Source organism: Paroedura picta, chromosome 4 (genome assembly GCF_049243985.1).
Source record: "Paroedura picta isolate Pp20150507F chromosome 4, Ppicta_v3.0, whole genome shotgun sequence".
Lineage (NCBI taxonomy): Eukaryota > Metazoa > Chordata > Lepidosauria > Squamata > Gekkonidae > Paroedura > Paroedura picta.
Genome location: NC_135372.1, coordinates 122,640,874 through 122,775,413, shown reverse-complemented (window position 1 = coordinate 122,775,413; position 134,540 = coordinate 122,640,874). Strand labels below are relative to the sequence as shown.

Genomic DNA, 134,540 nt, shown 5'->3' with positions numbered 1-134,540 from the left:
TGTGTAAGTGTTCCTGCAGGCGAAATATGGTCTAATTATGCCCAGTGGGAGAGACAGTCAACTTCAGCTCTTCCCCAACAGTACAAGGGCATGAGGGTGACCATTTCTGCCACTCTTCACCTTATACAGAAGGCAGCTCCCTCCTTTGAACCAGACGTTCTGTTCTGCACCTCAAAATTCACTCACTTGGTCCATAGTGTTGTTCAGTTTAAAAACTGAGACCTCCCACACCCCTGCTATAAGTGTGAACAAGTCCAATAGGCAGTGTTGGGTCTGCCCTTAGTTGCATCGCCCTTGAGACCTGTAGTGGTGTTAGAAGCTGCAGGAGCCCTCTCTAAGCTGCTGTTGCTGAGTTTGCTTGCCAGAGATGGTTTCATAAGGGCTAGGGTGGAGGCAGTGGGGTTGATGCAATTAATGTTTGTAGATTACTATCTCATGATAATCCCAGAGTTCCAGTACCTTTTCTGTTCACCTTTGAGCGAAATCTTCTCTGGCTTTGTTAATTATGTGTGTTTCAGTTTTTCTCTGTCACAGAAAGAGACTAATTGATGCATTGTGGATCCTTCTCCTGGTGGAAGCGTTTTTGTCTGGATAGCCCTGGATCCTCTGTTAGTTAAAGAGAAGGCTGCATCAATTTACTTCCTCTTTGTGTGAACGTAAGGTAAAGGTAAAGGTATCCCCTGTGCAAGCACCGAGTCATGTCTGACCCTTGGGGTGACGCCCTCCAGCGTTTTCATGGCAGACTCAATACGGGGTGGTTTGCCAGTGCCTTCCCCAGTCATTACCGTTTACCCCCCAGCAAGCTGGGTACTCATTTTACCGACCTCGGAAGGATGGAAGGCTGAGTCAACCTTGAGCTGGCTGCTGGGATTGAACTCCCAGCCTCATGGGCAAAGCTTTCAGGTGGCTGCCTTACCACTCTGCGCCACAAGAGGCTCTGTGTGAACGTACTTGGAGCTTAATACACCGCTTGTCTGCCTAGAGTTAACAAAACTATTTGTAGGCCCTGCTCCATTGTACAAAGTCTGTTGATACCTATTCCAGAATCTAGATTCTCAACACTTTTGGGATTAAATACACTTTCAGCACACCTTATTGCAAAGGTGTAGTGGGAGGGGCATCAATTTATATGTATGCAAGATATTTTGCAAGAACTAGGCTAGCAGGCTGGCTGGGTTTCAGGCAGCAGCAAACCACCTCTGCATGTCTCTTGCCTTGAAAACCCCTTGAGGTCACCATAAGTCAGTAGTAGCTTGACAGCAAATGAGAAGGGATGGAAGTCAAAATGTGGAACTGAAATATTGCCTTTCCACTGCATTAATGGTGTTTCCATGGATGCACTGGGCACGCTGCTTCTTAACTCTAAAGCTAAAAGGACTGTTACTTTAGCTGTCTCACCAGGCAAACAGAACACCTCAAGAGCCTTCTTCGGTGTAGCCATGGCCTCTTAAGTGCTGCAGTTTAGGTCCATTTCCCATTTATCTGCATGTCATCATGAAGGCTTCTGACTGGGGACTGGTGCAAAGTCCTTAACTGTTAATAATATATGCAGAAAAACGTTGCTTAATCCTGTACAGGCTTTGTGTAGTAGTCAGATGGCAAAACTGCTTACAGAAATGTGTGGATGTTAACAATAACGATTGCTGATTGCAGTTTAGGCAGCTATAATATTTGCTCATATGGGCTGAAGGGCCTACATCAGCGGTCCTGGATCAGTTGGTACCAGGCTGTGGCTCCTCCTTGTCCTCCTCCCCGGCTGCTGCCTGGGGGCTCCCCTGCCACTCTGCTGCTGGCTCACCTTTGGTGCTCTCCAGTGGCCACAATGGCTGGGGCTCCCCCTTGGCGTGGCACTGTGCAGTTGTTGCTGGCAGCGCCCCCCAGTGGGCAGCAGGAAGTCAGGGGCACCAGTGGGAAAGCAAGTGGAGCAGGGGCTTAGGTGGCGGCAACGTCCTTCAGCAAAAGACTACCCCCCCCCACCCGGGCCTTAGTAAAATTGTCACGCATTGACCGGTCCCCGGTGATAAAAAGGTTGGGGACCACTGGTCTACATCACTCAGCTTCAATGCTATGCTGAGAAACGCAGATATAAAATGTATAAACTTATTTCTGCCTGTGCATAAGGAAGACGATTTTTAGTTGACCTGCTTAAATTACTGTTTGGGCAGCTTTCTGAGTAGCTGCCTTCATTTGCCCCTTCAAATTAACATCACACTAGACAACATCATTCCAGACACATGATCCTGGCAGCTGTGTCATTTCGGAATAATTAAAGCAGAATAAATATGCATGAACATCCAAATGCTCTTGTTTGGATTCAGGTACAAAATTGGTAATTGGCCAGAAGAAGGAGGTGAAGAGCAAAATTGCTTTAATCAGAGAGATGGTGAGGGATTTATGAAGCTCAAAGAATGTATTCGCTTACCATTTAAGGTTTCCAGAGCAAGAAGAATAAAGGTACTTTCCTTCCCAAGTTAAGTCTCAAAAGCATCCCTAAAATGTGGCTGGGGAAATTCCAGTCAGAGTATAAGGTAAAGACAGAAGGTCCCTAGTGTGCCAGACACCCCCCCCCCTTCCCTCCCCAGCTTTTATGCAAGTTTATCACTTTTATGTTGTATTGGGAAACACTCCCGTTGATGGCAGAAGTTTGCCTGCTGAGCAATTACACTGACGAGCTAATGTGCCTTTTGAGTGTGCCTTCAGAAGACTCCCGGAAAGCAGCAATGCCGACTTGCAGTCAAAGCAAATCAGATGTTGCAAGCAAGAATAAGCAAAAGCTTTTACTTCAGCACTGCGGGGAAAGGAGCTCCCTCACCGGCCCTCCCAGGCTCTCCTGATCTAGTCAGTATCCTCCAACCTTGTCCCACATCTGGCTACAGGTTGCTACAGCACAGCCGATGCTCTTCAGGATTGCCTTATGCATGCAGGAGAAAAGTTGTGGAAAATTGCTATAGTGCAACAATAGAACACTGTCTCATGGCTTGTGGATGCTCCCTAGATATAATCACTGTAGATTGTGATGGCCCCATTTAGTGTGGATCAGAAAGGAATAGTGATATTAACAATTCTAGATAGCCAAAGGCCTCTCTCCACGCTGTGCTTCTGAATATGTAAACAAAGCACAAACAGCCAAAGGGCCTACATCTCCAGTGCTCTCACCTTCAAAGGGATGTTACCCAGGTAAGTGCTAGACTTAGAACATCTCACTGTTCAAATAAGCGGGGAGCTTTTTACCCTCTTGGTTGTACAGCGGCGGACACCAAAGTCTTCTAACTCTCTCCACATAACGTTCATATAACTCCTGTTCACATTTCAAGGTGGGAGGGGAGGACCTTTTTCCACAGAAAATGAAACCTGTGAGAATCACGATGCCCTTTCCCACCAGCTGTCATCCCACTGCTGCTAGGGGCAGTTTTGTTTCTCCCAGCCTGGCTTCAATCAGAATACAGCTGGATGGAAAGACAAAGGCTCCAAGCTAAAAGAGCAGTGTAGGGAAAGGGGAGGGATGGCCATCCTCCCCAGCATGCTTCATCATCCATGTGTGAACAGGTCTACATGTGGATAAATTCATAAGGATTTCCCTGCTTGAAGGAGGCGTGGTTAGTCCTAAGTTACAAATCATCAATGAAGCCCACTAAAATCAGTCCTAGATAATGACCCAGATCTAAAGAAGTGTAAAACGGGTGCCCTGCATCTTAGCCAACTTTGGATTCATTTTTTCATAAAATAGCGGACTTCTGTGCCTCGGTCCAGTGGTGTGGGAGTCCATGGATCTCACAAGCTGCTTTCAGATCAGTTCAAGCAGGGGTAGTCAACCGTTTGCGTTTGCTGCGTTTGCTGGCAGGGGCTCATGGGAATTGTAGTCCATGAACATCTGGAGGACCACAGGTTGACTACCCCTGGCACCTGGTGCAAGGAAGGGCTGCTTCTGCCCTTTGGGTTTATATTCGTAGCAAGCACACCAAAACGAAGTGTGAGTCCAGTAGCACCTTTAAGAACAATGAAGTTTGATTCGCACAAAATTTGCAAACTCCTTTATCGGTCTTCAAGGTGCCCCAGGACTCAGACTTTGTTCTGCTGCTTCAGACCAACTCTGCCAGCAAAAACTTGGTCTTCTGTGGACTGAATATTTCTTCATTGTTCTTATGTCTTTCCCTGCCTGATCTCTCCCTCGGAGAATCTGTGTGGATTCAGTCAATTATTATTTTTTCCTGCTAAATTATTATTTCCTTCATCCTCTGTGGAAGAAATTGACAGCTGACCTCACTGTTTAATGTGCAAGCATGAGCATGTGAAGCGGCTGAGAGACTAGTGTGGTCTTTGCCTTCATGGAGCCACTACTGTCGAAGGAAACGGTGCTAGAGAGACACCTAGGGGAAGATTATCAGCATTGCAACAAATCTTAAGCCAAAGTGGGCTCTACAAATTCTGTTTCACTCCAGACAGCATGCTTCTGTTAAGAGACTCTTGCACCTAGCTGAAGTAGCCAAACCCATATACTGAACTCTCTCTGACCTACCCTTGATGAATGTCCACTGCTCCCTCCCCAAATATATATTTAGAAGAAGAGCTGGTTTTTATGCCTCACTTTTTACTACTTGAACGAGTCTCAAAGCAGCTTACAATCGCCTTCCCTTCCTTTCCCCACAACAGGCACTCTGTGAGGTAGGTAGAGCTGAGAGAGCTCTGAGAGAACCACACAGTGAGGACAGCTCTAACAGGACTGTGGCGAGCCGAAGATCACCTAGCTGGCTGCAGGTGGAGGAGTGGGGAAGCAAACCCAGGTCTCCAGATTAGAGGCTGCCACTATTAATCACTTCCCCTCTCCACAACAGGCACCCTGTGAGGTAGATGGGGCTGAGAGAGCTCTGACAGAATTGCTCTGTAATGATAGCTCTAACAGGACTGTGATGAGCCCAAGGTCACCCAGCAGGCGGCAGGTGGAGGAGCGGGGAAGCAAACCAGATTAATGGCTGCCGCTGTTAACCGCTACACCAAGCTGCATGGTTTTCTCTCTTTTACCTGCTTCTTTGCAACCACACCATTGTTTTTGATTAACTTTTTAAGGTGGAGCCTCTTGCTCACCTGAAGCTCCCAAGGCACCGGAGACAGCTTTTGCAGTCTGAAGGTGGCTGCCCATTTCTCACTGGCCTTTCAGATCTACTGCGCTGTCATCAGGGTTTCTTCACTCATTTTGGCCCTGTAGGCCGGTGGAAGCCTCAGCCTTGCTCATAAGCCGCCCTGTGGTGCCTGGATCTTAGGGAACGGGATCAGGTGGAGAGGCACCCAGTCAAGGATTGCCCATCAGCAGTGGAAGTGGCAGTGCTCCCTGCCAACTGGGACCACTGGTGGCACCAGGAAATAGAATTCCGGGGAGCACAGAAGGAACAGAGTCTATTTCTGGTTCGGCAAGCTTGACAGCAACGTAAAGAGATTTCAGAAAGAAAAATAAAGTACATTTCATGGCCAGCCTACAATGCTAAATAGGTACCTTCTGAAATAAATCACATTATTAGGCGATATTCATTTTCATACAGCATGTATTAGTCAGGTTCAAGTTACAGTAAGGAAGAAGGGTTTTTAAAAACAAGTTGTAAGTGGCTACACAAACATGCCCATGGGATGCATGTCAGAGACAGCACATCTAGACCATGGCCACCTTTGGCAGCAATGCAGCCAGAGCTTTGCAAGGGGAAGTAAGAAGGTCTCGATGGTGATTCACAGGAGTTGTCTGTGCTGTTGAGGCAGTTTGGGCATTGAGATAGACCCCTTTGGAGGGAGGCTGTGCCTGAATGCCTGCCTTTCCCATTTGGGGAATCCCTTAAGAGGTCTTGGGGATGGATCTATTCACTGCATGCCCAACTCAGGAACTGCCAGCTGTCTCTTGCTACCAGGGGATAAGTGAACCATGCAGCATCCAGCACCCACATGGTCCCCCAGGGCTTGCCATTCCAGAGTCCACAGCCTGATGATAGACCTACTCCCATGCTGCCCCAATGCTCCTTTGTTTGTAAACAATAAAAGTTACAGTCAATTATATTTCCACAAAAATGCTTGCCTGGGTTGTCCTTCTTGCTCGTGCCTTAATGCCCCCTGAGTCCACAAGCAGTGAAGGCATCAGATGTGTCATGGCTTGCTAATGCACCAGCAGCCCAAGCAGAAAGATTCAGAGTGGGAAACTCATAAGGCTGTTGAATGGAAAGCCCAGAGACAGGTCAAGAAAGTGGAATTTAATGTCAGGCTCGCTGAGGTGTAATTGCAAATTTGTGCAGTGAGATCAGAGCAGGCATACCTGACAGCCCACAAAATGCTGCAGCTGTGTGCTGTGCCAGGTGTTATTCCTTTGGTATTTAGTGACCCCTCCAAACTAAGGACCAGGGCCAGTTCGGAGAAGGGAGATTCAAATGGACAGGCAAAGAAATACATATGGAGAGAGAGAGAGACTGCAGAGGAAATGATCCATCACTAACCTGTGTATCAGGTATTTAAAAAACTCCCTGATTTTTTCCCTAGAACACAAGGGTGGGGGAGTAAGAGAAAGAGAGGACCTCAGCCAGGAAAAATTACTTGCATTGCTGGAAAGTAAGCACTGAAGAAAACTGGGAGGGAAAGGAATGTACAAAGAATGCCCCCTTGGAAAGTTAATTGTAATGTGCTGTCAGTGCAAAGGGAGTGGGGGAATTGTGCATGAGAACCTGAGATTTCTGCACTTGAGTTTCATGAAAAAATTGATTTTTTTAAAATGGCTCCAGGGTGTTGGTTAGGGGGGGGCTGTATTTATTGGGTTTAGGCACGCACATAGGCTTGCCAGTTCAGGTCTGAGTAATCCTTAGAGATCTGGGCACTGGACCTTGGTGAAGAAAAGAATTAGGGGAGGGGGATCAGCAGGGACATGAAACCCTAGAATTTACTATCTCCAGTGGCCATTTCCTCCAGGGTACCTGATCATAATCCTTTGGTGCTAGTTTGGTGTAGTGGTTAGAAGTGCAGACTTCTAATCTGGCATGCCAGGTTCGATTCTGCGCTCCCCCACATGCAACCAACTGGGTGACCTTGGCCTTGCCACGGCACTGATAAAACTGTTCTGACCAAGCAGGAAAATCAGGGCTCTCTCCGCCTCACCCACCTCACAGGGTGTCTGTTGTGGGGAGAGGAATGGGAAGGCGACTGTAAGCCGCTTTGAGCCTCCTTTGGGTAAGAACCAACTCTTCTTCCTCTTCTTCTGGTCCTTGCTGTATATTGCATTGATCAGACCACACTTGAAGTCCTGTGTGCAGTTCTGGAGGCCTCACTGCAAAAAGGATGTGGACAAAATTGAGTGCAGAGGTTAAAGATGAGGAGGATCCGGTGCCTGGGGACCAAGCCCTATGAGGAAAGGCTGAGGGACTTAGGAATGTTTACCCTGGAGGAGGTTGAGAGGGGACATGATTGCTATCTTTAAGTATTTGAAAGGTTGTCACATAGAGGAGGGCAGGGAGCAGTTCCTGTTGGCAGCAAAGGGTAGGACCTGCAGTAATAGCATTAATCTACATGTAGAATGATATTGGCTAGATACCAGATACTACACATTGCAGCATCCTTGTGTCAAGTCTGGGCCCACTATGAGGACTTTGGGAAGTCAATTCCCAGGTGTGGAAGGCCCCAATTCAGACTGGGACACCTGGAGAAAAAAAAATGTCTTGCCCCCTTCAATAGAAGCTCAATGTGTAGAAGTGGGCAGGTGAAATTTTTCATGGCACACAAGTAAGTAACACTGCCTGGAAAACAGCATCCTGTTATGGCTTTGGTCAGTGGACAGGACATTTCCCCCCTTCAGGCTATTGGCAACTCTATCGGAGCTGGAGCTATTTAAGCCTTTCCCCTATGCTGGCAGGGTGGTGGTACTAATCTGCCTTGGGGCAAAACCTTTGTGTACCACAGCAGGATCCATGGAAGCCCCACTGGGAGCATTCAGACTAGAAAGACAGTGCCAAGAATGGCATAAGCACCTTGTCTCAGGGCGCTGAGGTTCCCATCCAAGTCCCATCAGGGAATTTAAAATCCACCTCTGCTTGACAGACCTTGAGACAATCCCAAGACTTTGAAATGTGTCGCTCCCTGGGCTGACTGCCTGCTCTCTCTGCCTATCCTACCTCAGAAGGTTGCTATGGGGACAAAATGGAGGAGGGACGACCCTAAGCCCCTCACATGACGGCCAGAATTAAATGTGATGATTAAAATTGCTTTGGGCTCACAGGCTGCAGGGTGGTTTCCCCTCATACGAGGCTACCCTTTGTTCTTCTTCTGTTTCTTTCATCCACCCGTTTTTCTGTTTTCCCATCTTCGCTCTTTTTCTTCTTGTGCAATGGCCCACGTAGGCCATTACAGGAGAGGTTAAAAGGCGGGCGGGGGATCCAGTACTGTGATACAGGCAAGCTGCTACAGGCACAGCAGAGGTCAGCTTGGTCAGATTTGAACTCCCCCCTGTGTCTTTGGCCTCTGACAGGAAGGCAGGCCCATCGATCAACACAAGAGCTATTTCTTTCCACTGAACTGCAAAGCCAAGCAACTCTGCCTCCTGGGCAGGATTCTATTTTCAAATCTGGATGCTTCGGTTGCTCACTGTTTACCTATGACTAAGAAATGGAGAGCTAGAAGTTGGGCAAGATTTCATCTTGAAGCTCTGTCTCCATTGTAGGAGAAGGGTTATTAGCCCTCTAGAATCCTCTCACCTCTTTTGAAAAAATAAAATAGGGGTTTGGGCTTACTAAATGCCAGCAAAAAGGTGTTTTGAAGGATGCATCATTCCCTCCTGAGAGATTCAAATGAGTAGCCGTGTTGGTCTGAAGTAGCACAATAAAATCAGAGTCCAGTAGCACCTTTAAGACCACCAAAGATTTATTCAAAGCGTGAGCTTTCGAGTGCAAGCACTGTTAATCAGACTAAGAACTGACCATCATAACAGTAGGAATATATAAGCAAAAGCTAATCCTGTTACATTAGTAAACTGTGTCATGGCATCCAAACACAGCCACATGATAATTCCCTGCCAAACCAGCTGAGAGATAATGATATTGTTAATTTAAGTTGGAAATTGACTTCTGCTAGTAGGCAGAAATTATGAATATCCTTTGGAAGAACTCCATGTATCTTGTTCAACTGTAGTTCTCTCAGTTCATGCAGGCCATGCATCACAAAGTTGAAGCCATGTTGTTACATGATGAATTCTTGGCCTTTTCCATGGAGCAGGGATAGTCAAACTGTGGCCCTCCAGATATCCATGGACTACAATTCCCATGAGCCCCTGTCAGCGACCCCTGGTCTGGAGGGAGCATTTTCTGTCCAAAAAACACCCTGATGATCTGGCGACTAAGATATCTGCATTGATTGCAGCCAGGATTGTGCAGAACAGTTCTTAAAATGCAGAGATTCTTCCTCTGCCTAAGCCAACTTTACTCCTGCAAAAAGCTTTGCCTGCAATTCTCTAAGCAGTCTCCAATTTGATTGCTGAGTTCCACGGGGTGCAGGGAAAAGCATCCTTTGTGATGCTTTATGACAACTCCTCTGAGACACAGTTGTGCTAAATAGCTTGTCCCACTTTCTTCCTAGCATCATGCTGTCTCAGTGCTTTTAGATTTCAGGGGAATAACGGCTGCCAGAAATCCTCTTTACCTTTTCCCAAGAAGAAATGGATGTACCAATTAAGCAATCAGCTCATGTGTCAGACATTCACAGGGAAGGTGTTGCTGCAGAGAGAGATTCCCTTTTATTTTAGGAGCTGTTTTAGGAACTGGGGTGTAGGACAAAATATTACAATGTTGAACAGGTAAGTGTGACTCACCTCCCTGCTAGATAAGAGGAACAGGAGGAAGTAGGCAAGCAGGGCAGAAAACACAGAAGCAGTAGCTGCATACTGAGCAAGGGCTGGGACTCTTGGGCTCTGCAGCCTTTCAGAAACATCAAGACATTTTGAAAGCTGTGTGCAGAAAACACCCAGAGTAGTACTGCAGCATTAGCCTCGCTCCAGAAGTGGCAGCTTGGTAACTGGACAACTGAGGAAGCCTCGTTACGTGCAAGAGGAAAGAGGAAGCCTTCCAACCTGCAGCTTTTGCTCTCTTTATGGGAACCTGCTCCTAAATCACAGACAAGGCTGTGTGTGTGTGTGTGAGTGTATGTCATAAAGGTATGATAAATTATCATAAAGGTATGATAAATAAATAAATAAAGGGCCAACAAGTTGCAGCTGACTTATGGCAACCCTGTATGTTCAAGGCAACAGCTGTTCAGAGGTGCTTTGCCATGACTCTGGAATCCCTGGAGGCCTCCTATCCAAATACAAACCAAAGCCAACCCTGCTTAGCTTCCAAGCTTGGGTCATCCAGGGCCCATTCTGCACATGTTGGATAGCGCACTTTCAGTGTGCTTTTGTAGCTGGATATTCCTCTGCAGAATGGGTAATCTACTTCTAAAGTGCATTATCCAACATGTGCATAATGGACCCAGGTCAGGGCTGCAATGCAATAGGGTGGTGAAATGAACGAAGATTTCAGGTCTAGTCATTTTCACTGCTGAGGGAAAACAGAACTGCCAAGTATGGAAATGGTCTAGAGCAGTGGTCCGCAACCTTCTTGAGGCTGCAGACCGCTGCCACTGGCAGCGGGGAGGGCAATCGCATTGTCTTCAGAGTCTTTTTTCCCCAAGAGCTACATGGACATCTATGTGAAGACGAATCCATTGTTTCACACATGAAATAATATGCTTCCAAAGGGGCCCTCAAAATAGCTGTGCTAAACCCTACTGTTGCCACTTTGGTGTTGGGTCACTGTGAATGGTCATGTTCTATGAGTCTCACCAAAAGTGGCATGCCCAAGAGGAACCAGAACCCATGACAAAGAAAGAGGGCAATGTCACTCAATGGTCATTGAGCCTCTGGGGAGGGGGGGTATATGAATGAATGAATGAATGAATGAATGAATGAATGAATAAATCAATAAATAATAAATAGTTTATTAATAGTTCCTTCTCCTAGCTCTGGGATTCAGGGGTTTAGTGACTCTGAATGTGAGAGGAATCCTGTGTTGACTCTTCATAATCCCTTTCTACCAGATCCTTCAATTTCAGTCTCTAATAGCCCTCCTCAGTCATCACATGTGGTTAAGGTTGCCAACTTGTGGTCCTTATTTTTTCAAATATTTAGTCTGTGGGGAGGGGGGAACTTTATCTCGGTGGCAGAGCAGCTGCTTGACATGCCGAAGGTCCCAAGTTCAATCCTTGGCATCTCCTGTTGTGAGGACCAAGGAGTAGTTGATATGAAAGACCTCTGCCCTAATCTTGGACGAGCATCCAGTTCAGCCCCCCAACTCCACAAGAATCTAAACAGATGCCAAAGTCCTCAAAATCTCAAACCTGCAAATAAACAAACAGCCAGAAAGGCAGATAGACCAGGATCAACATGTGCATCAGCAAAGTTGCTGTGAATTTCAAAAAGGAAATGAACTTCAGGGTGTGATTAACATCTCCATTAGAATGTGGCTCCAACAGAATTCACCCCCAAATTGTGAGCACCTCAGCAAGAGGACGGGCTGTAGCTCAATAATAGAGCACCCACTTTGTAGAGAGAAGGTCCCAGTTTCAGTTGCCAGAATCTGCAGTTAAAATAACCAGATAGTAAGTGAAGTGAAAGACCTTTAGCTGAGACCTTAGATAATCATTTCCAGCAATTATGCTGATAGACCAAGTAACTGATTCAGCATAACTGAGCTTCATAGGAACAGAGGGAGGAATCTGAGAAGGAGCGGCCTGTGATGCATTCAGTGCATGAGGAGTGAAGACTGGGGGTGGGGGTGGCAGCTGTGGGTCAGAACTGGGGCTAGTGAGCCTTTGACAGGTCTGGGGGCAGAGCTTGGTAGATCAGGGTGTGGCCAATAGTTTAACCCTTTCTCCTCTGCTTTAGCTCATAAGGGCAGGTGGCTGGCAAGCTTGCATTTGGCCTGTGGGGTTCTTGGGACATCTTTTACCACCTCCTTCCTTAAAAGGAGACTGCTGCAATGTGCTTTCACTTCCCCTTCCCTTCTGGCCTTTCTTGCCTCATTAGGTTTGTGAGTTTCCAAAGGAGTGCTGGGAAAGTCCACAATACCTTGTTGGTCAGAGAACATTTCCCACTTCCAAATGGCCGGTGCTGCTGCTGTTGTCTGGAGTGAAATGAAAGACTCTGTGGCAAAATTGCAAAGGTCAAGAGGAACTAACTGCTGGCTAATTCCTCCGAACGTGATTGAAGCCGAGCAATGCAGCTCACGATCCTCTGAAAGACATTCAGGAAACTGTAGACTTCTTGAGAGACCGAGGGGTCCTCCTTCTCCAGAACGCCTGTGTTGACATGGTTGAACTTGAACATCATACTAACTTCCTTTTCTTTGGTTGGAAGCAAGAAAGAATTCCGCTAAGCTCAAATAGTCAACGGGTTGCATTTGGCAAGATCCCTACACCAGATGGCAGCAGGCCAACACACAGAAAACCCTGCAGAGACTGTGCCACTGGAAGAGACTCTGCAGGAAGGCAGGGCAGATTCAGCAGGTTAAACGTCCTTTCTTACAAAAGCATCAGGTTTTTGCTTCTTGGGACTGAAGGACAAGAGCTCTAAAATTCCTGTGCACCAGAAAGCAAGCCAAATATATCAGAGGTCCAGATGGCTATGCCCTGGAAGTGCCAGAAAAGCTTGGGTCCAGCTGCAAAAATATCCAGGGTGACATTGTGGGCCACAGTCTAAGAAGAATGTGAAAGAGCACAGCTTCTCTGTCTTAGCCTAGATGGCAGCTGATGTGCATTCATTCAAGCAATTGTGCTCATGCCCAGCACACTTCTGCAGTGGCCTAGGGTTCAGCAGCTGGATGCTAGCACCAAGCCAAGTTCGTTCTCTTCAAAAATAATTATTTTGCTAGCAGGGTGGCCTGCTCTTTGCAAGTCTAGCGATAAAGCAGATGTGAAAAGAGCCTTAGGATGTGCTAAGATGAGCAAAGTGAACCATTGACCCCCTTCCAGAACACCTCCAGCCACTCTGATGTGAAATAAAACCAGCTCCAACCCTGAAGATGTTGGCACCCTGAAGGGGAATCTTAGCACCACTGCTGTGAATCTTTGCCAAGCTGCCATCTCTCTCCAGCTAGACGCACTGAATTCCAGCCAGTTTGACTATATACTGGTAACATTATGGGGGGTACAGACAACTGGGGTAGCGTAGAGGCTAAAAGATGAGCCATTGCTGGCTACAAGTATCAGCTCTTCCACCATCCCACTAGGTCAACTTAAGCAAGCTTTGGTGTCTCTCAGCCTCCAGTCCGGAGTACGAGCATGAAAATACTGGCCTACCTTACAGAGCTGTTATCGAGACAGTGTGCACATAGCATTTCCCATCAATCCTGAAAGTGCCAGAGATAATTCTAAATAATCTGAGGGTGTCCATTCACAGTCACACTGTGGAAGGAAACACAAGGTTGGCTCCTGCCAATCCCTGCTGTGACAGCAGCATATTTGTATGGCACAAGGACTCTTTCATTGGGGAGCAGAATGTTACTTGTGCCCAAGGCATACACTGGCAGTGCTGGAATGGAATGGAATGAACCATTGGACTCTTGGGGGGTCCATGTTTTCTAAAGTTATAATTCTAGTGGTGTTGCATTGTTCATTTATGTTGGATTTATGCTTTGATGTGATAACAGTGGATAAAAATGACTGAGGTAAATATCAGGAAGGCCCGGGTACAATTCTCACTTCTGCTGCTCCAAATAGGGGGATATTAGCCCTACTTTACAGATTGAATGCAAGGATTGTAAACATAATTTATGTGATGAACTAACAGCTGAAGACAGTATACAGGGATTCTGTAGAACAAAGTTTGAGTCAAGTGGCACCTTTAAGACCAACAAAGTTTTATTCAGGTAAACTTTCGTGTGCATGCACACTTTGTCACATTAAAGCTTACACCTTGAATAAAGTTTGCGGGCCTTAAAGGTGTCGTGGGACTCACAACTTTGTTTTGCTGCTTCAGGCCTGAATCTAGGTAGCCTATACTGTGTGGTATTAAGTCATCACTGGTTCGTGGGGTGAAGAGAAGTAGAGTTGGTTCTTATATGCCGCTTTTCTCTACCCGAAGGTCTCAAAGCGGCTTATAATTGCCTTCCCATTCCTCTCCCCACAACAGACACTCTGTGAGAGATGTGAGGCTGAGAGAGCCCTGATATTACTGAAGAAGAAGAGTTGGTTCTTATATGCTGCTTTTCTCTACCCGAAGGTCTCAAAGCGGCTTACAGTCGCCTTCCCTTTCCTCTCCCCACAACAGACACCCTGTGAGAGATGTGAGGCTGAGAGAGCCCTGAAATTACTGAAGAAGAAGAGTTGGTTCTTATATGCTGCTTTTCTCTACCCGAAGGTGTCTTAAAGCGGCTTACAGTCGCCTCCCCTTTCCTTTCCCCACAACAGACACCCTGTGAGGGAGGTGAGGCTGAGAGAGCCCTGATATTACTGAAGAAGAAGTTGAGTTGGTTCTTATATGCTGCTTTTCTCTCCCCGAAGGAGGCTCAAAGCGGCTTACAGTCGCCTCCCCTTTCCTCTTCCCACAACAGACACCCTGTGAGGTGGGTGCGGCTGAGAGAGCCCTGATATTACAACAGTTTTATCAGCCCTGTGGAGAGCCCAAGGTCACCCAGCTGGCTGCATGTGGGGGAGTGGGGAATCAAACCTGGGATTAGAAGTCCGCACTCCTGGCCACTATACCACACTGGCTGGTGATCAAGGCAAGAGACAAACAGGTGCTTTGCCATTACCTTCCTCTGTATAGCAGCCCTAGACTTCCTTAGTGGTCCCCCATCTAAGTGCTATTTGGGGCTGGCCCAGTTTAGCTTCGAAGCTAAGATGATGCCGTGCTCAGCTATCAGTATTGTATTCTGAACCCGTTTAGTTATTTCATTTTGTAACAACACAGGTGCTCTTGAGGTTTTTGCTCTTGTTAATCACATGCCTCCAGAGTCACGAGGGCTGGGAATTATGCATTTCCACCTCCAAATTGCACTTCTGAGGGTAGATGGTGTTTTGGTGCTTTGGATGGATCCATTCCTTTCTTCCTTCAAGGTGCCTTTTCATTTATTCATTCGTACCTGCAATCCCTGTTGTGTTCCTAATCCTTGTCAACTTGCTCCCCTGCATCCCAAATTCTAGTGATTGACAAGAACCAATCCACTTCCATACATTTCGGAATTTTAGTTTTCAAAAAAAGTTTTATTTTTCCAAAAAAAACAACGGGTGTTAAGTTTTTAGACACTAAAAAGGCAAGGGGGAAAGAGAGAAATTGACATGTTCTCTGCATAGTTATCTGGAGACTTTACAAAATGCATTAAAAAAAATTACAATAATAGAATAAATCCTTGTACAGAATTGTTTCAACATCATTCAAGCGATGGCAGAAGCTCGCTGGCACTCTCTAGCTGAAGCGAGTTCTCTGTTACAGGCTTTTCAAATAAAGAAAAAGGAAAGGGGATCGAGGTTGCAGATGCCAGGGCTCTATGCTCCTCCTGGTCCAGAAATGCCTTGTGGAGTTTGTTCTCCAGCCCTGACAGCAGGCTACTTCCTTGCTTCTGTCCCAGGAGCCTATGTCATGCATGAGCAGGGGCAGGAGATTGCAAAAGGGAGCCTTGGATGCATCTTTTCTTTTCAAACCGTTGCCCCTTGACATAGACGAACAGCAAAAATAAATACACTGTTCACTTAAATTAATATCCATCCTTTGTTATTGCTGTACCAAAACCAGAAAGAGAAACCAGTGATTTTAAAACTGATCTGTTTGCCTTGATTCAAAAAACAAAAACAAAATAAAAACAAATGTACATACTTGAAAAAAAAATTTATACATTAATATATATATATATTTATATGTACACACAGACACACATTATCTGGCCTTGCTCCCACAATGAAGCTTCTCCCCTAGGTTGGTCCATCTGTATATGTCAAGAAGTCATTTTTTTCCTGTTGGCAGATATCAGGGAAAGATAAGGGATTTGAAGGACTCAACAATTATTGGCACGAGACACTGGCCCCCTCCCTCCTCTTCTCTCTCAGCCTAATTCAAGCACAAGGAGTGGCATCTCTCTAGAAAGAAGTGTTTTTCCCCATCACAACTCTACCAGATTACACAGGAAAACCCTCAGAGACATGGGGGGGGGGAGTACAATTCCCTGTTCACAAATGAAGGTAGCTTTAAAAAGAAATGCTCCAGCACTATATATTGTGGGCAAGACGTGGGGTGGAGGAGCCAGGAAGGGAAACAGCTCAGTCAGACTTCTTCAGAGGATAGATTCTGAGGCCTAATTCTCTCTGTTTTAACTAGTCACAACCGTGAGAGGGCCACGGTTTTTAAAACTACAAATAGGAGCTTTGGTCGTAATAATAGTACAATAGGACGGGATGGGTGCAGAAGCCTTTCCACCTGGGCCACTTTGGAAACCTTAATTCCTCCATCCCACTCAGGTCTATCTGACAGGATGCCACCTGGATTTCCCCCCACAGGACAAATAACAACCCTGGTAAGTACGGGAGGAATCCAGATCACGGAAATAGTACAAAGGGCAGCGGCTCCAGTTCCCTTCCCCCCACGTACATGCCAGATCCCTAATCTAACAGAAGCTCCCCCAACTACCGCTATCTCCAATTTAAAAGCATTCATGGACCTCTCCGCACCAGGCCTAGGTAAGCCCTTGCAGAGGTGGTAAAGCATGTATTTGGACTACATCATTTCAGCCTGCAGATCCGCTCCCGTGACTGCACAGTCTTCGATACTTGCTAAAATAAATTTAAAAATACTAATTATCAGCATGCGAGGATCAGGGGGGTCGGGATTAAGTTAAGGAGCAGTATTTAGTCACGTGAGGCTCCTCCCTTACGGGTTTGAAGTGGTACAGTCCAGGCATCGCTTTCCAGCTCTGAGAGAACTAGGAAGGGCTGAAAAAGCAGTGAGTGAAGGGGGGCTGTATTCAGGGGAGCATTTCCTTCAAAAAATGAAATGTTGTCTACGTGGAGGAGTTATTAATGAATGCCGATGGTTCTAAATTACCTCGGGAAGGGACTGGCAGAGCATCAGCTAAACTGCTGGTACGTTAGAATATCAGAAAACACCTGCAAGGAAGGAAGTCACGCTGGCCCCAGCAGTGATGGAAGAGGCATCAAAGTAGGGATGCTCAACTTGGAAAAGAGGAGAAAGAAAGGTGTGGGAAGGCACAGAGTCTCCTGAATTCCCAGATTAATTCCTCTCCAGTAGATTGCTCAAGAGTGCCCATTATCAGGACTCTGGCTTTCAAAAAGGGCCTGGAACTTGAAGACATTAGAGAAAACGGATTATTTCTTAAAACAAAGCCAGCACTGAGTCTCATGGGATATCTGGAAAGAAGCACACAAGGCAGATTATGAATGAGCTCCACAGAAAATGCACAAAAAGGCAGGAATGAGCGGGGTTTTTGATGACCTCTCACAAAGCCTCGAATGTTGGTACTTTGGAGAAAGAAAGCAGGCCAGGATCCTGTTTCTAAGGAAATCAGGAATTTTTTTTTTGTTAGAAAGTTCTGCAGGAGGTGGAATTTGGCAAGAAACAAGATGATTGCTCAAAGGTACATGGGACCCGCCTGTTTGTCCACCCATGGGGCCCTGTTGCTGGTTTTTCAACTACTGCTGTGGGGCACAGAACATAGGTTCTAACATATGTCTACTGACCTGGTATAAGACAGTGGTTTGGCTCAGTTATCTTAAAATATATTGAGGACTGAAAGTTGAATAAGGAGGACTATGTGGGGGGAAAGGAGGCGCAAAATATGGAAAGTCCATCGTGCTCCATCTGTTGTAATTTGGCTGGGTGTAGAAGGGAACCACATGAAACCTTGCTGCTTCAAGCCATTTGTGGTGCCTTGATGGTTGTTGTGCTTCCTCCAGTGTCACAATCGTCCTGTAAGGCTGAAAAGTCTTCCAGCACTAACTGGCACATCAATGGGGATTTTGCCTTCTGAAATTAATTCTCCTCCATAAACAGCAAGAATCACACACCTTTTTACAACAGTGTCATCAAGCAATCAGCTATGAAGCATTTTTGGGGGGGTGGGTGGGGGTAGGGAGGATTGTTCCTAATGTTGAGAATTTTTCGCTTGCATCTGAGAAACAGCACCACAAAAAACCAGAAGAAACAAGACACCTGTTTGTATACAGCAGAACCTCTTACAATGGAACGCTCGTTTTGACGTAAATTGGCCCTGCAGGATAATTACAGTGCAATCCCAAGCAGACCTAACACCTTTCTAAATCCATCTGATTGAGTGAACTTAGAAAGATGCAACTCTGCTTAGGATGCCACTGTTCATCAGATAATTTTAAAAGATTCTGCTCTTGGAGAGGTTTTTTGTTTTGGCACGTAGAACATCTAAAACGTAGACATGAAAATCAGAGAGAGGACGATGTGATGCCAGCAACAAAAGCTTTGCAAGCTAATGACAATGAATTCCAGATACATACAATTGTGACAAACATTCTTATTACCTTAAAGGATCACATGCACTTATGTCAACATCCAAAGCCACCAAGCAACAGCTTAGGCGACCTCTAAGGCTATGTACAGAAAGAGGGGCTATTTTACAACTGGTAAGAACAAACAGGTCCAGACAGGAGTTTCCGTGTATCACTGACAGTTACTGTTCCAAGGCCTATCCATTGATGTACGGTTTGGCCTTCTGCTTCTCCTTGGGCCTTTTTTTGACACAGAACTTGTTAAACCACAGAACTTGTTAGTCCCCACCAAGCAGCTGATCCTGAGGCACAGCTGCTTGGTAGCATCTTTAACTGCTTTCCCTACAGCCCCTTCTGAATAACTTGTTAAACCCCCCTAAATTATTTATTTATTTATTTTAGGGGGGAGGAGAAGTGGCAGGCCACTGGGGAGAAGACTGCTAGATTCCGTTGCCTTGTATTTTCACACTTGGTGATGCAAAGTAGACAAGAAATTCCGCCCAAAGACCATCAGAATCTACTTTCTCTTTAAGGTGTTGGGTTCTTCCTTGGACTGTAGGCTTGGAAACCCCCACTGGAACCAGCAGCCTGAATCCAGAGAAAGTGAGTTGTGCCGCCATGCCTCAACCTAACGGATTCCAAAGAATTTCATTGCCCCATGAATTTTGATGAGGCTTACGGAGCATTCCAGTGCCAAGTTACCCTAACTCTGTTGCTTTCAATGGCCTCGGTTTGCAGTCACCCTGCACGGTATTGGGACTGTCCAGCACGGCTAACCTTCTCTGTTCCACGGCCAGCTAACAATACCTGTGCAAAACTGTTCTTGTTTGTCAGCTTCAAGCAAGAATATTTAGGGCCAGACCTACTTAGACTGGCACTGTACTGGCCCATATGTATTTTTGGTGAGAATCCTGTAATTTCGAAATACGGATGACAAAAATGAAGAAGCATGTGGGTGTTTTTGTGTAACAATTAAAAATCCACCTTGAGGAAAAAGGGGAAAGATAAAGTTAATTCCCAGTGGTCTACATCTCCCTTTACTGAGAATCTTTCAGCCCAAGATGCATTAGTGACTGTATTGATTTTAAACACTCCTTCAGCCTCACCTAATGGGCACACAGAAGCTTTTGAGGGGCTTCCTTTTTGACCTTGTGGAAACCTGTTCACAGGTTATGAATCTGGGACACACATTGCATCTTTGCAGAGCTGTCCCAGATAATGAAACAGCATGGCTCAGGGTCTGGATTCTCACGCCACCTCCTGGGTTGCATCTTGGGACTATCCTAGCACACTGCCCTCAGGGTCCAGACTCCTTAGCTTAACAGACTCTCACTGGACAAGTATACTAACAGAAGTTTGCATATTGTTCCTGTCTAGATGGGGTCAGGGAGCAAGCTCATCAGTACACCCATTGCCAATGGGTCCAAAAGGCGGTACCCGAATCTCCACCCTCCCACAATCTTCTTGCCATTTCCCCTGCCAAAGGAAATGGTTTGGGGGATTTAAGAAATGCACAATGCAACGAAGCAGACCACTGGTGGCTTCTACAAAGCAAGCTGGCCAAGGCTGATTTCTGCTGGATATGTACAAGCTTGAAAGCAAGCGATAACCAGCTGCTCAGACGCCAGGGGCAGTGTGAACGGCTTCTGATGCAGCAGGTTGGATTCTAGCGTAGGAAGTTCCTTCTAGCAGAATTCCAGGAAAACAAGGGACTGAAAGGGAGCGGGCTCATGGAGAGTGAATAAGGACTCTAAGGACCAAACTGCGCCTTATCTCAAACGGCATACGGCTTCCCACTGAACGAAAAACAAAAAGAGGGATGGGATGGGGGGGGGTGCTTCAGCTTTTATCTTGGGACTTTTTTCCAATGACATACTGGTACCTGTAACCACCATCCTTTCTCTACTTCATCCTGCGGAGTGAATAACCAGTTGGGAGGGGTAGTTTTGAATGGGAACACATCCAGAAGGGAAATGGCTCAACAGGCCATCTCTCTCTTCCCATCACTCCCCGTTTCTCCACTGAAACGCCCAGCCTCAGTCATTGCTTTTGGTTAAAAAAGAAAATCTACAACAAAGGACGCATGCAGCTGAGCCTGGCCCTTATCCCGAAACTGTAAATTGCTGCTCTTTTCTTCTTCCCTGCTTGCTTTGGCCAGCGGAGCTTCTAAGAGCTGAGGGGAAGAATCAAGAACATTTTGTACGACTTACGGAGTTTTAAAAAGAGAGCGTGAGAGATCTCTTCAAAGGTTACTCAATGCAAGGAGCTTGCAAACTCTGAAATGTGCTTCCTAGATCAGAAGACCGAGTTGAGCCTCTGATAGGACTTTGCTGCTGGCCCTCTAATCCCAAGGGTGACAGACGCCTGGAGAAACAGGTCTAGGGCTCCAGGACTGGCCCAGGGCTCCATGGGCTTTGTTCACTTCACTTTGCTCGATTCTGTTCCCCACCATGTTGCACAACCATAAACTTTAGTTGGGGGAAGGTGGGAGGGAAAGGGGGCTGCCCGACCGCAGAGAATCAGAGCACGTAATCATCTAAGGGTACATTATTTTATGGCTAAGACAATGAGACCCTGCATGGTCTCTTTACCCTGCTTGACCAGAATTGCCTCCGCTTCACTGACGCAGGCTTGTGAAACTGCTCGTTCAGCTGAGGTTTACTCAGGCACAGGACTAGGCCTCTGAGGCACTGTGAGGAGCTTCCAAAAGGGTGACGAATGGGATGGATCCCCCGGGGAAGGAAAGGGATCTGTGTGCTTGGCGGGTTATTCAAAGGTCGCATGGAAGACGAGGATCACCTGGGAGGGAGGTTAGCTACAAATGCCATTAAGGAACTGGCAGCAGGGAATGCGTAAGGAGAGAGGAACTGAGGATCCAGTTACTGGTCTTAAAAGGAGTGGTCTGAACAGGCTCTTGTTATTGGGTCGAAAGACTAGGCCGGAAGGCAAGCCTGCAGTCCAAGATCTAAACACTGTCCTGAAAATTGCCTATACCCTCACCAGAACCACAAGGTTCAAAAACCAAAGCCTTGGACGAGTCATGTGTGACCCTCCTGAAATTTTATTTCGTTCTTCAACAACTCTGCAGAAGGTAGAGAGCCACCCAACTCAAACCCTGCCAGTCCCCCAGGTGAGCCCACCTCATCCAACACAACTTCATACACACCTAACATCTGCAGCTGCACCCCTGCCAAGGGGAGGGCCAAGGCGGGTGGTGGCACAGCTGCCTAATCTGCAGCACAGAAGACAGAGACACAAGAACATGGAAACATCAAGTGTCCAGAGCACGAGTAGGGGACAACCTTCCCTCATCGCTCTGGGCAGTGGCATTTGGGTATGAAAAAGGGTGAGGGGAGAATTGTGCTGGTTTAGAAAGAAAAGAGAATGGAAGCCATCTAAATCCAAAAGGCATCATTCTATCACATGACTACTCCAGTTAATCACAGGTGAGCCAAGAGCTCAGAAGTCGTAGAGACTGCAAAGCAGCCCTTATTGATGTCAGAGGTGGGTAGTTGTTCCTTCTGTACCTAGGAGTGGTTTTGGAGAGAGGACGAGCTCGAGAAGGCGACTGGGCCCTGTGGAACAGGAGCCCTGGCTTTCACTTGGCTTCCTAACAGATAGATGTCCTTTACGTCTCTCCTGGAAGGACTCTTTTATTTTTCCTACAACCCTGTTAGCTGCACCACAGCCAATCCCACACTGAGAAGGAAAACTGTCACACTGGATGGTTAATCCGTGACCTACCCATCAAGGCCTTTGTCAGACAAATACAGCGCCTAGGGCTGTTTTCAATTAACAAAGGGCCTAAGTACCATCTTTGCAAAGGCAGCCAAATTTCCTCCAAAGGAGGACACAGCCCTGGCAGGTGCTCTGGAGGCTTCCCAGTTTGTCATCTCAAAGTCTCTCCCCAAAACACCTACGGCCCAAGGAGTAGCGCAAAGTCTTTGGCACCAGATTCCACTCCTAGATCTATAAGTTCTCGCCTGGCTGATACTGAGGCTCTGTGGATGTGAAGTAGTCCTCCAAGAAAGCCTGCAGGTATTCAAAGGTCGGCCTCTCCTCGGGGTCCTTCCTCCAGCACTGGCACATCAGGTCATGCAGGGACTCCGGGCATTCCGGAGGGCAGGGCATTCGGTAGCCACGCTCCACTTGGTCGAGCACTTCCCGGTTCACCATCCCTATTGATTTATCAGGGAGAAAGAGAATTCAGCCACTAGCACAGGTAAGTGCATGTAATGTACATAAACGTTTGCCAACCTCCAGCTGGGCTGAGAGAAGAACCGACCACAGCTGTTCAATAAAGCAGTTGATTGCTCAAAATGTGTCTTCAAATCAATGTCCTAAAGCTGATTAGCAAACTCCTTACAGCAATATTTGGTCACCAAAACAGGTAATCAGTTTTAAGGCATGGATTTGAAGACTCATTTTGAGCAATAGACTGCTTTACTGAACAGCCATGGTCTCTCTTCAACCTTCAGCTGGGGCCTGGAGATCGTCTGGAATTACAACTGATCTCCAGATTATAGAGACCAATTCCCCTGGAGAAAATAGTTGCGTTGGAGGTCGTGCTCTTGTGGCAATAAAGCCCATTGCCGGGAAAAACACAGCGGGTTCTAGAAAAGGGGAGGAGTGATGGGCTGTAGCAAAAGCGTGGAGAGAGGGGGCTCACTGGCTCCCTCTCCCCAAGCAGCCTCCAGCTTTTATCCTCCACTCAGCTGGCTTGCCCACCTGCCTGAACGGCATCAGGCCCCTCCCCTCACTTGCCCTCAACCCCAACCCGGGACCCCACCAAGCAGCTGATCCCGAGGCATAGCTGCTTGGCAGCATCTTTAACTGCTTTCCCTCCAGCCCCTTCTGAAGCTGCAGAAAGAAGAGGAAGAGGAAGAGGAAGAGGAAGAAGAAGAAGAAGAAGAGTTAGTTCTTATATATTGCTTTACTGTACCCAAAGGAGGCTCAAAGCAGCTTACAGTCGCCTTCCCTTCCCTCTCCCCACAACAGACTCCCTGTGAGGCTGAGAGAGCCCTGATATCAGTGCTTGGTCAGAACAGTTTTATCAGTGCCGTGGTGAGCCCAAGGTCACCCAGCTGGCTGCATGTGGGGAAGTGCAGAATTGAACCCAGCATGCCAGATTAGAAGTCCGCACTCCTAACCAGTACACCAAAGGGCTCTCCCAGCAACCTCAGAAGGATGTGAGGGGGAGAAAGATTCTGCCAAGCAGCTGATCATGAGGGTCAGCTGCTTGGTGGGTCTGCTTCCCTCATTTGGCCCAACTGCTGCAGTCCAAAGCAAGCACCACTCAGCCAGGGGAGGTAGGGTGGAGAGCCTGAGCAAGGTGTGGCATCCTCCAACATGCTGACATCACACTTTAAGAAGTGGGTCATTGGCAACACAGTTTGCCTTTTATGTAGTGGAGGATTCCACACATATAATGGGAGAAAGTGTTTCCCAAACGTGGCCCTCTCCAGGCTCTACCCCAAGAGCTCCAGGAATTTTCCAGCCCAGAGTTAGCAACCCTATATCCATATCAGGAAGCCCCTGTTAGATCCCTGGCTTTTCAATAACACTCTCCAATCAAATACACAGAGGCAAAACAGGAAAAAGGCTCCCCATTTAGCTGAGCAGTAGGATAAACTGAATACTGTTCTCCCTTGTGGTTCAAGACAGCAATTTAAGAAGCTCTCAAATTTGGCTTCAAATCTGTGACCCATTTTCTTGGTCTTCAGACAAAGTTTTTCCGCTGCCAAAATACACAGTCAGGAACTCGCCATGGAGTAAGCCTCTCATGGCCCAGTTTCACGCCTTGTTTATAGCTTGCAAAGATCCTGACCGGGTTGATGGACCAGATCTGATTCATTAGTCATTGACCTCTATCAGGACCACGTAGGCTGGCATGACAAACCACGATGGAGACTGGACCATCCACACAAATCCGAATATCCATTACATGGACCGCTAATGGTGCAGAATTGGACCACAGGCACAGTAAAGCAGTTTTACAGTGGCAACAATTAGCATGTGCATTTAAAGTTCTCAAGGTAAATGGAAACCTGTAACTGAATTCAAATTATGGGGAAGTCCTTTTTCTATACAATGCTTGGAAGAACCAGTGTGATATAAGTTAGCATGTCAGATTAGGATCTGGGAGGCCCAGGTTTAAATTCCTATTCTGTCACAGAAGCTGGACCTGTCACACACTTTCCACCTAGTCAAACTTATAGGGTTGTGGTTAGGATAAAAATGGAGAAGAGGCCAGTGCAGGATACTTTGGGTCCCCACTGTGAAGAAAGGCAGAGAATAAATTAAGAAGAAGAAGAAGAGTTGATTCTTATATGCCCCTTTTCTCTACCTGAAGGGGTCTTAAAGTGGCTTACAGTCGCCTTCCCTTTCCTCTCCCCACAATAGTCACCCTGCGAGGTGCATGAGGATGATTTTCCCATTCACAAGCTACATGCAGAGGGTAATGCTATTCCCATCCCTCTTAAGTATCATCCATGAAGAAGGTCAACAAGCATCTGAGAAAGCTCTGACTTTGCTCACAATTTTGGAAGCCAGAGAGAAATGAGCAGGCTGGCCACTGCAATAATGGACAGCCGCCTTGGAGACAGCTGAGCTTCCACATTAAGTGATAAAAATTGGGTATTCTATTAAGGGAAACATTTCACAAAAGAAGGAAATGACATAAAGGTCAAAAAGGCATTTCTCTGCTTTCTGTCTGTACTGTGACCTCTAAAGAAAACTCAAGAGAAGAAAAGCTCTGGATTTTAAGGCTTTCGGGAGCTACGGGAGTTTCTGAGCTAGCCTACAATCTAATATTTATTTCTTCATTGTCATTCATTAGAAGCCTTTTAATACCGCCCTTCCATCCTGAGAGCAGATCCCTATGGCGGCCTGAGCCTTCGGGGAGGGCGGTATATAAATCTAAATAAATAAATAAATAAATAAATAAATAAATAAATACATCAGAGGTAAACAACAGAAAGTGCAACCACGAGTGGCACAGTTTAAAAATGGGCAACCTGCCCAGGAAAGCAAGCAGCCTCTACTTTCCAACCATGGTCCAAAGATGCAGTAGCAACATCAGACACACAGAAATGCCGGTGCCTTTTTTATCAAACGTTAGACATCCAGAATTTCAGAGCCTGGCCCCAACATACAAGCTGATGACCAAAAATGAGAACAGGATGTGGACTTACCTGGATATGGCACCCGTCCCTTTGTGGCCAGTTCAGTCAGCAGTATCCCAAAGGACCACACGTCCGACTTGATGGTGAACCGGCCGTAGAGAGCCGCTTCTGGGGCAGTCCACTTAATGGGGAATTTAGCACCTTTGCACGACAGACAAGAATAGAGACAGAGATTCAGAGGTCTTTGGTGGGAACCACAGCAGGGACGACAGAGGGAGACCCACCACTGCTTTTGCGTTACCTTGCCTGCTGCCTAGGAGACAGAACTCTGAACCATCATAAAAAGCCTGCTGAGTAAGTTACTGACCAAGAAAGTCAGTGTGGTGCAGTGGTTAGAGCAGGGATTCCCAACCAGGGATCCACGGACCCCCAGAGGTCTTTGCTCTCCTGCTTTAATGGCCTCGGCCACAAGCTAGAGAACCAGCTGCTTCCGTTGCTCCCCCTCCCCTCTCCCAAGCATGAGCTCTCTTGCGGTTTCTGTGCCTGGGGCTCCTAGCTTAAAATGCCTCCTTGTCTCTCTTTCCCTCATTCCTCCTCGAGCCTGCCTGTTAATACAGGTGACGATGTCACTTCCTGTGACATGGTATGTTGGGGGGCATGGCAGGGAAGTGTGGCCAGCTGACATCACTTCCAGGGTTCCTCAAAGCCTAAAAAAATTATTTCAGGGGCTCCTCCATGGTCAAAAGGCTGAAAAAGACTGGGTGAGAGTGTTGAAGTACGATCTGGGAGACTGAGGTTCGAATCCCTTCTCTGCCATTGAAGCTTGGTGGGTGAGCTTGTGCCAGTCGCATGCTCTCAGCCTAATCTACCTCACAGGGTTGTTGTGAGGATGGAATTGAGGGGAGGAGAACAACATATGCCACTTTCTGTCTCCATCAGAAAGTAAATGAAGTAATGCCTAAATTTTTATTCTGTGCCAGAGCAAGCTAAGAGGAAGCAGTGAAACAACACAGCAGTAAAACTGTGACCTTGAAATACTCTCAGAATAAGTAGCAATGAGGGAAATACACCAAGACACATGGAGGTGCTTGTCTTGTCTTTCCCACTTCATTCCTGCATCACGGATAGCCTTCCCTTTCTGAAGCAGTAAGTAATTTGCAGCTGGTTATTTTCCCTGGTCAAGTAATGCAGGAGACCACGGTCCAGCCATACCTTGCCTAGCTGTGTATTCGTTGTCCTCGATCAGTCGAGCCAGCCCAAAGTCAGCTACTTTGCACACCAGGTTTTCACCCACAAGGATGTTGGCAGCTCGCAGATCTCGGTGAACGTAGTTCATCCTCTCCACATATGCCATGCCGGATGCAATCTACAGCCATCCCAACACACAAAATAACATTGTGAAGCAGGGTCTTTTCAGTGGTGGCACACTGTTTCCGGAATTGGCTTTGAAAGGCCCCAGCATGTCACACTCACCTGAGCTGCCATGTCTACCAGCTGGGGCAACCTCAAATACTTGCCCATCTCCCCTTTCAAGAAATCCAGGAGGCTCCCTACGAGCAGGAGAAAACAGTGGTCAGCACTTACAGCAGGAGCAACCCCTTCAAGTGCTCTGTCTTGTGGGTTTGTATTTGGAGTGCCTTGTAAGCTGGCCTGGGAAGTTTATACATAAAGGTTGGATGAACAGGATCTTTAAAAAAACTCAGAGAAATTTGGGCATTTTGACACCAGCATGGCATGGCAGATGCTGCATTGTGAGTTGGCACATGACCTGTTCAGCATTTGCCAAGCATGAACGCACTCCATCCGTGTTCATGACACATCATTTTGATTGTGTGAATCAGATCTTAGGTAATGCAGAACAGACAAGCTTGGCATTCCAGATGTTGCTGCTTTCCTAGTTTTGTCTATTTAGTGTGCTTGGTAGAGAAAGGTAGCACAGAAAACTTCCCACCCCTTTGGCTTGCACATGGCTCTTACTAGCCAACAGCGCACCTTTGCACATGTATTCGGTTACAATGTAGATGGGCTCCTCTGAAACCACAGCATACAGCTGCACCAGCTTCTCATGGCGGAGTTTCTTCATGACCTGAGCCTCCTGCAGAAATGCTTCGGGAGACATCGTCCCTGGCTTCAGAGTCTTGATGGCCACTCGAGTGGTGCCATTCCAGGTGCCTGGAGAAGAAACAGAGGGAGATCAGCAATGCAACCTCCTTTGCTTTGAAGCACTAAATTCACAGGCCCTTTTGAACCAGCTAGTTTTCTCCAAATAAGGAAATGCTTTCAAGATAAGACAGGCACACTGTAACTTCAGAAATGTCGTTTTGGCGAGTTTTTATCAAGAGGCAATTGTAGTGCCTTGAGCTGGTGCATTTGAGCAACGCCCTGGAAATCTTCTGCCGCAGTGATCCACTGTCGTACCAGTGAAAACAGCCATTCCACTGGATCCTGTCTGCTTTCTAACATGCATTATAAGATCAGGCTGCAGGGCAATGAATTCAAGATAAGCAAGAAAAGATGCTTCTTCTATAAGATGGAACACCTACCGATTTCCCACTTCTCACCCTCCCGAAAAGACACTGTCAGAAATTTGCTAGGTATTCTTACCCATCCACACTTCTCCGAAACAGCCTTGCCCAAGCTTCACCTCTAGCCGCAGCGACTCCCGAGGGATTTCCCAGGCATCCTTTGCCAAGCCCTGTGTCTGAGGCTTGCTAGTTGGACAGACATTGGTGAGACGGTGGCACAGGCCATCTGCATGCTCTGAGAAGGAAAATAAGCACAACAGAATAAGTTCCTGTGGCATACTTCTGAAGACTTGCAGCCTCTTCTTTCCTTCGTAAAACCAGCCTGAATCCTTCTTGAGCCTCTGTCTCAGAAGGGCTTAGGGCTGTTTGATCTAGAGCTCTATGCCAGATCCTATCACATTTTGACCCTTAACCCAGGAAGCTCTGGGTGCCATATCTTAATCCTGGAACCCCCTGCATGAAAAGCAGATGCTCTACTACTGAGACACATCCCCTTCTCATTTGCTGGTGAGATGATGGCACCATTTTCTCTAAAAGCTCCATGAAGTAAATTAGGGCTGGAAGAGCCATCAAACAGTTGGTCCTTCAGCAGCTAGAGCGGATGGCTGTAATTACTTGGAGTCAGCATGGCTTTCTCAAGAACAAGTTATGTTAAAGGTAAAGGTAAAGGTATCCCCTGTGCAAGCACCGAGTCATGTCTGACCCTTGGGGTGACGCCCTCTAGCGTTTTCATGGCAGAATCAATACGGGGTGGTTTGCCAGTGCCTTCCCCAGTCATGACCGTTTACCCCCCAGCAAGCTGGGTACTCATTTTACCGACTTCGGAAGGATGGAAGGCTGAGTCAACCTTGAGCCGGCTAGGAATTGAACTCCCAGCCTCATGGGCAAAGCTTTCAGACGGCTGCCTTACCACTCTGCGCCACAAGAGGCTCCTACAAGTTATGTTAGATTAACCTTATCTCTCTTTTTTAGAAAGTTACTATCTTGCTAGATCATGGAAATGCTGTAGACATTGTTTACCTTGATTTCAGTAAGGCTTTTGATAAGGTTCCGCGTGATATTCTTATTGGCAGCTTGGTAAAATGTGGCATGGATCATATTACTGTTAGGTGGGTCGAGAACTGGTAGACAGATCACACCCAAAGGGTGCTTGTAAATGGGTTTGTCATGTGATGAGTGATGAGTGGAGTGACTCAGAGATCTGTCCTGGGCCCTGTGCTGTTCAACATATTCATAAATGATTTGAACGAAGGAATAGAGGGGGTGCTTATTAAATTTTCCAATGATACTGGGCAACAGACAACCTTACCTCTTTTTTATGGGATCACTTGGGCATTAGGGTCACTATGGCTAAGCAGGTAGTTGCGAGTTCCTGCATTGTGCAGAGGGTTGGACTAGATGACCCTGGAGGTCTCTTCCAGCTCCATGATTCTATGAATGGTCTCTCTATTCGTTTTGTAGCTGAGTGGAGATTTGACACCATTAAGGAAGGTCTTAAATAAGCACAAACACCAAAAGACCTCATAAGATGCCCATGACCAACTTTTCTAGAAGGGTTTCTTGCCTTCAGATTGCTATGTCCCTCAGAGAGGAGAGCTTTGAGGAAATGTGTCAGTGCTCAGGCTTCTTGGTCAACTGACACTTTATGGCCAGATGTAGTAGGGATTAGTTGTGCTTATTCAACAGGATGGGAAATACAAGCTCAGAGGTACTCTTCTGTACTACTACTTCTAGAGAAAACTTTACAGAGGACAAGACAGCAAAGTTATGTGAGAAAGAGCTCAGTGTCTTGTTCTGCCTACGTAACACCAACAAGACTCCCCTGAGCATCACTTCATAGTTGCCCACCATGTCAATTTCCTCAGCACTCAACATTTATGTCCTTTATGGCCAGTATAAGCAGAGACAAGCCAACATGTGATGAGAGGGAGAAGGAACAAGGGCAACGACCCTATCTCATGCTCGTAACTCAGCACAAAGGGTCTGGCCCTGCCTACTTGTATTTGTCCAGTGCCTACAAATGGTAGACATGCAAGCTCCATTGTCATGATTTAGAGTGTTCAAAAAGCTGTGCTCCTGATCATGGAAAAGGGGCTGTGGCTACATTTTTATGAACCTCTGTGTGCCCAGCCGCAATTGGAACTCGGCCAGCAGGCTTGTTGCCACTCTCCCACCATGCCCATTGGCTTGCCCATGCAGAGGTCACATGTATACACCTAGGTTATTTTGTTCTGTAGTCATGTCTTCTCCTATGGTGCACCTTGGTCAGCCTTGACCATTCCCACTTGAGGTCTGGTAACTAGGCAGAGCAAGGACTGCCTTAGGCCAGGGGAAGATGAGAGCTCCCATCAACCTGTTTGATTCTAGACCCAGTCCCCTGATGTTCAACCTTGTTCATTGAGTTTAAGGAACCTTTGGCAGAGCTTCTGCCTTCTGAGAAGTATCCTGCCACAAGGAAACAACTTACTGGAATAATAGGCCACCAGCTGCTGAAGGCTGCTGAACTGTGTTCGGGAGGTGATGTAGAAACCACCGTTGTCCAACTTGCGGATCTTGTAGTGTTTGACATTGAGGCCCTTGGCATTGTCGAAATCGGAGACGGAGAGGCAGTAAGCACCTGGCAAGAACAAATGGACAAGGGTCAAGTCTTCTGCCTAATAGAGACTTTGGAGCCCCCCCCCCCCCCATGTAGAGCTGGACTGATTGGCTGATTGTAGCCCATCTATGCATTATGGGTAGAATTTCACTGAGGAACTATGATGAACTGAACATCTCCATCTGGTAGAGAACACTGCAGGGGAAAAACCCAGCTGTGAAAGACCTCCATTGATATATCTCCTTGGAACAGAGTGGGAGATAATCCACATGTTCTCCATTTGGCCTGCTCCTCTTGAGTAAATAATAGAGATAGAGTTCCCAGTGATTTGATGAAGTTTTGAGCATGTGGAAGAATTGGGTTTCAAACTTGCTCCTCCCCGGGGTGAAATGTGAAAGTTTGACCAACACCCTACCTCTTATCTTTCAAGGAGGACATCAGTTTTGCTGTCAAAGAGTTACGTGCCCTGATCTGGATCAGGCAGGGTGAGCTCAGAAGCTAATCAGGGTGAGCTCTGCTTTGTACTTGGATGGGAGGCCACCAAGGAGGACAGGGTTTGCTATGCAGACGCAGGCGGCAAACCACTTCCATCTCTTGCCTGGAAAGCCCTATGGGGTTACCATATGTCAGCTGCATCTTGACTTAGGAACTTCCTACTACCATGCGTTCTTTAAGTCTTCAGAAGTTTTCAAAAGAAGATAATTCACAGCGTTGTCAGGTTTTGATGCTAAAGGAACAAAGCTGTCTAAGGGGGAAACGTGGACTCAGCATTAGCTTTATATCCACCTCAGCCTGTCTCGTCAGTCAGGAGAACAGAGGAAAAGCCAGCACATAAAACTCTATTGATGCATCGTTTCCTTGAGGCACTTTAGAATTAGGGAATTTTGAAGGTTTTCAAGCGAATCTCATGTGGTAGAATGAAAGAGGGTTGCAGTCAGCAGGAAGGCAGCTCCACAGAAGGATCAGGGCTGAGGGGAGCACGCACCGTAAATTACCTCAGAAGAACAAAAGCAGACGGACAGGCCAGGTCTGTCTAATTATGGCCTCTAGCTGGATCAGCCTCCGCTGTGATCCTGTCAGACTTTGCAAGTTAATTTGTGTGCTGTGTGTGTGTGGTGGTGGGGTTAACTCAGAGAGCAAAGATAGAAGACCTTTGTTGCAGCTCCAGGGGTGGGGGTGGGGTCGGGGACAGAGACGGGCAGAAGATCTATAGGGAAATGTGTTTCCTTCCTTTGCTGCTAATGCACAGCTCCAATTATATAGATTGGGGGAAATGCTGTTCACTTGTCTCGAGTGTCAGCTTTTGAACACTAGGCAGGAACCTAGATCATTAGGCAGGTTTTTCAAAAACAAAGAAACTCAGTGCTTGGAACTGACTTTTCAAGACGGCCATCCTCTGCAGTTTTCCAGGAAGCTACCTCTTACGCTGTGAGAGCAGCACGCCACAGGACAAGTATGCTTAACTACAGAAATATTTGTTCACCAGAAGTAGCTCTCTAGGAGATGTAGACAATGCACAGAATGTGTAAAGGAAAACACAGATTTCCTGTTGGGCTTAATTTGTGGCTAAGCAGTCCCCTCCTGCTGAGGCCTGCAGGAGACTGTAGCAAACAGACTCAAAGTGATCACCTAGACCAGGGGTAGTCAACCGGTGATCCTCCAGATATTCACGGACTACAGTTCCCATGAGCCGCTGCCAGCATTTGCTGACAGGGGCTCATGGGAATTGTAGTCCATGACCATCTGGAGGAACACAGGTTAACTACCCCTAAACTAGACCGTTTACGCACTGGAGGTTTCATGCCGGGCTGCAGGCTGGAGTTTTAGTTGTGGGAGGTTGCCCCACCTCTTCCTGCACCCACATGGGGGAGCATTTGGCCTGGTGCACCTCATCCGCCCCTGATTTGTGCTCCTGCACGAGAGCTGGGGCAGTGAAGTTCCCAGTGCATAAAGGGTCCTAGTGTTGCAAACTGCTGCAAAGCTGCCATAAAGCAACCACTGAAGACACTAGTTTGTGATAAGGGACAGCACACTGGCCACAATTTTCAGGGATAGGGCTGCCAGCTCTGGGTTGGGAAATGCCTGGAGATTTGTTGGGTGGAGCCTTAGCAGGACAGGGTTTGGGTGGGAGACAGACCTTAGCATGGTATAATGCCATAAGATTCCCCCTCCAAAGCAGCCATCCTCTCCAGGGAAATGGATCCTGGTCATCTGGAGATCAACTGTAGGAGAGGCAGCTCTCCAGATGCTACCTGGATGTTGGCAACCAGTCTTGGAAGCATATCAAGAGAATCCCTAAATTCAATAAATGTGAGGGATTGCATGCTCTAAAAAGACAATCTGTTCTTGCAATAATGGCCTTGTGGTCAACCTGTTCCTAGAGTCCCCCTCCTTATGCAGATTAACTATCCGACCTGTTCATAGATTATGTAATATCCACTTTGGGCCATAATGGGAGGGTAGAGGACGTTCACAACTAAAACTGCCTCTTTGCAGGCTTTAATTATTAAGGCATGTGTATGCTGGAAGTATCCTACCCCTAGCCAGCTCCTGTCATGCTACACACACATACGAACTCTGGATCCCTGGCTCCTGTAAGTGCAAGAACAAGCGACCCCTGGCAACACAGAAAGGAAGGAACGGCAGAGTTCCCTGTTGCCATTGGTTACCCAGCTATTCCCAGCTCGTTGACCCAGTTTCAGAGCCATTCTCTTGCAAAAGAGGGCAGCCACAAGATCAGAGACTCTCTGTTTACATATTTAAATCCTACTCCTGCTCTCTGCCAATTGGATCATATGTGTGCGTGGGTGGGGGGGGGAGAGGCCACAATAAAACACATGCATAAGACAAGGATGAGCAGAGGACTATGAACATGACACATGGGGCTTTGGCTTCACAGGGAAAAAAAGAGTTATGGATATGGAACCTGAATAAAGGATGCTAAAGAGACTGCACGGGCTCCAAGGTTCCAAACCTGAATGCAACCGTGGCATGACCTAGCTTTGAAGCCAGTTGGCATATTATCTGCAAAGCAGCAGCAGCTCCAGTTCGGCACCTTGATAATGCAGTCGCCATAGAAGATCATTGCTTTTTACTATCATAGGCACAAACCTTAAGATGGAGGCTCACAGAGATGGCACACAGTGGCTTAAGCTAGCAGTTTTGAATATGCGAACTTGCTCCAAGTCATTTTTGTGTGAGGAAGAAAGGCCCCTCTAGAACAATGATTTGCAAATTATGTCCCCTGAGAAAATTAATTAATTAATTGAGTCACTCCTATAATCTCTCACCCAAAAAGGATGTTAGCCACTGTATTCCTAAATGGTTTACTGTTCCAGTCTTGTTTCTTTCCAACCAGCGTACAATAAAGGTATCCTCTGTGCAAGCACCAGGTCATGTCTGACCCTTGGGGTGATGCCCTCCAGCGTTTTCATGGCAGACTCAAGACGGGGTGGAAGGCTGAGTCAACCTTGAGCCGGCTGCTGGGATTGAACTCCCAGCCTCTTGGGCACAGCTTTAGACAGCATGCCTGCTGCCTTACCACTCTGTGCCACAAGAGGCTCATAACAGCGTACAATGGGGTTATCTAATTCTGCTCTTTCTTTTCTTAAAGATCAGTTCAATCATCTTGCCAGTTCCAACAGAGTCTTCACTTTTGGAGGAGGCTCCTTGTTGCATCTCTGCATGCATACTGACTCTGGGGCCTTGCTTTCTTCCACTCAGAACACATATTTACTTCAGATATACAAGGTCTGGGCTGCTCTGAGGGTGGATGGCTAATTCTTATTCCAACATTCTCCAAAAATAAGTGAAGTTATATCTAATTGTAATTCAGAAAGGTGCCTCTCAGCTTCCAGAAGTTTGGGGACAGAGTTCTGGAAGCTCAGAAAAATTTATATTCTTCTAACAGCAGAGGCCATGGGCTCAAGCTAGCAGCTTGTAGGCCGTGCCCTTTCCAGTGATACTTATTTCCCTCCAACAAATGCTCCTTACCTTTGGTTGTCTCGCTCTCCCTGGCCAGGAAGGTCCCTCGGGGATTCTCAGGATTGAGTAGTAGCCGTTCAGACTCTCGCCGGGTGATCTTGCCAAAATACCACCTGCAATAGCAGAATACAGATGAGCACGGAGAGACTCCACAATCAAGTTAGCCTGCCCAAGTTCCTTCAATCACTGCTAGCTTTAAAAAGAAAAAGAAACATCCGTACACAGAACATACATACACTGTCCAAGTGCTGAGCCCCCCCTTTTGTAGAGAGGAAGGGAACAAGCCTTCTTAACTGGTACAGTGAACAAAAGATCAAGAAACTGCTACAAAGAGGAATGCTGGGCAGCGCACAAGATTAAGGATAAATTAGGAAAGGGACAGCTTGTTTATATGCTGAGGGAATGTATGGAACTGTATGGTCTCAGAAAGGAGAAGGAGATGATATGCTCCTCCTTAGATCCTTGAAAAGCTGTTACAACTGGGACAGGACTACATCTGGGAAGGGAGAACCCTTTCCCCCCCCCTGTTGTGTTAGCTTTCTATGTGCAAGGAGCTTCTGACATGGAAGAAGAGTCAAGCATCCACTCTTTCAATTGCCCTAACTGGACCGTACCAATATGCTCTTTTCCCTGAAGGCAGGAGCTGGAATTCTCAGCCCTGGAGCTCTGAAGCAAAAAGGCCTGGAACAATGTAAACAATCATTTTGGGGCTCCGAAAATAACAATACTTGTGAACCAGGGAGAACTATCCAGCTACCTTGAAATGAATACACAATCTTCTTCTATGTCAAGTTCAAGCAAAGTACACACCATGCCACATAATTTATGGAATTCATTGTCATAAGAAGCACTGATAGATATTTTTTTTAATGATTTGGCATATTAATGGGGAGCAAGTTTATCAGTGAAGTGTTTCAGTAGAACTCCACAGCCACAGGCAGAAAAACCTGTTTAAGGGTAGTTGTAGGGGGAGGGCGGGCTGGGAGGCCTCTGACCTTCTGCAAGAAACAGGATTCTGTTATACGGTTGCCAACTCTGCACTTGGAAACTCCTGGAGATTTGGGGGTGATCCCTGCGGAAGGCTCTCAGTGGGGCATAATGCCGTAGAGTCCAGCCTCCAAAGCTGCCATTTTCTCAGGGGGAGCTAATTTCAGTCACCTGGAGATCAGCTGTAATTCTGGGAGGTCTCCAGGCCATGCCTGGAGGTTGGCAACCCCAATTCTGGACTAGATAACCCCAAGATAACCCCAGATTGATCCAACAAGGCTCTTCTCACATTAACACACAATTTGCCCAGTCAGTTATCCTTAAATGAAAGGGAGCCTTAAATGTAGCTGATCTTGGCAGAAAACGCTGGATTCCTAATAGCCTTTAGTCTGTGACTCTCCCCATGGGAATCCCAGGCTGTATTCAGTTCAGGGGTCGCAGGAGAGCTTCTCCCATCACATGGGCGGGGAAAGGGGGGGGAAGGTGTCTGATGAATACTCCTCTCCCTTTATTTTCTAAAGGGGCCTGAATATCCACAGCCCCTTTTTTCCTACAAGATAAATGTGTGGGAAAACTGCTGATATAAAGGGGCACATTTACAGACATTTCTTCCAGTCTTAGACATTGGGTTTTATGACCGTAGAGGGAGGGACTCACCCACAGAGTAGTCTGCTTGCCCTGGCTACAAAAGTTTTACTGCCATTAAACCCATTACAAGCTTTCCAAAATTGCCTCCGATTGTAAAGAGAGAAACAGACCACCAAGTATGGAGCCGTTTTTGTAACCTTTCCCCCCTGGGCTGTGAGCAAATGTTTGGCTTTGGTATCCCCGGATTCTAAACAAGCCCTCCGGAGGCACACAAGCATCGTAATGCCAACCGGCAGGCCACGCACATGTTTAGTCTTTGGCTATGCTCACATCAAGGGGGTGTCTTGCATGTGCATCACCTCCATGTTTGCATGAGCCTCGTAGACCAGTCATAATAGATAAAATGGCCACGTTTTCATGGCTAAGCATATCAAAGTGTTTGAAAGGGGCCAGTCCCTATGCCAGTCATCAAGACAGCAAATCAAGGCCAGTTACATGCAGGGGTGGGAAGGAGGGTTCTGCATATTTGAACTAAATTCTTCAAACCTCCTCCCAAGGAAAAGGGGAGGGGGGGCAAGCAGATTGAGGACTGCACACCTACAGGGCGATCAGGCAGGCAGGGAGGGACTTCAAATTCCCAAAAGCAGGACATGGGGGGCATTTGGGGCTGCAATGGGAGGGGAAGGTTGGGAAAGTCCCACTCCACAAACTGTGGAAATGCTCTGATGAACGCATGAAGCTGCCTCATACTGAATCTGACTACTGGTCCATCAAGGTCTGGATTGTCCACTCAGCCTGGCTGCAGCTCTCCAGGGAGTTTCACATCACTGTAATCTGATCCTTTAACTGGACATGCCAGGACTGAACCTGGGACCTTCTTCATGCCAAGCAATGGCTCTCAGAGCCACAGCCCCTCGCCTTAAATGGCCTGTGCTCTTTGACCAGGATTAAACCTTGGTTCAGCATCCTAGTCTGTAAAGTATAATACAAGCCACAGTTTGTCATACAGCTGTAAAGACAAATTACATCTGGCTGCAAAGTCTGAGCTCTTTCCCTCAACAGCTGTGCATAAGAGAGGAGTAGCAGCCTGTGCATGAGCTCACAGATCCCCCAGGTTAATTTCTGCAGTGATAAGCCATGGCCTGTTGGTGAGTCAAAATGATGCCATTAAAACTGATAATGTGTTCTACCGATAATGTGTAAATGTGACTCAATCCTGGTTACTGCAGCAATCAAGGAGTGTGTGTTTGTTGTGTATATGAACCAGCCCAAGGCCACAAGCTCATGGAGAATCATATTTAGAAACTCAAAAGGTGTCACCGCTAATCAGGGCTGGCCTCAACGTACCCTTTGGTACGTACCCTTCTGGTGGAGCCCACCATCACAGACTGACTCCCTGCCAGTCAGGCACTTCTCCTATCTCCTAAAGTCCATGTGCCTTTCCCTGCCCATTTGCTTGGAAGTCCTCTGCCACCCATGCTTCCAGCTTCCCAATGTGGTGGGGGGAAGTGCAGGAGATCAGTGCACAGTGATGACATTCCTGAGAACCAACCCAGCATGTGTACTCTCTGGGAAAGGGCATACATGTGGTGCAGTCGGCAGGCAGGAAGGATGCACGGCCAGGTAGGGGGGCTGTAGGTGGGTGGAAGGAAAGGGAGGCAGGAGGGGAACCCTGGTGGTGGGCTATAAGGTCGTTGTCTGCCCAGGGCCCTCCAAAACCTGGACCTGGCACTGCTGGTAGTGAGGACTAGAAGATTTGACAGAACCATTGCACTGCTCTTTTAACTGTCTAAAAGGTTTCAATTACTCTTCAGCCTGGATGGAGTCTGAGGGTGCGACATAGTTACTGGGGATGTAGCCTTTCTGACCAGTGGTGAGGGAATGAGCCAGCCACCAATCTCCTTCCCTGGAAAACACAAAACAAAATATTCACCGTTAGATGTGTATCCATGTAATCAAGACAAGTTAGATTCCCATCTCAACCCTCTAGGAATGTCAGTTTCTCCCATGGATCCAGGTTTTTGCACACCCAGTGCTTAGAGCAGAGATTCTTGGCCTCTCTCTGTTTTCAGGCACTAAACCGGGGGCTAGAATGTCCTTCATGGATAGTATGTGTCTATAATGCTTTCATACATGCTGAATAAAGCACTTTCAGTCCACTTTCAATGCGCTTTAGTGGTTGTTTGCAAGTGGATTTTGCTATTTCACAGTTAAATCCAATCGCAAAGTGGACTGAAAGTGCTTTATTCTGCACACATGAATGCACTGGCATCAGGTAACACCACACATGTATATGTAGGGTAAAAAGTCATCAATACATGCTCCTCCTGAAGGATTCTTTCCTCACCCCCAAGGGCAGCTCAACAATACCTATCTGCATTTTCAGCATATTTGTATTACAACACCATTCTAATATTCATAGTAATACACATATATAATTTGTTTCTTACAAATCTAGCTAGGAATAGCATTTCCTCCCTGTACTTTCATTTATATTTGGTAGAGCCAAATATAGGTCTGCATTGAGTATGATTTTATCATGTTATCATCCTGCCTTTCCTCCAAGGAGTTCAAAATTCATGGTTCTCCTGACTCTTCCCTCTCATTTTATCTTTACAACAACGACCCTGTGAGGTAGGTCATCCAGACCCAGAGTCACCTAGGAGCATGGTGGTTTGTGGGTCTTGACCCTAACCCACAGGTCATTTAGCTGAACAAAAAGAGGAAAATTCCAATAGAATTCTAAACCACTCTAAACCATTCTAAACCAAATAGTTTTGTAGTAAGCGGATGCATAGTTTATATTATCTTATTCCAGCCAAAGACGACAGGGTTTCTGAGCAGGGCATTCTAACAGCATGTGACTATTAGTTACGCTGGTAACGAGGATCAACTCCAGCAAATAAGGTGGTCCCCATAGCAACTGAGCTGTGTCATTATCGGAGATGCCACACAGCTGGCACCTTATTAGGATGGTTAAGTGACAAATAACGGAAGATCCTTTCAAATAAGGCAGTCCCTTATTTTAAAAGGCATGTCAAGTACCCACTGAAAATACCTTTGGAGCCCTTTCAATCTGAACCAGATCTGGCTGCTGTATGAAGCAGTGGAAATCCAAGAAAGCAGGGGTGGAAAAAGGGCGGGTGGGTAGGTGGAAACAGGCATATAAACAAAAAAGAAAGATTGTGATAGTAGAAAGGAATAACATATACCCAAGAATGCAGCAGCATTAAAGCAACACTAGGAACTAAATATTAAAGCACTCATACACACAGCCTGGCGGGTGGGGTGGGGAATGCTCAGGAGAAATTATATCCTGAAAAAGATGACCCACCTGCTTCTTTTAAAGTCTGTGGAAGGAATGCTACTGAATTAGGTAACCCATAAAGAAGAGGCAAGATACAGCATTTGACTGAACCCACTTCTGTTGATGGAGGTCTGGGCAGCCTTCAAAGCTGAACAGAACTCTTCATCAAACAGAATGTAAAAGAGGGAGAAACATCAGAGACCTATTTAACAAGGAGTCAATGACTGGTTTTAGTTCCTTCAGATGCAGCTGAAGACAGATATCAGGGTTGCCAGTTCCCTCGTGGCAATCAGCGGGGGAGGAGAGGGCTGGCTATCCAGGGGGAAGAAGGAGGCCCAGACCACGCTGCTGGCATCATGCAGGATGTGGTGTTATCATGCCGTGCCACTGTTGCAATACTCTGGTATTTGGGCAAAAACTGTAGTAAAAAAAACCAGCTTCTACGATGTAGCTTTTGTACAAATACTGCAGCATTGCCCAGACAGTGTTGGCGTGATGGTGTCACTTCCTGTACAACACCGGAAATGTGTCCTGGGCCTTCTTCTTCCCCCTGATAAGTCTCCACCTCCCCACCAGCCAGCTGGGGGGACAGGACTGGCAATGACCCCTGCCTGGCAGGAGGTGTCTGGCAACCCCAATAGATAAAATGGACCAATCTCTTAGCAGTAGTTAAGAGACCAGGAGCTAGTCAAAATGCTGCAAAATCCTGACGGGGCCATTTCTTCTTGATGCAAATGTTCCCCTTCCATCCTTAGCAAGGATGAAGGCTAACCAGTTTTTCTCCATTTAGCTGAGACTTGAAGCTAGGGTTACCAACATCTAGGTAGAGCATGGAGTTCTCCTGGGATTACAAGTGACCTCCAGACGACAGAGAATAGTTCTCTGGTAGCTTCAAAAAGTGGAAAAACAGATGTCCTGGCAGGGGCTTATGGGAACTGTAGTCCATGGATATCTGGAGAGCCACAGTTCAGTCACCCCTCTAGAGGGACATCATGTCCCCACTAAACTCTGTCTTCTTCTCAAAACCATGCCCTCCCCTGGCACTGACCCTAAATCTCCTGGAATTTCTCAAGCCAGGGCTGGTAGCCCTTCAAAGTTGAAGTTAGCTTTTGAAGGTGGGTGAGCAACATGACTTGTCATAACCACAATTGAATTGTAAATTACTGCGAGCCAGCCTTGGCCGAGAGCAGCGACTAATAAATTGAAGAAATAAATAAAAATTAATTAATACTGGTGCTAACTTATCCCTTAGCCACAATTAGGGCAGGGAGGGACAACATAAACCTATAATCTGCTCCAAAACTTGTTAATGCACAATTAATGAGATTGAGGCCATTATTTCTGCACCAGGCAGAAGCTGCCTGACTGATTACTCATTGATGATGTAAGGGTATTGTATGCAGGAAAAGGATCAGCGTTGCATTACTCAGGCTGTGAAAATAAGCATCTTTACTGACTTGAAATCCCCCCCCCCAAACTCCACCTTGCAATTTAACAGTCCAAAAATGCCTATACTAAGTCAAACAGACTACAACAGCAGCAAGATCAGATTCTCAAAAAGAAGTAAGTTGCAGCTGGCCAGACAAGATGGAGAGGACATGTAAGCTGCACCCCAGTCCACTCTTGAACTGTACTGGAGAGGGTATCAGATTTCCTAAGTGTGCCGGTTCTCCTTGAAGATGAGAAGCTGAATCATAAACATGCGTTAAAATAATAATTGCTTTCAAGAAAACAGGGATAAGAGCAATGCCAAGAGTCAGCTGCAGAGCAATGCCAAGAGATGAGGGCCCCAAGTATATCCCAGGCCATCCCAAAAGCAGGTAAGAAATCTCAGCGTTAGTTCACAAGCGGCTTCCAGCTGCATCCTTGGCAAGGCGTATTCCTGCGGATTCAAATCTATCAAAGGGCAGAACCGGTCAGAGGTGAAGAATGCAGCCAGGACTCCCCCAGGCCTACATTCTTTCCCCTGATCTGTATGAATAAGCCCAGAAGCACTCTCAGAATGTCCAGGTGGCTTGGAATGCCTTTATCTTACAAAACCACGGCATGCTGTGTTACTGGGGATGGACAAGCAGCGAGAGGCAAATAGCCAGGCTCATTCCCTCACTCACTGCACAGGCCTGGGAACTGCCCTGATGAAGTGTCAAGCCAAATCCCATTATTTCTCCCAAATTCAAAGTTTCATTGATGTGCTGGTGTAGAGCTACTTTGCAAAAAAACACAAAAAACAAAAAGCAAAAAACCCTAAGCAAAGTAAAGCTCGTTTCAGCTATCATGAATACGACAGGCACAAATGCAGTTATTGGTTTCTGACAATCCCGATTTAATCCCTGATGAGTAGCCCTGTTGGTCTCTAGCAATGGAATAAAAACAAGAGTCCATGAGAGGGAGAAAGCTGCTTCATTTGAAATAGAGTTGGAAGGAGCCATACAGACCATCTAGTCCAGGGGTAGTCAAACTGCGGCCCTCCAGATGTCCATGGACTACAATTCCCAGAGGCCCCCTGCCAGCGAATACTGGCAGGGGGCTCCTGGGAATTGTAGTTCATGGACATCTGGAGGGCCGCAGTTTGACTACCCCTGATCTAGTCCATCCCCTTGCTCATTGCCTAAAGCATCCAGGATAAGGATCTGTCCAGCTGCTGCCAGTGAGGAGTTCAACACCTCCTTAGTCAGCAGATTCCACTGGTGAACTACTCTGATTGTGAAAAATCCCCCCTCCCATACGTAGACGATATCCTTCTACACATAGTTGTTGGAGGAGGGTTTGACAGGTGCTGTGGACCACCAAAGAGACAAATCAGCGGGTTCCAGATCAAATCAAGCCTTGAACTCTCCCTAGAAGCTAAAACGACTAAACTAGGCCTTATCATACTTTGGTCATGCCAGGAGAAGACAAGAATCGCTGGGAGAGATAAAAACACTAGGAAAAGTTGAAGGCAGCAGGAAAAAAGAAAGACCTGATATGAGAGGGACTGACTCAGTCAAGGAAGCCCTGGCCCTCGGTGAACAAGGCTGTTAATGATAGGGGATTCTGGAGGTCATTAATTGATAGGGTTGCTATAAATCAGAAGCAACTTGATGGCACTTAAAAATTCATCTTCCCCCCTCCCCCAGCACCTTGAAGTCTTGCAAAATTTATTCCAAGTATAAACTCATCAATCATTTTATATATACCAAAGAAAGGGAGGATTTTTTTTTGGGGGGGGGAGAGAAATGTTACAAAGAGAGACCAGGAAAAAGATCCCTCTATCAGCTGGCCTGATGCATTTACGCTCTCTGGATTTGATGGAACGAGTTCTGATTTATGAAAGGCTGAACTGGAACAGATTTTTGATTAAACTTTAAGGTGCCACTGGACTCTTATTTTCAAATCTGGATTTATGTACTAACTAAGCACTATTATTTGGGGACTCAGGTTATGGGAGGCATCTAAACAAACAAACAATTGCTAAAAACAACTGAATTATCATTTTGGAGGGACCAATTGTGCTTGAAATAATTTAGGGCCTCCTCCAATCTTCATCTAGCCCTGCCTGCTTTATTCATTTTCTTCCTGACAGACAAAGCCCTGTTTGTTCAGGCACCCCCATTTGGACCTGGCAACAAAACCAGGAAGTCTCCAGTCCCCCATCTATACACGACCGGAGAAGGGAGGGATTGTCAAAGCCCAATCACTAACCAGATTCATGCTTCTTCCAAACAAATAGCAGCTTGTTTGGGACCTCTGAATGTAGTCAAAGTCTCCGATTATTCTGGAATGAGGCAGGTGTGCAGATAGCCACTCAATAAAGGGCCATGTTCCGTCAAAGGCAACTTTTCTTAAAAGCTTTGTGATGCACATAAGGAATGGAAGATGCCCAACTTTTAACACTGGGAACACCACTCTGCCTTATAGTCTGTTGAGGAAGTGGCGATGATTTCCTCCAGTGTAATTAGTTATTTCCCTGAGGCTTCTTGACCTGGAGAAAAGTGCCTCCACTAGCACAGTGGATCCGTGAAGATCCAACCCACTGATTCAGAAAACTGGTCCAACTAACTCAGTGCCTTTTCTAACAGGCAATGGCTCTCCAAGGTCTCCAGTAGACACTTTTTCTATTCTTGCTCAATGAGGGATGCAGAGAATTGAACCAGGGACTTTCTGCTATGCGCAGCAAGGACATTGCCAGTAAGCTATGGCCTGCCTCTTTAGACTGCTCCCTGCTTAATTTTGATCGCTGCTGCGCAGAACTTGGCAACTCTATAAGTTGTGTTATTTTCTATATCTGCAAGCAGCAGAGAAATGTAAAATTCTCCTGAGCGCCCTGGGAATCTGCCTAGCAATGGAAGAATTAGACTAGTTCGAATCTCATTATAGAATCGACATTGAAAGAGAACATGTTCCATGGTTTCTACATGTCCAGAGCCACAGGTGCAGATCTTTGGAGTATGTGTTGCTATTATATAAGGAACACAGGACTGGCCCTATCAGCAAAAGTTCATCGCCAGGTCCCCAACCTTCCCTCTCCTCACCAGGGTTTCATCATTGGAAAAGTGGACAGAGGCAGTGGGCTTGCAAAATTCACTGGCTGCATGCACGATTACTGGAACAGGAAATGCAGTACTTGCATCTGAACTTGCATGCTTGTTGAAAACCAAGCCAAGAAAGTGCTCTTGCTTGCATAGAAAGTTGCAGTCCTGAACCAACGCAAAAGGTCGTTATTTGACAAGCGATCATTGCCTCCATCAAACAAATTAGCATGACTGCATTAGAGACGAGCAAAGAGATTTCTACCGCGTGTTCATGCCAATGGCAATTTAGGGATGTGCACAAAAGCCTTCTTCCTTTCCAGTGTGGTTTTGTTTTAATTGGGGTGAAATTCTCGGAGATTTACTCCCCTACCAAACAATCCTCCTTGCCAAATTGCAGGCAGATAGGAGAAAGAGCCCCTGTTTCGCAGGCAATTAAAATTCGCACTTGCAAAGGAGACAGAGGCAGATATTTGGCAACCCAAGAAAACAAGTAGTGATGATTGCAAATCAGTTTTGACCCAGAGATCCACAGTTCTGAGTCTACCCATTCACATCCAAAATAGCAGGTGAGAGGGCCTGTTTTAAAACACAAACTGAACATTCAGACAAAGGGAAACTAAACAGAATCTCCTTCCACACCATCTGAAAGATTCTTCTCTCTGAGGCCAAAATGTTCTCTCTGTCCCATTAAAATGGCCTGGCAGATACTGCCTAGCCTCCATGCTTCCCATTGCTCCAGAATCTGCAGTGCTATTTGGCTGCACACAAACAAATCATTTACCCCGTGCTAAGCAAGTCCTGCACCAGCATCCAGATCCACAAGCTGCTTCCATAAAATCAAATTATTTTCCCCAAAGCAGCAATGGAACCACTGCTTGGGGGGAAGGGGGAGAAGCAGACCTATTAGCACAATCCTCTTTAGGGGCAAAATCTTTGCATAATTCTACTGATGGGTAAGCATCCTTCTGGGACTCAAAACAGCTAGGCTCTAGGATAATGGCCAGATCTGAAGATTTCATGAATTCTTCAATTTGGATTAGTTATAACAATTAGGTGGCATTCAGGGTTCGAACGTTTAGCACCTGAATGCACATTTCTACGGCAGCTCAACTCAGTCTGATCCACTCAATCCAAGAACCCAAGCAGCCCCTTGGTTTACTGAGGGGGTTGCAGAAAATGAAAAGACAGGAGAGGGAGCTAGAACAATGGTGGGGAAAGACCAGACAATTTGGACAAGCCACAAGGCAAAAAGAATTTCCAGAGCAGCTGAGTAATTGTGCAATATTGCCTTTTAACAAAAAGCACCATTTACAAAGGCATATTGATAACGCTTAGTTAAAATTTAGCCTACAGTTAATGAACCCATCTATTTAATCCCACCAACAGTTCAATAAATCCTTTCGCCCTCTTAAGGGAACCACAGTGAAACGCTTTGTTGGACGTGACAGGTAAAATAAGTTTGCATGCCCACAGAGGCAAGCCTATTAAAAAATGGTTCTCAGATTCCCCACCTCACACAGGGCTGCTACCTAAGGGGATTCTTGTAATTGGGGCAGAAGCAGGGAGGAATGCCAGAGAACTGTGGGAATGTTATTCAGTTGAGAAGACTGCTGCAAGGGGTACCTTGCATAATAGAAAAGTGCCCCCCCCCCTGAAATTTCAGCATCTAATTTACTGCGTCCGCAGGGGGGGAAATGAGCTATTTAAAAAAAAAGAAATGCTGCAATTTCTTCCAAGGCAGTCTTGAGAGAGTTTAACAGATGATTATAAACTTTGCAAAACAACCTTTGAAGAATAACTTTATAGAAGCATATATCTCCTTCCTTGGACTGACCAGGCCTGAATTCAAGGCTCTGTTTGGCTGTGAAATTCATTGAGTACATGTGAGCCAATCCCTTTTTCCCTATGAACCTAATTTACATCACAGGGCTGTTATGAGGATGAAATAATCTTTTAACATTTGCAAAGCAACTTCAGTATTGGAAGGACACTACCTTCGTGTAATCCTTTACAACAGTCCTAAAAGGCAGGCCAATGTTATGGGGGGCTGAAGCTGTGCAGCTTCCCTAAGGCCCATCTAATACAGTTCATTAGAAGATCTGAACTGGTGATTTCCCATTCTCTTAATCATGCCATCTAACCTTTTGGGACAAAGCACAACACATAATTGACAACAATAAATGAGGAAGATGGATTTTGCAAGGATATATGTACACGGACCCTCAAGACAAAAAGGAAAATTTGGTTGCTCATTATATTTCTTTTCTCACACAGCATGGAAAGGCAAGACTTGTGAATACCCTCAAATATGGTGAGAAACTGTCTGTCTTCAGGCAATGTTCTGTCAGAAAGCAACACTGAAGCAGAATTCATCTGAGCAGCATACTACAGTAGTTAGCTGCTAGTGGGACCTTCCTTAGCATTAGGCTCAGCCTAGCAGAGCAGGATGCTGGGCAGCTTCAGAGCATGGGGGGCGCCAGCTGAGGCCTGGCATTTTGGTCCCAGAAGAAGGCAGAATTCTCTTCACTCTTCAACCAGGTGAGTCCCCTTGGGGTTGGGGGTGGGGGGTTGTTTTGTGAGTTTTTTGTTTACTTTCTTTAGAGGCAGAAAGGGGGGGTGACATATCAGTTCCGGGGGTGTGACAAGGAGGCGTGGCCAGCTGACATCCCTTCAGGGTTACCTTGAAGCCTGCAAAGTTTTTCAGGGGTTATTCTGGTCAAAAGGTTGAAAAAGGCTGGGTCTGAGAGCACTGACCCGGGGGGAGGGGGGCTTGAGGGTTCCGCCATCTTGCTTCGCTGTTGCTATTGTGTTGTTATGGATGCTGTGACAGTCCATTTTAGCAGCGGGTTTAATGGGTTTTAATGTTTTTTTTTTAGCTGGATTTTGTAAATGGGTGGAAGTTAATTAATTTTTAATTTTTAATCCTCTCCTTTTACTATAGACTAGTGGTTCTCAACCTGGAGGTCGAACGACCCTTTCACAGGGGTCACAGCAGGGCGAGCAGCTTGGCTGGGGGGGGGGCGGTGCCACTGCTGCCGCTCCTCCTGCAGGTGCCCACGCTCAGCCGCCAGCTGCTCCAGCAGCACCTCCAGCGCAGCAGTCGCCCGCCAGGCACTCCAGGTGGCGGCACAGCTCAGCGGGATAAGAGCCAGAACTGAACTGAGAAACCCCGGAAAAAAACCAATTTCTATACGATCATGAGAAATGGATCTTCACGCCATTGGTCAGTTTCAGTTTAATTTCTGTGAAAGAACACTTGCATAATTTTATGGTTGGGGTCACCACAACGCAAGGAACTGTATTAAAGGGTCGCGGCATTAGGAAGGTTGAGAACCACTGCTATAAACCCAGTCCCACCCAAACTACCCATATGGCTACTTTTAAAGAAAAATACAAGATGTCTGGGAATGGACTGTGTGTGTGAAGCATCTTGGCTAATTACTCCCTCAAGCTCATAAATGCCACAGGGCTTATATACAAAGCAGTTTATATGCACATGGATCATCATCAGTTACCCTAATGAAGGAGGGAAGATGTATGATTCCACATCCAGAAGGAGAAGTGGGAGATGTCACTGGAAGCGTGCTTGGCTAGGTCAGGGTACCAGTGATACAGCATGGCAACGGCCACATCAAAGTCCAATTCAAGCCAGAGGTGGCTCTGCCAGGATGCATCACCACCTAACACTACCAAAATATCAAGTGCTTCTCTGTCCCCTCACTCTCCCCTTGTAAGTTTCAGCTGTATAAGATGGGAAACATGAGTGTGAAACGACAAGGGAGGAAGCAGCTGAGGGAAAACCAAAACAGCTGGAAAACCCCACATTTTCCAGCACGGCTAGCATGACAGGAAAGTACAGCTTTTGCGAACATGTGTCAGGGAATATATCCATTATAAAGCAAACAGTTATGAGGCAGAGGCTGCTAGCTTCACCTCATTTGAGTGACAAGCTGCATATGATTATCTTCACTCCAGCGGATGTTTAGTCTCCCCACCTAAAGTTCTTCCACATTCATTTCAATGGAGAAACCATGTGTGCATACGAGTACATGAGCTGGGTGGTTGTGAACTCTTCAATGAATTAGAGGGAGGATTAGAACATGAAACCATAAGAAAACCTATGCTGATTCTCCCCTTACAGAATCCATGCTGACTCTTCCTCAATAGCTTTTGATCATCAATGTACCTGCCAATTTTCTCTTTAACAATGTATTTCACCAATTTACCCCGTGTTGACATTAGACTGTAATTTCCTGGGTCTCTCCCTAGAAATAACCTCAAACTGAAGATGTTTATCAGGGAAGAAGTCAAGGATCAGTTATAGGGCCAGAGATGTTTTACAAGTAAGCGAAGCCCACAACCCCAGTGCAGCCCTCATCGGCACTCCCAGACTAGAGCTAAAATCATTGTCTGCTTCCACTGAAAAATATATAATGGGTTTCGCCACAGAAAACAAGGTCTAGTGATGCCAGGCTAGGAGAAGCAGTTAGGCACTGGTCTTGGCTCCAGCTCCATGTGGGATCCCCTGAGGCCAGAGGGAAAAGAGGGAGCAGCCAGGGGGCCCTCCATCCTGCCTGGATTCAGACCTGGTCTCTTTAAGAGATGCTTCCCCCTTTTTATGAACTGGTATTTTATAATTGCAGTGGGCCACCATCAGGTAAAATTGGTTATTTATATAGTGCATTCTAATCTCCACCCTTCTTTCAGAGCACAGAGCAGCACACAGGGTCTCCCCCCCCCCCTCCTTCATTTTCTCCTTGCGATAACTCTGCGAGGTCAGTTAGGTTGAGAAAGAAGAGGGGCTGTTTTTTGTACCCTGCTTTTTACTACTTGAAGGATTCTCAAAAGCAGCTTACAATCGCCTGCCCTTCCTCTCCCCGTAACAGACACCCAGAGAGATAGGTGAGGCTGAGAGAGCTCTCAGAGAACTATCACTGGCCCAAGGTCACCCAGCTGGCTGCATATGAAAGAGTGCAAAATGAAACTCATTTCTCCAGATTAGTGGCCGCTGCTCTTAACCACTGCATGGAACTGATATACCCAAGATCACCCAGTAAGTTTCATGGCAAGAGGGGATCTGAACCTGGTCTGAGAAACAGTAACCAGCACGCCGACTAGAAATGTGTGTGTGTGTGGGGGGGGGGGGAGCTGCCAATAATTTATAACCAATATTCTGTGTTAGCCTCTTATAAGCACCGCAGTGGAATTTTACTGCTGAGTCAGCCCTGCCCAGCATGAGGCGGGTGTTGCTCCCAGGACCACCCTCCCTTTGCAGTGTGCTGCCAGGGCAGAAGAGAATGCATCTCAGCCATTCTACAAGTCTTGGTTCATCAGTGCCATAAGATCATGGGGAGAACTCGGCTCCAAAGGTGAAGTGATTCTGCACATCACAGAAAATATAGCTTGAAACTCAATGAGCTCCCCTCCTACAGACTTCTTTATAACTCCTTACAAAAACAACCTTTATATTCTTAGGAAGATCATTTTGTTCTTGTTATTTACATGCAACAGCTGTGAAATCATAAATATTCCTCATACTCAGGCTTAATGACACAGTCGCTTTAGCCTTGGAAAGTATGCAAAACGTCCAGAACTTGTGAAATGAAACATCTATTTTTATTTTGATTAATTTATGAAAAAGGAAGAAAAATTGCTGGGCTGGAACACTTGGTTAACGCCAACGTTTCAGCTGGGATGACAATATTGCCCAGAGCGAGACTGGCCCTTAATGAGCTGGTGGCCTGGAATACTGCCCCCCCCCCCCAGAACTTCCTCCAATATTTGGACAGCCCCACAACCGTGCATGGTTGGGAGCCAACCCAGTCTACCAGCAGATCTCCTGCTTTGCGTAAGATAGGCAGGAAACAGAAGCCAAAAGCTCCCCCTCCTCCAAGGTCAGGGAGAAGCCAGCCCTTGATCTGGGTGAGGCTGGGACCCTTTTGGCTTTTGAGCCTGCTTCTGGTAATACTTTGCTTTCCATCGATGGACTATTGGTCTGATCCAGGAGGGCTCTTCTTACGATCTTCTCCTGTAAGGTTCTAGACAGCAAGCTTGCTGAAAACGACTTCCACGTACATGAGTTGGCACAAAGGGTTTCCCGAGAAAAACGTACAATTGCAGAAAGGGTAGTGAGTGAGCTGTGGAGGTGATCCTGCTATAACAACGACGCTAAGCACGTGCTCTTTATTTGCACGCACAAAGCAAACTTCCTCAACACTCATGCACATTTTCTTTGTCCCTAGTGCACACGCTTTTGGAATACACTTCGCCTTCCTCCCAGTGAATCTGCATTTTTTTTCCCATTTATATCCCACCTTTCTCCCCAACGTGGGCCCAAAGCAGCTTCCAACAACCCTGCAAGGTAGGTTAGGCTAAAAGTGTGACAGGGGCTCATGGGAATTGTAGTCCATGAACATCTGGAGGACCACAGGTTGACTACCCCCTGCTTTAGAGGTTTTTAAGCAGAGATTAGATGGTCATCTGACTGATGCTTATTCTGTAATTTCAGGTGGATCTGAAGAGGGAGGGTGGGATGGGCTGAGCCAGCACTGCTCTCCTGGTCCTTTCTTACATGCCCAATGCCAGTTGCCACTTTGGGGTCAGGAAGGAAGGTCAGACTGGCTTAGGGATCCTTTGCTTTCCTCTGGTGGGGGGGTGTCATTGTGGGGGAGGCAGTTCTGAATCCATTATAGTCAGACTAGGACGTCTTGCACAGGTGCTCTGAACGGTGCTCCAAATGCACGAATCCAGGCAAACCCCCATCTCTCGCTGCTGCAATCTAAATCTATGGTGATGTGTGTGGGAGAGCGCTGTCTGTTCTTGGCACAAGAGGCAGTCATTTGTCCTGCCAAAAACAGCAGCAGTAGCTGAGCTGCCCCAACACACCCAGAGGACCTTTGAACACAGAGCTTCCTGTTGGCAAGAGACACTCATTAACGGGATACTTGTCTCAAGTGATCCTGAAGTAGGGAGGCTACTGACAATTGCTCAGAGGCACGGACAGGAAATGCCTCTAATATTCTACACTGCCATAGTCTCCAGGCTGGCACTTTGCACATGCTCAGAAGCATGCTTGCTATTACAGCTTCCCACATTACAGATGTTAGCTGCCAGCACTAAAAACAGCTCTAGCACTCAGTTCTGGCTGGAATGAAGCCTTCAAAGCACTAATTTGTTGGGTTTCCTTCATAGCGTCAATGCATTCATACTGAAGATCAAAGGGGGTTTTGTATTTTGAAGGGGGGGGGAACTACTGGGAAACAATGCTGCAAGAACAAGATTTAGTGCTGAACATTTTTTGACAGTGGATTTATATATTTAAAAAGTGCAGGAAAATGTTGCTTCCCTTAGTGAACCAGTGTGATCTAGTGAGACCCAGGTTCGAATCCACACTCATGTCTCGAAAGCTCACTGTGTGACCAAGGGCCAGTTGCATTATCTCAGCCTAGCCTACCTCACAGGGTTGTTATGAGTATAAAATGGAGCAGAGAACAACATCAGCCATTTTGGGCTCTCGCTGGGAAGAAAGGTAGGGTATAAATGAATTCTCGCTGGGTAGAAAGTTAGGGTATAAATGAATTCAATAATCTATATATATTCAATAATATATACATTTAATGCAAGGAACATTGAAGAGAAAAACCCAAAATCAGTTCTCAAGCTTCTTTGCCTCTGCATGTTGCTAGGCATTTTTCCCGCCTCTGTGTGTGCACATGTGAGGTAGTATTCTGGACATCTGCTTATAAAGAACCAGTTAAGGACCTTCTCCATGCACTGAGTAGCACAGGGTAGTCAACCTGTGGTCCTCCAGATGTTCATGGACTACAATTCCCATGAGCCCCTGCCAGCAAATGCCCCTGGAGTAGCAGATAGTGGATATGAGTCCTCTGGCCTTGCTCCCTGGCGTTCTGGCCTTTGGACAAGTGTGGAAGGGAAGTAAGAGCTTCTAGTCTTCCCTGACAATATCTCTGTTATGCCATGGAAGCTTGCTGGGTGATCTTGTTTCAGTTCTACCCTCTCAGCTAGGCCTACTTCACAGGGTTGTTGTGAGGATAAAATGGGAGAGGAGAGAACGATGCAAGCTGCTTTGGGCCCTCTTTGGAGAGACAAACAGGGTATAAAGATTAATAATAGTAACAATATGCCAATGGAAAGAGCCTCTTGTGGCACAGAGTGGTAAGGCAGCAGACATGCTGTCTGAAGCTCTGCCCATGAGGCTGGGAGTTCAATCCCAGCAGCCGGCTCAAGGTTGACTCAGCCTTCCATCCTTCCGAGGTTGGTAAAATGAGTACCCAGCTTGCTGCTGGGGGGTAAACGGTAAAGACTGGGGAAGGCACTGGCAAACCACCCCGTATTGAGTCTGCCATGAAAACGCTAGAGGGCGTCACCCCAAGGGTCAGACATGACTCGGTGCTTGCACAGGGGATACCTTTACTTTTATGCCAATGGACTGAGAAGGGGGCAAGTCTACTGAGCATTGTCCCATGAGTTTATGCAACATACTTGCACAGTACAAAAGCTGCACAGCCTGCCAAATAGCAGGGAGAGTGTTTTTCCAGGACTGTGCCTCCTTTAGATTGCAAAGAAGAATTTCATTTTTATCATCCACTTCCAAAGAAACTAGCGAATGCCATATATACTTGCAACAAGCATAACCGTGAACATAAGATTGCTCCCCTACAAAGTTATACACATACAATTATTTATATTACTGGACTGTAACTAATATAGGAATATAAGAGAACTCACACTTGACGGCAAACTGGGGGCAGGGGGAGGGCCTAGTCTTGTATATGAATAAATACAGTTGATTCCATTCTAACCCTCTGCTGAAACCATCAGCTTTCTGATATGGTACAGTCCCCCCAGGGACATGCTATATATTTGGTTACATATGTAGATCAGAAGAGTGGGATTCAAATGAAGAAGGACAGAAGTATAGCCTCTTTAGGGACAATATAAGGAAATTGCTTACTGTGAATGCAAGCAGACTGTTAAATCTATCCAGGTGTATACTTCCACCACAGAGACTCTGGCTACTGTACTTAAGGAAGAAGAATCAAGAACTTGTGTTGGGAATCTCCTACACCAAAACCTCCCAACATTTTTGTGCCAGCAGAAACAGCATGAGAGGCACACACACTAAATTGTTGTCACAAAATGGCTGCAGCAGGAGGCAAAGCCAATCACAAATGTCTAACATAGCTTACATCAGTTCACACAGTGAAGATCAGCCAATCAAATAGCCGATAAGAAGACTTGAGAGAAGAAGGCCCATCTGGCCCCTCCCACTTTCTAAAAGTACTCGACAGGTGCCAAGAACCATGTTTGGCAGACACCATGGCACCCATAGATGCTACACTGGGTAACCAACATGATTTCACTCCTTGTGATACTTCAGGAGCAAGAAATACCGTGACATGTATTCCTGTTCTTAAAATCTATGTTGACAGTATTCATGGAAGCAGACGCAAGAATGCATGCATAATAACCTATAACTCAAAGACAGTGGTTATCCAATTGATCCTTTGGTACTAACTTCTTAATAATTCAAAGAGATTTCTAATGATATCTGGCTATGTCCAGCTTTTCACACACCATTGGCCCCTGAGCTCCCCTCCCATGAGAACCACCACCGACATGTCCATCCTATGGGGCCGTCAGTATGTCACAGTTACAATTGGATGTTCTCACTATGTATACAAACACTATATAATGTTTGTTCCATTATATTACTGTTCTCCTGTTATGACTTTTTCACTACTGTTCAATTTATCGTGTTATTTGTACTGTTTTTATTCCAGTTCCATGTAAACCACCCTGAGCCTCAGCGGAGGTATATAAATATAATAAATAAATAAATACATAAATAAATAAGAGCCTCTTGTGGCGCAGAGTGGTAAGGCAGCAGAAATGTTGTCTGAAAGCTCTGCCCATGAGGCTGGGAGTTCAATCCCAGCAGCCAGCTCAAGGTTGACTCAGCCTTCCATCCTTCCGAGGTCGGTAAAATGAGTACCCAGCTTGCTGGGGGGTAAACGGTAATGACTGGGGAAGGCACTGGCAAACCACCCCATATTGAGTCTGCCATGAAAACGCTGGAGGGCGTCACCCCAAGGGTCAGACATGACCCGGTGCTTGCACAGGAGATACCTTTACCTTTACCTTTACATAAATAAATAAATATGATTATCATAGCTAAGAGTTCTTTTGGATCAACATACCACTGTGTTTAGCTATTTAGAAGAAGAAGAAGAGTTGGTTCTTATATGCCGCTTTTCCCTACCCGACGGAGGCTCAAAGCGGCTTACAGTCGCCTTCCCCTTCCTCTCCCCACAACAGACACCCTGTGGGGTGGGTGAGGCCGTGAGAGCCCTGATATCACTGCTTGGTCAGAACAGTTTTATCAGTGCCGTGGCAAGCCCAAGGTCACCCAGCTGGTTGCATGTGGGGGAGCGCAGAATCGAACCCGGCATGCCAGATTAGAAGTCCACACTCCTAACCACTACACCAAACTGGCTCCCTATATATATATATATATATTCTCCACTTTTCTCCTTAATGGAACGCTAAGCAGCTTACACCAATTTTCCTCTCCTTTGTTTTAATCTCGCAGCAAGTTAGTCTGAGAGAGAGTGACTGGTCCATGGCCACCCAGCTATCTTCCACGGCACTGTGGAGATTTGAACCTGGGCCTCCTACATCCCAGTCCAACATTCTATCCACTATACACTATTACCTCTCATCTCCCCACCAAACAAAGAAATGCATATTGTAAATCCATTAGCAGCAATACTTTTGGAATATGCCATCAGCTTGGATCCAAGGTATGGACACTCCAAACCAAAGAGTTATACTTATTTGTAAGGTCAGGCACACCACAAGCACTTCAGGTTAATCTGTAACAATTGATCCCCCCACCCAACCCCAGTCTGCAGTTTAGGCATCAGTGATCAGAACAGCTTTTAGGCTTATTTCCAATATCAATCAAATAGAAGATACACACCTGACATCCACCTTTCTCCTAAATGAAAGCATGAGGAGGCAGGGTATGAGAGGAAGAGAGAGAAAAAAGAGAGACAGGGCTTAGATTAAAAGAACCGCAGGTTTAAGAAGCTATTCAAAAGTGAATGAAAGTAAGCATGCATAAGCACCGGCAGCCTTAAAACCACGGTTTTCAAACTATGTTCCTGGGATCTGTGGAGTTCTTCCAAGGTTTATTTGGGACTTGTCTGGAGACAGTCGATACAGATGGAACAGCAGGCCTGGCTAACACTCGGCATGAACAAGCAGTGCACCATAGAGCATGTGCCAGAACCCTCCCACAATACTCAGGGACTCCCTGATAGACAAGCCAGTATCAAAAAGGCCTCTAAGGAGGGCAAGTACCATTTGGACCCAATAGCTCCAAAGCTCTTGCTTTCCCCCTACCCGTACCCTGGCAACACACAAGGAGGGGCAGAGCCAAGCCCTCACTCAGATTTTCCTACCCAGGAGGAAAGAATAACATGCTGGCTTTCACACAACAAGTGTTTTTGGAACTCACAAAATCTGTATCATCTGGAGAGGGCAGACATTCAATTCTGTTCACCCCAGGAGACTGGCCACTCATCCAAATCTCTCTAATTGAAGGGATGAGCCCGTGCGGCAGAAAACCTTACCGTTTTAAGATTAAACCCATCTTAGCTATGCACCACTAACCCTCTTTCAATTGGAAATCCCTTAATATGCCATGCCGGTCCAGTTTTCCATCTCTAACAAAGTGCATCTAGGAGAAATCACAAGCAGGGCCATGGCAGGGACAACTGTTCCCTCCTCCTACCAATATGTTGTTTGTCCGCAGCATCTGGTAAGAGATAAACTGCAAGTTCAAAGGAAGGAAGAGAGATTAAAAAGAAGCAACAGACCCATTAGCCAGCCCACAGCCGGTCGTGAAGACCTCATTGGGCTAGAGGTTTCAGGCTGAGAGGGGGGGGGGGACGGCAGTAGACCAGAGATGTGTCAAAGTAGCTTACAGAGCAAATGCAGCACTGAGAGAGGACAGCAAGTGGCTGGAAAACAGGCTTGCGAGGAGGAGGGTGCAACATCTGCTACGAAGAATCCATATCCATCTGCCCAGTCATATGGCAATAATATCAGTAATTGTTTACCAAGGCTTTTTTTAATGTGCTAAGTGCTCTACCATCTTCAGCCTGTCAGATGCAACCCCAGGAAGTAGTGCCATATTTCCCCTCCTATCTCTGAAACGGGGATGCGGCAAACCTTCCTCACTTAATTAGACATTCTGCGTTGAGCAGGGGGTTGGACTAGATGGCCTGTATGGCCCCTTCCAACTCTATGATTCTATGATTCTATGAAAAACAACAACGGGATGGTGGTGGAGCCATTGGGAACTAAATGTTCCCAAGCAAATTCGCCACGGGTAAAAATATTTCCTTGGAACAGGTTGTTCATGTTCGCTGTTTGCTTGATGTAGAACAGGGGTAGTCAAACTGCGGCCCTCCAGATGTCCATGGACTACAATTCCCAGGATGCTGGCAGGGGCTTCTGGGAATTGTAGTCCATGGACATCTGGAGGGCCGCAGTTTGACTATTCCTGATGTAGAAGATGGATTCCTGATGGATACCTGGCCTCTTACAGAGGCCAAAGGGACAGCAGAAGACCCGTCCCCTCAAGTTGTTTTTGCCCTTCCACATATGAGTGGGCATCATTCCAGGAACCATCCCATAAGTGCTGCTGCTTCTGCAACCATTCTGCAATGGGGCCATTTCAGGCCAGAATGAGCAGCCCATGAAGAATACAGAATGAATTTTTGGGGAAAGGTTTCCATTTGAAACTGCAAAAGGACCTTAGTGGGGCATCCTGATTAAACACGTCCTTTGAAACTACATGAGGATGTTAGCTGAGCTATCTGTCTCAAGAGATCTTAGACCTTGAAAGTTCTCATACGTTTCTTCTACTTCCGTAATGTCACTATCTGTTATCCGACTGTATCAGCATAATTTCCTGGGCACCAAGACTCATCTCCACTGGCTGCTAGATAACTGGGAAGAAAGCATGTGTGGGGTTTAATCATTTTCCATGCCAATGCTTGAGTGCTTGTAGAAGAAGAGTTGTTTTTTATAGCCCAATTTTCACTGCCCGAAGGAGTCTCAAAGTGGCTTATAATTGCCTTCCCTTCCTCTTCCAGCAACAGACATCCTGTGAGATAGATAAGGCTGAGAGAGCTCTGACAGAACTGCTCTGCAAGAATAGCTCCAAGAGATCTGTAATTAGTCCAAAGTCACCCAGCTGGCTGCATGCGGAGGAGTAGGAAATCAAACCCAGTTTTCCAGATTAAAGGCTGCCGCTCTTAGCCACTACACCATGCTGGCTCTCAGACTGGGAAATTACAATGGCCCTGGGAGGAGGCAAGCTGACCAACGTCTGCATTGCTGCCAGCCAGCACTTCAGGGGTCACTCTGCTCAGCCCACATCAGCAGCACCAAAGACGGGCATCTTCTCAGCCACTGACTCCAATAGCATCATGTGAGGAGGGCAACTCGTGAGCCAACACTGGTCACTGTCACTGCTGAAGGGCCAGTGTGGTGTACTGGTTAAGAGCGGCTGCTTCTGATCTGGCGAGCCGGGTTTGATTCCCCACTCCTCCACATGCAGCCAGTTTGGTGACCTTGGCCTCACCACATCCCTGATAAAGCTGTTCTGACTGAGCAGTGATATCAGGGCTCTCTCAGACTCACCCACCTCATTGGGTGTCCGTTGTGGGGAGAGGAAAGGGAAGGTGAATGTAAGCTGCTCTGAGCCTCCTTAGGATAGTGAAAAGCAGGGTATAATAGCCAACTCTTCTTGTTCTTTGAGCCAAGGGACCCCTGCAGCAGCACTGGGCGAGCTCTTCAGGCTCAGCTCCTGGCTGCCAGTGAGCCTCCAGCACACCAAGAACTTCCCTGGCTGCTCCTCTGCACCTGACTAAAGCACCAGGCTTGGCTTGTGGCCCCTCCTCCCTGTCAGGGGCGACCAAAGAACACAGCAGAGGACATGCACTGAACATAATGTGTAACTAAACACTGCTGGTATGTGTGTGGGAGGGATGCATGAAGCCCAGTGGCGCAGATTGGCCACTCATGCCCTGCAATGTGTCATTCAGTCCTTGGTAGGGAAGGCAGCCTTGGAGTTCATTCCCTGTTGCTGGCGTTCTGCAAGCAAGGAGGAAGAACTTTCTCAGCACTGCTAGATTACTTGAAAGGCAAAAGTAGAAGCTGCTGTAAATGAAGACCTGGTCCTTGGAGGCTGTGATCCCATGGAGAATGGCGCATTCAGGTTTAAACTGCACTGGTATGACAACCCCTATCCTCTAAGCCAGAGCTGCCATTGATTTGCTTCATGTGACTCAATGGCCAAAATGAATCTGAAGAAGCAATACCATGATGCTTTTTCTATCTTCCTGAGCATGAGCATGGACAGCTGTGCATGCAACCAAAGAAAAGGTTTACTGGACTGTTTCATGCATCCTTCAGTCCCTAGACCAAAAGCACTTACGTGTTATTCAGGATTTGGAGGCGTTCCCCTTTCTTGAATGAAAGGTCTGATTCTGTCCGGGACTCATAATCATAGAGGGCCACAAATGTGGTGACTCCACCTGCAAAAGAAACCAATTCAGGTGAGTTCAGTGACCACGTTATCTTTACTGGTGAGTAATATTATACCTTCAGGCAAGGATTCCCAACCAGGACTGCATGAGGGGCTCCCTAGCCTTTCCCCTGCAGTCTGCCTTAATGGACTCAGCCACAAACTATTCCTGACAATGTCATGAAAACAGGAAATCGGCCACTTCCATTGGCCTGGAGGTGGTGCTCTATTGTAGTTAGCGTGCCTGGGAAAGGGGATGAAGCCTGGATGCCTACTCCTGCCTCAAGCAGCCTTTCTCCCTGAAGCCTGAAAAATATTTCAGGCGTTCCTCCATGGTCCAAAGATTGAAAAAGGCTGCCTTAAGGGCAGCGTGCACCAAGGAAATTCATGCACTGAGTCACATGGTGTCCTAATGGTTATGGTGCCTCTTTGCACGTGGCATGGGTAGATAATTGTTGCACACTTAACAAGCTTAGGTTTCATCTGCTGGTTTTGAGAACTCCCAAGCCTTGCAGGTTTAACTGCAGACAGACACGTTTAAACAGGTCAAAGATACCAGGATTCGAAAGTCCTGCCCAACACAGAAGCCATACTGACCAGCTAATGCCCCACAGCGCTGAGGAGAGGTGACCATGCTGGATGTATTTGAGCCTCCAAAGAGCTTGGTTTCTGGAGTGGTGCTGCCATGTAAGCGGCTGGGAGTTCGGTGGGAATCTGAGATGGTGGTCTTGTTGGGAGTCTGTGATCCCGAACAGCCCCCGTGGATGTTCTCCGTGGATTCCAGGCTGCGTCTCCGCTGACTGGGGTCTTTGGGTTTGCTCTTACTGCTCCCCATGATACAAGCTGTGGGAAAAGAGAAAGTCACCAACAGGTTAATCTCAAGTCTCCTGCCCACTAAGAAGTGAACACATCACCCAGTTTATGCTTTCTGGAGGGAACAAAATGTCCTCTGACTTTGGCACAGGTTTGCCAGATCGAAAAATACACATGAACATGGATGCAATAACCTTATGCCAGTGGTCTCTCAAGGTCAGTATTGTATACTCTGTGAGGAGGCCTTTCACGTCACCTATCCCTGTAAACTAAGTAGTCCAGAGACTGAACCTGGCCTGGAACTTTCACAAGTATATCAATTGTTCTAACACTGAGCCATGACCATTCCCCTGATCTGAACAAGAAATAGCAGGCACTTTAGAGGTCAAGGTTCATTCCAAGTAACAGTCACTCATTCAGAGCCACCAAACTCTACCAGCTAGCCAGTAAGATTCAGAGGAAATGTTACCCATTTTTGTACCTGCCTTGTAAAATTCAAACATGAACCATCTTACACCATCTTGAGCTGCTTGGAAGACGGGATAATCTAGAAAACCAGTTGACCCAATGTTCTTATCTTGCTTTGCGTACAATTGACCTCTGCATAGAAATGTAACAGCTTTGCATTTGATGGCCTCTTGGCCCCACTGTTTGCACATATTCCTTTCTGTGTGCTCATTTAGTGCCACACAGAGGGTAACTTCATGCATCTGGTGAAATAATGAGCACATCAAAACATTTGATGCTGTAATATAGTACATCTTTAAAACATGACAGCACTCTGCCATTTTCACCCACCCTAAGCTTGCCAACTCTGGACTGAGAAATTCCTGGAGATCTGCAGATGAAGTACAGGGAGGGGAGAGGCTTTTGTGGTGTATAATGCCACAGAACCCTTCAAAACAGCCCCTTTTTTTCAAGAGGACTGATCTGTCACCTGGAAATCAGTGGTAATTCTGGGAGATCTCCAGGCCCCACCTGGAGGTTAGCAATGCTAGCTCACGCACTGGCCCCATAAGGGCAATCCCAAATCATCGGTAATCACCCACCAAGAGGGAGACAAATCCATTCCTAATCACATTGGTATTTAACTTGCTTGACTGAGTGTAACAGGAAGAAGGCTTATCCTCTTGAGCGTGCTCACGAAGGCACCTCCGGCTTTCCTCTTGAGAGAGATGCAGCACACATGAAAACAAGGTACAGCCTCATCAGCCACTCACTAGCTCACAGCTCTACATAGCAAATGGCTCCAAAGTTCACTTCTTCCATACGGTTCCAGTGTTCCCATTAGCTGATGACCATGTGACAAACTTATCCACACACAAGTTATATGTGCTACTAGAAGTCCAAATATCACCTGTAGGATTGCTAGCTTTCAGGTGATACTGGTAGATTTCCAGCTATGACAATTAATTCCCAGATGACCAAGACCAGTTACAAGAGAAAATGGCTGCTCGGGAGGGTGAACGTTATAGAGTTATGGATGGATTGTGAGGACACATTAACAGCTGTCACGATTTCCTATTGTTTACTGTTTTACCACAGGCATCTTCTTTATTGTTTAATCTAAAAATCAGCCCGACACCTATCTTGTCAGCAGGCTGTTGTGGCCACTAGAAGCAGCATAGAGCATGAGTCACAAGGGACTCATGAGGACCCCATACATGGGGTAGTCCAGACAAGAGACAAGATGAGGTAGTTTGCCACTGCCTTCCCTTGCATGGCAACCCCAGTCTTCCTTGGTGGTGGTGTCTCATCCAAGCAGTAATTCTGGCTATCCCCTGCTTCTAAGCTCTGACCAGCTTGGGCTAAGTTGGGCTATTCAGGGTGCTCAGCAGCTATTAACTGCATCTCACTTACTGCTCACAGACGCAAATTATGCTGTAAGGCAGCAGTCCCCAATCCCCGGTCCGCAGACCGGCACAGGTCCATGGATCAGTTGGTACTGGGCCGCAGCTCCTCCTCGTCCTCCTCCCCGGCTGCTGCCTCGGGGGCTGCCCTGCCACTCTGCCGCCAGCTCACCTTTGGTGCTCTCCAGCAGCCACCATGGCTGGGACTCCCCCTCGGTATGGCACTGCGCAGCTGCTGCTGGCAGCACCCCCCAGTGGGCAGCAGGAAGTCAGGGGCGCCAGCGGGAAAGCAAGTGGAGCAGGGGCTCAGGCGACGTCCCTCTGCAAAAGACTACCCCCCCACCTGGGCCTTAGTAAAATTGTCAAGTGTTGACTGGTCCACAGTGATAAAAATGTTGGGAACCACAGCTGTAAGGTATAGTGTCGCCAGGTTTTGTGCTGCAGCCATTAAATTTGGCAAAAGATTACTAACACCCAATTGAATCAGAGCGCTGTGATCTGAATATGTGTGTGTGTATAATCTAATTTATGCTTTTAGCCATTTTATGGTCTAAGCTATTTTATATTATTTTATATTATTAGTAAATTTATGCTTTTATCTATATTGTGCTTTTTGCAGTCCGATCCCTTATGGTTTTGGAACTGACTGCTAATTTTCACTTTGCTGGCCCATGACCATATTAAAGATCAGACTGATTGCATCGCACATAAAATCATCTCAAGTAGGTAGCTGTGTTGGTCTGAAGCAGCAGAACAAGGTTTGAATCCGAATACACCTTTCAGGCTGGCAAATTCTCACACGAAAGCTTATATCTTGTTGGGCTGCATCTTACTGAGATGATTAAAGTTTGAGTCTAGCGGCACCTTTAAGACCCACAAGCTTTAATAATCTCAGTAAGACTCAGCAGCCCAACAAATCAATCCCACAGTAGCCCGGAAGTATTAGAAACAGCCTCAGCAGCTACCTGACAACTAAATGCCTTTTATTTTATTAGCTTATTTTTCTTAGGAGTTGTTTCAAAGGATTCCAACTAACTTTTCAACAACAAGATAACCCTCCCGAAGTGATGTATACTATTTAGGAGTTGATCACATGCCAAACAATTTACTGAGAGCTTAAAAAAAAAACACTAAAGCAACTCGACAGATGATGACACCAAGGATCTTTAAAAACCCTCTGTAAAATAAGGTCATTACTCCTGTGAATCACGGTAGAAAGCTGTTTACATAATCTGAGCAGTATGGTGGTCCATATCCACTCATAAATGGCCACCAGGTGGATGCCAGATGGACCTGCCACCATACTGTTCGCAGCTAATCTAGATAAGCAGGGAGAATCACAGAATCATAGAGTTGGAAGGGGCCACACAGGCCATCTAGTCCAACCCCTGCTCAACGCAGGATCAGCCCAAGGCATCCTAAAGCAAGAAGTATGAGAGAAGGCAGCACAGGCTGTAGAAGGTCCCTGTTTCAGTCCCTGACATTTTCAGTTAAAGGGTTTCAGAGACAGGCACTGGGAAAGGCCCCGCACAGAGCCCATTTCAGAGGTCTAGATGTGCAGGAGTCAAATAGGGGAAGGGGTGCATCTCCTTGCATGCAGTAGGCCCAAAGTTTAGTCCTTAGCATCCCCAATTCAAAAGGTAACAGATGATACAAACCCAGCTGGAAAGCCACAGCCAATTGGAATAGACAGAACAGACGCTGACAGACCAACAATGTGACTCAGTATAAAACAGTTACATGTACATTCTGTTTCAGGAAGGATTGTAGCTGGTCAAGTGGATAGCCTTGTTGGCCTGAAGTAGCACAACAAAAATTTGAGTCATAGAATCATAGAGTTGGAAGGGAACTCCAGTCCAATCCCATGCACAATGCAGGAACTCACAACTACCTGATTTCACCTGTACTACTACCAGGACACCTCTCGCCCATCCTATATTGATGAATATGATTTTTCCTACCTAAATGAAGAACTTTACATTTATCTCTATTGAAATTCATTTTAGTCCAGTTTTGTAACCTGTCCAGATCATCTTGTATTCTGATTCTATCTTCTGGTGTGTTTGCTACACCAGTTTAGTGTCATCTGCAAATTTAATAAGTACACCCTCTATTCCTTCATCTAAATAATTTATAAGTATGTTGAACAACACAGATGCCAGGACAGATCCCTGAGGCACCCGCATTTGTCAATAAGAATATCATTTGGAACCTTATCAAAAACCTTACTGAAATCCAGATAAACTATGTCCTCAGCATTCCCCTAATCTAGTAAGGTAGTAACCGTCTAGAGAAATGAGATAAGATTAGTCTGACAGAGCTGCAAAGAAATGGGCGGTACAGATAAATAAATAAATAAATAAATAAATAAATAAATAAATAAATAAATAAATAAATAAATAAATAAATAAATAAATAAATAAATAAATAAATAAATAAATAAATAATAAATGATTTAATCTTGAGAAAGCCAGGCTGACTCTTAGTAATTACAGCCATCTGCTCTAGCTGCTCAAGGACCTACTGAAGATTTGTTCTAAAATTTTGCCTGCTATAGATGTCAAGCTGACGGGTCAGTAGTTACCCGGATCCTCCTTTTTCCCGTTATTGAAGATGGGGACAACATTTGGATGCAATTCATCTGGCCCAGAGGATTTTGTTTCATTTAAAGAAAATAGTTATTGATGGACTACCCCTAAAGTGATCCTAGACAACAATTCCCATCCCTCATCATGTGAAATGATTTTGTCACATTGAGCACGATTCCCCTCACAAGTAAAGACTGAAGAGAAATAGGAATCGAGTAGTTCAGCCCTCTCTTCATCACACAAAAGCTCACGCCTTGAATAAATCTTTGTTGGTCTTAAAGGTGCCACTGGACTCAAATGTTGTTGTCGCTGGTCGGTTTACCAGCTGATCAGCCAAAGCTGCTGAAAAATTGGTTTTGACCATTCTTTCAGGCTGTCCATTCAGAAGAAAGCCTAAACTCCAGAGCACTGTCAACACTAGAGGCCAGAGGCACTTCCTCCGCTTTACCTGTCTTAAACATCCTGAGCAATTCCACCCCAGCTAGAGTGAGTTTGAATTTATTCACCCTTAGCCGAAGTTATGGATGTCAGACAGGCACTCAGGGAATGTAAATTTCCTCACCTGGTCCAGATACAAAGACGGAATAGCTTACTGATGACAACCTACTTCAGAACCTCCTGGGAATCTCCCTCAGAAGTTACATATAAATGTTTAAAAAGTATAGCTCCCAGGGGACATCACAAGTGAGCTATCCCGAGGGGCAATCTTTCAAAACAGAACTCGTATTAAATTTTAACGGTGTATGGAATATTTCCTTGAGGAAAGTCTTATTTCAGAAATGGGGAAATGGAAGGGAGGGCAAAAAAAGAGAGAGGTGAGATTGATGATTCTGTTTAGCTGGTGAACTTGGAGGTCAGTGAGATCGTTAAAAGAACAACAGCCCCAGCTAGGCAGGGAGAACTTCAGAGAGAACTAGGCAGAGAGAACACAATAGCCAGGCCCACTGGGAGCTGTGCTTCCTGAATGACATGACCACATGTCAGCACAATTGAAATTGTCACAGCAAGCTTCAAGAGGATTAGACAACTTCTGTGCATGAAGCCAACGCCAGCAGTCAGAGGCAGCCATTTTCACACTTCAAGGAACTAAGTTGATAGCTACCTGGTGTTACGCCGCCTCCGCTAACCTTTGATTGTAGGGTTTGAACACCATGAGACGATAGTCATTTCTTTTAGGCTTCCCCTGTTTTTTGGGGTGGGGGGGGTGGGGGTGGGGAGGCTTCAATATGCCCATGCTTCACTTGATGCCAGTCAGGACCTAGGGGCTAAGGATAGAATTGTAGGCTGCAATCTATTCATTGTTGAATTGTAGTATAGTTTGGGCGGTAACAATCATTGGCAACTAGATTTTCCTGCGCGGGTAAAACAAATCAGGAGGTGAAAGATTGCTATAACACGGTGACAGAACAAGATGAATAGCATACAAATGGCAGCATGGACACACATTACTTGGGAGTTAATGCGGAGGAAATAGAAGATCAAGCTGCAAGTATGAGGCCAGGGAAATCGCATTGAGTCAAGACCTGCCAGAACCATGCACTACCAAGATGGCAGTCTAGCATACGTATTTTTAGCTCTGGTTTTAGGATGTATTTTTATTAGGCTTGTTTTAACAGTTGGTAGCCTTGTCTGGGGAGAAAGCTGGGATACAAATGCTGTAAATAAATACAGGAACAGCTATTTATCCCATTCTCTCTCCCCTAAATAAACAAAAACAAGAATGCTGCTTGACCAGGTAATTGACTGGGGTAATTTCAGGTTCTGAAAGCCTCCCCTAAAAGGAAACACGGGACAATCTGCAAACTGATCTATCATACATACTTGTATTTTTGGTCTTAGACCATCATTTGAAATGCTAGACACACAAGAAGGGAGAGACTGAGCCAAGGATGCAAATGGCTTTAGATCAGGTGTTTTGTTTTTTTTTAGTTTAGTAAAATACAAATGGAATAATTTGGAAACCTATGTAGCCAAGGCAGTCCAAGTGTGTGGCAGCAGCCATAACTGCTATGCACTTGGACTGGGTGCTCTTTCCAGGGAAAAATGAATTTTACTGTAAACTGCCCTGAGCCACAAGGGAAGGCAGTATATAAATGTAACTTTGCCCTGTTTACCCTACGAAGAGGAGGCGGGAAAGGGGGTTGATCCTCAGCATGTCCAGTATTTTTAAAAATATCCACCAACCCTACAGTAGCCTTCAACTTCCTGTACTCTGGACCCCCGCCCCCCCCTGCCCATCAGCTTCCATGTGCCCTGAGTACTTCAGAGTCAATGGCCTGCTTGCCCCCCCCCTAAGATTTGCGTCCCAACCAGGCTGACAATTCTCTTCCCTCACAGAAGGTGGTCTACAAATTATTGAGCTTCCTCTGCGAGTGACCATTTCATGGCATTACTCCAGTTCAGCTAACAGCCACAATAGTCTTCGTTGCAACCTGTTGAACAGAACTTTGGCATCCTATTTTCTGGCTTTACTATTAAAGCAATTTTAGTTTTGTCTTTCTATATGAAACACAGTGTGGGAGACATAAATGCCTTGAAGCAGAGCAGCTGTCGCCCAACACCACCTTCTGGAACTGCCTAGTGAAGTAAGAAGGGAACTAGCAGAGCGTAGAAACCCTAATTCCTGTCCCACACAAGAGGGCCTGAAAGATGCCATAATAATTCTGCAAATCTACCATACACTGTTTCTATATAGATAATTGTGATGTTAGAGGGCTAGGCTACAACTCTCTTGATGGAAATTTTGAAAAAAGATTTAATCTTAGCAACCATTATGTTAAAAGACCTATATTTTAGCATCATCACTACTGAAATCAGGCACTTCTGACATTTACAAAAGTTATGAATTCCACTTATCTTCCTGCCTAATACAAAGACTGGCCAATTCTCTTATTCCAGTACATTAAAAAAAACTATTTAATTTCCAGATCAGTGACAAGGGCAGGCCCACATAGAACGAGTTACAGCAGTCTAGTCTGGAAGTGACCGTTGCATGGATCACTGTAGCCAAGTGGTCCGGGGACAGGTAGGGCGCTAGTAGCCATGCTTGGCGAAGATGGAAAAACACCATCTGTGTTTAGATAAACTTTGCTAAACCTAAACTGCTATTTAGCTCAGATTTATAATCTTGCTGGTGGCCTTAACCTGGCCTAGAATTTATTCTACCCTATTATAAAAGGGAACTACTGCTGTGCTTTCAATTATAAGGCATTTTTGTATTTTAATATCTATTTAGAAATACGATCTGAGAGCACATATTAAGGTATGAGACGGGGAATCATTGTCAGAGGAAGGAACTTAAATCTCCTACCTTTGGGTTTTCACAACTTGACAAGTATGAACATACGGTCCATTTAGTTCCATAATCACTACGTCTGGGAGGTTCAACCGTTTTGGATACATGCCCATGCAGAGTTCAGGATTTTGTCTGACTTAGCATTTTGTATTACACTCACTTCTCAGAGAATTATAGCCAAGCTTAGGTCAAGTACGCCCTTCATAGAGAAGCAGGAATATGGAATCAAAGTTCAGTAATCAAAACCCAAACTGAAAACACGGTATTCATGTGTCTCATGGCAGTTATGCAAAATAAAAACTTAAAAAACATGACAGCAGTTGGTATAATTAGCTATCAAGCAGAAATGTTCGGGAAGGTATTTTTATGAATGGATTAGAAGTGTAGTATAACAGAACAGCTCAGGAGATGAGTTTTGTCGAGTGAAAAAAGGCAAACCCTACAAGGACTTGCGGGAGTCAGCTCACTTCCCTCCTCTTCCTTTATTTCTTCTTTCCCTTTCCTTCTGTCCTTCTAGGATTGCTGGCTTCCCAATTACAGAGTTCCCCTTTGGGTTGCCAAATCAAGGTTGGGACATCCCTGGAGATTTGCAGGGAGAATCTTGAGAAGGCAAGACTTGGGGAGAGAAGCAGCCTCAGCAGGCTGTAATGCCAAGATGTCCACCCTACAAAGCAGCCATTTCCTCCAGGGTAACTGATCTCTCTCATCCGGAGAGCAGAGGTAATTCTGGCTGATCTTCAGCCCCCACCTGGAGATTAGTAACTGTAGTTCTTCTGGAGGAAATTGATGTTTTGGAGGGTGGAGTCTATGGTATTATAACCCTCTGAGGTCCCTCCCCTCTCCCCAAACTCCTATATATGCAGTTTTCCAGTTTGTAAAAAGATTTGTCTTATCCATTCACAGCTCCAGTCTCTGGATGAGTTGTTTTTATATGCCACTTTTCTCTACCAAAAGGAGTCTCAAAGCAGTTTACAATACCCTACCATATCCTCTCCCCACAACAGACACCCTGTGAGGTAGGTGAAGCTGAGAGAGTCCTGAAATTACTGCTTGGTCACAGCAGCTCTATTAGGGCTGTGATGAATCCAAGGTCACCCAGCTGGTTGCATGTAGGGCAGTAGGGAATCAAACCTAGCTCGCCAGATTAGAAGGCACCACAATGCTTTTAGTGCATGGTCTCCTATAATGCCCTTTGTAAGCAGCTATAAAAACTGGTTTCCATGCATGGAGAAAATGAGCAAAGGAAGTCCGTTTATTTTTTTTTTAAAGATAGAATGGAGTGCACAGACAACACTAAGCTCTATACCAGGGGTAGTCAAACTGCAGCCCTCCAGATGTCCATGGACTACAATTCCATTTTTTGTAGTCCATGGACATCTGGAGGGCCGCAGTTTGACTACCCCTGCTCTATACACTCCCACACCATCTCACTGTGTTCTCAGCTGGTGCTCAAAGTTTTTTTTTAATATATATGGGATCTGAGCTGGACAAGAGGGGAAAATGGTCCAGTGGTCCAAGTATGCTTTTTGGTTTTCAAATACACTCCAACCCTTCTTACAATGGGCACGGGTGGACTCCTAAGAGTATTTCTTTGTTTTAGTACATTGTTTATGTCCATGGCGATCTTTTGTGGGCAGAGGCAAGCTTTCAGCAGCCTACTATACCAATGAGAATTTTAATTGCCTCTATAAATGAGAACCCTTTCTGCTATCTATCTGAAATGTGTCAGGAAGAACCTTCTGGAAAGGTTCATTGCAACTGGCATGTGTGAATGTACTGAAAAAGAAGACCTGGTTTTTGCTTCTCAGTTTTCTTTACCTTAAGGAGTCTCAAAGTGGCTTATAATCGCCTTCCTTTCCTCTCCCCACAACAAGCACCTTCTGAGGTAGGTGGGGCTAAATGAGCTCTAAGAGAACTGTGACTGGTCCAAGGTCATGCAGCAGGCTCCATGTGGAGAAGTGGGGAATCAAACCCACTTCTGCAAATCAGTCTGACGCTCTTAACCACAAAACCACTCTGGCTCCTCCCTCCATTACCATAACAAATAAAGAAAACAGAACACAACTAATAGCTGTAATATTCAAATAACAATTTTGACAACTAAAGCAAACCATCTTTTTTTTTTGGCATGGCCCCCTACTGACAAGGCCTAGCTTGGCCTTTTCCCTCACACGTGTTCTCAGGGCTCTGGATACAGAAAAACAGAACACATGAGCAAAAAAGGAAGCGCTTCAGGGCACCAAAGAGTACAGCGGTGCATTTAACTCTGCTTCACTGTGGAACAAAACAATGATGCTGATTCCAAAAAGTGAGCCAAAGGCCGGCTGAGGTAAATCACTGGTGAGGAAAAGCAAGGTAACAGGAAAAGTCCTGCTTGCACAATTGCTATTAACAAAGGAAATCTGGCCACTGCTAAACCAGCCTTGGTAGCATTAGCTGACTTTATTACTCTCTCTCTCTGTGGGCAGCCTTTGAAAAAATATCCAGAAACCGCAATCAATTCAAAATGTTATGGCGAAAATCCTAATGGGATCTTGTTGTGGTTTGAATGCTAAGCGAAAATTGATTGTATGGTGCTGATGATTGCATGTTATGCTTTATTATGATCTAGGGTCTAGACAAATTAATGCTATAATTTTATCCTCTTCAACGAGGGCATTTGTGGAACCCAATCTTTGCTGCGGTTACTGCCTCATAGCCTTAGATCGTTTTGCTTGGCTGCTGAGAGAGGGCAGCAGATTGCTTTTCCTCAGCAGCTGGGACAGGCAATAGATTGGCCCTAGAACTCCTTTACACCAGGGGTAGGCAACCTGTGGTCTTCCAGATGCCCATGGACTACAATTCCCATGAGCCCCTGCCAGCAAATGCTGGCAGGGGCTCATGGGAATTGTAGTCCATGAATATTTGGAGGACCACAGGTTGACTACCCCTGCTTTACACCATGCGGATGACGCCAAGACCAGTCTAGGGTTGTGCACTTTGGCTGCCCCTTCAGCGCTGGCTGCTTCAGGCTGGAACGGCCGCTTGGGCTACCGAAGCGCTCAACCCCAACTGCTACTCTATGAGCTGCTGGAGGAAAGCAACGTTCTGCCGTTGTGTTGAGTGTGTGTGATGTGTGGTTTTTTTGCAAGTCCCATCAATTGGCAGCAGGCTGGCTTGTCGGCTTCCCGAAAGAATTATGAACTTCTTCCTCTTGAGACAATCGCCACCCTATTACTGTTTATATGAACGCTGAGTCATTTAGGATTGGTGAATCAAGAGCTCCTAGCAATTGCTAACACAAGAAAGAAAGAAAAAAGATTCCAGTCCAGGAATCAAAGCCTGCTTCTGGACTAGGGGAGAAATTTTGGGGTGGGGACGGGGTCTCCACCCTCTTTCTGGCACATCAACACAATGCTGGCAAACATTTTGTTTTCTCCTGCTGACCTGTGATTAGGCTTGCCACCCTCCAGGTGGTAGCTGGGGATCTCCCACTATTGCAGCTGATCTCCAGGAGACAGAGATCAGTTCACCTGGAGAAAATGGCCACTCTGGAAGCTCAGAGAGTAGACCCCACTGAAGTCCCTCCCTTCTCCCAAACACCCCCCAAATCATCAGGTATTTCCCGACTCAGAGCTAACAATCCTTCCGATGAAGTGGAGGCAGGAATGAGGTAGGGGGATTCAGGGCCAGGACCTATCACTCCCCCCCCCACACACACACAATTGCAGACTATGAAAATGAGTCCTTGACATGATGGAAGTGATCCTGAAATGGACAGGATTGGCACCCCCACACATCCATCCCTATGTTGTTTGTGGCTGCCTCCACCACCTGCTCTTCCCCTTTTCCCTCTCTTGACTGGGTTGCCAGCTCCAGGGTTGGGAAATACCTGGAGCTTTGGGAGGTGGAGCCAAAAGAGGTTGGAGTTTGGGGAGGGGCAGGACTTGAGAGGGATATAATGCCATGTATTCTGCCTTCCAAAGTGGCTGTTTTCTCCAGCTGAATTGATCTCTGTCTCCAGGAGATCTCCAGCCACTTCAGTCCTAACTGTTGGGCCTGTTCAAAAGCACAGGCACTAAAAGCAATTCTGCTAAGCCCCACTCAGCTTGGATCTCCTCCTCCCTTCTCCCCACCAAACCCCACAGTAAAGAAACAGCTTCTGTGAATTATAATATCCCGCCTGCTGTTGGAATCCACCTGCAGCAGCAATCTCCACGCCATTTAAACTGCTGGCCTTGGAACTCTGCAGAGATTTGCCTGCCCGCTTCCTGCCCCCTCCCCCCCCATGTCTTCCCTTTTGTACTTTCCGTTCTCCATATTAGATTGACTGGAACAGTTTTCAAAATCCACCTTCCATTTGTTTAAATGTGCTTGCAATTGATTTCACACCTGGTTTGCCTGCGTGGGGGCTTGACATGAATATCTGACAGGATAGGATTTTCTCCTCAGCGCAGCCCCTCCCCACCTGCCACACACACACACACACACGCACACACCCCTCTGTGCCAAGGTGAAACGGAGTGCAATCAAAAGCCGGCAGCGTTTCCAACAGTGTCTTTCCAGCTGATTAGACAGAGCATCAGACGGCAAGTCTTCACGCAACTGGGTTAGAAATGCAGGCAAGTCCAGACCGGCTGAGGCTTGAGGGAAGACAACTGCAGAGGGATAGGCCTCTTCCAAGGAGATCTGTCTCTACTCTCCCTGCCCCATGAACCACAGAACAGGAAGTGGGGCAACGGCCAGCCCTCAATGCTTGGGGGTACCGCATTTCTAGGAGGGGCTGGGAAGGGGGCGAGAGTCAGTTATTTCCCCATAACGAGGTCAGAAAGTCCTACAATTCTATTACCATGCTAAAGGACCTGTGTAATGAGAGATGCCAATCTCCAAATGAGATCTGGGTATCCCCCGGAATTACAGCTCACTTCCAGACTAGAGAGAGCTCTGGAAGGTGGAGTCCATGGCATTGTACCCCACTGTGGGAGGCAGATACTTTGGCAGATATTTTGGCACAGATACTCTATGACAGGGGTAGTCAAACTGCAGCCCTCCAGATGTCCGTGGACTACAATTCCCAGGAGCCCCTGCCAGCTGGAGGGCCGCAGTTTGACTACCCCTGCTCTATGACATTGCACCCCATGAAGTTCCCTGTCTTCCCCAAGCTCTACCCCCAAATCTCCAGGAGTTTCTGACCCAAAGATGGCAACGCTATCCCCTCCACTCCCAGTTGGTGGCCAGGGTTACCTGCCCCCTTAAATTGCCTAGGAGCTGGCAGTAACATATAACCTGCATAAAACAGGCTTTCCGTTAACTTTTGCCTATTTATTAAAAAAAAATACCTCCCTTATGCAAGAAATATTTTCCTCAAACTGTGACTCATGCCTTTAAGCACACTGAATGGGATGACTAAGCAAAGCAAGGTCTCACCTCCCAGGCATTTTTAAAGAGAGCAATAGTAGTCATGTGCACTTCCAATTTAGATCAAGACCGAGGGAAGCTAAGGGGAGCTGAACTTTTTCCCTCTCATGCAGTTTTACTGGTTGACCCCCGCCCCTTTTCTGCTCCAGAAAAGAAAAATGAAGACTGGAACGGAAAGGGTGCCTTTTCCTTTTCAGGGTTATCCGCAGCACAGGAATCATTTCATTTGGCAAAAGCACATTAGAAAGAGGTAGGGTTAAAACCTGTCTTCCACTTTACCATTGGCCCCAATCCCAACAGAGCTCTACACCCTTTCAAGGATAGCAGGAAGATCCAAGCATGATTTGCCCAGCATGCCATCTAGTTTGCTTTTTAACTTCTGATTTAACATTTTTAATGTGTGAAGCAGTTTAATTTTTGTTTATCTCAGTCATGCCACAAAGCTGTGAAGCAGGCAATGATTACTCCCATTTTGCAGGAACAGAGTTCAGGCTGAGGGGGTGTGGCTTGAAAAAGGATTTGCAGATGGAAGGACAACCTCCAGGCATAACTTGGAGAGCTCCTTGAACTGCAGCTCAGATTAATGAGAACAGTTCCCCAGGGAAAAATAGCTGCTTTGGATGGTGAGCTCCTTGACAGCATAGCCCACTAAGGTCCTTGTTCTCTCCAGGCTCCATTTCTAAATATCCAGAAGTTTCTCAATCTGGAGAGGGCAAGACTACCCCCTGCGAATAACCAGGGGGGACCTGGCATCCTTACTTGGTCTTCTGTACGCAAGTTCCACAAAAGCCAGTTTGGTGTATTGGTTAAGAGTGGCAGCCTCTAACCTGGAGAAATGGGTTTGATTCCCCACTCCTTCTCTCAAAGCTCTCTCAGCCCCACCTACCTCACAAGGTGTCTGTTGTAGGGAAAGGAAGGGTAGGTAACTAAGACTTCTTTGGGTAGTAAAAAGTGAGCTACAAAAAAACCCTAGCTGTTCTTAACCCTCTGTCAATGAAATTGTGCTGGTTTAAGAGGAATACTAGCCAGACCATGCATTATATATATCACTCTTTTGTATGTCTTCCATCAGTTTAAATATTTAAATCAGGTAGTTCTGTGGTGTGCCTTTCTTCTTAGAGATCCAAATATCAGGAGAGAGAGGCTCCAGCATTATACTGAGGTTCAGAACCTTCACAGACAATGAAAATATTCTCATAGGGTTCTCAAAAGTTGATGCAAACACTGCAGACCACCTTTTTGGTTTTGTTTTTCTTACATTCCCCCCCACTCCCTGAATGCACACCTGAATACACCTTCACGTGGCTGCCAAGTTCTAGCTCAACAAATATAGTGCATCTAAATTGGTCTGTTAAAAGGAAGCAGATAAAGTGAAACCACAATCAATTTATGTTGCCTTTGGAGGTCATCCAGAAGCTACAAAAAGAAGATGTGCAAGTGTCTTCACATCCTCTTTTCACAGCATCTGCATAATTTCTAAAGCACAGCTAAACCCCAGATGGTTTCCAGTTCTTCTTAAACAAGAGGACTGATTCATAAGCTTCATCTTTCCCATGCATCCAGACTTACACATGCTTACTAACCCAAACCACAGGTACCAACACTTGGAATTTCAATGACAACACAAACTTTGCAATGTATTGAGAGACTCACAAATTCATGTTTGAAAGCCATTATCATCTTACTCAGAGGGAAGGCTCCTAATGTTATCAGGTAGACCTCTCCTCTGATTATGAGGCAGTTTATAAATAGACACCCATAAAGACCCTTCCTTTAATCTCATCATAAATATTAATTTGCCAAAGACTGCCTGGCCAAAATGACACAAAAATAGATGTCAGCCAGTTCATAAGTGTAAATGCACTGTCTGTCTCAAACAGGACACTGGCAGGAATACCAGTCTCCAGGACCAGCCTGGACATTTAGTTTAGAACATGTGAGAAGGAAAGGCTGACCGTCTAACAACTTCCTCCATACCCCAGGAAGACGCATAATTTGGGACAACAGGTTTCCCAGGGACTGGTAACTAATGTCATCAATTTCCCAATCTAACTTCCATTGCAATCATGTACCTGCATTAGCAATTCTTATACCTTTCCCAAATTCAATTGTTGTTAGTTGCGAAGTCGTGTCCAACGCATCGCGACCCCATGGACAATGATCCTCCAGGCCTTCCTGTCCTCTACCATTCCCCGGAGTCTATTTACGTTTGCACCGACTGCTTCAGTGACTCCATCCAACCACCTCATTCTCTGTTGTCCCCTTCTTCTTTTGCCCTCAATCGCTCCCAGCATTTGGCTCTTCTCCAGGGAGTCTTTCCTTCTCATGAGGTGGCCAAAGTAGTTGAGTTTCATCTTCAGGACCTGGCCTTCTAAGAAGCAGTCCGGGCTGATCTCCTCTAGGACTGATCGGTTTGTTCGCCTTGCAGTCCAAGGGACTCGCAAGAGTCTTCTCCAGAACCAGAGTTCAAAAGCCTCAATTTTTTGATGCTCGGCCTTCCTTATGGTCCAACTTTCACAGCCATACATTGCAACTGGGAATACCATAGCCTTGACTAGATGCACTTTCGTTGGCAATAGCTCAATAGCTTTCCTCAACTAAATAGGCAGCCAAAGGGTTGTCCAGACAATAAAAAGCATTTTCAGTTGAACATCTGACTGGTTATTTTGAGTTTCTCTAAGGGAACAATCCCTGTAAACATTGGTTGTGATTCTGAGTTACCCCCTTCTGCTTTGTCTCTCATAAAGCTAATTTCCCCATAATTAGGAGACTGCCTATTAGGGTAACACCAAAGTTTTAGGCATTTTGAACTAGCTGGCTGCATTCAAAGAGGAAGAGATTACTCACTTAATTCTGTCAGGAAACAGCCTTTCTATGGCAGACAGAGTGGTGGAAAATCAATCCAGTAGAACTCTTTGAGAATCTAAGAAGGAAAAAAAAAAATGGAAATTCAGAAACCCCATAATCAAAGGCAGCTTACAGGACATATGCTTACAACATGATCCTACGCACAAGAACAGTTAAAGAAATCACTATTATTTCAATTTGTTTGGCTTTAAGAGGCAACAAGACCTTGTCATTTTGGATGCAGCAGACAAACACACTACCCCCTTCGGAATTTGTCCTTGCAGTCAAGAAGACAATCGTATTTAGAAGGAAAATCATTGTTCCAAGAATCTTGTTCTTCTGCCTTTTAAGCACAGGAGAGGTAGTATGGGCGAGCTGAACACAAAGCAAAAGTAATGTGAACAGCCTTCAAAAAAATTAAGCAAAAGGGTTCATGAAATGGCATGAATAGAGGAACATCTTACATGTATATTCTTGTTGATACATTTTAACTTATTGAACAGATGAACTTCAACCAAGTTAACTTGCTATGGCTCCAAGCCCAGGCAAGTGAGAGCAGGAGAGAGGTCCTCTATATCATTGGTAGTCAACCTGTGGTCCTCCAGATGTCCATGGACTACAATTCCCATGAGCCCCTGCCAGCATTTGATGGCAGGGGCTAATGGGAATTGTAGTCCATAGACATCTGGAGGACCACAGGTTGAGTACCCCTGCTCTATATAAGATAACACATAAGGCAGCCAAACAGCCAAAGAGGCTCCACATCTAACCGATAAGAAAATGGAGCCAACTGATAAATGTATCCCAGTGATCCAGAATTCTCTTAATCTTTTGTCTCCCAGATCCTCTTACATGCAGAATTAAAATAGCCAACAAAAACAGGCCTTCAAACACATAATTTGCCCCCTTCTCCCCCCCCCATCTTCCATTTTAGAATAACTTCTGGACCTATTCTGCCTCAAAAGGAAAAGCCATCCTAGCACTCTAACCACCACAGAAGACCAACAGAAGTTTCTTGCACGTTTTCTACTTGGTGGCTCACTGGAAAGGGTGATGGCAGCAGCAGACAGCCTTTGTGATCCATCATGTGTAAAGGGACAATTCTCTGCTCTACTTCACCAAATCAACAAGGCAGAGAAAGAAGGTGGCTGTGCTTGCTGCAAGCCTGAGGCTACCAACCGAGCTTGTGCAGCAAAGCACTTGATGACGTACTGGCTCACACAAGAGTCTCCAGATTGCCAGAAGTTATTAACTATGGCCCCTTGCTAGAATGACAGTTCCCTAAATCCCTAATGGTGCCTTGGAAACAGAAAGGCACTCTACACAAACTCCGATGCAATCTCTCTCTCATCCTCATCCTGGGAAGAGTTCTATCAAGATGAGATGGAAGGACACAGCCCTGTGTAAACTAAGCCTCGAGAAGCCACCCCTCTTTGAAGTCAGCGGCACAAGAAGACCCTCGTGGAGAACATCTTCCCAGAATGCAACAGCCGAGCCCAAATCCTTTGCCATCGTGCTGGTGAATGACAGTTCTGCTTTTCTCCTTGCTGTAGAGCTACCAAACATCAGATGCCAAGGGAACTGTTGAGGAGCCCAATTGGATTCTGCTTCCTCCCTCCCTCAACCATTTTGCATTCCAGGATGAGAGAGGCCTGGTGCCTCCATGCAGCTTGCCTGGAAACATCTGGGTAACCACTGGTGACAAAAGGATGCTGCCCAGATTACGACATGGAAGCCGCTACGAGGAAATGAACAACGGAGTGCTTGGTTTGGTCCAGCAGGCGCATTCTTAGATTGTTAAGAACAAAAATAATTAGTTCAACTGAAAGCAGGAAGACAGTACAAAACCATGGGAGGGAGGGGAGCTAACTGGACATTCTCTCCTCCCTCATCCAATTCTGTAAAACTTTAAGGAACTTCGGCAGGTGAAGTCCTCTCCTGCCCTTCTTCCTTTAGCCAACTACCAATATCCTAGAGCAGGGGTAGTCAAACTGCGGCCCTCCAGATGTCCATGGACTACAATTCCCAGGAGCCCCCTGCCAGCGAATGCAGTTTGACTACCCCTGTCCTAGAGTGTGGGGGCGGGGCACAAACTGTGGCTCTCCAGATGTCCTGGATTACAATTACCTGCTGCTGGCTGGGGCTCATGGTAATTGTAGTCCATGGACACTTGGAGAGCCACACTTCTGCCCTAGAGTGTATCCGGGCCTCACCATGATAGTTTTTTCTGCGTTATCTGAGAATCCATCCCTCCCCAGATAGGAAGAAACCTTTACCCTGTTCGTGGGTAGCCTGGTGATGTGGCTTTCATAACTTCAAAAAGAGCTAGTCACTCTGCTGTTAGTTGGCGTGATTTTAATAGTTTCATTCCTTGTAATTATTCGCTACACTGCACTGCTGACAAAACTACAGCTTTAATTAACGCAGAAACACCGAGGCAGCTTTGCATAGCCGTTATCTTGCAACACAAACTGTTTATCGAAAGACTTTCAGTCCTGCTGTGCTGGAAAGTTCTGACTGTAATGAATACCCATCCAACTTCTACAAAAGTTAGCACTGATTACCACCTTCCAGTGGCAGCAGCCATAGACGTTTTCACACCTGCAGTCAAAACAGCACACAGATCCCCGTATTATATTGGAGCTTCCTCCCACCACACACACACAGATATAAGAGACTGGAGTAGTGTTGCCTGCTCCCCCACAGCTTTCGGCTGGAGATGGGGGTTTAGGGTTGCAGATCTGGATTGGGGAAATCCTGGAGATATGGGGATGGAGCCGGGGGAGGGGTACAATGCCACAGAGCCCTCCCTCCATTTTCTCCAGGGAAACTGATCTCTATAGTCCCTCCAGATGTCCATGAACTACAGTTCCCATGAGCGAATGCTGGCAGGGGCTCATGGGAATTGTAGTCCATGGACATCTGGAGGGCCACAGTTTGACTACCCCTGGTCTGGAGATAAACTGTAATTCTGGGGGATCCTCAGGTCCCACCGAGAGCCCAACACCCCTAGACTGAGGTTAGGAAAATGGCAGCCACTTTAGAATCTGCTTCTTTAAGCAGAGCATTTTGTAGTCCATCTCAGGAAAACCAAACTTTGTCTTGACAAGACTGGCCTCCAGCATTCTTCTACCCACCATCTTCACCACTCCTCCGAAAGGCAGCCCTGATCCACACACAGAGCTCTTCCCCCTGTGGCTGTTTTCTCAGAAGCCGCTGGCAATCCACGTGGCTGGCTAGCATCACCAAAGTGAACCAAGGCAGCAAATCTGAAAGCATATGGAACTGCGGCCCTTTGGTGCATTGCTGGACTCAAACCTAGCTGTTCTGTTGCAGTCCAACACGGATACCGATCTGAACCGATCACTGACTAGTAACATCCAAGAATGTTGGGGAAGCTGCAGGCACCTCTGCTAAGTGCTTACTTTAGGGGGACGGCAAAAAATCAAACTACCACCTGGGACCCGAGTCAGGGCTATTAGCAGAATGAGATGGAGACAACAGCCATAGTTTCCTGAATCGATCACACAAAACTGACAAGAAGCATCCATAGACAATTACAGCCACTATTCTCATTAAGGGTGTGCATGTTTGCGCGCGTGTGTGTGTGTGGGGGGAATATGCTCTGCCATTATTTTAAATACAGCCTATATACGTCGATTCTATGCTGCAGTAAAGCAGAGCAGTTTCTTGCTTTCACCATGCCAATCTCCCCTCCCTTAATATTAATATGCTTGATTAGGAAAATCACCATCGTTTGACTGACAGCACTCCAAGAGAGAATGGGGTTATAATTTGTACTTGACTAATACTTCCCTCGATATAATTGTACAGCAGGAAGCCAGGCATTGGAATTAAACGTCTCAACTAAGGGTCTCAGTACATATAAATGAGACCTCCTCGCTCCCACGCCCATGACACTGCGTCTGACTCTTCTACAGAGGAACTCTATAAGACAGATAGCAGCTCTGTTTTAAAGGCAGGTCTGGTTGAAATGGCTTCTATGCTGTCTCCCTGCAACCTGCAAAACGGCCATTTAAACTTTTGGAACAATTCCCCACCTCTACCCCTGCTGTCTTGGAATTCAAGAGGACAAAAATGATAAATGCAAACCAGGAAGCACTTGATGTAAATGTGGAGATGAAAAGTGGTTCAAACGTAAATGGCCTCTATACTGAATTTATGGCCAGTCAATTTAATCAGATGGGTCCTGAGTTCTACTGTTATAGTATGCAGGAACCCAGACCAAACCTTTGCATGAAAGCAACCCCCTAATATCATTACATTTACCTCCATCCAGGTTCCGCTCTCACTGGTGAAACTGTCCATTTTTTTATGCTACTGAGTAAGGCTAGAGAGAAGAGATGCTTTGAAAGGCAGAAATACTAGAAACCCTCTTTTCCACCCCAGTCATGGAGCCTCTATGTACAGCTTGGTATAGCGGTTAAGAGCGGCAGTCTCTATCTGGAGAGCTGGGTTTGATTCCCCACTCCTCCTCCTGCAGACAGCTGGATGACCTTGGGCTAGTCACAGCCCTGTTAGAACTATTCCCACAGAGCAGTTCTGTCAGAGCTCTCTCGGCCTCACCTATCTCATAGAGTGTCTGTTGTGGGGCAAGGAAAGGAAGGTAATCGTAGGCCACTTTGAGATTTCTTCAGGCAGTGAAAAGCGGGGTATAAAAGCCAACTCCTCCTCTTATTCTTCTAGAAACATCTGCCCAGTTAGTTCACTGCAGAAATGGAAATTGCATGCAGACAATGTGAAATGTGTCCATAGTCAATGCTAAGTTAGAAGGCAAGGTTACATCCATTAGCGCTGCTCTCTCAGCCTCCACGAATTCATAGCTTTCTGAACATAACAGAGGGGTTCGTGCTCTGCTTGTCTGCCCAGCCAAGCAGGAGATAGAAGGCAGATAATCTCTTTCCTCCACCTTTCCCATATGCTTGGAAATATCCAAAAGAGCATTTGAGGTGCTAAGAAAGCAGTTGGGGGGGGGGGGAAGGAGAGAAGGAGCGAGAAGCTTGCTGTTTACCAGTCCAGTGACTTCAACATCATCTTCGGCAGCAAGAAACAGCACGCTATGTGGAGATGAAGGAGAAGCAGGGAAAAGCTAAAAAAAACAACAAACGTGAATCCGATAACAACACTACATTTTAAAAAATGAACCCAAAGTAATTTTGATTTGGTGCACCCCTATTTGCTCACAGTCTTTCAAGCACAGGTTCACAACCCTACAGATCAAAGGCTTGATTTTTTAGAACAATCGGCAAGCTCCAAGCTGACACCGCTAGCAAACTGAATCCTGCACCCAGGTACATTCCGTGCCTTGACTGTGCTCCCATAGAAGAACGGTCTGTTGTGTACCCTCCATTCCATTAGCCTTTCCCTGTTCCATCTCTACATACAAGTGACGCTGCCTTATACTGAACAGATCACGGTCAACAGCTGGGGTAGTCCAACTGCGGCCCTCCAGATGTCCATGGACTACATTTCCCATGAGCCCCTGCCAGCAAATGCTGGCAGGGGCTCATGGGAATTGTAGCCCATGGACATCTGGAGGGCCGCAGTTGGACTACCCCTTGTCAACAGTGTCTACTCAGACAAGCAGTGGTTCACCAGAGACTCTGGCAAAGGTCTGTCATATCACCAATAACCTGATCCTTTTAGCGGGAAATGCCAGGGTTTGAACCGGAGACCTTGTGCACGCCAGGCAGATGCTCTAGCAATGAGCCACTGCCGTCTTCCAAGCTATGCTAGTTTACTAAATCCCATGTGAGCAGCTTCCCAACGGACCAAATCTTGCCAGTCCCTGCAGTTTCAGGATGGGAAAATGGTCCCGATCCAAATCAAGGCCATGTAGCAGTTGAAAAATTAGTTTTAGCAGCTGTTTGGGTGTGCAAAAAGCAGACAGAAAGGACATAAGACTCAGTTTGTTGGTACAAAAAGGTATAATCTACGTACTTGACGCCTTAGTTCCACAGTTCTGACCAGAAGTTCTTCTTTCTATAGCTAGTGCAGCCAGATGATAAATAACCAAGGAGTGGGCATGAATATCCTGAAGTTTTGTTTTTTTTTGCATGGAATCTGGAATCTTCCAGGAAAAGTGTATGTTTGGCAGATTTACTAACTAATCCTTTTTCCTCCCTGTGGCAATGATTAAAGCAATGGGAGAATTTCTGAGGAAGCTGAGATGTGCAATTTTTGCTGTAGAAAGACAAAACAAGAAGGCAGGGCTTCTACAACTGGCCTCAGTTCTTTCCCCATCCCCCTTTCCACCAAAGCAATTAAAAACAAGATACAGTCAGCTGTAAAATTCATCTTCAAGCATCAGGAATGTCTGTACCTTCTGCCGTCCCCTCCCCTCCCGACAACACGAAACATCCCAGATCAATCAAGCCTTTCAACCTTCCAGGGCTCTTAATTTGGATGAACCAGAAGCAAGTAAACCAAACGTCAACATGCAAAGATCAGAATGACAGACAGATCAGGACACTAGATTACTTTAAAGAGTAAAAAAAAAACACAAAAGAGTCCTTGGGGTTATCAGCGGATCAGCTTACATATTTTTGTTCACACAAACAGTGTTTGGAAGAGTCTGCAATAATTCCAAATATTCCAAGGGGAAATCCCCTCCTACCACTAAACTCTCCCAAACAGAAAAGGCAAGATCCAGGGTCAGGTACATCACCTCTTTTGAAAACAGCCCCTGATTCAATTACATAGAACCACTGCAGCAAATCAACATTAAGCCAAGATGGGCATGAATCCAGCTTCCGGTAGGGCTCAAACATCAACCTCCCAGCCTACACAGGGAATCCTGGCTAGACGCTAGCCAGGCAGGACAAAGAAATGTAGACACCCAGGTTAACTTAGAGCTAGCTTCCTCCACCCATACTAGGATCCTAAGATTTTCTTGATGGAAGGTTTGTTTGTCTCTGAGTGTGTATACATACATTTGGGGGGAGGAGTAAATCTGGTTTGGTCATGAACCTACATTCATGTATTACAGGTCACTTCAGCTAGTGCTTTTAGTGGGACTGTCTTCTCAAAAAGGAAGCACATGCCTAGCAAGAAAGACTCCTGCACATTCCACTGTAAATATGGCTTTGCAAAGGAAGATTCAGCGTACAGGAACATAAAAGAGCTACTGCCTTCTTCTCAGAATGGAGCAGAGTTGACCATTCTGGACCGGGACATTCCTGCAGATTTGGGGACACCAGAGACGGGGAATGGAAGGACCCCCTCCCCCCACAGGGCATAAGGCAATACTCTCCAAAGCAGCCATTTTCTCTAGGGGAGGGGTAGTCAAACCCCTGCAAATGCTGGCAGGGGCTCATTGGAATTGTAGTCCATGGACGTCTGGAGGGCCGCAGTTTGACCACCCCTGCTCTAGGGGAACTGAACTCAGATGTTTAAAGACAAATGGCCATTTGAGGAGATCCCCAGGCCCCACCTGGAGGTTGGCAAACTTACAGAGCAAAAAAAAAAAAGCACAAGCACAGCACTGGCGGCCCAGCTCCTGCTATGGTGAGGCTTCCGACCGCTCCTTACAATCCGAAGGAGACACTCGGCTAGGGTGACCTTCGCTAGCGAGACTGGTTTATTACAGCGCATAGCGGAGCCTGCTCTGGTCTAGTTCTCACAAGCAGCAGTCAGAAGGATAAATCTGCATCTGGATGTCACTGCTTCACGGGCAACGTGTAAGTGAGTGCTCCTACATTTATATGCAAGCCATCCCACCGAGGCAACTAGGCATTGGAGAGAACAGCTCTTACCTAGATGACTCTCTGACAAGCTCACTGCATGCAGGCATTTTTTTTTTTAATTTACTGAGAAGCACCTGCAATCCAGTGGTATAAAGCAGATCCAAGTACAGCACCCAAGTACAGTGTCTTACCATGCTCTGTTACATCCGTCTAATGTCGGGGAATATTTTGCCGGACAGTTCCACAAAACGTTTTCATGCACAGATGCCTGCTCTTTCTCTCATATGAGATGGGCGTATTCAGAATGTTGCCCCCCTCCCACCTTTTCGCTTAATGGTCTTCCCCCCATATCAAATAAAGAAAGCCATTCAATTAAAAAAACACAGTTGCAGCTCCAAGAATCAATTCGAACAGCTCATCAGCGAAATAGGAAGGCAAACCACAGCACTTTTGCGTTCTGTCATCTGGCCGTAAGCGTCGAGGTAGCCTATTGCTCGCAGTCTGGCCAAAGGTCTAAGGTCAAAGGGAGGCACTTAAAGGCGGAAGCTGCCCTTCAGATACTCCACGCCAAGACTGCTGAGAGCTTTACGAATCGTGCCTGAGATTGCCACGATATCTGTTGCCCTTTTGTCTGCCACAAGCTACAGGGAACAGCTGCCAGACTATAAGGAAGGAAGATGGATGATGAAGCAAGTTCTCGTTCTTTCCCTGGCAGGAGAAAAAAAGCAAGCCGCTTTTTCATGAGGATGGTGCAGTTTGACGGTTCTTCCTTTACCAGGAGCACAAAGCATTGTTTGCTTAATCTGTATTTATTTATCGTAAGGTGTGCATAGCATAGCCGGATTGTTGGCAGCAAGGCAAAGTATGTAAAGAGATGATTGGCCATTTCCTGCCACCGCTGCGTCATGATCCTCGGAGGTCTCCCATGCTAGCCAGGTTCAGCCCTGCTTATCAAGACCAATATCGTCCAATCTTGGAAGCTAAGCAGGATCAGCCTTGGCTAGCATTTGGATAGGGGACCTCCAAGGAGCACGAGGGTCATGGCGCAGAGGCAGGAAATGACAAACCGCCTGGAACATCTCTTGCCTAGAAAAGTCTAGGATCCCCTGGCTATACTAAACACATGCCAGAGGACAAATAAATAAATAGCACAAAGCAAAGGAAGGGCCACAAGAGGGCTTTTCTTATCAAGTCACAGCTGACTTATGGGATTTTCAAGGCAAGGTAAGAGATGTTCAGAGGTGGCTTGCTGTTGCCTACCTGTCCTTTGGAAATCTCCCATTCGGAAATCTGTCCTTTGGAAATCTCCCATTCGGATACCAGCCAAGGGTGACCCTCTTTAGCAGGGGTAGTCAAACTGCGGCCCTCCAGATGTCCATGGACTACAATTTGCTGGCAGTGGCTCATGGGAATTGTAGTCCATGGACATCTGGAGGGCCGCAGTTTGACTACCCCTGCTCTTTAGCTTCTGAGATCTGACGAGATCAGTCTAGCCTGGGCTTTCCGGAAGGCGACTCAGCTACAGTTGCCTGTAGCTGTTGTTTAAACAGGAGTCTATTAAGGTCTCACAGCTCAGCCGTCACCGAAGAAAGCAACAAGAGAACAAATACTTCAAAGATTGGGTACACTCGTAGTTCTCAATCTGGCCCTTTTGAAGATACAGAATTCTGGAACACGTGGGGGGACATGATGTTCCAGGGAGGCCTGGTTTCTAGGCAGGACTGACCTTCCCGCCACCAGTCAAGGCCTGTGAAGGTCGAATGCTGCTTAGAAGCACCAACTCTGCCTTAGGCAATATCCAGAGATCTGAGAAAGAAGAGCTGGTTTTTTGTACTCCACTTTCCACTACCCAAAAGAGTGGCTTACAATCGCCTATCTCTCCTCTCCCTGCCACAGATACTCTGTGAGGTAGGTGGGACTGAGGGAGCTCTGAGAGAACTGTGACTGGCCCAGGGTGTGGAGGAGGAGGAGTGGAGAATCAAACTCAGTTCTCCGGATTAGAAGCCACTGCTTTCAACCACGACACCAAGCTGGGCTCATGCATGGGGAGGGCAGGAAGTTCAGCAGGGATGGGAGATGATAGAGTCCACCCTCTGAAGTTGCTATTTCCTCCTGGGAACTGTTCTCTAGAGTCTGGGGGTGAGCTATAATCCTCGAAGAACTCCATGTCCCACTTGGGGACCAGCAGCCCTAGTGCTGCTATCAACCAACCAACGAAGGGCCAGGTTTGTGTGTGCTGGGCAGAGAGATACACGAACCTGATTTGGGATGAAGAAGAAGAAAAAGAGTTGGTTCTTATATGTCGCTTTTCTCTACCCGAAGGAGGCTCAAAGCGGCTTATAGCCTCCTTCCCTTTCCTCTCCCCACACCCTGTGGGGTGGGTGAGGCTGAGAGAGCCCTGATATTCCTGCTCAGTCAGAACAGTTTTATCAGTGCTGTGGCGAGCCCAAGATCACCCAGCTGGCTGCATGTGGGGGAGTGCAGATTCAAACCCAGCTCGCCAGATTAGAAGTCCGCACTCCTAACCACTACACCAAGCTGTTTTGTCCTAATAGTAGGTCACTATATTTGGGGACCCTTCAGGGATATCTTTTTTGATTCCTCTTTGGCCTCAGTGCCTGAGTTCACAGATCTCTGCACAAAGCATCAAGTCACTTGCAAATGAGCGCACACTCTCCGTGGCAGAACACATGGCTCATGCTATGCTAAAGGGCTCCTATAATGTAGAGCAAGCTAGAGGTGTGTGTGAAAAATGTGAGGCTAGCTGTGTTAATTTGGTCTCAGACTACATTTTAACTATAACAAAATGGCACTGAATACTCAGCATGGTGTAGTGGTCAGAAGGTCAGATTAAGATCTGGGAGACCCAAGTTCAGATCCGTGTACCGTCAGGGAAGCTTACTGGGTGACCCTGGACTAGTCACTAGGGTTGCCTCTCTCCTGGTGGCACCTGGAGATCTCCTGCTTCACAGCTGACATCCAGACAACCAAGAACTGTTTTCCCCTGGAGGATTAGAATTGGACCCTGCTGAGGTCCTTCCCTTCCCTAGGTTGAACCCCCCAACAAATCTCCAGTTATTTCTGAACCCAGAGCTGGCAAACCTACCCACACTCATGTCACCCCACCTCAAAGGGTTGTTGTGAGGATAAATCAGAGATGGAGAGAATGTTGTAAGCCAATTTGCATCCCCTTTGGGAAGAGAATGGGGCATAAATGAAGTAAAATAAAATAAAACTAGTCCCTTGTGGCCAATGGAGCCTTTTGAGAAGAATGGCCATTTTACAGCCATATAAACACATCTTACCCCATGGCCTGCCCTTGGGAGGCAAGGGCAGAGACACGGCAAGAGGGGCAGACAGCCCTCATCAATGGCTGCAGCCCAAGGACATGCAGCTGCACTGGAGTGTTAATTCAGTTCTGCCTGAGAGCTGCTCTTGATTGACTCCCCCCGCTGCCTGGCCGCAGAAAGGGCTGCTTGTTGCACCCAAATATCTCAAGGCTAGAGAGATATCAATGTAGTTTTGACTGTTCTGGTTTGTTTGTTTTTTCAACACCACGCTTGGGAAGGACGGGAATAAAGCTAGCTCTTTATCTCTGCTTCACAATAAGGGACAGCAGCGGAAGGAGGACAGCACAAACAACCAAAAATGTTTATGTCTACAAAAAAACTAGAAAAGTACAGCCTGCAAACAAGAAACCCTGTCTCCCTACCCCAGCAAAACAACTGGTTTAAGGAGGCAGTAAAATAGATACCTCCGGCATGGAGCTGTCAACATGAAGCCTCAGGAAACTAAATGCCTGTTCCAGCACAGTGGTCGCAAATATAGTGCCTTTGGTCACCATGATAGCCGCTGATGGATTTCCTGATGCCCAGTTTTTGTTTCTTCCCCAAATCAGTCCTCGTTGTGATCTGTCTACCTGACAGCTGGACTACTGTAATACACTGTACATTGGCCTGCCCTTGAAGACGACCTAGAAAATACAATTGGTTCAGGTTACCTAGCCCAAACTCCAAAGCAAGTCTACATTTCCCAGTTCCTTCTAAGCCACTGTTTCACAAACATTTTCCAGGTGAAGCAAATTTTCAAAAGCCAGAAGCTCACCTTACTGTCTTACACCTGAGGTTACTCTTCAACTGTTTAGGTAGGACTACAACTATCTGGTCCTGACCTGAATGTCATCAGACCTCGGAAGCTAAATTAGTACTTGGATGGGAGACCACCAAGGAAGTGGAGGTAGGCGATGGCAAACCAGCTCTGAATGTCTCTTGCCTTGACAACCCTACAAGGTCACTACAGTACAGCTGCAACCTGACAACACTTTCTACCACCACCAAAATTACCAGTTCTCAGAGTTCTGGTCTGGGGCATATCTCTTTGGAGCACAAATTCTTCTGTTGCATCTCTGCAGCAGGCCTGAAGCCAGTACCTCATGCATAAATGGGATACTTACAGACTGCACAGTAGTAAATGATCAGATGACAACAAAGCTAGGAGTGAATATTTAAGAGATGCAACAGCCAGCACCCTCCCTTGCAAAAGGGAGGTCCACAAAAAAAGGTTCACACAGTTTTGGGATTAGTGCTCTCAGTGAAAAGAAAAACTTTCCAGCTTCATGTTTCTAAAATATGGCTATTAGTTCACACATTTGGGCTTTAATAGTGACTCAATCTGAACTTTAACCTCAGAGGAGAGTCTATTCCTGATCACAACTGTAAAAAAGGGATGCTGTCTGCTGTTACTGATTAGCTAAACTCACTGGGGCATCCCGAAGACATTTGGCCATCAGGTAGAATCGATGGGTGCGGTTAAAAGGCAAGATGAATGAAAAGAATACACTCCGGCAGCACGACTTCAAACCCAATGCAAAACGTAGCCGGCATTTGCAGGATCAGCAAAGACCACTAAGCAATAACTGTAACACCACATTAGCAATAATTACTTTTTCTACTGAGATAAGCTCTCCACTCCTTACTTAAGCTAAGAGATACGGTATCAGATTTGTTAATGAATTCTAAGCCGGCAGGTTCTTCATCTTCTGGTCCCCTAAGTGTTTTGTCTTCCAGTACAGAACAGGGGCTATTAAGTCAGTGGAGGAATGCCCGGGGAGTGTGAAGAGGCCCTCCACTATTAATACCAACTTTAATACCAAGTTCACCCTCTGCTGGAGACACTCTTCCTTTTGGCTTATGAACATAGCCCTTCACAAACATTATACTTGCATGTGCTCAGGATCCAGAAACCACTTGGATACGAATGGCCACCGTGTTGTCTGAACAGGGGTACATCAGATGTTTTTGCATATATGTACGACTTTGGGGCATGCAAACCAGAACTCCAAAGAATTCAGTGACCGATTCAGATCCTCGTGGCACACAGGCTGTAAAGGGCGAAGGAAGGAAGGGAAATCGCCGGCAGATAATAAATGTTGTACTGATGTTTGGGGGGGCGGATCAGGCAACAGATTATGGTTTTAAAGACTCTCCACCCCCCAAATTGGATTTCAAGGACAGCTTTTGCAAGGGTCCTTGCAAATGATGCGGAGGGAGAAGGGGTCTTCAGCCCTTTCCTCATTGAACCCCCCCCCCAAAGTAAGGAAGAGACTATGGAGGAAGGAAAAACAAAGCAGCCTCTACACCAGGGGTAGTCAACCTGTGGTCCTCCAGATGTCCAGCTGGCAGGGGCTCATGGGAATTATAGTCCATGAACATCTGGAGGACCACAGGTTGACTACCCCTGCAAAATCTTCCCTCTTAAAATAAGCAATCTCAGTGGCTACATTGGGGAGGGGAGTCTTTGTAAACCATGATGTAGAAAGTTCCCTTGAGCATATTCCATCCTGCCAACAGACAAAAACCAGCCCAAGCCCATTCACACGTATTGTTCTGTTGCAGCGCACATCTTGTGGAGTGGCCTGCCCGAAGAAGCCAGGAAGGCCCCTGCCCTTCTATCATTTCACAGAATGTGCAAAACAGAAAAGTTCAGGAGGGCATTCTCACAAAGGGATTGGAACGGTAGGAAAATGGAACAGGTTAGGAGGACACTTTTACAAGGGAACACGACTGCAGTCTGTTGTGATGCTTACTGTATATATTGTGTTGTTTTCGACTGCACTCTCTTCTACTTTTACAAGCCCCTGTCGGCATTATGGCGTGGTTATGCCATAACTCAGACAGGTTTCTTCTTGTTTGCATTGTAATTGTAGTCCTGCTGCATTGTTTTTGAGATGTTTTATGCCGTTTGATATTTATTTACACACACACACACATATATATTGTAACCCACTTTTGAATCAAAGTGAGAAAGGCAGACTATGAATGCATATAAATCATTTCTGCTTATATAATCAATGTGCTGCAGGTATCAGAGTGTCTGAGTAGGACTAGGAAGATCCATGTTCAGATTTCCAGTCAGCCATAGAATTTCCCTGGCTAACTTGGAGCCAGCTTCCTCCTCCTGCTCACCCTCACAGGGCTGTTGTGAGAATAAAGTAGGGAGAGGGAATACCACGTACACTGCTCTGCACCTGAAGCTACCAGAACCACATGTCAGAAAATGTAACTGACAAAACCAGGCTGCCTGTTGGACAAAAAAGCATATCCTGCCAGCTATGTCAAAATCTGAAAATCCATCTTAACTAGAAGCGAGACCTTACAAGGCTGAAGGTTACTGAAAGGAGGAAAGGATAATTTAATTAGAGCATTCACTCCCTCTCAACATAGGGGAGGGGGCATCCTAGCTTTATTTCAATCAATTAAGGGACAAAACAGAGACTGTCTTTCACACAAAAAAGGGAACAATCATCTTAATCTGGCCAAGAAAGCTTTGAACAAACAAACATCTCCAAGTCCATTTGCATGATTAGATGGCAAACAGGAGTTTCCGTCTTTACTGCCCAAATCACAAGGGGGATTAGAGTCAACCCTGGCATTGCCATCAGTCATGCTTTGGCTTGACAAGCAAGACGCAAATAACTTGCTAAGACAGGCAACATTCCACCCAAGGGACTGGTAAACACCCAACAGAGGATCTCTATCTGAAGACCTGGTGGAAGGAAATGTCTGGCAAAACCCACACCGAGCAAGAGAGAGAGAGCAGCTAAAAGTACTTAAAGGACCAAGGTAGAATTCTGATAAGGGAGGAAAACAAGCCAGGAACAGCTTTGCCCCCAAAACTTTCCCTTTGCAAATGACGACACTGAATACGGTTTTCGGACAGCAAACATTGTATCCTCCACTTTTGTCCCCAATTGGGACCCAAAGCTGCCTGCTCACCAGGCTCTCTTCCTCCACTTCACAACCACCCTACGAGGTAAGTTGGGAGAAGGTGGCCCAAGGTCAACCAGGAAACTGCCCTGGCAACTTTGGGATTTCCTCCCAAATTAACCTAGTCTGAAACTAGGATGCTTTGGTCTGATCCTGCGTTGAGCAGGGAGTTGGACTAGATGGCCTGTATGGCCCCTTCCAACTCTATGATTCTATGATTCCATGAAACTCTAACCATACAGCATGAGAACCAGGTTGATGTCTCAACCAGGGTTTTGTGAAACCCTGGGGTTTCTTGACAGCCCTGGAACGGTTTCCCAAGTGGGTGGGTATTAATTGTTTTTTATATATTTAAAAACATTGATCAGGTGATATGACCAGATATGGTAATGTAATCTGCTCTCCCCCTCCCAAGAAAGTGCCAATGATGGGCCTGGAGAGGGTGGGAAGGGGAGGGGCCCCCAGTGGGCATGTACACAGCTTTACTTCCCAAGCAAACTTGCATGATTGCACCACTTCTGGGGTTTCTCAAAGCCTAAAGAATGTTTTAGGAGTTTCTCAATGGTAAAAAAGTTGAGAAAGGCTATGCTAGTTATTATTTTTGTGAGCCGCAAGATTCCCAGTTTCACCTTGGAACTTACAAGATATCCAGAGTTCCAGGTTCATATAATGAACCCAGTGAGATCATGTTCTAGCTCCATTTACAAAGATTATGGGGCATGCGGAAGCACTCGTTTTGCTTCACCTTCTCCCAGACATGTTCTGTGTTCTAAAGGGTTTTTAAAAACAAACATACACACAGCAGAGACTGTTATCAAACACATGAACTCTCATCTACTGCCTGAAGTTGTCCAACTGGAACATACAATATCTCTGTGCCAATTGCCACATCTTTCCGCAGCAAGGATGATAAAGCTAATTTTAAAAATTACTCATTGACCAACATTGAGACAATACCCCCACACACAGAGAAAAAAAAAAGAGTATTGCCAGTTTATAATAATCCATGATTCAGTCTGACAAATCTTTAAACCGCTCGGGGAGTGGTATAAATAATTGGTTAAGGGCTCCTCCCATCCACCTTTTCTAGCGCCCGTATTTACAAGTACAACGGGCTTTAAATCTAGTCCATTAATAAAGCAGCTTTTAATGTTGAACACATTTGTTCTGGATAAGGGAAATAAAGGAGAAGGGCATATTAAGGACAGAGGTGTGTTTTGGAGTGCAGTTTCATTTCCCAGCTCAGTAACGGAGGCCCCTGACAGATGCCGCTTGGTGCTCACTCCAGGGGCAAAGGTCCACAAGATAAGTAACTGCAAACTGCAGCTGCTTCATCTCTGGGGAAGTTGGGAATATGAAAATCTCTGAATGGGTATGTGCTTGTTGCTTTTTAAAGAAGTGTCCAGCCACTGGGACAAGAATGGTCCCTCAAGACCATAACATAACAGTATGTTATACTGTGACCCCGTTATTATCAGTTCATAATATTAATGTTACAGTTATTATATGTATGGTTCCATGTATAGTTTTCAGTTCTATGTAAACTGCCCTGAGCCTTCGGGGAGAAAGAAAGAAAGAAAGAAAGAAAGAAAGAAAGAAAGAAAGAAAGAAAGAAAGAAAGAAAGAAAGAAAGAAAGAAAGAAAGAAAGAAAGAAAGAAAGAAAGAAAGAAAGAAAGAAAGAAAGAAAGAAAGAAAGAAAAACATCTCCAGTGCTTGAGAGCCAAAAACTGAAGCAAGAGAAATGCCATCCAGTCACAGCCCATTTAGGAAGACCACAAACAGTTTCCAGTGCCAATGACTAACAGAGATGGTTTGCCATTTATGCTGGATATTCCAAATGAACCAGATTGCCACTGTTGATATTCCCAAAGAATTCTACTACTACGTCAGGCTGACCAGCAACCTCAAGTTGTTCAATGCTCATGCATGTATAAAACTTCAACAGTTTAATTTACAAGGAAGATTTAGATAGTTCTGTGTGAAAGCACTGGAAAAAAACAACAACCATGGACCAGGCCAGCACATGGTTACCAACTCTCATTTGGGAAATTCCTGGAGATTATGGACTATGCATTGGGGGGACATGAAGCTTGGAGAGGGGAGGAAGATCAGTGGAGATGTGAAGTCACTCTAGGACTTCAGTTTCGCCTAGACTCTATGGTATACCACAGAGTATGCACCTTAAAGTGGTCATTTTCTCAGGGGGAAGTGATCTCTGTAGTCTGAAAATCTGTTGTGTTTCCAGAATGCTAGAGACTGGCAACCCTAGTACTGACCAAGTCATGCTGTTCTTACTCTCTGTGGCTATGCAGACTCCCCTTGATACAGGATGCCTCTAATTCAATTAAAGTCCCTTTTGTGTCCCCTTCAGTTTCTGAATGAAGAGAACCTTTGTCAGTCAAACATGCTCTGCTCCAAGACAGGGGAAGAAAAAACCCTTCTGAAACTCCACTTGGCTTTTGGGGGCTCCCTCGCTCAATCAAAGCCAAGCCGTGTCAAAGGAGTCCTGCTGAGAACTATCAAAGCCACTCCTGTGGCTGAAGGCCTAAACAATGCGGCTTTCTGGGCTTCTTGTTTACAGCTGAAGGAGAGATGGGAAAGGCAGAAAATGCCTTCCCTTCTTCGAGATTCCCTCCCCTCCACCCCACACACACTTTGATCTTGGAGCCAGAATGGGGATTTGCAAGCTATATTAATTAGCACTAGTTTTTGTTGTTGTTAAAGCACTTTACTGAAAAGCTCCCTTGTTGGTTCTGCTTGTAAAACAGGGTTGCCACCAACCTGGAGAAAGAATGTCATGTCCCCCTTTAAGACAGGCTTAAATGTGGAAAGGGGCAGTTGGAGCGTTGGTAATCATCCCACTAAGCCTCTGGGAAAGGGGAGGATGTTTTTTCTTCAGGTGTTGGCAGCCATTCTGGTGAGGATCTCAGATCCAACAGCCCCTGGTTTGTGGGAGGATTCACACAACTAATTCTCTGAGTCAAGCCAAGATCAGTTGATTCACCAGGGCTGACTCTGCTTTGCTTCTGAGACTGGGTTATCCTGGGCTATCCAGATCAGGGCCAAAACACTATAAAAACTATAGAAAGCAGCGGAGTATGATCCAAACTCGGAATGTTTTAAAATTATTGTTATAAGCTACCTTGAACCACATGGAAGACAGGATATACATGTTCTAATAAACATTAAAACAGATCCGGAGTACATCAAGAAAATGGAGAAGTGAATAAAGTCAGCTGCTTTAGGTCCCCAGTGGGGAGAAAGGTGGGATCTGAATGAAGTAAAAATCATTTTCGATTGTAAGCCGTGACTTCTTCAGGTAGTAAAAATCATTTCTGTATGTCCCAGTGGGCTATTTCCTTTTGCCCAGCCTCAGGCTGCCCGCCAAACTCTACGCAATCATTTTGGGGGTGGGGGGTGGGGTGCTTGGAAACTTATTGGAATGTGGCATGGTGTAAAAATAAAGGCAGAAAACTGGCCCTTTGCAGTTTACTCAAGTACTCTTGCATTACTCCCAGAAGTTGCACAAGACGCCTGATAACCAGGAGGAAATTGTCTGCCAGCGTGGAAGGAGATAATAGCATTGCTAAAGGACCAGGTAAAAAGTCGGGGGTTAATGCCTGCACAGGCCATGGTATAACTATCTATTGTCCATGCATGACCAGTTTAAAGAGCCAGGATCCATAAAGTAAACACCCAGATGCTTCTGGGAAATTCACATGCATCAAAGCAACAGATCTCACTTGTAACCTCCTCCCATAACTTTTATTCTGCCTCTGAACACGGAGCAGTCTTTCTCAACTTTTTTACCATTGAGATACCCCTGAAACATTCTTCAGGCTTCTAGAAGCCCTGGAAGTGGCACAATCTTACAGAATATGGTTGGGCAGCAAAGTTCTGTGCATGCCCACTCAGGGCCCCTCCTGTTCCCACCCATTTCAGGCCTGTCGTTGGCCATTTTGGGAGGCAATGGGTGGGTTGACATGACTATGTATGGTATATCACCCAATAAACATTTAACAAATTTTAAAATATATAAAATATTGATTAACATCCACCCATTTAGGAAACCCTTCCAGGAACGTCAAGAAACCCCAGAGTTTAATGAAACTCTGGTTGAGAAAGCCTGACATGGAGGTTCTAGTAGCCTGAGCTCATCAGATCTTGGAAGCCAAGCAAGGTCAGCTCTGGTTCGTATTTGAACAGGGGACAACCAATGACAGCTCTGTAGAGGGAGGCAATGGCAAACCATCTCTGTTCATGTCTCACCCTGAAGCCTCCGAAGGATCGCCATAAGTCGGCTACAAGTTGACAAGGTATTTTGTTCCACAAGAGTTTCAGATGTTTTAAAGCCGTCAACACAGAAGTGTGTGCCATCTACGGCACAATGACCAATACACACTTTTATGGTATTATATTCAATAGTAAAGGAATTATGAACATGGGCAGGATGCTCGCAGTGACATCCCCCTACCAGCTTCCACAATCATAAAACACTGAGATTTGCCATGTCCACAATCACCGGGCACACATTACATTTATACAAATGCAAGCCAGGAAAACCATCAGAACTACTGACAGATTTCTGTCAGTACATATGACTGTTGTTTGAACCAGTGTCTGATAGAATTGCATGCCATCTTTATTCACAACAGCCAGCTAACCATCAACCTTAAAATTTTTATTTATTTAGGGCATTTTTATCCAGCTCTTCCTCCACAGCGTTCATGGTGGTAATGAAGGTTACCAGTTTGGGAATAGGAAATTCCTAGAGATTTGGTGTTGGAATTTGGGGAGGGTGGGGCTAGGAAGAAAGGAACCTGAGTGGGCTATAATGCCATAAGAGTCCCCACTATAAAGAGGAATCCCCTGGTTTTACAGTTCATTTCCAGGTGACAGAGATCAATTTCCCTGGAGAAAGTAGCTGCTTTGGAGGGTGGACTTCATAGCATTATACTCAACTGAGTTCTCTCCCCGCCCCAAATCCTGCCCACTCCCAGCTCCAGCCCCAATCTTCCCAGGTATTTCTCAACCCAAACCTGGCAACCCTAACTCTAAAGCAGCCATTTTCCCCAGGGGTATTGACTACTGTATTCTGGAGATCAACTGTAATCCCAGGAGATCACTTAGGCCCCGCTTGGGAAGCTGGCATTCCTATCTGAGAGAGAGGTAGCACATCATAACGAGATTCACAGGAAGTGGGGATGTGATCCTGGTATGACTCTAAGCGCCACATAATTATTTATCTGAAATTCTAGATCCATTTACTCGTTTGTAGCTTTCCTCTCTTAACTGAGACTCAAGGTGGATTACAAAATGTAGGAAACAATTCAGCCAGACAGCAGGAGATATCCAGCAACAACGTAATCGGAAGGAAACAAACCATGACAGTCAGAACTGTCTACTCCTGAGTCACAGTCTCTACCACTTTTAAAAGCAACTTGTTGAGCCAATTCAAGCACAATTAAAGCTATTTAGTTCAAAGTGAGAGTGAGCTTTTATCTAGAGCAAATTGTTCTTATTACCCTACACTGCTGCCAAACACTATTTCCTAAAATAACAGAGAAGCCCTGGTTTCCACTTAATAGGGGAAGCACATCCACTCGGAAGGGTGATAAGAGTTCATGTACATTTAAAACCAAGCTGAGTAAGCAGAACTGTAGCAATTGGTGTGCAGATTGTTGTTGCCTATGCATGCTGCTCCATAAATGCCTCCCCCCCCCCAGTGCCCTCTGACAACTCACTGGCATTGAGTAGGAAGTTGGTAGAGAAAGAGGCAGCAATGGCAAGATCTGGGTTTTTAAGGAGATGAACAGAAGTCTCCCCTTTGATCGCTGATTAGGTTATGGCAGAAAAAGGAGGGGGGGGGAACAGACCGCAGCATTTGAGACTGTGGCATGGAGCTTGGAAAGACGTGAGGTCCAAGTATACAAATACTACGTATTAAGTATGCAATGTGGGAAAGGGCGGGAAATGACCAAATATCGACACTAACACAAAGCGCATGCTTACATATTGTGTGCCTAGATCAAAAACATAAGACTTTTTCTCCCATTAAAAATATTAAAGTATTTTATCAAGCAAAGCCATTCCCTTCTGGCCCACCAATACCACCATACTTTTCCCTTACAGCAAGAACTCTTAAATTGTCTCACTGGTGGATAGTGGACTGGTATGAGAAAGATCTTCTTGGTTTGCCGGCAGTAAGCAAATAGCAGCTGCATTCCATCAAGGCTAAGTTTTGTCTTCCTTTTCCTGCAGGTAAAGTCTGGGCGTGGCCAGAGGCATGAGCCCTTTGGCTAGAGGGGCTATATTGCAGTCAGTGCCTTGGATGATGTAGGGCAGGGGTAGTCAAACTGCGGTCCTCCAGATGTCCATGGACTACAATTCCCAGGAGCCCTTGCCAGCATTCGCCAGCAAATGCTGGCAAGGGCTCCTGGGAATTGTAGTCCTTGGACATCTGGAGGGCCGCAGTTTGACTACCCCTGATGTAGGGATTGCCAATTTCCAGGCGGTGGCTGGGAATTGCCTGCTTTTACTAGGGCTCTCTAGGCAACAGAGAATTCCCTTGGAGAAAATTACCACTTCAGAAGGTGGACTCTATGGCATCACCCTCTGCTGGGGTCTCCCCTTACCATGCCCTCCTGAGGCTCTGCTCCCAAAATCTCTCTAAGTGTTTCCCAACCAAGAGCTGGCAACCCTATGAGGCAGCTTGTTGTTCTTGTTGTTGCTAGGTGCGAAGTCGTGTCCAACCCATTGCGAACCCGTGGACAATGATCCTCCAGGCCTTCCTGTCCTCTCCTGGCAGCTACTGTGACCCAATAAGCCCAAGCTGTATGGTTGGTTTACATTGTATTTTTAATTCTGTTTACTTCTGGGAGCTGCTTTGGGTCCTTTTTCAGAGGGGGGATCAAATATATAAATATTTGAAATGAGATCAAGATGGTGCATATCAAGAACTCAGTGGGGTTCCCCCCATAATAGCTTCCATCAAATGAAGAAAACCCACCTCTCTTAATATTAAGAACCGGCCCATTATGTGTTTGAAGTCTTGCATGAAATTCAACTGAATTCTATTGGTCTCTGGAGCACAAATGTAACCAGTGTTACAAGAACAGAATAGTGTAGAGTGTTGAACATAAGGAAGAAAACAAAAACTGAAGTCTCTACAAGAGAGAGACTTTCTGGTCAACCCTGATACATCTGTTTATTTCTGTATGTTGGGAATCCCTTTAAAAGGTGTTGGAGCGAAGTGATCATAGCAAGCAACCTAGATACAAATGCAGCTATAAGACATCATCCTTGGATCCAGTTAAGAGTTGCCAACCTCCAGGTAGAGTCTGGAGATCTGGAATTCGAACTCCTATCCAGGTAACAGAGGTCAGTTCCTCTGGAGAATAGGGCTGCTTTGGAAGGTGGATACTATGGCATTATATTCCAGTAAAGTCCTGCCCAAACCTCTTCCTCCCCAAGCTCCACCCTCAATATCTCTTGGTATTTCCCAATCCAGAATTGGTGACCCTAGTAGACCTCAGGTCCAGACCTGAGGTGTGGAATTTAAGGAAACTGATCGAGCTAACAGCTGTGGAAAGTGAGTGCCTGAAATTTGGCAGGTACTATTTATTGTCCAGGCAATCAATGGAAAAGTTCGTTAGACTTTGGAGTTAAATATTAGGGAAACTTCCTCATCGTGTCAGTCATTTCAGAAACCAGAATTCCCAGAATGCACTGGTAAAGGAAGGTGAAGGATAAAGGTGGAGATTGCCTTTAGCTACAAGCTTGCATTTGCAACCTATTTGCTGAGCCAGAGTGATTGGGAACCCTGAATTTTTGCCCCATAAATCCAGTCTAGGCAATGGCACAACATCTGACACATTTTCACCAGGCCCAGCCACTTCAGGAGCACCATACTGCCAGGGTTGTTAAGTTCCAGGTGAGGCCTGGAATTCTACCAGAATTACAATTGGTCTCCAAAGGACATTGCTCATCTCCCCTGGAGAAACAGACAGCTTTGGAGAGTGGACTCTATGGAATTAAATCCCTGTTGACCTCCACCTCCCACCAAGCTCCACCCTCCCTAGGCACAACCCCCAAATCTCCAGGAACTTCCCAAACCAGAATGAGCAATCCTGATATTCTCCAGCAATCACGAGGGTTGAAAGGGCACAGTTCTCTTCTCTTCTGCAACTAAAGAAGGTTCAATTCAAATGGGTAGCCGTGTTGGTCTGAAGTAGCACAATAAAATCAGAGTCCAGTGGCACCTTTAAGACCAACAAAGATTTATTCAAAGTGTGAGCTTTTGAGTGCAAGCACCCTTCGTCAGACTATGATCTTCAGCTGCTGTAGTTCCCAATCCCGGGCAGTTCCCCAAACAAAGCCCTCCCACTTTAATGCTGTCTGGGTGCTCTAGGCTGCCAAAATGATCAGGAGTCATAAATTACAGCAAATTAAAACAACATAAATGAACAAATGCATATATTTTAGAAATGTAATGCATTGCCTGCATATGCTCGTAAGAGAGAAACAAACAACGGAGCTTGTGCTTTGGGTAAAACGCTACATGCCAACACTCTGTTACTTCTCACTGTGTGCATACAGACCAGCTGTTAATTTCACAACCATGCGGCAACCGGATTAGGAGGCAGACTGTACACACACGCGTGCACACCCCCAAAGCCAACACAGATTGTTTTAACTACCAAGCGTTTGCCAGTCCACAGTGCTCTGCCTTTTTAAACTTGATCACCCTACTGCTTTTTTGTACAATTATACTTTTTTTTTGCTGCAAAAAAAGGAATTCTGGCTTCTGAAGCAGAGCTGCCACCAAGAAGGGCTTATCACCAGCTGATCAAAGATGTAATTGAGCAGGCGCATTTCCCCATAACCTTGTGAAAACAAACTCAACTAGCTAGAAGCCGTTCTATGCACATGGGAGCTTTAATTACACCTCAGCAGACAAACCTTTGGCATAAGTAAAAAAACGGGGCATTGGAAAAGCAAAAGCAATCCTAGCAGATTGCGGCCTGAAATCTGTGTTAACTTTCCCACTTTGTGCTCCATCAGCGACAACAACCATTAACAACGGAAACAAGGCAAAGAAACAAGCAAAGACACCAGAATCCTTTGAACAAGGAACCGGCAGGAACAAAGAGGGTTTACTGACCTTGTCTTACATCACTGTTTTAATTAAAAAGAGGACAGAGGGCAACCGTCTGGATTAACCCTTGTGTCTAAAATCCTATCAAATACCAAGATTATCTTTTGGATAGCTGCAATGTAAACAGGGAGGCTGCCTTCTGATTGGATCACTTAGCCCGCCTTTGGGCAAAACCTTATTGGTTTAATCCTCGGAATGGTTGATGGATTTTGTCCCCCTCCCCACACACACCCCCATTAAAAGGGAAGGACTAATCCATTTGAAAGCATCCCCTTTAAAGCGGCCAGCACAGAACAAGGCAGCAGCTTGTGAGGGGCTGTCAGATGGGAGAAGCACAGGCAATGCCAGACAGGGAGGGGCACACCCACCTTTGCTGCTCCTGCTGCAGAGAGGTGCATGGAAGCAGTGAGAGACATGGGGCATGCAGACATCTAGGCAGCGGCACAGGAATAGGACATGTCTCGGGAGAAGCCTATCATCAGTTACTGCCCCACCCCTCACTAATAAAGAGTGAAAATGCAAAAGAGCAATTATTTTTCCTATTCCGGCATCCATGGAAATAGCCTTCCCTGAGAACAGGCCCAGATACACTCCTCTCCCATTGGTCATTCTTTCATAACATATTTCCTAACATGGCCCTGGACAGTCCCTCTCCTCTCCCTTCCATCACGCATTTATCGTGTACACCTAGATCATAGGCTCAGGGGTTTCAGATGGCTTGATAAACAGGCTCCCTTTTGACAGAAAGTAAGCTCTTCAGCCTACAGCAATTGCTCAGTCCCAGGAGGAGAAAAACCAGCATCATTACCTGAACTTTACCGCTGGATCATTAGAGCAGGCCTGGTAATTCCAGTTGAGTTGTTGTGTCAATCTGAAACACCACAGGAGTCCAGAAGCACCTCAGAGACCGAGTAAAGTTATCCCCGCTTCATCTTTGGTGAGTCAGAGCTTACTCCATTGGATGCACTCACAAAGGCTTATGCTGGGGTAACTTTGGTTGAATCTTTAAGGTGCCACTAGACTTCTATTTAAACCCTGTGTGGGTGGGTGGGTGTCAGAGCAGGAAGTGGAGATTTTTAAGATATCCTTCCTCCTTGCAAAATAGAGTAGTAATCTCTGAAGAAGGTGGACCTTTCTGTCATTGGCAACTCTTTAGATCAAGGGTAGTCAAACTGTGGCCCTCCAGATGCCCATGGACTACAATTCCCATGAGCACAGATCTCCCCAAGGTCTTCATGAGGTTCCTTCAACTCACAGGAATTTGAGTGTCACATTGGCACCCCCTCATGCCAACCCAAACAGTTGTTTGGGTGGTTTTTGGTGGGAGAAAGAACCCAGGGAGAAAGAACAAGCCTGGCCTGGAACTTTTCATCAGAGTGTCCTTGTTACTTGATCTCTTCTTGGCCTACCATAGTTCCATAAGTCTGTTGCCCACATGGCCTGTCATCTTATGGTTCCTATTAAATCATGAGAGGCCTGCATTGTGAAAGTGCTTAGGCCTTACAGAAGCCTTTAAAATGCCTTGCATCCGGCATAGCATTCAGATGTCAGAGTAAGATACGACTGAAGTTTGCAGAATATTGAGGTGTGCAGAATATTGTTCCTGTGTCCCTTTCAGAGCAGTGCACAAGGGTTTGGCATGAGCCATCTTGTAGAGCTTCCAAAACATTGCCAAAACCTCTAAAGTCCGGTCTATAACAGCTTTTTAAAAAATCCAAAAATTCCGGCAGCTCTGTTTACTGTAACAGACCAATATTCAGTCCTGCGTAATTACAATGTAAGCATCCTTGCAGTTAAAGCATCATTGCAGTGAAAGACAGGGTATCACCTGTCCTATGATTTCCCCCTTAGCTGGGAAAATGGCTGCTCAAGCTTTAAAAAGACATTGTTTCTGGCGGTTGGCCCAGCACAACCATCAGGACCTAAAGGACACAGTACACTGCTTGCATGTCTCTTGTGAAGCCAACTTACACTGAAAGGTGCCTGCAGAAACTTGAGATTCCCTATGCAGGCCTGATTTAGATGGGTTACAGTGGCAGTCTGACCTGGATGGCCCGAGCTGGCCTGATTCCATCAGATCTTGGAAGCTAAGCAGTTTAGATGTACGTAGACAAAAAATGGGTCCTGGGCGATTCACAGATTCAGATGGGTTAGACTTGCCGTTTTTACTTGGCTTTGGTTGTAACCAAGATTTCTGGTGGCAACAGAAGGATCCTCAGGGATTCAAAAAGACTGAAGATCTCTGCTGGGCTAGGCTTTGTGCAACTAGCAAAAACAGTGTTACGAAGCAGCCACCCGATTAGATAGTTCCTTCATTCTGTGTATTCTGAAAGTCGGAAATTGCTGGCTCTTCCTAGCAGTCTCCTTCCCTTTCATTTTCAGGGTCCTATTACGAGGATTTATTTCTGGGTTATGGAGCTCTGGGGAGCCGAGAACGGCAAAGGAAGAATGGCTCAAACCTAACCCCAAAGGAGTGCTAAAGATCTATCCCCAGCAGAATGCAACTCTTTAGCAGACCTGCGCTGGAGCCCGACAGATGGTTGCAGAGGTCCAAAGTCAACCGGGAAGAGCTTTTCTTACTTGACAGCTGCCCCTCATGTGCTCATCTCTCTCACACCCTCAGACATCTATCGAAATAGAACTGGAACGAGAGCCGACTCACCCGCTTACACATGCTGGCTGCCTACATACTGTGTGCTTTAAAACTCAGCCATCCGTTATATTAGCTCACAAGACTGATCCTTTAGTGAACAACTGTGCTTAACAAGGAAGTCGGGGGAAAAGTTACCTGCCGCCACAGTGCTTATTCTTTTGCGTAACCACAGGAGGCTAATTGGAAAGGCCAGGATCAGAAGTGGAGGGTTTAAATCAGGGTTAGTCAAACTGCGGCCCTCCAGATGTCCATGGACTACAATTCCCATGAGCCCCTGCCAGCAAATGCTGGCAGGGGCTCATGGGAATTGTAGTCCATGGACATCTGGAGGGCCGCAGTTTGGCTAACCCCGGTATAAATCATATCCTGAAACCTGTCTCTAACCTATATCCCCCTTCTTCCTCCTCTGTTCACAGCCGCAGGCAAAGGCTCACTCTGTCTATGATTTCTCATTCCTGACCTTCCCCTGAGATTTATTTGCCATTCAAACACAGATTATACTCCTCATGTTTGCAAGACCTGTGTGGTGTCATGTGCTGTCAAGTCGCTCCTGAGTTATGGAGACTCTATGAATTAATGACCTCCAAAATGCCCCATCATTAGTAGCCTTGCTCGGTTTTTGCAAGCTGGAGGCCATGGCTTACTTTAGTCAGTCAATCTGATGCTGGGTCTTCTTTTTCCCTGCTGCTTTTTCCAGGCACCATTGTTTTTTCTAGCGATTCTTGGCCTCTCATAGTGTTACCAAAGTACGATAGCCTTAGTTTAGTCATTCTAGCTTCCAGGGACAATTCAGGCTTGATTTGATCAGAAGCCCACTTATTTGTCTTTTGGGCATGGTACCCATTCAACTAGTTGCTTATCGGGTAAAGTCTGGTGGATAGCCATGTTGATCTATTAAAATAAAAACCCCAGCCACCATATTGGCTGTTGCCTACAGGAACAGGGAAATCCTCGTTATGAGCATATAAGTATACAGGGTAAGTTTAGCTACCCAATGCACTGGGAGAGAACTAGGTACAGAGATACTCTTTATAGCAGTAGTCCCCAACCCCCAGTCGGGGGACCGGGACTGATCCGTGGATCAGTCGGTACCGGGCCACGGCTCCTCCTTGTCCTCCTCCGCGGCTGTTCCCTTGGGGGCTGCCCTGCTACTTTGCTACTGGCTTACCTTTGGTGCTCTCCAGTGGCCGTCATGGCTGGGGCTCCCCCTTGGCATTGCACTGCACAGCTGCTGCTGGCAACACCCCCCAGCAGGCAGCTGGAAGTCAGGAGCGCCGGCGGGAAATCAAGTGGAGCAGGGCAAAGTCCCTCAGCAAAAGACTACCCCCCTCCTGGGCCTCAGTAAAATTGTCAAGCATTGACCGGTCCCCGGTCATAAAAAAAAGTTGGGGACCACTGCTTTATGGAACACCTTCAAGTTTCTCCTCGCATGCAATTCCACCCCAAAAGATTCATATCGTTGGCATCAGAAGAGATGTTTCTCATTTCCCAGTTGTGATTTGGCTGAAACACCCATTTGTGCAATACCAGAGTAGCCAATAAATAACTATTGGCATCGTGCAGTGCTACCATGGGGCATGTCAGTGCAACTGCATTTATCCAGTGCCAAGGAGTGGATAATACAAGCAATCACTGCCATCCGTAATGTATGTAGAGCAGACAGCAAACACTGCGACCAGATGCCTTCAGTAAATGAATAGCATAAATGAAACATAGCATGATTCACTATAATTCTAGCATATGGTTTTCTACATGCTAAAGCATGCTCTCCAAGATGTGTCTGGCTTTTTTTTTTTTCTTCTTCCAAAGATCCCAGCTCATTCCAGAAACTGAATTTTAGAGCAATCCATTACTCAATGTATGTGCTTTGTACTTTTAAAAAAATCTGTCCTCTGAGCTGTGTAAATTATGAGAATTGGTACCATCTGCACACATTGGACCTGCATAATTTATTGCCTTTCTGGTACTCATGGAAATAACTACACTGACGCTCAGCCCCTGGATAAACAGCAAGAAGAAAGAGGAGTGGCAGAATATTTCACCAGACACTACCCACATGCTTTTCACAATATTCTGGCTGCCATAACGGCTAGAAACCTGAATGCTGAGACTCTCAGACTGCTGCTGAATTGAATTCTCAGTTCAGCACCAAATTAGTATAGAATCACAATAAGGGACATTCAGACTTGGAGCTACTGGAGCATTTCTGTGGATGGAAGTACGACTGCCCATGGAACACAGCATCCTTCCCTCCTCCTTCCCACTGCAGCATAAAATGCCATAGGGGAGGGAGTGTTCTTGGTCCTCACAACCAGCATCTGGCAGTATATTTGGGGCTGCAGCAGGAGGGAAGAGTCAAGAAAGGTGTACTCCTCCAGCAGATGTGTTTTCATTTATGCAAATGTGCTGGTGGATTCAAACTGTAGCCTTGTCTATTACCATCCTGCCGCTTGAAGGGAGAGTATGCCAATGGGCCATGGGCATGAATTATATTTTGAAAACCAAAGCGCAGCTATTATAGTTGTTAGGTGCAAAGTCGTGTCCGACCCATCGCGACCCCATGGACAATGATCCTCCAGGTTTTCCTGTCCTCTACCGACTGCTTCAGTGACTCCATCCAGCCACCTCATTCTCTGTCATCCCCTTCTTCTTTTGCCCTCGATGGCTCCCAGCATTAGACTCTTCTCCAGGGAGTCCTTCCTTCTCATGGGGTGGCCAAAGTATTTCAGTTTCATCTTCAGGATCTGGCCTTGCTCTAAAGGAACTTATCCAGAGGACGTCAATTATTTTTGTTATTTTGTCCTGCACCATAACAACGTCACCTGGTGAACCAGGAACTTGTAAATAAAATCCATTTTACCTGCAAGTTATTTAGGCTTTCATGACCAACACAGACTACAGCAATACTTCCAAACCTAGCCACAAATGCTCAACAGTACTGTAGCTTTCCAGTTCCAAAGCCCATTTTACTTTTACAGTAATCAATAGATTTGATAACAAGCTTCCCTGTCAGACTTTTCCACCATGCTCCAAAGAGCCAAGCAAAGTTACTGATGGTTCATCAAACAACACATCTTAGGCAATCATATCAAGGATGATTCTTTATCAGTTTCCAATAACTCCTGTATTGCTTTACAAAATCACCAGCTGAGAATACAGTCTCTTCCTGGTACACCACATTTTTGGCCATAAGCCATTAAAAAAAAAAAAAGTATTGAGAGTCCCCTCCCCCCCCCAAAAAAAACAGACTAGTCAAAAGAAAAAAAGAAAGCATCACATAACTTAATACACACAAAATTAGAATCAGAGATCTATAAATTCCTGCACAATATGCTATAAATAATCATAGCCTTCCTTGTGACAGGATGACTGTACATGAAAGGCTGGGAGTGGCAGGTCTCCTATAGCAAGCGGCACCAGGGCACCGCATCAGTCCTGGCACAAAATCAAAGTGACATCCCTGGGTCAGCGCAATGCCCTAAAATTCACCCCAAATTGTAGGGTTTAGTTATAGAGTTGGGGTGAATCCTAGAGTGCTGCCCCAATGTGATAACACCATTTATTTATTTTACGCTTAGATTTATATGGCTGCCCATACTGGTGTAGCTGGCTCAGGGCAGTGTACAACATTTGTATTACAAGTGAATTGAAAACATTATCGAAGCCATTAAAACCATACATATTTAAATAATCATGCACTTACAGCAGCTTTGACTAAAGTCTTGCCTTTTGTCCCACGTTTCCCATTCTGGAAGACGGGGAGGGAGTATTGTTAAGAGGGGGCCATTTCTGATGTTGATCTACAATTCATTGGCCCCAACCGAATGCCCAGCAGAGGAGCTCAGTTTTGTGGGCCCTTCAGAACCGAGCAAGCTCCTACAGGGTCCGCAGTTCTGCCAGGAACTCATTCCACCAGGTGCAAGCCAGGATAGAGAAGGTCATGGCCCTGCTTGAGGCCAAGCATATGTCTCGAGGGCCAGCGATCACCAGTCAGTTGGTACTGGTAGAGCAAAGTGCTCCTCAGGGGTAGGGGGGGATAAGATCACATCCAAGTTCCTGGCAGATTGTGCAACCTTAAGCTGCAGCCCATCTAGGCAGGGCAAGTGTGCTTCCTTTCCTGGGCCTTTCCTACCAAGTCACAGGGCCTCTGTCTTTCAGGGGCTGAGTTTCAGGTGACTGTGCTTGATCCAGACCAGTGGTCCCCAACCCCGGTCCTGGGACCGGTACTGGTCCGTGGATCAGTCGGTACCAGGCCGCGGCTCCTCCTTGCACTCCTCCCTGGCTGCTGCTTTGGGGGCTGCCCTGCCACTCTGCCGCCGGCTCACCTTTGGTGTTCTCCGTCGGCCGCCATGGCTGAGGCTCCCCTTCAGCGTGGCACTGCGCAGCTGCTGCTGGCAGCACTGCCCAGCGGGTGGTGGGAAGTCAGGGGCACCGGCAGGAAAGCAAGTGGAGCAGGGGCTCAGGCGGCGGTGACATCCCTAAGCAAAAGACTACCCCCCCCCCGGGCCTCAGTAAAATTGTCAAGCGTTGACCGGTCCCCGGTGATAAAAAGGTTGGGGACCACCGATCCAGACCACCACTGTTTCCAGGCAGCTGGCGAATTTCTCAGGGGGCAAATCTGGACAGCCGTCTATCAGGAAGTAGAGCTGGGTGTCAGCTGTATATTGATGACATCCAAGCCTGAACTCCTGGACCTGCTAGGCAAGAGGGTGCATAAAAGATGTTAAATAGCATGGGGGACAGAACTGCACTCTGCAGAACTCCACATGGGAGTTGGCAGCGGTGCCACACTTTATCTCCCATGGCTACCCTCTGCCCATGACCTTGGAGAAAGAAGATCAGCCACTGAAGGGCTGTCTCCTGAACTCCAGCAGTGGTGTGGTAGTGAGCACAAAGCTCATAGTCTACCAAGCTGAACACTGCCGCGAGGTCTAGCAACATGAGCGGGACCATCTGCCTTGGTCCAACTGGCATCAGAGGTCATCCACTAGAGTGACCAAAACCATCTTCACCCGGTGCCCCAGCTGGAAACCAGACTAGTAAGAGTCGAGGACTGAAGTTGCATTTTGGTATGCTAAAAGTTGGTCTGCAGCAGCCCTTCCCCAGAAACACAAGATGCAAAAAGTAATTGGCCAGGTCCAGCAGGTCCAACAATTGTTTCTTCAACGGTGGCCAAACAACTGCCTCTTTCACCTTCCCTGTGAACACCCCTGTAGACAGGGAGAGGTTTATAATATCCCAGAGAGTGCCTCCTATTCTCTTGTCACTTGTCTTGAGCAACCAAAGGACAGGGATCCAGTAGGCATGTGGTCAGCCTCATTGAGGTAAGCAACCTATCTACTTCAGTCAGTGAGAGTTGTCTGAAGCCATCAAACATATCTCCCAGGGACGACCAAGGGACCTCCACGTTCTTTTACTATATCAAAGGTGGGTGGAAGGTCACAGGTGGAAGGTCACAGCGACAAGCCTTTATCCACAAAATAGCTCACAAATGCCTCAGAGCTCATCTCCAATTGACTACCATTTCAACACCTAACTTCTAAGGCAATGAGAAACTAAATTACTCTAAACAATTGTGCCAGGCATGAGCCAGTAGATGTGATGGGAGCTGCATAAAACTCACGTGTATCAACTTTTGCTACCATCACATAGCTAGGGCAGCACACATCTCATAAACCTCCTATAGGATGTTCTCAGCTCCCGTTTCCTGTTACGTAGCTCCTCAGTTTAACAAGGTGCCTGCTTTAGGTGGGGTCGGAGAGGACACCGGGGAGCGATCTCATTGATGGCAGCCAACGTTCTGCTGAGCCAGTCAGCGACCAACTCATCTAATGAGTGGCCATATCTGGTTCCATGCTGGAAGTGATGTTGCATTTGACACAACACTGAATATACATTATAGTGGACCGAATGAGGAAGTCCCTGGGTGATAATTATCCAGAATTCAAAGTCAAAGCACTTTGTTATCTCACCAATCCAATCAAGACGCCAGTAAGTATCATTATGCCTGTACTGAAGAGGGAAGGTGAAGGCAGAAAATTAGCATGGATAATGTCATCAAAACAATCTGTAGCTGAAGCAAGAATTTAATCTAGGACTTTTCTATTTAGATATTTGTATCCCAATGGGGACCAACAGTGGCTTACGTCAGGGGTAGTCAACCTGTGGTCCTCCAGATGTCCATGGACTACAATTCCCATGAGCCCCTGCCAGGGGGCTCATGGGAATTGTAGTCCATGAACATATGGAGGACCACAGGTTGACTACCCTTGGCTTACGTGGTTCTCTTCTCCCTTGTTTTGTCCTCAGAGCCACCTGAAAGTCACCCAGACAGTTTTTTTTTAAATGGCAGAGTGATGGAATTCAAACCTTAGTCTACAAGACTGTAGTCCAATGCATCACACTGGCTTCAAAACATACCCTTTAAGATATGCTTTTTGTCACTGCAGTTGTTCATCTTGGAGAAACTGCCCAAGAGAATGTAGAAAAAACACAGTTGTGAATTCCAGAGGGGTAGCTATCTGTGTTAAGTTGCTACAGTCAAAATAACTGTGTTTGATGGCACTTTAAAAACTGACACCTTTATTGCAACATAATCTTTCCTGAGTTTGTTGCAACTGACGACATTAATTTCTTACTCTTTATAGTGGGGTGGATCCAACCAGCCTCCAAAGTCTTTATCCAGGCAGAGGTTCTTCCTTCTACTTAAGTTAAAGGAAAGCTTTGGACTTTGCTCACAGAAATAACAATGTACGGTTAGGATCCACTCCCACTGCCCCCAACTGTTTCTTATAATCATAAATTATTTTTCAAAATATACATTTTTCTTTATAATAATATAATCTTACATGAATATTTAGAAGAAGGGTCGGTGCTTATATGCTACTTTTTTCTACCCTAAGGAGTCTCAAAGCGGCTTACAGTCGCCTTCCCTTTCCTCTCCCCACAACAGACACCCTGTGAGGTGGGTGAGGCTGAGAGAGCCCTGATATCACTGCTCAGTCAGAACAGCTTTATCAGCGCTGTGGCGAGCCCAAGGTCACCCAGCTGGCTGCATGTGGAGGAGCAGGGAATCAAATCCGTCTCACCAGATTAGAAGTCTCCGCTTCTAATCACCACGCCAAGCTGGCTCTCTATACTTCTAAACCAGCCAAGTATCCCTCGCTGAATGCTATGAGGGGAAACTGAAGTAAATTCAGCTCCATCCCATCCATCTAGTGGAGGCATTAGAACAGTGCTCATATCTTACCACAAAGATTTACTCAATGACTGTATCTAGTTTCAATTAGAAACTTTCAGCATTTACTTCTGAAACACTATTTTATTTACAGTCATAGAAACACAAGTTTTCTCTGTGCGGTGCAGTGATTCTTGTACCAGCCGTGTAAAGAGGAAATAACAGATTTCAACCAATTGTAAAAGAACAGTAAGCATACTGCTAAACATCATAGCTGAGCTCAGACACCATGCTACAGACTAAGGTGCCAGAATAAGCAACGATACATATATATATATTCCAACCTTCCAGCAGTTAGACATATATTATTCCCAGAATTAACGTACCTCTTCCTCATTAAGTACAATTGCCAGATCACAGCTTATCCTCGTAACTTCTATGCCAGGGGTCATGCATTGGACATGGGAGTGCAGAAATGTGCCTTTAAGCAAAAATGCTTTTACCTGACAGCTGAGGAATCACAAGGAGACCCACACTTCTGGGATTACGATGAATGGCTTTTCATTCAGACCGGTTTGCTTCCGTTAACCCTTTCAAAGTAAATAAACGGCTTCACAGCCTTCCTAACAATTGGGTTTCGTCTTCCCCTTCAGGCCTGCCACAGCAGTCCGTCTTCAGTGAGCGCCCTCACCCTTCCACAAATTGGCACCCAAACACCAGCTGCCACTCAGAGCCCTAATAAATACCGTCTGTAGAACCTCAGCCAGAGAACAACAACAAAGATTTCCCATCCACCCACTGCCCTTAAGCATTAATGCCCCAAATCCCAGCAAAGGCAAGGGAAAGATAAGCATTCCCCCCTCCCACCACAGCTCAAATTAAGTGCTTCAACTGCTCCAGTCCCTCCCCCTCCCCTTACCACATGCTGCCGCCACTTCCTGACAAGGGACCGGGTAATCATCTACGCACTCCCTCCTCCCCACACAAGAACTAAGACGAAGAGTAGCTCTCTTCTTCTCTGAAGCTGCCTGGGCTCAGCAGGGAGCACAAAAGATGCCTGTCAAGGAATTCTGGGAGCCTCAGCCTGTGACATTAGCGACACATTACGGTCTCCAAGCCAGAGGCACAAGCCAAGCTGCTGGAGACCCCCCAGGGGGAGAGAGGGAGGAAGGAGACAGACCATTAAAACCGAACTCAGCATCTGTGCCTTCCCTGCCCTCCTCCCCGGCAACCAGAGAAAGATATTTTGCTATATTTATTTATTGATTGATTTTTTAGACTGTCCTCCCTACAGACAGGTTTACAATATATATCCACTGACATCATATTATAAAACCACAATTAAAAAGCTTAAAAACATCCATAATACTTTATAGTGCTCTGTTATTCCTGCCCATTAATTGACCTATGCATCTTTTAATCTACTCTATGGAAATTGTATAATTTCATCTTTCAGTAATCAGATTTCAGTTTAGTGGGAGGAATAACCGGGAGATGAATGGAGGGAGGACTATAAATTTTATTGGCTATATTGGAATAACCTGGAGATGAAAAGAGGGAGGACTATAGATTTTATTGGTTATGTTAGCTAGTTAGTTAAGGTAGAGAAAGAAGTACTTTTCTTTTTTTATCACAATAGAACAGCCTTTCTGCTCTACAGAACTTTTCTATAGAAGAATAGAACTTTTTTACCATTGAGAAAACCCTGAAACATTCTTCAGGCTTCAAGAAACCACAGAACTGGCCAACTTGGTGGAGGGGTTAAAAGCATCGGCTTCTAATTTGGCTAGCTGGGCTTGATTCCCCACTCCTCCACATGCAGCCAGCTGGCTGACCTTGGGCTTGTTACAGCCCTGATTGTGCTGTTCTCATAGAGCAGTCCTATCAGAGCTCTCTCAGCCTCACCTACCTCATAGCCTGGTGTAGGGGTTAGGAGTGCGGACTTCTAATCTGGCGAGCTGGGTTTGATTCTACGCTCCCCACATGCAACCAGCTGGGTGACCTTGGGCTTGCCACAGCACTGGTAAAGCTGTTCTGACCAAGCAGTAATATCAGGTCTCTCTCAGCCTCACCTACCTCACAGGGTGTATGTTGTGGGGAGAGGAAGGTGAATGTAAGCAGCTTTGAGACTCCTTCGAGTAGAGAAAAGTGGCATATAAGAACGAACCCACTGGGTCCCAGTAAGAGTTGGGCTGAGGCTCTTTTGCAGTTCCATCATTCTCAAATGTTATCATGTTGTTATCATGTTAAGGTACTTGTTACCTGCTGTTAATTGCTGTTATCACATGTTGTTACCATATGTTATCTGTATCTTTTTCCTGTTTCCTGTAAACCGCCCTGAGCCTTTGGGGAGGGCGGTATATAAATAAGTAAGTAAATCCTTATCCATTGTTGTTCCTCTATATATTTCTGAAACAGCCTAGGGGCTGGGACGTGTCTGGCTGTCCAAGTTGGAATAGGGCCAATCAGGGTGCAGCCAGCTTTGCCCTGATTGGCCCTGCCCCTGCGGCTCCTGTCCTCCGGCCCTGGACTCTAGCCTCTTTGCTCTCAAGACGCCTCAGTGCCTGGAGCCAGCAGCAGGTAAGAGGGCCCTGGGCAAAGGGTGTGGTTGAGGGCTTGCTAACAAGGGCCTCTTGGCCTGCTAGGCTGGGCCTGCTAATGAGCTACCCAGCCCCCACCCACCCCACTTTATTTGGCTCCGAGCTGCGGCCCAAAGCCACCTTAAACTGCCTGGCCAGGGGCAGGGACCCTTTCAGGGCCCGTTCTTAGGAACAGGTTTTGTAGCTAGTAAATAAATAAAATAAATCTTCTGCTGCTGCTGCTTCTTCATAGGGAGTCCATAGTGGGGAGAGGAAGGGAAGGCGATTGTAAGTCACATTGAAACTCCTTCAGGCAGTGAAAAGCAGGTTATAAAAACCAACTCTTTATCATCTTTGTGCAGAATATGGTTGGAAAGCATATTTTAAAAACATACATTAAAAAAAAACACATGGAGATCCATTCAAAGATTTAAGTAGCTGCTTTTTAATTGGAAGAATAATTAAGTAAGCATCTCTCCTACTATGGTAATATGGCTCACGAGAAATATGGCTCACGAGAAGATGTGTCTAGCGCATGCATATTGTGCTAATCTAAGCCCCACTAAGGTTTTTAATGCTGCATTATCCTCATACCACCTATATCTAAACAAAGGTCTGCAGATGTATAGAGCCACCACTTGGGAACCAATGTCTGAAATTGCTGTGTAGCATAAGATCAGGATATGTTTGTGACAGACCATCAAGGGTTAATGCCCCGCAGAGTCTGAGGCATTATCCTAGGTGGACTGTTGCGACAGACTGACAAGGGTTAAAGCTTCTCTGAGGCAGTCTGTCACAATGCTCTACCAAGGCTAGCGGCAGCTTTGCAGCATCACCTTATTATGTAACTAGACTGAAAGCCCATTGCATCGAGGAACGCAGCGGCACTAGCAGAAGGCCCTCCATGACAGCACCGCGATCATCTTACCTGGTGCTCCTGCTGCCTGCGGGGCCAACTGCACCAGAGCCGGTCACTGTGTAGCACCGCACCTGAGTGGCCAGTACTGGTGTGTGGCGGGGGGATGGCCCCGCAACCAGCCGGGCTGCTGCGGACATTGGTAGCTGAGCCGATGGCCCCACAGCCGTTCAGCCTGCCAATCGGTGGCTGAGGCAGAGCGCCATGGGAGCCCCCTTGTGGCCGGCTTCTGGAGGTGGGTGCAGAGCTCCGCCCATAGTGAGATATTAGGAGCCACTAATGTTTAGGATGAGTTACCTGTGCAATATTAAATTATTCTTCTGGCATCCTGACCTGTAAACAAAGAAAGACTCAAGACACCTTTATTGGCATTACATAAACAAAGGAAGAAGTTTCTTGACTTATCCCAAGGTCACCAATGAAATCTGTGGCAGAGCCAGGGCCTGGATCAAGATCTTCCAATCTAGGCTTTTTTCTATATGGCCAAAGTTTTGCAATGAAGACTCCCAAAGCATTATGTAAACATTTACAAAATCAGTTACTGAACCAAGAGCAAAACCCGTAAGAAATAGATCAAGCAAAATCGGAAGTAAAACAAGCAGCAACTCAACAGTTCAACCCCACTAAGGACCACCTAAACTGCTTTTAAGCCAGCCAACCGACAGCCAAAAGCTAAGGGATGGGACAGGATGCCTCCTCACAGGAAATGAAGATTCTGTAATCTTGGTGCTACAACTGAGGCCCTGTCTCACCCAGCGAACCCTACTATATTGTAGAAGGAAACCGGAAGATATGATAGCTTGCCAAAGCATTCTTAAGATCTCATAGGACAGAGAAGACCGGCAATCCAGTTCACAGCTGAGTTTCTGGGCTACTGTGCTGCTCCAAGATCACTGACTTTTGAACACATGAACATGACTCAGACCACTGCTCCATTTCAGACTGTCTATTCTTACCGACAGTCATGTGCTCTATGGCAGAGCAATACAAAGCAGGGTCTTTTAAGGAGACATAAATATATGGCCAGGATTATGCTGGGTAAGGTGGTCCCTCAAAGTACACGTGTTCCAAACCATCTAGGACTTTGAAGGTTAAAAAAATAAGCCTATTGAACTGGGCCTGGAAACAACCTGAGAGTCACATTACCTTTCTTCTCATGTGTGTGTTTGTTTAATTAAGATGGAAGAAGCATTCTCCTCTGGGGAAGGGCAAAAAATGCAGAATGACCAATTGTCACCTGACCCATTCACCGGTTCCATGGCTGTGGCTTGCTTACTTATAAGGGAACACAGCCTCCCAGTCACGTCCAGGCTCAGTCCTTGTAAAGCAAAGGGCTCCGAGCTTTTGCGCCTCACCAACTAAACTCTCCAGAATGTTTAGTCTCAGCTGTGCAGGATAAATAGTTCTAATCTGAAGTCAGAGACGGCTTTCTTCCCTGCCTCTAAAAGCTTCCTCCGTCATAAACCTGCATTCCTTTCTACCGTCTCCTCGGAACATCTTGCAACATGTTTGTTCCCCATACCAATGAAACTAACTTTTTTGCCCAATCTACATCTGAATCTGCTCTCCAACAGCGACAAGTGCAGCGCTGTTTCTTTCTCTCTCTCTTCCTCCCCCCCCCCCACCTGAACATTTTCTTTCTCTGTGCCCAAGAGCCTTTTCTGTTCGGGCAGCTGTGCTGGGAGGGCACCGTTTTACGCATGCCCCCTGCCATGCCTCGTTCAAGGCTGTGCTGAGTTTAAAACTATAAACAAGCAAATCCAGTGTGCAATCGAAAGCAAGACTGGATTTCCTTCAAAATAAAGGGAGAGGGGCACAGCTCGGTGACAGACCACTAGTCTTCCTTGGAAAATTTCAAATGAGTAGCCGTGTTGGTCTGAAGTAGCACAATAAAATCAGAGTCCAGTGGCACCTTTAAGACCAACAAAGATCTATTCAAGGCGTGAGCTTTCGAGTGCAAGTACTCTTCCTCAGACTATAGTCTATAGACCAGGGGTAGTCAAACTGCGGCCCTCCAGATGTCCATGGGCTACAATTCCCAGCGTTTGCTGGCAGGGGCTCATGGGAATTGTAGTCCATGGACATCTGGAGGGCCGCAGTTTGACTACCCTGCTCTAATTTTATTGTGCTTCCTTGGAAAATGTTTCATCCCAGAATCCCCAGGTAGAAGACCTTAAGTTAACATGAATGGGGAGGGGGAACTTGGAGAACCACGGCCAACTGAGAAGAAAATACTGGGTAGGGAAGGACAGAGCAATCCCTGGGTCTGTATATGTTTTTCCTAACAGGGGCACATTCCCAGGCAGCAATCACCATGTAGCCTGCCACTAGAAATTAATAAAACAATTAAAACACATTAAGTGAGGAAATCGGTCGAGTGGGACTTTCGCCTGTGTCTTTTGCAGCATACAAAGTAGTCAAGAAGACTTGTGGCTGCAGAAGCAGAGCTGCAGCAGGGCAGAGACAGGAGCAGGACTAGGAAGAAAATACACACACCGAGTTCAAGGGTAGGTTACATATAATTAACCACACGGGGAAACAAAGGAAGAAGTTATCATATGAGAAAGCCCCATGCCGTGCCAGCTCAGACCAAATAACCCAGTGAAGCAGAGGTAGATCGAAATCAGTTTTGGGAGAACAAAATCTTCTTTCCCTGCCCACCCAAACAGGACTACCTGTGCAGTCAAGCTGTGAAAAAGGACCTGGACTTTTTGCTTGTTCCTATCCACAGTATTCTGGGGTACTTTCTTATGATTTAGGCAGGGTACAATGGAAGCAAGATGTTTTATAAAGCAGTTCAGAAGCATTACCTATCCAGTAGGTAATATTGTAGCATCAGTCTGAAGTACATCCATCCAAGCCTCTATTGCCTCTCAGCAAGCGCACAGTGTTTGCACTGAAGAGTAGATTAGCAAGGAACATGCACCAACTTCTCTGGCATTCCTCCCAACTCTTTCCTTCGCCCCATCTTCTTCTGACTGCAGTGTCTCAAGCAAGCCAGCCAGTAGCTGCAGCTTCCAAGACTCAACTGGCCACCCACCAAGCAGCTGAAGACTGCAGTGCCAAATCACATGGCCCTGCAGACTATACACACAAAAGGATGCCAACTCAGGCCCGGGAAATTCCTGGAGATTTGAGAGTGATGCCTGTGGAGGGGAGAAACAAGAGAAGGAATTGCAGCTCTGGATGATGGCCTACCACAGGATTTGCACTCTGAGGCTGCCATTTCCTCCAGGGGAACTGATCTCTGGAGTTATAATTCCAAGAGAACTCCAGGCCCCACCTGAAGATTGGCAATCCTACCAGTAGCATAGTTGAGTTTAAATAACAAGAAAACTGGTGACAACTTAATGGTCTGCAGTCACAATAACAAAAGTAAATTTGCCTTCAATGTTTGTGAATTAAACTCATTGGGATAGGTACGACGGCTGAATCTTATTTATGCTACACTGAGCTGCTTTGGAGGGTGGACTCTACAGCAATGTACCCCTGCAGAGGCTCCTCCCCACCTTAAAACTCCTCCTCCCCAGGTTCTGCTCCTAGATCTCCAGAGATTTTCCCAACCTGGACCTGAGAACCCCATTTCGGACTGACCTTGCAGTCTTTTGGATGCTCAGCTGCAGTAGCTTGTCTATTTCTGGACCTGCTGAAGGCTTTTACTCCTGCAGACTACTAAAGAATTTTCAGTAAACACAGATGACCACTGCACAGAGTGGCATTACAGGACAACAGAAGAACGGGAAAGATGAGGAGGATGTTTAGGAGATCAGCTATCAAAACCCTTCTGCTTCTCGTGATGGCAGGAATACAGTAACCTGCAAGTATCTGTCTCAGCAAGGATCCTTGTCCTTGTTTGACAGACCAGATAATTGTGTTGAGCACTTTGAAATACTAGGGGGCTCGTGACACCTTCAAGACTCCTGTTTATGTGTTTGCTGCAACAAGCTTACACATCTTACTCTCTGGAATGGTACTACTACTAAGTCATGCTGGCAACAACATTCTTGCAGAGGGGATTTCCTAAAGAAGGATTTTTCTGGCACTGCTTAGAAGCTACCCCACTGTCCCCAAATTTCAAAGGCTTGGGGTTGGTTATAGCCACTCGGTGTACTCAGAGGCATTCTTCTCTCCCAAGGTTCCAAGAGTCATGCCTGGTTCAAAGTGTCTCTTGCTGCACCACAGGTTCTGGAGCTAGATTTACAGGGAGGAAACCAACCGTGCAATCCAAGGCAGAGTCAGCTCCAGTCTAGGCAGACTCACATTCATAGGTCAACCTTTGAGTCCAGTGACACCTTTAAAACCTATAAAGTTTCATTCTGGGCATAAGCTATCATGCGCAAGCACACTTCAAAAGATATGCTTCATCATGGAGTCTGAAGAAGAGCTGGTTTTCATATCCTATTTTTCACTACCTGAAGGAGACCGAAAGTGGCTTGAAAACACCCTTCCCTTCCTCTCCCAACAACAGATAACCTGTGAGGTAGGTAGGGCTGAGAGAGCCCTAACAGAACTGCTCTGCACAAACAGCTCTAAGAGAAATGTAGTGGTAAGGAGTATAGACTTCTAATCTGGTGAGCTGGGTTTGATTCTGTACTCCCCCACATGCAGCCAGCTGGGTGACCTTGGGCTCGCCACAGCACTGATAAAGCTTTTCAGATCCAGCCGGAATATCAGGAATCTCTCAGCCTCACCTCCCTCACAGAGTGTCTGTTGTGGGGAGAGGAAAGGGAAGGCGACTGTAAGCAGCTTTGAGCCTCCTTCCAGTAGGGAAAAGCGGCATATAAGAACCAACTCTTCTTCTGCATGTGAAAGAGTGGAGATGCAAACCCAGTTCTGTAGATTAGAGGCTGCAACTCTTAACCCCTATACCACATGTGCACATGAAAGCTTACATCCAGAACTAAACTCTGCTGACCTTTAAGGTGCCACAGGACTCCAACTTTGTTCTATTGCTTCAGGTCAACATGGCTCCCACCTGAATCTGTAATCCACAGGTTTAGGCTGCAGTCAGTACCCTCTGCTAAGGATTTTTCTGCTAATCACTGTTTTACAACAAGCTGTTATTACCTGTTGCTGAGTCCCATTAAGTCAGTGTCCAATTTCTTCCCATGGGGGGGTACTTAAATAAAAGACTCAACATAAACTGCTAGTACATAGACACACACACACACAAACTGAATGTTTTGTCTGTCTCCTCTTACAATAGGTTATAGCACAGAGAGACTGAAAGGTGAGGGAATGGAATACATTTTCCAGTTTACAAAAAATTCCTTGCTTAGTTAACCTAGAAGAAACAGGACCAAAGGAGTAGCTATGGATAAGCAAGCTTCCTAAGAGTGCCCATCTTGGGCATTCCCCCATCCTTAGTCTTCAAACTACTTTCCAAACATTCAAGCCTGGCTACACCCAGCTAAGATCTTCATCATATTACTAAAAGGGAAGTTGATGATAAAGATCTTATTGTAAGTGTCCAGAGGGGAATTTGGCAGAGAGACAGAATTAGATCTCAGAACTTCCCATTTCCCTGTTCAGTGGCCTGGTCACAAAAACCACATTAATCTTCACGTCATTCTTCAAACAGCCTGCAAAATTTTTAAATATGTGCTTCGTTTCAACTATCAGTCTTTGCCGCTGGGTGAGACCCTGAATGGGAAGGTATGCAAAATGAAAAACTGAGGATTATGAGACATTATGGTGCTAGATTGGGTGACATGGTACGGGAGTACAATGCTCTAAGACAAGACACTGTGCTTAGAGCCAAGATTAGCGTCTGGATTATTACAGTAATCTTTCAAAACAAAGGAAATTCACTACAGCAATGGACGAGGCAGCTGTCTAGAAAAACACAATTCAAGAGTCTTTAATCTATTAGGAGCAATGTGTGATTCTGCAGCTTGTACACTGTTTCTGGCATAAGCAAAAATTCAAAGTACACCCGGACAATCAGTGAGGTTTCTGGAGAACACAAAGTTCACACACCTAGGGCTGGGGAGGAGGGGGAATCCTGAACCAGCCATCGCTATATGAGTCACCCCTAAAACTACAGCAAAAAGAAACTGGTTTCTAATGGGCAGGGCTGGATTAGGGCATCAGGAGGTCCAGAACTATGTGAGCAACACATAATACTTCACCATTTGTTCAGAAAAGACCCTGCAAATATAACCACTGCTAAAATTTATTTCTGCATCCAGAATTAACAGGTTGATTTATATAGCTCCATATCTTCTTTAACATAAAAGGATAAACCTTCTTTTAAAGGATCATCTCATTATCTAGAACCATCTTAGCCCTACAAAGATAAATGACGCCTTATTTCACAGTGTCACAAAGAGGCTGTCGACCACAATGACACAGAGTTCCCGGATCTTCTGCGTTTTGTTTGGGAACTCTTCACTAGTTCAACGTATTATTCAGCTTTGATACAGCACTGATAAAGCTGTTCTGACCAGGGCTGTTTCAGCCTCACCTCCCTCACAGGGTGTCTGTTGTGGGGAGAGGAAAGGGAAGGCAAATGTAAACCTCTTTGAGCCTCCTTCGGGTCGAGAAAAGCAAAGTGGTACAGTCCAGAAGTAGGCAATGCCCAGTGTGTGTGTCGAACAGCACCACCCAAGGCCATTTTGGTCTGCAAGCAGGGCAATGTGTTCCCTGCCCACTGGACCAAGGCAGCACTGATGGTTCCTCTCGGTTCCAGGAGTCTTGTTCCTGACTGGCACTTCCAGAGACCAGCGTGTGACTTCCCCCTCCAACAGAAGGTGTTCCCATACAGTGCTACTGCTGCTGGGAAGATCAAGTCATAGCATGGAGGAGGGGGGGGGGAGTCTGTTGCAGTAGCAAGGAACTGGCAAAAATCTCCCCCCCCCACACACACAGAAATTGTAAATGGGAATTGCAAGTGGGATCCAACCCTGCGCAATTGATCGTGTAAAATCTTCCTCTTCTCCCTTTCACCCTGGCAGCCATCTTTTTTTTTTTGTTTGTTTGTTGGCTAACACACTAACATCTCAGATAAGATTGCTAATCTCCAGGTGCATTTCTCTTGGAATTACAATTGCTCCCCAGATGAAAGATTCAGGTGGGTAGCCATGGTGGTCTGAAGCAGAAGAAGATTGAGTCCAGTAGCAACTTTAAGACTAACAAAGTTTCACAAAGAAGCTTATACTTTGAATAAAACTTGGTGGGTCTTAAAGGTAACACTGGACTTTATCTTTGTGGGCCAGATAACAGATATCCATTCTTATGGTGTAAATGGTTGCTTTGGAAGGTGTTGAAGTTCCTGCCCTCCCTAAAACTCCCCTTTCCCAGGTTCTGTTTCCAGATCGTCACGGATTTTCCCAACCTGGACCTGATAACTCTATTTCTGGCTTACACGTCATGTTCTAACTAATGGTTCTGAGAGGTAATCTTTTTGTGTGCTTTAAAACAAACTGGTTCTATGCCCCTGAAGTAAAACAAACCAACCAAAAGGTGACAGGAGTCAAAGGGGAGACCATAACGCCAAGGAATTTTTAACGCCCGCTGAAATGAAAGATCACTGGAAGGGTTTTCAGCAGGGCTGTGAGAAAGCAGGCCAGAGGAAGTGAGGTCATCTGGGAATTTGTTCTGAGCCGATAAAGGAACAAACTAGAAATGGAGCCGCAAAAAGCAGACAGCACAGGAAACAATAGATCTTTAGATAGCCTTTCAAATTTCCTCAAGCGATGCCAAAAAATGCAGTCATTAGTAGAAGTGGCTCACAGAGAGAGAGAATATTAAAGATCTGTCAGAAAAGGAAGAGAAGGATGAACTGAATTAATTCCGTCTGGGTAGTCTCCCCTGTCCAAAAGAGGGGTGGATTGAAGAGAAAAAAAATGGTAAACCTCCCCCCCAAAAAAATATTCTAGTTCTAGTTGGTATGTTATTCTAGTTCTACATCTGTAGCGACGAAGCTGCTCAGGTCAAGCTATGGTGTTGCACATCACTTAAAAGCCATCCTGTGTGTTGGACCAGCGTGCAAACTTCTTCTCAGATGAGGAGGCAAAAAACACAAAGGAGGAGGGCGCTGAGAACCACTGCAAAATAAGGCAGTTGGGACACCACCAGAAAAAAACCCTCCTTTATTTTAAGGAGGAACCCCAAGAGTCTGACTGTTCACCCTGGGAAACAGCCCTGCCTTCAGACTCAGCCCCTGAATCACCTCTGCCCCATTGCAGTGCTCACTGGCCTAATCAGACATGGCAGCTTTAAGTACCAGCAACCAGCTCCTGGAAGGGGGGGGGTCTGTATCTCCACCTCCTCACAGTAGCACTTAAAGGCCTCATATCACCCACAGCCTTTGCTGGACCAACAGATATGTGATACTGCTGGCTCTAGCTCTTGCCTTGACTCTCAGACCTTGGTCTTGCACAGGACAATCTGGTTCCATGAGATCAGTCAATCAAATTTATTTGCAGTCTTAGACCAAAGATAAAACATTTTAACAAAAGATCAACATGCAAAAGAGTAACAGCCATAGCTATAGCTAAAATATTTATCAGAGAGAAGAGATGGAGAAGAGATGCTTGTGAGGTGATTATGATTTCCACCTTCTGATATCTAAAGGAACAGCATGAGGATCATGGGGTAGGTTTATTTTTCAATCATGTTGGAAGTCTACAGCAAAGCAGTTTTGTCTAAATCCAAGGAAGAACTTCCTGATGGCGAGGTGTTTTCGATACTGGAACAATCTCCTTCAGGAGGTGGTGAGTTCTAAGTTGCTGGAGGATTTGGGGATTGTTATTGCTGTAGCTTCATGCTCTGATGAGTTATACATGCAACAGATGGACAGACAAATCCTTTTAGTGTTATAGATTTGTGTTATAGAGCAAACTTCCTTGAGCCATCCAAATTAACAAAATCCATATTTTAAATATGTGAAACCGATGACTTGTCTACACTCATTCTATGTCTTCAGTGTGATGCATAGCTCCCAACAAAGGCCAGCGTGTACAGTAGTTATGACCTGTCTCTTTCCATTCAACAGCAGACAGGGTGAACCTTCACTTCAGATTTAGGACAGGTGATTCAGTGCTTCAAGTGGATAACTCCAGGCAATTGCAGAGTCATCTTTTGGAGGGAAATTCCAGACTTCACAGAGGCACAAGTCACCAGTAACTTTCCAGTGACTGATGAATTAAAAGTTGTCTCCAACACAGAAAAAAAAAGTTGGATTTTCAATATGCCTACTTTAACAGCGTCTGAGCTTATTAAAGCCTGAAGAACACAAGTTAAAAATACCTAAAATAAGGTATACTTCAAATGGGACATTCAGCAAAGAGCATAGGAAATACCACTGATTTCTGCCTCCTATTTCTGATTCATTATGACGGAAAGGAAACGCTGGCAGCTCTTCCTGTGACAAGAGACACAAAATACTGAGGCAGAGGTTCATCTCTAGGCAAATCTAGAAGTCCCCATTTGATGTTATGTGGAAGCACAGGGTACAGTAAGTATACGTCACCCTAAAACGTTAAAGATCTCTTATCATGTTTTAACCAGCTTTCAATCAACATTACTTCTTTCACTGGTTAAGATGGGCAGATAAAACAGAGTTCCATACTAACATGTTTGCACAACCTGTAAAAGCAGAAAAGCTGATTCATTTTCCCGGTGAGAAGTCATTCTGTAGCCATCTGTTCTCCCTTGTTTCATCAGACCTCCTGGGCTGTTGGGAGGGGGCAAGACAAACATCCTAATAATTGCAGAAATACTTCCTGGCTATCAGATCCTGTTTCAAATGGATAACTAATCAAACGATGAGTGGAAGAGTTTTGTCCTCAGAAGTTGAAGATGAACCATCTCCAGAAGGCTTTGGAAAGGAAGAATGATGAAAAGAGAATCATGGAGTTGCTTTAAACCGACTGTTTTATGGTTCCCTTCAACCCTTCCTCAGAGGTAGACCTGAGTGCCACTGCAAAGAGATCCAAAAAGCAACCCTGGCTTGAAAACAAGGCATTTCATTAAAGAGTTTATAGGTGCATTCCTCCTTTGGCATGACTGTAGATCTGTCTTCCATGATAATGGTCAGATTGGGGATGATCCAACCATCCAAATGTATTTCGAATGATAGGTCCTTTGATCCCAGGCACTGATCTCCCATATAGAAGTGCCTCAGGGGTATCATTGACTGAAGGTCAAATAGTTGACCTTCAGCCACCACTGCTAATAGAGTCTGTATACTGGTATGGAATTTTTTTTTTCAATAAGCAAGCTCCTTACAAATACAGAATGAGAAAATAGTAAAAGCAGGTGTCATACAAAAGACAGAGTATTAGACTAGCATTATCTTCCCATGGCTAAATTTGCCCATTATTTCCTCCCAACTGGAGCTGTTAGATATGGGTGTTGAAATCTCCAGTCAGGAAAGTCTAATCTGTCTGTGGTATTGAAACTAATGCATCTTCGAGCTGGACATAAAAGTTGTACTTAGCTGCATCTGTGCAAGTTTCAGTAGGGGCACAGGCGGACAGGATGTGGGCTTTGATTGTACCATTGATGGTGAGGACTGCCAGGTGATCTGATATTGGTTGGAAGGCAATTACGCTCCTAGCGGCCTGTCTGTCTACTATGAAGTCGACTCCAACTTCTCACTTTTCTCCCGCAGAGTAAAATAGCATCATTGCTTCATCAATCATCGGTGTTTTGATGGTCAGCATTCCAGATCCAGTGAGGCACAGTTCAGATAGTGTAGCCATTGAAATTTTGCGTTTTGACAGTTCCATAGCTATGATTTCGTTTTGTCCAACATGATGTCCAGTTCATTCCAGGTGGCAATACAAATGTCTCATTTTGGTGTCATAAGTTTAATTTTTCAGCCAGTAGTCCACTTCTCATCAGCACCCTGGTTCCCTATTGCTGGCGGATCGGCTGCCCCGGATGCAGTAACATTATCAATTTCATTTATTTGAATTTCCATGTGGTTTCCGTGTCAATCCTCTTATATGGATCAGAAACATGGACTTTATTAAAACCTGACACAAACAAACTCTAGACCGTCCAAATGCGGTGCCTGAGGCAGATTCTGGGTGTCTCTATGTGATCATAAACAAAATTAGACAATTCAGACAAAATGTGACAACCTGCCACAAATTAAAGAACAAGCCCAAAAGCGCAGACTGCAATGGTTTGGCCAAATCTGCAGAATGGACACCAGCAGGCTGCCTCATAAACTCCTCTGGCAAGAACGACCAACTGAATGGAAGATCCAACAACTGGTGCCAAAGAAAACATGGCTTCAATAGATCAAGGAAGACCTTAGAAACCAGTGATTGGCTATCCATATGGCCAAAACTACTGCCACCAATCACAAGGAGTGGAAACATATTACCTACAGCACCTACAGAAGCATATTGGCTGAGAGGACAACTTGCCCCACCAATAGCCAGCTAAAGGATAAAAAGAAAGAAAGAAGAAAAATTAGACTAGGATAAGAGATTTGGGTTTGGGTCATAACACATTCTAGAATAGTGGTTCTCAACTTTGGGGTCGCAACCCCATTTGGGGTCGTTTGGCCCCTTCCCCAGGGTTGCCAGGTTGCCTGGTTGCCCGCCACTGCCGCAGCGGCAGGCGGTGGTGGTGGTGGCAGGCGGAGGCAGCAGGCGGAGGCGGCAGAGGCGTCGGAGCCATGGCAATGGCTACCTCCCAACCACCTCAATCGTTGTGCGCATGCGCGCACACCACCCGCGCACACATACCACTCACATGCGCACGCCACTCGTATGCTGCCACCACTGAAGTTGGGGTGGCGGCAAAGAAAAGGTTGAGAACTGCTGTTCTAGAAGCTCTACATTTCTTGTGTGTGTGGAGGCCCAATCAGGATCATGCCACATGGGAAGGCCTAGGCCTCTTTTCCCCATGTTCCATTTCCTGACTAGAATAGGTACCGTATTTGCCGGCATATAAGACGACTGGGCGTATAAGACGACCCCCCAACATTTCCACTCAAAATATAGAGTTTGTTACATTACATTACAGTACTATGGGCCACTATGGGCAGCTATGTCTATCCCAACTGAAGTGCACCCGGCGTATAGGACAACCCCCCCACTTGGAGGCATGTTTTTCAGAGGAAAAAGTAGTCTTATACGCCAGCAGATACTGTACATATCTACAGTTGATGATGAAGAAGAGTTGGTTTTCCCTACCCTAATGAGTCTCAAAGAGGCTTACAATTACCTTGCTTTTGTCTCCCCACAAGAGGGGCTGAGGGAGTTCTGGAAGAACTGTGGATGGCCCAAGGTGAGTCAGCAGGAGGCTTCATGTGGAGGAGCAGGAAATCAAACCTGGCTCTCTAGACTAGAATCTGCCACTCTTAATCACTACACCACACTGACTCACCCAGCTACATGCCAGTTTCCCCAGTGGAACAATAGCATCTCCCCACGGTCATTTCAGGTCAAGAAAATAGCACAGGGTGGAAGCTTAAACCCCCTTTGCCCACAGTGCACAGTTCCAGTTGAAATTGCCCCCATACACAAAAGGGATGTTCCATTCAAATCAATTGCATCAGATCTTGGAAGCTAAAGCAGAGTTGGTCCTTGGATAAGGCACCACCAAGACGTTCCAGGTTGCTATGCAGAGGCTAGCAATGGCAAACCACCTCTTGCCTTGAAAACTCTACAGGGTTGTCGTAAGTGGGCTACAACATGACAAACTTTCCACATGTACAAAAGGGAAGTATACAACACTCACAACACATCTGCAACAAGACCCAGGTAATACTCTAGGGAGTGGGATGCAATGTGTAGTTATGCCCAGGGTAGAATCATAGAATCACAGAGTTGGAAGGGACCTCCTGGGTCATCAAGTCCAACCCCCTGCACTATGCAGGACACTCACAACTCTTATTGCTCATCCACTGTAACCTGCCTCCCCCTTGAACCTTCACAGAATCAGCCTCTCAGTCAGATGGCTATCCAGCCTCTATTTTAAAATTCCCAAAGTTGGGGAACCCACCACTTCCCGAGGAAGCCTGTTCCACTGAGAAACCGCTCTAACTGTCAGGAACTTCTTCCTGATGTTTAGATGGAATTTCTTTTGAATTAAATTTATTCCTTTGGTTCTGGTCCGTCCCTCCAGGGCAAGAGAGAACAACTCTGCTCCATCTCTATATGGCACCCTTTTAAATACTTGAAAGGTGACACTGGACATTAGTGTTCTTATTCTCAGCTAACCTACATGACTCTTCTGAGGGAAAAGCAGAATCATATGTTTCCCTGAGTTCTTTGGAGGACGGGTGAGATAAAAATCTAAGAAACATTGACATCCCCCCCCCCCCGAGCATTAAAATAACCAGCCTATATTACGCTCAGAAAGAACACCAACCACTCCCTGGCTAGTTACAACTGGGAGGGATGCTTCCTGATGAATCATTTTTCACTGGCCTTGTTAGAGTCCCGGGAAATCAGCAGAGTAGCTGACCAATGCCACGTTATTACTACTCATCTTTTAATGGGATTAGTTTAGACTATTACTTTGTCGGAAAACTGAAAGCCAATAAATTTAAATTTGTTAATGGCAAACAAGCACATATAAATGATTTTTTAAAAAATATTTTCAGCACCGCAGGCTTAGAGAGAACTCGCAGGCATTTTTATGGTATCTTATTACATGTGTGTGACAGACACATCTAACCAAACATGATGGAGTCTTAATTCTCTCTGACAATCCCCTCAAACACAAGACTTAGCAGTGAAGCCTGTTCTCACCTTGGTCTGTGAGTCAAAGCATTGAGCAATTCCATCTCTAGGAGGTAGATGTGTGAGTCAGTACTTCTAAATGTTTTGTCTCCGGTACTCTCATTTTTTTTATCACACAGGGCCATCAATGCTAGTCGGTAGCAGCCTAAACAAAGAGACCCTATGGCACCTTACAAATATTTATTGTGAGAGTGTATACAAAGGGCACGCACCATGCCACAATAAATGTAATGGTCTTTAAAGTGACATGAGAGACGCTCTGTAATCACTCTTATTGGCTTCATGTTCAAATCCATTCTTGGTTTATGGTTCAGGGAAAGTCGAACAGGACAGGCAGGCCTTACATAATGTTAATTGGCAGTGGAGAATCCATCTTTGCAAATAACTTACTTATGCAATTTACTCTCTCATTAAATGATAGTTCAAACCATATTCAACAATCTCATGAAAGAGATTCTACAGCAATTCGCTATGATAATCCACTGGTCATGAATACAGCAACTGGAAAGCTAGTTTAACTCCAATATTATAAGGTCTTTGTAGGACTACCTCCTCTATCCACCCAGCTGCAGACTGAGACGATCAGATAAAGGCCTTATTCAAAGAGGTGGCTTTGACCTTTAAAGTGCTATCTGTGGGCCTGCTTCCTCCAATCAACCTGCCTGGAATAACTCTGCATAGGACAACACCTATTAGGCTTGATTTCGTTTGCTGATCTTTTATCCTGCTTGTTTGTATTTCTGTTTTGATAGCTACATGCTACTGCTGCTCCCTTCCCAGTGATTTTTTTTTTACTTAAATAAGATTTTAGCCACGTTGTGACAATGGAAAGGCAATACAGAAATTCTATCAATCAATGAATGGCCCCTTCATATTCAGAACTACCTCTGAATAAAAGGATTTTGAGACCGGCTATTGTCCTCGTGCCATGGCATCTGGCCAGCCACTGTCCAAACCAGAATGGCTGGATCAAAGCCCAGTTGTCTTTCCAAGCAGCCCTTAAGATATTTCCCCGATCAGAATCTAAAGCAATAACAGCAGCACCGGCTACACACACAGTTGTATACACACAACATGGCTTATGATTTATTACATCCACGGTGGCATTTATATAAGCACTGTTATGTGCTCACGCTGGTGTTTTCTCAACCACCTTTACACTAGGTATGCAAGGCACAATTCCCAGTACAGCAGCCCAGGCTGAGAGCACCCAGGGATTTTCCCTTGGAGATGAAATTGAACCAGAGCCCTCTTAAGTTACCCTTGGCCTGGCTGAACATGCTGATTGTACAATTTGCATTTGGGGGGGGAGGAGGGGGGAAGCAGACGGGTCTTCACTAGACAGCATCACTGAACCGCTTCCCCAAAGACTCAAAACTGAACCATCCCAGGAGATCAAGTGCTTCAAGACAGACCAGCACAGAAAGACCTAGGATTTGCACATAGAATCATCATAGAATAACAGAGTTGGAAGGGACCTCATGGGTCATCTAGTCCAACCCCCTGCACTATGCAGGACACTCCCAACCCTATCGCTCACCCACTCTAACCTGCCACCCCCTTGAGCCTTCACAGAATCAGCCTCTCCTTTCAGATGGCTATCTAGCCTCTGTTTAATAATGCCAAATTTTTGAATGCCAAATGCCGGTCAATCCAGTTTCCCCGGAAGCCACTCAAGAGTTAACCGCACGAGGAGTTCTTGTGATTTCTCTGAAGGGCATCGCACACTCCTCCTCCGGAATGACAGGCACCGGGACAATGAAGGAGCTTCGATCTGCCACCCCTGCCGGCTGCTCGGGCACAAAGCCGCAGAAGTTGCAGCCCACGATGGCCCCATTTATGGGCTTAGACAGCTTCCCCCGGTTTCCCCAAGATCCAATCCGACCACCCGTTTTAAGGCGTGCCCGGGTTTCAAAGGCAGGGGCGTGGGCGGTGCTCCCAGATAATACTACAGCCAAGGAGACACACACACACCCCATTATCTCTTCCATCCCACCCCCCACCCACCCACCCACCCCCCGACGCCCTCTAAACTCCCTCTGAAAACGAGTAAGTCGAAAAGGAGCTGGGCTGGAAAATCACAGATGCGGGCGTTATTAATATTGCATACTTCGGCCTACATACGGCTGCCCCCCCGCCCCCGAGTCTGCCCTTGTTTATTTATTTCCCCCAAGATTTAACATGTACCGGGGGAGGGGGGAGAGAGAGAGAGAGAGACTCTCCAATTGCGCGGAGAACTCCAGTCCTCGCCCGGGATCCAAAGGCGGGATCACAACAAAAGAAAGTGAATCGGCCCAAGCGCGCAGTCAGGCTCCCCGTCGCTTTCTTCGCCGCCGGGTCTCCCACCCAAAACAAAGCCCCCCCCCCCCCGCGGGAGAGAGCTGGAGAGCCGCTGTGAAACAATACCTTCCTTCGCCGCCTCTATCCCCCCCCCCAATGGGTGTCACTCACGGGAAATGACCGCTGGGCTTCCCATCCCGAGTTTCGCGGCCGATCTCCCCGTCCCACCGCCCCTGCGCCGAAGACGGCGGATGACGAGCGAAGCCCCCCGGGCCGACCGAGACCGAGGGCTCGCCAGTATCCCGCGCCGCCCGCCCGCCCGCCGGCCACGGAGGCAGAGGGACAAGCGCAGCCGAGCCGCCGCTTGCGAGGCGCGCCGGGCAGCTCCTTACCGTCGTCCTTCCTCCTTCTCCTTTCAGCCTCGTCCGCCGGAGAGGCGAGCCCGAGAGGCGGCCGGAGGCTTCTCCCTTCCCACGCCCGGCCGCAGGTCGCCTCCTTCGCGGACGATCCCGAGCGGCCACAGCCGGAGCGCCGAGCTGGAGAGCCCCGCAGGAGCTTAGGCGCGCTCCGGCCGCTTCATCCCGCCGCTCCTCTGGTCCATTCGGAAGAAGCGAGAGGAGGAGGAGCGACCGACGGAGGGAGGGAGGGAAGGCAGGAAGCCAGCCAGCCAGCCGCGCGCCCGGCTTTGTGCGGAGCGAGCCGGTGGCTGGGCGAGCGCGTCGCGCGTGTCTTTGGCCGGCTTTCCCCGGCCGGGCCGAGGGCTGTCCTTAAGGCCGGCGCGGAGGCCACTGGCTGGGGAGAGGCGCTGCTGATTGCAACTTGGAGCGGCGGCGAGAAGTGATGTCAGTCGGCCGCCCGTCTGCCGCCGGCTCCGCTCCAGCCGCCTCCTCCTGCTGCTGCTGCTGCTGCTTCCCTTTCGCCGCGAAGTGAATCTCCGCGCCTCGCCGACGTTGCTGAGCCGCCTGGCCAAAAGGGGCCGGCGAGCGAAGCGCGCACCCGTGACGCGCCCCTTGCGTCTTCAGGCGGGCGGCCGCTCGTGCGAATCCGCCTCGCTCGACTCCCTGCCCCTGTTTCGCGAGCGCGGCCGGCGGCCTCCCTTTTATTCCCCTGGCGCGCTTCGCCTCGCCTCCCCCTTCCCGAAAAGGAATATGGCAGCAGCGCCGGAAGCCGCCTGCAAGAAAGGCCGAGGAGAGAAGCGCCCTCGCCTTGGCCGCGCGTCTCTCCAGCAGGCGCCCGCCGGAGGGCAGGGGTGGCGGGGCTGGCGCGGGATGCTTTGCCTGCCTGCCTGCCTCGAGGGGACGGGCTTGCTGCTGCCGGGCTTGGCTGGCTGGCGGGCCGCTGTAAGTCAGGGCGGCCCTGGGCGTTTGCCGAATTTGGAGACCAACGCTGCTGCCGGGAGATCCAGCAGAGCTGGGTACGACGCGGTTGCCACTCTTCACCTTTCCCGTCCTGTTTTGAAATGGGGTTTACACCCGAGTAGGTGCGCCAAAGTTTGCGGCTGTAGGGCCCGATCTTTGGCTCGTTGGACTTGGAAATGGTAATAATTCCAGAGGCGGGAAGCTGAACGAGAATAGACAGAAGTTCTCCCGGGCCACACTGCATAATTGTTTTGACATGAGTTTTCACACGACCTCTCGCGCCCGGGTGGAGTAAAGACCTCACTGGTTCATGATAAAACAGGAGTCCGATGGCCCCTCTGTTCCGTTCATCTTTTGGGTGCCAGCAGACTCCTGTTTTATTTGCTTGCTCAGACTGTCCGCGGTCAGTTCACCCATGACACTGCTCATGGCCCATCAAGGTCAATGTTGCCTGGCGAAGATCAACTAAACCAGGCATCCCAGCCAGAGGTCTCTCCTATCACCACCTACCTGGTCCTTTTCAACTGAAGATCCTGGGCTTCAGCCTGGGCCCCACCCCCTTTTCTGCTGTCATTTCACAGTTGATGTATTTCACAGTTGGAGACCCATGGGGTTTTCAAGGCAAGACATGTTCAGAGGTGGTTTGCCATTGCCTGCCTCTGCCAAGTGCCCTGTTATTCCTGGGTGGTCTCCCAGCCATTTCACAAGAGCAGACTTGTCCAGGCTATCCAGGTCCTGGCCCACCCCATAAGACTGGTAACTACTTAAGAGCCAGTTTGGTGTAGTGGTTAGGAGTGCGGACTTCTAATCTGGCATGCCGGGTTCGATTCTGCGCTCCCCCACATGGAGCCAGCTGGGTGACCTTGGGAAAGCCATGGCACTGATAAAACTGTTCTGACCGAGCAGTGATATCAGGACTCTCTCAGCTTCACCCACCCCACAGGGTGTCTGTTGTGGGGAGAGGAAAGGGAAGGCTACTGTAAGCCGCTTTGAGACTCCTTCGGGTAGAGAAAAGCGGCATATAAGAACCAACTCTTCTTCTTAAGTAATACTCATGGCCTAAATAATTATTTTAGCAGAACTAGAGAATGACCTGTTTTTTCATGATTAGATTGAATTGTGCTGCATTAACTTTCACCCTACATTTACTTCCTCCCCCCCCCCTTCCCAAGACTTTTATTTTTATACCTTGTACGTAGACAGTCTGCATAGGCAAGATCCAGCCAGGGCACTGAAGGAGTAGCTTCTGCTCCACAGAACAGGATGTGGCTCGTCTTTATTGGGCGCCCGGACAGACCTGTGTTAAATGGGGCTAAAGCTGGCTAAATGGCTGTAGGTCCTATGACTCAGAAATAAGTGCGACTGATTTAAACAGAACTTACTCTTAAGTAAATGTACATGGGATTATAGTTCATCAATCTGTGCCTGGTTATGCAGAAGTAACTGTATTTAATGAGATTTACTTTCAAGAGGGTAAGCGGCTTTCCTTCGGTGTGGGTTCCCCGGCTCAGCACACAGAGGGCCTCTCTGCCTGCCCCATTTTTCAACACTGAGAATGTCAGACTAGGACAGCCTTTCTCGACTTTGTTACCATCGAGAAACCCCCTAAAATGTTCTTCGAGAAACCCCAGGAGTGGTGGGATTGTGCAGAGTACGACTGGGAAGCATAGCTGTGTCCATGCCCACCCAGAGCCCCTCCCTCCTCACCCTTTCCAGGACCATCATTGGCCATTTGGGGAGGGGGGGGGAACAGATGGACATGACCATACATGGTCATATCACCCAATAAATGTTAAACAATTTTTCAAAAAATACATTACATTCAGGAAACCCTTCCATGGCCATCAAGAAACCCCAGGTTTCATGAAACCCTCATTGAAAAACCCTGGAGTAGGATCTGGGAGAGCCAGGTTCGAGTCCCCGCTTTTCCACAGGTGACTGCGGGCCGGTCACACCCACTGTCAACCTAACCTACCTCACAAGGTTGTTGTGAGGACAGAGTGGAGGAGAAGAGAGCAAAGTAAGCTGCTTTGGGTCCCCTTTGGGAAGAAAGGTGGCATATAAATGAAGAAAAAGGAAATCCAAGTATGACGTGTCTGGGAAGTCTAAAAGCGGGTTTCCTGGGTCAAAGCGCATGCTCCTTTGGCATGGCTGGTGAGGAAGCATGGCTTTGAAGCAATCCTAGTGCCTCAGCCCTACAGTTGTTAGGACACCACCACTTAGGGGAGAGGAATCATAGACCAGGGCGAGATTTGATTTCTAGGGATTCCTAGTTTAGCTCACCAGTGTCACTCAGATTCGCCCAGGAGCTGGGGAATTCACTATTTCAGTCAGAGTGGGTTGAGAGGGAACAGTACCATTGCAAGCTGTGAGAGGAGGATACCGCAACTGAACACTCCCTGCCAGTAGAAAGCTAGTGCATAAATGTTCTATTAGGCCATTCCTTTGCAGGTTGTGCTTGTGGACTCTGTCCCATGTGCACCTTCTCTGCAAGCACCGCATCCCACCACTTCCTTGTGTCACATCTGAGAAGTGGTCTTCACAAAGCAATAAATCAGAAATTGCATCTCTGGAATCTGCCCTCTACTACTGTCCATCATATTGTTAACCCACCATTCCGCTAAGGAGCTCCAGTTGGCATACTTGGTTTTCCCTTCCACAGTGATCAATCAAGCTGCACCTAGTGAGCTTCGTGGTTGAGTCAGGATTTGAACACAGGTTCCTTCCTTCTGCTCTAAACACTACACAGCATGAACTCCCAAGGAAACCTTAGGCAAGCCACAAGCATCATACAGTGGCTGGATTGTCCATACTAAGACCTGGGAGATGTGGGTTCGAATCTTCATTTTGCCACTGAGGTTTGCTAAGTGCCCTTGAGTCAATCTCACCCATACAGCCCAAACTACCTTGCAGGGTTGTGGAGATAAAATGAAAGAGGAGAGAATGATGCAACCTGCTTTGAGTCCCTATTAGAAGTAAAATAAAAATTTAAAAGCTCGCTCTCTCTCTCTCTGTCTCTCTGTGTGCGCCTCGGTTGCTATTTGCAGAAATATTAATCTCCCTAATGGGACTACTGCAAGGATTACTACAGCATAATGTATCCGAAGAAACTTGAATATGTTATAGTAATAAATGTAAGGGTCTGTGTAAATATGAATTAGAAAGTATAATTAAATATAAATTATAAATAGAATGCTACGCATAGTAGGTACTATTAATAAATATACATATAAATCAAACACTCTTGAGTACACATGCCTTGGATCTTTCTGTAAATGTATTTAGGATCAAACACGCCCATTGAAATCACTGTAAAGGTAAAGGTAAAGGTATCCCCTGTGCAAGCACCAAGTCATGTCTGACCCTTGGGGTGACGCCCTCTAGCGTTTTCATGGCAGACTCAATACGGGGTGGTTTGCCAGTGCCTTCCCCAGTCATTACCGTTTACCCCCCAGCAAGCTGGGTACTCATTTTACCGACCTCGGAAGGATGGAAGGCTGAGTCAACCTTGAGCCGGCTGCTGGGACTGAACTCCCAGCCTCATGGACAGCATTTCTGCCGCTTACCACTCTGCGCCAAGTCATTGTAAAAAACCCAATAATCATGCTGAATCCTGTCCACGTATGCTGCCCCATTCATTTTCATAGGGTTTGAGGCGGAACTACTCGGTGTGTTGTGGCTCAAGTTGTTGCAGATGGGAAGACTGAAACTTGGGGGGGGGAAACTCCTTCACATGTACGAGTGCTGCATGAAATGATGGATATTTTGTTTTGATGTTTTGGTTCCAGCACGTTGTTGACACACCCTATGCCTTCTGGACAGAATTACATTGCAATCTAAACAAAGCAACCTCTTGTGGGCTTTGCAGCATGTGATGAGTTAACCAAGGCAGATCACACATAGTGAAAAAATAGGCTAAAATGCATCTTTGTAAGCCAAATTAAGCTATTGCCCTTGTTGTTGTTATTAGCCAGTGTGGTGTGACAATTAGAATGTCTGGCTAGGATCTCAGAGAGTCAGGTTCAAATCCCCACTCTCTCATGGAAGCTTGCTGGGTGACCTTGGGTCAGTTCCCCCAACTGAGCCTAATGACATAAAATGGGGGGGGGATGGGGTAAGCACTTTGGGTCCCCACTGGGAAGAAAGGCTGGAGTATGAATGGAGTAATTAAATTATCACCATCAATAAATT

General features: G+C 46.3%; 1 protein-coding gene across 10 annotated transcripts; it reads right to left on the bottom strand.

Annotated features, from left to right (window-relative positions):
• Positions 1–18,106: 18,106 nt before the first annotated feature.
• Positions 18,107–130,066, bottom strand: SRC (SRC proto-oncogene, non-receptor tyrosine kinase). Of its 10 annotated transcripts, XM_077335465.1 has the most exons (15): positions 129,384–130,066; positions 75,546–75,621; positions 59,353–59,598; positions 58,666–58,765; positions 55,135–55,152; positions 39,373–39,408; positions 38,122–38,220; positions 34,749–34,852; positions 30,627–30,776; positions 28,239–28,394; positions 27,627–27,806; positions 27,108–27,184; positions 26,847–27,000; positions 25,704–25,835; positions 18,107–22,688 (listed from the first exon to the last, which is right to left on the bottom strand). In XM_077335465.1, exons 3-15 carry the CDS (start codon positions 59,588–59,590, stop codon positions 22,480–22,482), a joined length of 1,653 nt encoding a protein of 550 aa, XP_077191580.1. In that variant the 5' UTR covers positions 59,591–59,598; positions 75,546–75,621; positions 129,384–130,066; the 3' UTR covers positions 18,107–22,479. The 10 variants fall into 10 exon arrangements, with proteins under 10 accessions (XP_077191580.1, XP_077191570.1, XP_077191572.1 ...); XM_077335455.1 differs by lacking the exon at positions 39,373–39,408; XM_077335457.1 differs by lacking the exons at positions 39,373–39,408; positions 129,384–130,066 and adding an exon at positions 129,163–129,269.
• Positions 130,067–134,540: the final 4,474 nt, after the last annotated feature.

What these genes read in the sequence shown, in the direction of transcription:
- SRC (XM_077335465.1), bottom strand. Translation starts at nt 59,590, where the DNA reads ATGGGGAGCAGTAAGAGCAAACCCAAAGACCCCAGTCAGCGGAGACGC. An exon ending in GCGCTGTGGGGCATTAGCTG is followed by an intron (nt 58,766 to 59,352) that starts GTCAGTATGGCT and finishes TTTCTTTTGCAG; the next exon opens with GTGGAGTCACCACATTTGTG. An exon ending in GGAGAGCGAGACAACCAAAG is followed by an intron (nt 30,777 to 34,748) that starts GTAAGGAGCATT and finishes TGTTCTTGCCAG; the next exon opens with GTGCTTACTGCCTCTCCGTC.